Source organism: Elaeis guineensis, chromosome 5, assembly GCF_000442705.2.
Source record: "Elaeis guineensis isolate ETL-2024a chromosome 5, EG11, whole genome shotgun sequence".
In the NCBI taxonomy this organism is placed as follows: Eukaryota; Viridiplantae; Streptophyta; class Magnoliopsida; order Arecales; family Arecaceae; genus Elaeis; species Elaeis guineensis.
The window spans coordinates 102,001,307-102,145,485 of NC_025997.2; positions in this window are offsets into that span (position 1 = coordinate 102,001,307).

Here is a 144,179-nt window from a genome sequence, read left to right on the forward strand (position 1 = left end):
TGAGATACAAAAGCACAACGATTAACTACATCTCTAAGTGAAGAACGGGTTTTTACCCCATGCATAGGATTACCAATAATTAATTCCTTAGGGTGGTTGTGAACATACCTCCATTCCTTGAGTAGGTCATTTGTACCTTGAGGTTGTTCTTGAATTTCTTCACCTCTCTCATCTTGTTTGTCTTTGTCTTCTGGAGTTGCTGAATCTTTCAGAGTGATCTCCTTCATACCTTCTATTAGTGGATCTGCATCATCAACACCCTCATTCTTTCTTGAAGGAAGATCGTTAGATTCATCAAAAACTACATGTATGGACTCCTCAACTACTAAAGTTCTTTTGTTGAAAACTCTAAATGTTTTACTAGTGGAGGAGTAACCTAGAAAGATTGCTTCATCTGATTTTGCATCAAATTTACCAAGTTTTTCTTTATCATTATTTAATACAAAACATCGGCAACCAAAAACATGAAAATATGCAATATTTGGTTTTCTTCCTTTCCAAAGTTCATAGGGGGTTTTCTTTAAAAATTATCTAATTAAAGCATGATTTAAAATGTAACATGCTGTGTTAATTACTTCCGCCCAAAAGTATCTTGGAAGGTTGCTTTCACAAAGCATGGTACGGGCCATTTCTTCTAAGGTTCTATTTTTCTTTTCAACTACCCCATTCTGTTGGGGTGTTCTAGGAGCAGAGAAGTTATGGCCAATTCCATTTTCATCACAAAAATTTTCAAAATCTTGATTTTCAAATTCAGTTCCATGATCACTTCTAATATTTTGAATTGAAAACCCTTTTTCATTAGTGACTTTTCGATGAAATTTAGTGAAAATATGAAAAGTTTCATTTTTGTGTGCCAAAAAGAAAACCCAAGTAAAACAAGAGTAATCATCTATAATTACAAAGCCATATCATTTTCCTCCAGACTAGTGGTTCTAGATGGTCCAAATAAGTCCATATGTAGGAGCTCTAAAGGTCTAGAGGTTGAAACAGTATTTTTGGATTTAAATGAAACTCTAGTTTGTTTACCTAATTGGCATGCATCACAAATTCTATCCTTTTCAAAATTCAGTTTTGGCAAACCAAGAACTAATTCTTTCTTAATTAATTTTGAAAGAGAATGCATGCTAATATGTGCAAGTCTACGATGCCATAGCCAACTAGTCTCATTAATTTTAGCATTCAAGGATACTAGGCATTGCATGTCTAATTTGGCTAAATCATTCAAATCTACCATATAAATATTGCCATGCCTATGTCCTATAAATTTAATGCCATCGTTAATAGGACTAATCACAATGCAAACAGATGATTCAAAAATGATTTTATACCCTTTATCACAAAATTGACTAATGCTAAGTAAGTTATGCTTTAAACCTTTAACTAACAAAACATTTTCAATGTATTTGGAGGGAGTGATACCAATGTTACCTATCCCGATGATCTTTCCTTTGCCATTATCTCCAAAGGTGACCATCCCTCCATCCTTAGCATTAAGCATGATGAATTGTGATTCATCACCAGTCATGTGTCTCGAGCATCCATTGTCAAGATACCATTTCCTGTTTTCTCCTTGGGATGCTAGACACACCTGCAAGCAAAGATCAGGTTTCTGTCTTAGGTACCCAAGCTTTCTTGGGTCCTTTTAGGTTAGTCAAAATGGTTCCTTTTGGAACCCATATTTTCTTTATAGTTGTGTTTGCATATTTGTTAATAAGGCATGTGTATGATTTATGTCCTATTCTACCACATTTGAAACAAGTAATATTTGCAGACTTGTTACTTGAATAATTTACATAAATATTCTTCAGAAATTTTTGTTTCTTCAAGGGATTATATCCAAGTCCAGCCTTATCATATACAGCTTTTTGATTATCAAGAATCATATTTAATTTATTTGAACTTAAGGTGAACTTATCTACTATAGGTTTCAGCTTGTTAATTTCATTCTTTAAGCTTTGATTTTCTTGAATCAAGGTGGATTTTTCAATTGAAAGGTTTTCAGCTTGTTTCACTAAGGACTGATTTTCTAATTTCAGTTCTTTGTTTTTCATCCCTAGTTTCTTTAATTCATCAATTAAATCATAGAATGCTTCATGTAATTCTTCAAAAGTAAATTCACTAGGAGATTCAGAAGTTACCTCATTTTTGTGTGCCATAAGGCACAGGTTGGCTTGTTCTGTTGAGGTTTCCTCATCGGAGCTTGAGTCATCGCTCGCACTCCAAGTCACCATCATTGCTTTCTTTTTGAACTTTTTGGAACCTTTCTTTAGTTGTGGTGTTGCCCAGCTATGCAACCCAAGAGGGGGGGGGTGAATTGGATTTCTAAAAATTTAGACTTAATTAATAACTTATGATGAACAAGACAAAGATTTTAATTCAATATTAATTACCTAAAGCAGGAAAGTAAGGATATAATAAAGAAATAAAGTGAAGCGATAAAGCACACCACAAACACAAGGATTTATAGTGGTTCGGTGCCAATCTTGCACCTACATCCACTCTCCAAGCTCCTACTTGGGATTTTCACTCCACTATTCTTGTATTCAACCCGAATACAAAATGTCGGAAACTCCGACACTAGCTATCCCAAGCTAGATCACTTGTTTCCCAGGTACAAGTAAACCCAAAACACTCCGATTTCAGGTTCGGATCAACCTTTCCTTGTTTTGGAAATCTTCCAAAAACAAGAACAAAAACTCACAAAGAGTAAGAGAATTTAGAGCACAGATTAATACAATAACAGCTCCTTAAATGAGCGAATATAACAATTAAAACTTTACTCAAATGAAGAAACCCTTTTTGAATTTTCTCAAGATGGATGAACGCTTGAATGAATGCTTGAGAAGAGGTTGATCGTTGATTGAAGATCTCTTGAAAGCTTTGAACGATCTCTAGATCAAAGTTGAAACAATAGGCATGACAAATCCTCTCTTTGAAAGCTCTTGAATCTCTTTCACAATCTCTCATGTGGATTTTGGATCCTCTTTTCTTTTTCTCTCAAATATCTCGTTGATCTCAGGCTTTTTCATGCAGATTTCGGATCCTCTCTCTTCAATTTTTTTCATTTTTGATTTCACGTTTGATCTGCTATTTAATCTGCAATTTCTTTCACCATTTGAAACATTTTATTGCATTAGAAGCAAGAGAAAATAATTTAGACAGATAAAGAGCCGTTAGAGGATTTTTAGGAAGCATAAAAGGCAATTAAAATGGACAAAAAAATAGCCATTGCTGATATTTTCCATCGCAGGGGTCGACTCATGAGTCGACTCATGCTACAGGAGTCGACTCATGAGTCGACTTCTGTTGCACAGACCAGACAGTCTTGATTTCTGGATTTTTCGGCTCAAATCAGCAGAGGTCGACTCATGAGTCGACTCATGCCTTATGGGTCGACTCATGAGTCGACTCACAGGTCATGCCAAGCCAAAAATCCAGCGTGCCATGGAAATTTCTTTTGCGTGCCAATCAGCTCATAGTGCCATGAGTTGACTCATGAGTCGACTCATGCACTTCAAACCTTCATAACTTTGAAAATATAAGTCCAAAAATAATAAAATTTTCACCAATAGTTTACAAATCATTTGTTCTATCAAATGATACTATCAAATCAGGATTTTAGTGAAATTACGATTTTGCCCTTGAAGAGCATAAGGACTTTTTCATTTTAAAATTATTTGTATCCCTTCAATCTGCTTTGTAATCATCAAAATCAATCTAGGAGCAACAATCTTTCCCTTTTTGATGATGACAAAATATTTGAACAAAAATATTTATGTGAATCACTAATTTCAAAAGAATGCATTATAGGTGTATATGCTTGAAAAGAGTATGATTCTTTTGGCATGTAATATTTATGCAAAAATAGTTTGTCCATTTTCTTAAAGATTTGAAAAGGGTATTAGATCATTTTGAGTTTAAGATATATCAGAGCAAGAGAAAAGAAATAAATTTTGCAATGTATCAGAGCAAGAAAAATAATTTTTGCAATGTTATCAGAGTAAATTTGATAATATATCAGAGAAAATTTCACACTGTATCAGAGCAAGTGTTATAATATATCAGAGAAACTTTCACACTGTATCAGATTAAATTTTATCATGTATCAGAGCAAGTTAAAAGAAATTTTAGGGTGTATCAGAGTAAGTCAAATTTCTTAAGATGTATCAAGGTAAATTTCAAAAGATGTATCAGAGCAAGTTTGAATTTTGAAATATATCAGAGCATATTTAAATTTTTAAAGTAAATCAGAGCATATGTAAAGAAGTAATTTAAAAGTTATATAATTGTATTATACTTAGCATTGTACTTTTGGTATTGTTCTTTAAATTCTTCAATTAATTTCTCATAATTTGTAATTTTGCTTTTGATGGGTTGCTTTTTCTTTAATTGCTCAATAATTGAATTGCTTTTTGTTTAATTTCTGTTTGATGCCAAATTACTGTTTGATGCCAAATTTCTCATAATTTAGGGTTTTGCTTTTAGGTTTTGCTTTTGATGAGTAGCTTTTTGTTTAATTTCTCTCCCTTTTTCTCATAATTTAGGGTTTTGCTTTTAATGAGTTGCTTGCTTTTTGTTTAATTAAGATTTTGCTTTTGATGAGTTGCGAGTTGCTTTTTGTTTAATTATTTACTTTCTCCCCCTTTTTGACATCATCAGACATGGTTAACTTTTTTTTTTCTGAAATATTCTTTAATTTCTCTCCTTTTAGAGTTTATCATAGAAGTTTGCTCCCCCTTAATATAGCAATTATCAACAGCAAACAATAAAGAGAAGACAATATTTCAACAAGGAGAATATATATGACCAAAATATGATCAATATCATTACAAAAGGTAGAAATATAAGTAAAAGATGATTCCATTAATATCATAATTATTTCAATACATAGTTCATATTATAAAAATCAACCAGCTAATTTTTAATACATGGCCCCAAGGTACAGATCCTAGAACAAGATACTAACACCTAGGATCTAGTAATGATCAAGATAAGTCATGGATCGGAGTCATCAGATATGGTATGAGAAGCTGATGGATCTCTAGCAGAAGTACGTCCTCTATCCCGTCTGCCTCTGGCACGAGCAGGAGAGTGAGAAGAATTGGGAGGCTGAGAACGCTGAGATGCTAAGGACTGAACAGAAAGGGTGAGTCGGATGGAATCAAGTACGTTCAATGCTCTGGAAACAGATTGAAGTAGAGCAGTGAACTGAGTGGTAGCATGCTCACTCGATCCTTGGATCTCTTTCCTCAATAATTCATATCCACCTTCTAGTGCTCCTCTGAGCCTTCCAGCCTCTGCAGTGAGGTCTGTGACCTCAATAGTTGACTCCTATGGCTTGGGATGGGCCAAAGCAAGGACTTGCCCCTGCAAGTCTAGAACTCTGCCAGTCAATCTCCAGACTGTGTCCTCAAGCTGCTGAATCTGGATGGACTGATCTGAAATCATCTGAAATACAGTGGAGATGTAGGGAGTAATGGTCTGATCAGAAGAGGAAGCTCCAGGTACAAAAGAAGTACTACTCCACTGGCTAGACAGCAAAGAAGTCACACGCTGTGAAATATGCTCGATCTGATCGTCAGTCAGTCTGAACTCTGATGGATGTGCTCTGGTCTCTGGCTGATACACTGGTATGGGCATCCTAGTAAACTCTGAAGGGCCAACCTCTGTATCAGGAATGAACTGTGTATCTGGTGATGCTGCCCTGAAATCATGTACAGGAGAAGATGGACCTTCTTCTTCTACTCTGCCTTCAGTTCTGTCTTCAGCTCTTGTTTCAGCTCTATCCTCAGTTCTTTCTTCAGAGCCCTTAATCCAACCACCATCAGTCTTTGTAATTCCCATTCTGTGCAGGCTGTGTTGGTTGAAAGTGTCCACATGAGATAGCTTGGTAGGTGCTTCCCCCTCACAGCTAACTCCAAACCTCCTAAATACTCTAGTAAGGGCCATACCATAAGGCAAGTGTGCCTTGGATCTGTTCAAAGTTTCTCTCATGGCCTCTATCATAAGTGCAGGAAGGTTCAGGGGGGTCTGAGTGATGACATGAAACATGATACATACATCTCTGCCAGACAGTAGATCATGCCTACCACTCCTAGGAAAGAATAGCTTTGTTACAATCTGATGCAGGACCCTCATCTCAATGGACAGAATCTTTGCTTCCAATTTGTTTAAACTTTCTGAATAGGTTTCTCCTAAAATAATTCTGATCCCCTCTTCTTTAATTGGGAGTTCCATATATGAGTATCCTTCACTAGGCAACTGAAGTATTTCTCCCAATATCCTAGAATCCAAGCAGATATCAATTCCCTTGACTGTTGAAGTCACTGACCCATTTCCATAATGTAGGTTCTGGTAGAATTCTCTAACTAGGTCAACATAGGTGACTTCCTTAAGGGAGCAGTAGAGTTCCCATCCTTGGTTTTTAATTTTACTTGCAAAAGTAAAGCCTTCTTTCTCAAAGAATCGAAAATCTATATTCTTCCCGGTTTCTACTTTTCTATCAGAAAGAGGATTCACACTGGGGCTCATGGAGGATTGAGAGGGACCTTGAGCAGGTACTGAAACTAGAGTGGGAGCACTGGAAGACTGACCAGCTTGCCTTTTCTTTCTGACAATTTCTTCAAGCTCACGGATTGACTTTCTTCTTTGGGAAAGCTTCATCTTTGGAGCCATATCCACTATAGTAGCAGGCAAGGAGACTTGAATTGAGTGGAGGAGGGATCACAAGAGAGTGAAGAAGGATTTTGGTGGAGAAAAGAAGTGAATTTTGGAAGTTCGGTAAAGTGCTAGGGCACGTTCCAACCGCGCCAAGCAATGCGAGAAAGCACAGAAAATCTTTTTCAAGGTGGCGATTTTTGGTGGAGAGGAGGAGGGAGAATTGCTTCGAATTGGATCCTTGGATTTGGAACAAAAAGGATTGGAGAAGACGGCTCTTGGAAGGAGGATGATGAGAAGATGAGTCGTCTCACGAACAGGGATTCAGTATAAAAACAATGAACCCGATGGAAGTTGGTGGGATTTACAAGTTTGCCATTGAGTCGACTCATGGGGGTCGACTCATGAAGTTCAGAAATTCAGAAAAAATATGAATAAATTCCAAAAAAATTCGAACTTTTGGGAGAAGGAATTTTGCTCAATGATAAGTTTTTAGAAAGATAAATTTGAGCTTTTGAGACCAGGGTAGATGTTGAAAATTGAGCTCTAAGAATATTTGACATCAATTCTTGGAAATTGAGAGAGAATTTAGGCATATGGATCTAGAATTCCTAGATTTCTCCTAATTTCACAGAATCTATCCTCACTAAGGGCCTTTGTAAAGATATCAGCTAATTGATTTTCAGTGCAAACATTTCAAGAATTATATTTTTATTTTGAACATGTTCTCTTATAAATGATGTCTTATTTCAATATGTTTGGATCTTGAGTGTTGAATTGGATTTTTAGATAGATTTATGGCACTTGTGTTGTCACATCTTATTGGTGTTTCATTAAGTTTGATTCCAAAGTCTTCGAGTTGTTGCTTAATCCACAAGATTTGAGCACAACAACTTCCGGCTGCAATGTATTCGGCCTCAGCCGTAGACATTGCCACCGAATTTTATTTCTTGCTAAACCATGAGATTAGGTTAACTCCAAGAAATTGGCAAGTTCCACTTGTGCTTTTTCTATCTAATTTACATCCAGCAAAATCAGCATCTGAATATCCTAATAAATCAATTTGTGAGTCCTTAGAGTACCATAACCCTAGAGTTTGAGTACCATTTAAGTATCTAAGGATTCTTTTAACAGCATTCAAATGAGATTCTTTAGGATTAGATTGATATCTAGCACATAAGCAAACACTAAACATGATATCAGGCCTACTTGCAGTTAAGTATAATAATGAGCCAATCATACCTCTATAGTATTTTAAGTCTACACATTTACCTTGATCATCCTTGTCAAGCTTACATGAGGGACTCATTGGTGTGCCAATTGGTTTGCAGTTCTCCATTCCAAATCTTTTGAGTAGTTCCTTGGTGTACTTGCTTTGGGTGATGGAGATTTCCTCTTTTGATTGTTTGATTTGGAGTCCGAGGAAGAAGGTGAGTTCTCCCATCATGCTCATCTCGAACTCCCCCTGCATAAGCTTAGCAAAGTCTTGACAAAGGGATTCATTAGTAGACCCAAAAATTATGTCATCAACATAAATTTGTATAACTAGCATATCATTTTGATTTCTTTTAATAAATAGGGTTGTATCTACATTACCTCTTGAAAAATCATTATTTAGTAGAAATTTGCTTAGCCTATCATACCATGCTCTAGGTGCTTGTTTTAATCCATATAAAGCTTTATTTAATCTAAAGACATGATTAGGAAAAGCATGATTTTCAAATCCAGGGGGTTGTTCTACATATACTTCTTCAGCAATATATCCATTTAAAAATACACTTTTAACATTCATTTGAAATAACTTGAATTTCATAAAGCAAGCATATGCAAATAGAAGTCTAATAGCTTCTAATCTAGCAACAGGTGCAAAGGTTTCATCAAAATCAATTCCTTCTTCTTGATTATATCCCTTAGCAACCAGTCTTGCTTTATTTCTAATTACATTTCCATGCTCATCTAATTTGTTTCTAAAGACCCATTTTGTGCCAATTATTGAATAATCTTTAGGTCTTGATACTAGGGTCCAAACATTATTTCTTTCAAATTGATTAAGTTCCTCTTGCATAGCATTAATCCAATTATGATCATTTTCAGCTTCTTCAAAAGTTTTAGGTTCAAGATGAGATACAAAAGCACAATTATTAACTGCATCTCTTAGTGAAGAACAGGTTTTTACTCCATGCATAGGGTCACCAATAATTAACTCCTTAGGGTGGTTGTGAACATACCTCCATTCCTTGGGTAGGTCATTTGTACCTTGAGGTTGTTCTTGAGTTTCTTCATCTCTCTCATTTTGTTCGTCTTTTTGATCTTTGTCTTCTGGAGTTGTTGAATCTTTCAGAGTGATTTCCTTTATACCTTCTATTAGTGGATCTGCATCATCAACACCCTCATTCTTCCTTGAAGGAAGATCGTTAGTTTCATCAAAGACAACATGTATGGACTCCTCAACTACTAAAGTTCTTTTGTTGAAAATTCTAAAAGCTTTACTAGTAGAGGAGTAACCTAGAAAGATTGCTTCATCTGATTTTGCATCAAATTTATCAAATTTTTCTTTGCCATTATTTAATACAAAACATCGGCAACCAAAAACATGAAAATATGCAATATTTGGTTTTCTTCCTTTCCAAAGTTCATAGGGGGTTTTCTTTAAAAATTGTCTAATTAAAGCATGATTTAAAATGTAACATGCTGTGTTAATTGCTTCCGCCCAAAAATATCTTGGAAGGTTGCTTTCACAAAGCATGGTACGGGCCATTTCTTCTAAGGTTCTGTTTTTCCTTTCAACTACCCCATTTTGTTGGGGTGTCCTAGGAGCAGAGAAGTTATGGCCAATTCCATTTTCATCACAAAAATTTTCAAAATCTTGATTTTCAAATTCAGTTCCATGATCACTTCTAATATTTTGAATTGAAAACCCTTTTTCATTAGTGACTTTTCGATGAAATTTAGTGAAAATATGAAAAGTTTCATTTTTATGAGCCAAAAAGAAAACCCAAGTAAAACGAGAGTAATCATCTATTATTACAAATCCATATCATTTTCCTCCTAGACTAGTGGTTCTTGTTGGTCCAAATAAGTCCATATGTAAGAGCTCTAGAGGTCTAAAAGTTGAAACAGTATTTTTGGATTTAAATGAAACTCTAGTTTGTTTACCTAATTGGCATGCATCACAAATTTTATCCTTTTCAAAATTCAGCTTTGGCAAACCGAGAACTAAATCTTTCTTAATTAATTTTGAAAGAGAATGCATGCTAATATGTGCAAGTCTACGATGCCACAGCCAACTAGTTTCATTAACTTTAGCATTCAAGGATACTAGGCATTGCATGTCTAATTTGGCTAAATCATTCAAATCTACCATATAAATATTGCCATGCCTATGTCCTATAAATTTAATGCCATCGTTAATAGGACTAGTCACAATGCAAACAGATGATTCAAAAATTACTTTATACCCTTTATCACAGAATTGACTAATGCTAAGTAAGTTATGCTTTAAACCTTTAACTAATAAAATATTCTCAATGTATTTGGAGGGAGTGATACCAATGTTACCTATCCCGATGATCTTTCCTTTTCCATTATCTCCAAAGGTGACCATCCCTCCATCCTTAGCATCAAGCGTGATGAATTGTGATTCATCACCAGTCATGTGTCTCGAGCATCCACTGTCAAGATACCATTTCCTATTTCCTCCTTGGGTTGCTAGACACACCTGCAAGCAAAGATCGGATTTCTGTCTTAGGTACCCAAGCTTTCTTGGGTCCTTTTAGGTTAGTCAAAATGGTTCCTTTTGGAACCCATATTTTCTTTGTGTTTGCATATTTGTTAATAAGACATGTGTATGATTTATGTCCTATTCTTCCACATTTGAAACAAGTAATATTTGTAGACTTGTTACTTGAATAATTTACATAAATATCCTTCAGAAATTTTTGTTTCTTCAGGAGTTTATAGCCAAGTCCAGCCTTATCATATATAGCTTTCTGATTATCAAGGATCATATTTAGTTTGTTTGAACTTAAGGTGAACTTATCTACTATAGATTTCAGCTTGTTAATTTCATTCTTTAAGTTTTGATTTTTTTGAATCAAGGTGGATTTTTCAATTGAAAGGTTTTCAGCATGTTTTACTAAGGACTGATTTTTCAATTTCAGTTCTTTGTTTTTCTTTCCTAGTTTCTTTAATTCATCAATTGAATCATAGAAGGCTTCATGCAATTCTTCAAAAGTAAAATCACTAGTGGATTCAGAAGTTACCTCATTTTCGTGTGCCATCAGGCACAGATTGGCTTGTTCTGTAGAGGTTTCTTCATCGGAGCTTGAGTCATCACTCGCACTCCAAGTCGCCATCATTGCCTTCTTTTTGAACTTCTTTGGACCTTTCTTCAGTTGTGGACATTCGGATCTGAAATGTCCCGGCTTCTTGCACTCGTAGCATAAAAGGGGTTGATCTTTCTCTTTTTCTTTGCTTTGTTCTCCTTTTGTGAATTTCTTTCTCATCCCCTGTTTCCTTTTTCTTAGAAACTTCTTAAATTTTCGGGTGATGAGTGCCATCTCTTCATCCTGTTCTTCATCTTCAGAGTCATCTGTTTCATAATCAGGTGAAGTTGTGGATTTGAGGGCAATGGTTCTTTTCTTTTTGACTTCATCCTCTTGATGTTGCTTCATGCTAAGTTCACTGTTAGTATAAGATTTGCCAAGACTCTTCAAACCATTAATTATATTAGTAAAACGAGTATACATAGCAGTTATGGACTCATCATGCTCTATTTTGAATAATTCATATTTATGTACAAGCATGTTTATTTTAGACTCTTTTACTTGATTTGTTCCCTCATGGGTTACTTCTAACCTATCCCATATTTCTTTAGCAGATGCACAAGTAGAAATGCGATTAAATTCATTTGCATCTAGTGCACAATAAAGAATATTCATGGCTTTGGCATTTAATTGTGCCAATTTCTTGTCAACCTCATCCCATTCTTTTTCGGGTTTGGTTGACTCCTCACCATCTATAATCTTGGTGGGTGTGTGAGGACCGTTCACTATGATACTCCACATATCATAGTCGAGTGCTTGAATGAAAATCTTCATCCGAGCTTTCCAATAGGTGTAATTAGACCCATTGAAAAGTGGAGGTCGGTTTGTTGATTGCCCCTCGGCTAGAGAAGTACCAACATGGGTTGCCATAGATCTTTGGCTCTTTGATTGTTAGATCAAAGAAGGGCTAGAGCACCGGGCTCTGATACCACTTGTTGCCCAGCTATGCAACCCAAGAGGGGGGGTGAATTGGGTTTCTAAAAATTTAGACTTAATTAATAACTTATGATGAACAAGATAAAGATTTTAATTCAATATTAATTACCTAAAGCAGGAAAGCAAGGATATAATAAAGAAATAAAGTGAAGCGATAAAGCACACCACAAACACAAGGATTTATAGTGGTTCGGTGCCAACCTTTCACCTACATCCACTCCCCAAGCTCCTACTTGGGATTTTCACTCCACTATACTTGTATTCAACCCGAATACAAAATGTCAGAAACTCCGACACTAGCTATCCCAAGCTAGATCACTTATTTTCCGGGTACAAGTAAACCCAAAACACTCCGATTTCAGGTTCGGATCAACCTTTCCTTGTTTTGGAAATCCTCCAAAAACAAGAACAAAAACTCACAAAGAGTAAGAGAATTTAGAGCACAGATTAATACAATAACAGCTCCTTAAATGAGCGAATATAACAATTAAAACTTTACTCAAATGAAGAAACCCTTTTTGAATTTTCTCAAGATGGATGAACGCTTGAATGAATGCTTGAGAAGAGGTTGATCGTTGATTGAAGATCTCTTGAAAGCTTTGAACGATCTCTAGATCAAAGTTGAAACAATAGGCGTGACAAATCCTCTCTTTGAAAGCTCTTGAATCTCTTTCACAATCTCTCGTGTGGATTTTGGATCCTCTTTTCTTTTTCTCTCAAATATCTCGTTGATCTCAGGCTTTTTCGTGCAGATTTCGGATCCTCTCTCTTCTGTTTTTCTCGTTTTTGATTTCACGTTTGATCTGCTATTTAATCTGCAATTTCTTTCACCATTTGAAGCATTTTATTGTATTAGAAGCAAGAGAAAACAATTTAGGCAGATAAAGAGCCGTTAGAGGATTTTTAGGAAGCATAAAAGGTAATTAAAACGGGCAAAAAAATAGCCGTTGCTGATATTTTCCGTCGCAGGGGTCGACTCATGAGTCGACTCATGCTATAGGAGTCGACTCATGAGTCGACTTCTGTTGCACAGACCAGACAGTCTTGATTTCTGGATTTTTCGGCTCAAATCAGCAGAGGTCGACTCATGAGTCGACTCATGAGTCGACTCACAGGTCATGCCAAGCCAAAAATCCAGCGTGCCATGGGAATTTCTTTTGCGTGCCAATCAGCTTATAGTGCCATGAGTTGACTCATGAGTCGACTCATGCACTTCAAACCTTCATAACTTCGAAAATATAAGTCCAAAAATAATGAAATTTTCACCAATAGTTTACAAATCATTTGTTCTATCAAATGATACTATCAAATCAGGATTTTAGTGAAATTATGATTTTGTCTTTGAAGAGCATAAGGACTTTTTCATTTTAAAATTATTTGTATCCCTTCAATCTGCTTTGTAATCATCAAAATCAATCTAGGAGCAACATGTGGACATTCGAATTTGAAATGTCCCGGCTTCTTGCACTCGTAGCATATAAGGGGTTGATCTTTCTCTTTCTCTTTGCCTTGTTCTCCTTTTGTGAATGACTTCTTTCTCATCCCTTGTTTCCTTTTTCTTAGAAACTTCTTAAATCTCCGGGTGATGAGTGCCATCTCTTCATCCTGTTCTTCATCTTCAGAGTCATCCGTTTCATCATCAGGTGACGCTGTGGATTTGAGGGCAATGGTTCTTTTTTTTTTGACTTCATCCTATTGATGTTGCTTCATGCTAAGTTCATGAGTCATCAAGGATCCAAGAAGCTCTTCTAGAGGTAGAGTGTTCAAGTCCTTTGCTTCTTGGATGGCAGTCACCTTGGCTTCCCAAGTTCTTGGCAATGACCTGAGAATCTTCCTTACTAGCTCACTGTTAGTATAAGATTTGCCAAGACTCTTCAAACCATTAATTATATCAGTAAAATGAGTAAACATAGCAGTTATGGACTCATCATGCTCTATTTTAAACAATTCATATTTATGTACAAGCATGTTTATTTTAGACTCTTTTACTTGACTTGTTCCCTCATGGGTTACTTCTAACCTATCCCATATTTCTTTAGCAGATGCACAAGTAGAAATGCGATTAAATTCATTTGCATCTAGTGCACAGTAAAGAACATTCATAGCTTTAGCATTTAATTGTGCCAATTTCTTATCAACCTCATCCCATTCTTTCTCGGGTTTGGTTGACTCCTCACCATCTATAATCTTGGTGGGTGTGTGAGGACCATTCACTATGATACTCCACATATCATAGTCGAGTGCTTGTATGAATATCTTCATCCGAGCTTTCCAATAGGTATAATTAGACCCATTGAAAAGTGGAGGTCGGTTGGTAGATTGCCCCTCGGCTAGAGAAGTACCGACATGGGTTGCCATAGATCTTTGGCTCTTTGATTGTTAGATTAAAGAAGGGCTAGAGCACCGGGCTCTGATACCACTTGTTGCCTAGCTATGCAACCCAAGAGGGGGGGTGAATTGGGTTTCTAAATATTTTAAGCTCAACTGATTACTTATGAACAGTATTTGTTAAAACTTGATGAATGAGAAGAAGGTCTTTTAAATCAAGATTAAATTACCTAAAGCAAGAATGCAAGTATATAATAAAGAAATAAAGCGAAACAATAAAGCACACCACAAACACAAGGATTTATAGTGGTTCGGTGCCAACCTTGCACCTACATCCACTCCCCAAGCTCCTACTTGGGAATTCTAATCCACTATACTTGTATTCAACCTGAATACAAACGTCGAAAACTCCGACACTAGCTATCCCAAGCTAGTCCACTTGTTTCTCGGGTACAAGCCAATCCAAAATACTCCGATTTCAGGTTCGGATCAACCTTCTCTTGTTTTGGAAACCCTCCAAAAATAAAAACAACTACTCACAAAGAGTAAGACAGTTTAGAGTATTTATAAATACAAGAATAGCTCCTTAAATGAGCGAATATAACAATAAAAATACTTTACTCAAATGAAGAATCCCCTTTTGGATTTTCTCAAGGTAGATGAATGCTTAAGGAGAAGATGAACTTGATTGAAGACTTCTTGAAGACTTTGAAAGAGCTCTTGTTCAAGTTTGAAAAATAGGCTTAAAAAATCCTCTCTTTGAATGCTCTTGAATGCCCTTGTGAACGCTCTTCCTTTTCTCTTTCACAATCTCTCGTGTATATTGTAGATTTCTTGTCTCTCTCTTGTAGATTGTGGATTCTCTTTCTTTTCTTTCGTGTATCTCGTTCCTTCGTTTTTCTTTCACCTTTAGAAACCTTTTATAGCATTAAGAAACAAGAGAAAACATATTAGGCAGAAAAAGAGCCGTTAGAGCATTTTTAGGAAGCATAAAAGGCAATTAAAATGGACAAAAAACTAGCCGTTGCGGATATTTTCCATCGCAGGGGTCGACTCATGAGTTGACTCATGCTTCAGGGGTCGACTCATGAGTCGACCTCTGTTGCAAAGACCAGAGATTTGGTTTCTGGAATTTTTTGGCTCAAATCAGCAGAGGTCGACTCATGAGTCGACTCATGCCTTGTGGGTCGACTCATGAGTCGACTCACAGGTCATGCCAAGCCAAAAATCCAGCGTGCCAAGGAAAATTTTTGCATGCCAATCAGCTCATTGTGCCATGAGTTGACTCATGAGTCGACTCATGCACTTCAAACCTTCATAACTTCAAAAATATAAGTCCAAAAATAATGAAATTTTCATCAATAGATTACAAATCATTTGTTCTACCAAATGATACTATCAAATCAGAATTTTAGTAAAATTATGATTTTGCCCCTGAAGAGCATAAAGATTTTTTCAATTTAAAATATTTGTATCCCTTCAATCTGCTTTGTAATCATCAAAATCAATCTAGGAGCAACAATTCTAATTGTCTGAATCAGAAGAGTTCTGGTCCATCGAAAGGATTTTCGATGATGTCGATGATGAGATCATGACATATCTCATTATCATATGGAATTGAACCTAACTGGGTCATACAAACAAGGGTTAGGTCTGGATGTCATCAATTGGGCTAACCCAATTGATTTGGATTAGATCTAATTAGGTTCAAGAAAATCGTGCTAGCACTCGATTGAGCCTAACTTTCTCCTCGTGTAATTTTTTCTATCTCTACTGAGCCAAATATGATTGACTCACTCAAAGAATCTTTGGAAGATTTTTCTCAGTCTAAATGAAGCTTGTCCAGCTCAGAAAAGATTTGTCTTAATTCATGAGATGAATTTAAGACAAGCACCTGCTAATTTCTGTCACCTGTCAATTTCATTTTAGGACATCTGTCAAATGTTGACATATGGGTCTTAAACTGAAGAGAGCTCATTGGAGGATTTTTGTAGAGTATCCACATGCCAAAATTCAATTGAATTGGGTGCCATAATCAGATTATGACATGAGCCCAATTGGATTAAAGTGGGTGCCCCAAATGGATAAGAACCAAAGAGTCCTGATAAACATGGACTCTTTGGTGCCACCTTGCTTGAGCTTATCCAATGTTGGTGCCAACTTAAGAGAGAGAGTGGGGTTCTTATTTGATATGATCAAATGACATCACTCCACCAATCAGAATTTTTTCAGAATTTATTGAAATTTTCTAATTGGTTGAATGATGTGGCACTGCGCAACATACAGGATCTATATAAACCCTGCTACGCCTAAGGTTTCGAGGAAGAAGATATTTTATGCACAAAACCCAATAACTGTAGCCCTCTCCCCTCTTCTCTACATCCTCCCTACTCTCCTTCCTCCCCTCTTCACGTCCAAAGAGTTGGACATCCATCTGGCAAAGATCCAAGGCGTGGTGACGCCTGGAACAGAAGGCTATAGGAATTCTTCGACAGGCTGCTGCTCCAACTTCAGGAAGATTTTTGAAGATCTTTCTAATCAGATTTAGATCTGATTTTTGGAGCATAGAATCATGAGGAGAAGACGTTCCAGGTCCTGCCTGAGTGGATATCGATAGAGGTCAGGCGCTTGCGTGGCTACATTAGAACCTCGGGCTGTGCAGAGATCATCTACAGGGTAATCAGATTATCCTTGAGGTATTTCTTCTTTCATCATAGTTTTAGATTTAATTTTAGATTTAAAATATCAGATAATAAGATTAGATCTAGAGATTTAGATCTGAAATATATGTAGGATAAAAAAATTTTAAATTTATTCCGCCCTAGATTTGGTAAAATCTGGAAGATCCTATGAGGAAAAGCAGTTTTCCTCCTTCAGGATGCACATCTTTGAATCCTTCGTCTTTTTCTGTACAGATAGTGCCAGGATAATTAGAAAGCTTGGTCTAGAAACTTTAAAGAAGAAAGGTAGATAGAAGAGGATATGAAAATATGGAAAGGATAGTAGTACTAGGACTAAAATCTCTCCTAGATTTGATGGAAGGCATGCTAGGGTTAAGACCTCTCCTAGAGTTCTTAGGATATAGAGAATGGATCTATGGAAGAACATGATGTCATGCTAGGGTTAGTACCTCCTCTAGACTTATGAAGAAGAGAGAAAGAGAGATGGGGGCAGCAGCTTGGAGAGAAACTTAGGCATTGACTTGATAGAAAGAGAGAAAGAGAAGAGCTTTGATAGAGGAGAGGAGAAGGAAGAGAGAGAGGAGAAGATGAAGAACCCCACAAGGGGGATGATGGATTGAAAAAGGAGTGCTGGGGTGTATTTATAGAGAGAAGGCTAGGATTTTATGAAAAGAGAGGTGGGAGCATAAATAAAGACCTTTAGATCTTCATATTCTTCTCCTCTGTTGATCAGTCACATTCAAACTTGGATCTTCAGAAAGAGTGATCTTTTAATCTAAGTTCTTGAAATTTAAGTCATGTTCACACTTGATTTCATTGATCTTCTAATTTGAACATTTTATTGGAGAGGTTGCTTCTTGATCCTTAATCTTTAAGTCGCATTCACACTGTAATGGGAGTTGGTTGTCTGATTTACTCAAATCTGATCCAATTTAAATCGTATGAATCTAAACTTCTAATTACCTATAAAATAGACAAGAGAACATCCAATTCTTAATAAATAAAATATAATTAAATAGAATTATATGCCTCTAATGACTTAGTTCAAGTGTTTATCAAGATGTTGGAAGAAAAAATTTAGGAGAGATAAAAAATATTTTATTAAAAAGATTGAGTCATACAACAAGGCTCTCTTTCATGCCTTACTAAAGACGGTACTTCTCATTCTCTCCCTGTATCTCTCTATAAAGAATAACTAAGTAGAATAGAGAATATATATTCTAAGTGGGATAGAATAAAACTTGGAATAAAATCCTAGTACAAGGATAAGCAATGGACTTCCAACACAAGGTGTAGCCAAGCATCGGTAAGTTAGTTGTTGCTATGCTTAATGGCATCTTTTCTTTGGAAAAAAAAAAAGTAATGTCCCTTTTGTAGTAGATTAGTAGTTCATTCCATATCTGGTGACTTGAGCTATTCCTAAATATTGAATAAATTCAGACTAACAAGTTAGTGTAGGTTAAACAATGGCATCATAATATGATGAGATTGGCTCTAACAGATATACTCATTAATATGTGCCAAAATTTGAAAACCTCCTCAATAGATTGCCTTACTTTTATTGTGTTCTTAAAATGTATGATTAAAATTGTTAAATATTTGACTGCATTGATGGCAAATATTATTGCATATACTATATTTTTTATTCCAATTTTATCTGGGATTCGAACCAAACTCAACCACATTTCCTTTCATGTTAGAAAAAAAAATGAACCTAATTAATTACACCAGAAACGTGTGGGTGCATACAAGCATATTCCATACAAGTTTTCTATTTAAAGAGCTAACACGAAGTGCCATGTTAAACCTGGTACCCGATAGCTCGCTTTGCATACTATTAACTATATCCTTGCAACACAATAGTCATAGTGGCCTCCAGCATAACTAGATATCTAGTTGTCCATTTGACTTTAAGGCTGAATTTTGATTTGAGAATAAAATAAAAGCAATGGTTTAGAGCCAGTCTTATTCCTACTAAATATGTTTTAAAAAAATATAAACTAATAAAAAATTTTCAATTGAGTTTAAATTTAAAAGTAGCTTCCCATTTAAGTTTCAAGTAAAAAATACTCTCCATTTGAAACATAATTTAAAAGTAGCTCTCCAAATGGCATAAAATAATCGAATTATTCTGAAATTAAAAAGCAACACTACACTATTATAAAATAATACTGTATTATTATAAAATAATACTGTACTATTATAAAATAGTACTGCACTATTATAAAATAGTACTGCGCTATTACAAAATACTACTATATTGTTATACTATTATAAAACAATACTGCATTATTGTAAAGTAATACTACAGTATGATAATATAATATTATCTTATTGTAAAAAAATACTGTACTAATATAATATAATAAAGTAATACTATATTATTGTAAAAGAATACTCTACTAATATAATGTAATATCGACTTATTATAAAGGAATACTGCACTAATATATAATAAAATAATATTATATTATTGTAAAGAAATACTGTACTAATATAATGTAATACTGCTTTATTGTAAAGGAATACTGCCTTATTGTATAAGGATATAAGGATAATTTCAACCAAAAATAAAAAGTTACTTTTAATTTATGTTTGGAATGGGGAGCTACTTTTATATAAAATTCAAATGGAGAGCTGCTTTTAAGTTGAAAGTAGAACTAAGAATTTATTCTTAATTTTCTACTTAAAAATTATGAATAATAAAAAAATATTTTTTTTAGAAAAGCATGTTGACAAATAACTAATCCTACTTTCTTACTGTGCTTATGATAATTTTTATCAAGCAAGAGCACTTTCAAGTCTCATGGTAGAGTTGTTCACGATAATTTAGCTCAACTTATGATAAGAATAATTTACAAAAGGTTTTTAGCTGAGTTTCTAAAAAGAAGAATACCTATTTGAATTGTTGTTTGGATGATAAAGAGAGTTTTATATACTCTCAACAAACAAAAGCTCACCGAAGAAGACAGAAAACAAATGTCTGGGAACCTATTCAAAGTCACATTATCCAGTTGCATGTGGATGCGGGCATTTAATAGCGCTGCAATCTTCGTGTATTGCACTCTTTTGTGACTTTCACAAGCACACGATGTTGCCCTCTTCTATTTTAATTGTCTAAAATATCTTAAACTGTCTTAAATAATGAAGATTGAAAGAAATCACAAGTTAACCCTATTTTGACGTAGCCCTTTCTTTTGTTCTCATCTCCTGAGGAAAACAAAAAAACTCCCCTCTTGCCTAGACTCTCTGCAGTGCTTTAGCGAGTGTCTTTTTCGGACCATGGGCAATTTATAGGGCAGCAAGTGGGAGATAGATGCTAAGCTTAGATGCGTCCGGAGTCCATGGACTGGGCCAGCAGGACCTTTCACTTTATGTTTAAATAAAAATATTTTCATCATTCTAAATAAATATATTTATTTATTAAGACCGTGTTGGCCTCTAGATTGGAGAGAGAAGAAAAGGTCAAGTCGGCCGTACAATCCCCCTGCCAGCTGGCAGAAGCGACGGTGATATCAGTTCTCGAATTTTTTTTTTCCGTCGTCTGTTCAAAGCCAAACAGGAAATAACAGTATAGATCCCCTAGAAATGACACGTCTCCGGAAAGGTACGATATGGAGGATAGATAAGGGTTACGTGGCGGCAGGTCGTAACTCCTCTTGACACCGACCTTTCTCCGAATCCCTACCGATCATCTGAGCTTTTCTCCAGGAGACGACGCGGCTTCTGTGCGGTGACGTCATCGACGGCGACGTGATGACGTGGGACCTCCTCCAGAATCGCCGAAGAGACGGTGAGGACGTGAAGTTTTATGGAAATTGTTATCCCTTTCACTCCATTCCACATGCGACAAAAAGGGGTGCAATTATCTCGCATATAAGTCTCCATACGGATGTAAGATCTTCCGTCCCCTCCACTTGCCAAGGCGAAACGATCACACTTGACCGTTAGGCCACCATCCACGTGGAGAAATCAGAAGCATTGGTGTGCGTTGGATGCATGGCTCTGATCAGGGGAGAGATTTGGAGTCTCGTCACCGCTCAGCATCATGATTCATGACCGCTTGTTGTAGAGTTTTTTTTCTAAATAATATAAAAAAAAAATTATTTACATAAATAATTTAAATTTTAATTTATTTATTAATTTGATAAAAAATGATAAAATGTTTTATCGTCCACGTCATCCACCTCCAATTTTCACGTAGACTACGTGAAAAAAAAAATAAAAATATTATTTTAAATAATATTTTTAAAAGCACCATTTAAAATGATATTTTTAAAAACGTCATTTTAAATGACATTTTTAAAAATACCATTTAAAATGATGTTTTCTAATTTTTCTTCAAAAAAAATAAAAAAAAAGAAAAAAATAAAATTTTAAATTTTAAATTTATAAATAAAAATTTATAAATAAATAAAAATTTTAATTTTGAATGAATTTTAAAATATTAAAATTTGAATATTATCTTTCAAATAAAAAAATAATTTTAAATTATTTTCTTCTTTTCAAATTATTTTTTTTTAAAAAATATCTAAACAAAAATCTTAAAAATTTAAAAAATTAAAAATATCATAAAAAAAGAAAAAATGAGGAAAAAATATGAACAAAATAAAAATTTTAATTTTAATTTTATAAAAATTAAAATTTTAATTTTAATTAAAATAAAAAAATATCATTTCAAATTCTTCCCCATTTCAAATTAATTTTTAAAAAAAATATTCAAAAAAATAAAAAATAATAAAAAATAAAAAATGCCATAAAGAAGTCAAAAATTTTAAAAAATTAAAAGAAAATAAAAATTATAATTTAAAATTTAAAAGAAATAAAATTTTTAATTTTAATTAAAATAAAAAATATCATTTCAAATTACTTTCTCCATTTCAAATTAATTTATTTAAAAAATATTCCAAACAAATAAAAAAATACCCTAAAAAAATTTCATAAAAACAGAAAAAATGAAAAAAATAGAAAAAATTTATAATTATAATTTTAAATTTTAAAAAATAAATTTTTAATTTGAATTTAATTTTGATAAAAAAATGCCATAAAAAAGTGAAAAAAAAGGAAAAAATGTGGAAAAAAATTAAAAATTAAAAATTTTAAAAAAATAAAAATTTTAACTTTAATTTAAATAAAAAATATGATTTCAAATTACTTTCTTCATTTCAAATTATTTTTTTAAAAAAAATTTGAAGAAAAAAAAATTGGTGTAAAAAAATAAAAAACACCATAAAAAAAGAAAAAGGGGAAAATAATAGAATTGAAAAAAAAATAGGAATTGTAATTCTAATTCAAAAATCAAATTTATAATTTTGAATTTTAAGAAATAAAAATTTTAATTATAATTCAAATAAAAAACATCATTTCAAATAACTAAATTAATTTAAATTTAATTTTTTAAAAAATATTATAAATAAAGGAAAAAAATACCTAAAAAAATACCAAAAAGATAAAAATGGGAGAAAATTATAATTATAATTTAAAATTATAAAAATTTTAATTTGAATTCCAAAAAAATGCCATAAAAGAAGTGAATAAAAGGAAAAAAATGATAAAAAATAAAAATTATAATTATAAATTTAAAAACAATTAACTTTAATTAAAATAAAAAATTATCATTCAAATTACTATCCACATTTTTAATTAATTTTATTTATTAAAAAATAACATAAAAATAACTAAAGAAATTAAAAAAAAATTAAAAAAACTATTAAAAAAAGAAAAAGAGAAAAAAAAAGAAGAAAATGCCGAAGGGAATGGCATTTTCTCCCTCTTCTTCTCCCTCTTCTCCCTCTTTTCCCTTCTCCCTCTTCTCCAACAATCTTTGGCATTTTCTCCTCTCCGGCGGCACGGCAGCGAGCTTCCGACAGTGGTGAGTTGCCTCCTCTCTCTTTCCTCTTCTTCTCTCTCTCTCTTCTCTCCCTCTTCCTCTCTCTCTCTCCCTCTTTTTCGTTGGCCGTCGACGTCAGAGGGCCGGCGGCGAGCCGCGCACCCCGACGGCAGGCCCCGACCCTCCCCTTCCCTTGGCTGGCCCCCTCCTCTCCCTCTTCCTCTCTCTCTCTTCCTCTCTCTCTCCTTCTTTTTCTTTGGCCATCGACGACAGACGACCGGCGGCGGCCGATGCGCCCCGACGGCGGCCCCCCACGGCGGGCCCCGATGGTCCCCTTCCCTTGGCCGGCCCCTCCTCTCCCTCTTCCTCTCTCTCTCTCCCTCTTTTTCGTTGGCTGCTGGCGTCAGAGGGCCGACGGCGGGCCTCACGCCTCGACGGCGGGCCCCGGCCCTCCCCTTCCCTTGGCCGGCCCCCTCCTCTCTCTCTTCCTCTCTCTCTCCCTTTTTTTCTTTGGCCACTGGCGACAGACGGCCGGCGACGGCCAATGCGCCCCGACGGCGGCCCCCCGCAGCGGGCCCCGACAGTTTCCTTCCTAGACACCTTCATCTACGACGATCCGATGCTGACTTTTGGAGGACAGAGGACATCCCACATAGAGTACTGGATTATTTACGATATCTTAGATTCTATGGAGTATATCAGATCGGTCGTATACAGATGGACGTTGGTCTTATTACTGCTTTGCTTGAGATATGGCATCCAGAGACACACACATTTCATCTTCCATTTGATGAGACGACCATCACTTTACAGGATGTCAGCATCCTTACTGGACTACCAGTTGATGGCGATCCAGTTACCGAAGTTGATCCCATGCTTACCATTCCGGAGTGGCAGGCTTTGTGCTAGCGATTGCTAGGGTTTGAGTCCGATGCATATTCTTTCGATCATTCACGACTCAGGATTGAGTGTTTGGATGATCGTTATCGACATTTTCATATTGCGGATGATGCACCAGAGGAGATGGTGTAGCAATATGTTAGGGGTCAGGTGCTGCGGTTGTTAGGTGGTATCCTGTTACTCGATACTTCATCGAATAAGATGAAGTTGATGTTTTTGCCATTATTAGAGGATTTAGATTTCGCTCATAGACTCAGTTAGGGCAGTGTAGTACTAGCTTGCCTATACAGAGCTATGTGTCGGGATTCTTATGTTGATCAGAGCGAAATTGATGGTTATCTTGTATTATTACAGGTATGTGAATTATAAATTTTTATTTTTAATATTGACATTGAGTATATCATGTATGATTTTTTTAAAATTTACAGATTTGGGTATGGGAGTGTATGCTGACTATCAGTCCATTATGACGCCAGTTGCTCGAGATGCCATCAGAGCAGCATGATCCTGATGTTCCATTCAGACTAGACGGACCATTGGAATATAGATATAAAAATATTATTTTTATTATTTGAAACTTACTATTTTAAATTCGATAAAATTTATTTAACATGAGTAGATTGTGAAACAGATGGAACATTGCATTCAACGTTCATCACGTATCGACGAGAGTGGCATGGGTTTATAGGTGCCAGTTGGATACATTAGTTGATACATATAGACGGATAAATTTTAAATTTTTTACAAATATCATTTTACAGTTGTCATAATCTATTAAAATTTTAGCTTACTAATTTTTTTTATTTTAACTCTATCAGTTTTTGTGGGAGCCATATACAAATGAGATATTGGCTATATTGCCGCAGATGTGTACAGTTGGACATGACATATGGACTGCTAGGATGCCACTTATTTGTTTTGATGTAGTAGAGTGGCATCTTTCCAATCATATCCTGCGGTAGTTTGGTCAGATTCAGGACATCTCAGAGCAGTTTGATACCAGCCAGGGACTTCATTGTATTGATCAACGAGGTAGAGCTCGTATTGACTAGCGTATCACACATGCAGCGTATATCGATATTTAGGATGCACGTCGAGATCACATTGTTCATGGTGATCCCATTTTGAGAGATCGTTCATATACCAATGACTACATGGCTTGATTTTTTAGTATTACAGTGCGAGTCATTGGACAGTCTCGGTATGCAGTTCCCGGATACGAGGGCAAGAGTTCTGCTATGCATCTTTTGGTAAGACTATAAAAATTAGTTTATGTTGTTTGTGTTATATTTTTATTTTATATTTTACAGTATATTGACTGTTTTATTTTTATTTTATAGACTGATTCTATGTCGGATCTTGTGTTGGATGCTCGTCGTGCTTTATCTACGACTGATGAGGACAAACGGATTCGGATATTGCATGAGATAGAGAGAATAAGTTCTGGAATATTAGTGGCGATTGGTATTGATCCATATAGCTGTGTGCCTTGGTATGGAGCAGTCGATGCGTCAGATATGAGATATACGCCATCACCATATGTTTCACATATGCCATCACCGCATATTCCACAGATGTCATCATTAGATGCTGCACAGATGCCACCATCTTTTGATCCACAGATGGCAATGCCTTCTTCTTCCTACAGCCCCCAGATGACATCACCGGGTATCAGTTGGCCACATGAGTATGATACTTTCTTTTCAGGTCCATCCGTGTATCCAGATGAGAGGGTTGAGTGGGTCGTTCAGTCCGTAGATGATCCGACAGCATCAGTTATTCTTGAGCAGTATGACCAGCAGACCTCCTCCTCTGATATAAGGGAGGAGCCGTCACAGCAGGAGCAAGAGCAGCCGGCGAGGACCTTTCTGAGAAGGTCCAAGCGACCACGGGCACCACGATGTCCTTGTGGGACTTAGTCTTTTTTAGATTTTGTACTTAGTATTTTTGTAACATTTATCGTACTATTTTTTGTATGCTTGATATTTTTATTCTATTTAATATTATTAAATATTAATTTTATTTTATATTATTTAATTTTAAGTGATCAGATATTATGCTTTGCGGATATGGATACACATACTCGAATGTATCTCAAAATATTAGGAGGAAAAAAATTATGCTAAAAGGACTATAGAAATTATAACGTAAAATTATGCTAAAGTTATTTCAAGTGAGGCACATTTTCTCATTTTTTACTTCTTTATGTGGACTATTTTTTAAAAAAAATAATTTGAAATAAAAAAAATAATTTGAAATGATATTTTTTATTTATTTTATATATTTTTTTTAAAAAAATAATTTGAAATGGAGAAAGTAATTTGAAATGATGGTTGTTATTTGAATTAAAATTAAAAATTTTATTTCTTTATATTCAAAATTATAATTTTTATTTTTTTCTCATTTTTTATGGTATTCTTTATTTTTAAATTTTTAAGATTTTTTTAGATTTTTTTTTTAAAAATTAATTTTGAATGAAAAAAATAATTTAAAATTATTTTTTTATTTTAATTAAAATTTGAAATTTTATTTTTAAAAATATATTCAAAATTGATATTTTTATTTTTTTATTTTTTTCTAATTTTTTTCTTCTTTTATGATATTTTTTAAAAAAAATTAATTGGGAAAGGAGATTGTAATTTGAAATGATGATTTTTATTTGAATTAAAATTAAAATTTTTATTTTCTTTAAATTTTGAATCATAATTTTTATTTTTTTAAATTTTTTATGATATTTTTAATTTTTTTTACAATAATTTTTTTCATATATTTTTTTAAAAATATAATTTGAAAAGATAATTTGAAATAAAAAATTAATTTTTATTTTTATCAAAATCATAATTTTTATTTTTTAAAAAATTTAAAATTAAAATTTTTATTTTTTGAATATTTTTTTTATTTTTTTTTGAGAAAATTTAAAAGTGCCATTTAAAATGGTATTTTTAAAAATACCATTTAAATGGTACTTTTAAAAATATCATTTAAAATGATGTTTTTATTTTATTTTATTTTTTTTCACGTAGTCTACGTTAAAATTGGGGGTGGGTGACGTGGACGATAAAATGTCATTCAAAATGATGTTTTATCATTTTTATATTAAATTGATAAATAAATTTAAATTTATATTATTTATATAAATAATTTTTTTTTTAATATTATTTTAAAAAAGAGCTCGCTTGTTGTAGGAGGCCATGCTATGCCATTGTGAGTCACCGGCCGTCAGGTGAGCTAGGTGCAACGGATGTTCGCTGCACCAGAATACCATGTTGTCGGTGATGGTGGTTGCCACCGCCGACGAAAAGTCACAGTCAAAAGGCATGTGAAAATTCAATGGTGCTCTAGGTTTATAGGAATATTTAGGAAGCCACGTGTACCCGTGACTTGGAGTGTACTGGTTATTATATTTATAATATATTTTTTCTTTACCTAAAAACAACAAACAAGATATTATCGTTTTCTTAAATATTTGAGATCTAGACGCACAATTTAGATCCTCTGTGATCCAGAGATCAATATTTTAATATGGCAAATTATCTTGATCGTTAAATTACTGTTATAGGAAGGGACATTTAGCCCCACAACGATTGGAATCAAGGCTGCTCCCGTTTATACGGTATTGAGGCCTCTATATCTTTGGGAGGTTTTTTTTATGGGGCAAAGTTGTGCGGCTTGAAAGTCAAAAACAGGGTCAAAATAGATAATATTTTCTAATCATTTACTGTTCAAAATATAATTTTATAAATTATGCATCATTCAAAAAATAATTATTTACTTTCAAAATAAATTATAAAATATCTTGAAAAGTTGGTTTATTACTTACTGGGTTGTTAAGCTCATCACCAATCTCTTTTATTTTTTTTAGATTCAAATAATTAATTACGAATGTGAGCACTAATTTTGAGAGAGAGTTTTTAAAAATGAGATTTAGCACTATCAATTTTATTGAACTTAGATATAATTTTTATTATTTTTAATAAAATTTTATTTAATATAAGACATTTGAATTTGGATACCATTTGATTTGATTAGTAAATTTAAATCTTTGATTTTAGTATTTAATAAATACTACTACGTTGTTTTGATATCTGTTTGAAATGCCTTGCATATTTATGGAGAGAGTTCTTTATAAATATGGATAGTTGCCATGATCCTCGGCTCACAATCTCAGATCGGGAGCATGACAATTAATATGGTATCAGAGTCAAGGGGATAGTCCTACTTATATATATAGTGGGGTCTTTGGTACTCTCAGGAGGTGCCTTTTATAGGGTAAAGCCATGCGTTTCGATAGTCAAAAGTGGGGCCAAAATGGACAATACCTTCTCAGCAGGATAATACCTTCTGATGTAGATCTAGCATCCTACGTCAGTTCATATGTTGGGGGTAATATGTCATCCAAGCTGAAGACATAAGCAACCGAAAAGCCTCCTAACTTCGAACGCTATCGATCCAAGCTACCAGCTTCACCTTCTGGCCGAGCCTCTTCGAGTAGTGCAATCGGAAAGCCTCTTGACTTCAAACGCTAACCCTAACTTCGCTGCCAATCCCAGCTACTAGCACTAGGGAGATGTCTCTGCCAGTCACGACATCGGCCAATCCAAAGTCATCTAGTTAAACTTAGTCTGATACTGAAATTTTATGCCTCTTTTTAAATTTGAACAACCACGGCATGATAGCTGGCCCCGAAGTAGATTAGGCAGTCATAACTATCGCATTTCGAGATTTTTGACCCCAAATCTCGCCATGCTGCATTCGAACCGGTTGGAATGAATCAGAAATATCACCCTCTAATGGCCTTCACCTCTATCTTTAAATAAAGGCCTTAAAGGGATCCTCAAGTGATGCATATTCTCTCTCACACATGCTCCTTTTCTTCTATTTTAAGATTCTAACTTGAGCGTCAGAGGATTTTCACCGAAGCCAACTCCGATCAAGACTTATTTTACAAGCCCCACAACATCCGCGGTCTCCGTTCGACTCCAGCTATCCCGACTAGGGTCAAAAATTTATTGCAATAGATTGGTACTAGAAGGAGAGCATTAGATCCATTTTTTTTGGAAGGAGTAAGAGTTTGACACCATGGCACTATGCAAAGGAGTATCCTCCCATCATTCCAACACCGCTAACTCTCAACTGACTAAAAATCCTGCCAATCAACGGGCCCAAGTGCAACCTTTGGAGGTTCCACCTCCACCTTCTCAATCGAAAATGGTTGTCAATGCAGAGCAATTCAACTTGCTTGTCTAGCAGGTGTGGGATTTGACTGCTACTATTCAAGCAATATAGCAGACTAATTTCGTGCCATGGGTTGCTCCACCACCAAAGCAACCTCAGGCTCCTCTGCAAAGCTCTAAATGGGGGAGATAAATCCAACAAAGCTGGCCCTGTGGCTCAAAGCAAAAAGAGCAGCAGTCCCTAAGTCCTCACTCTGGATATGACTTTACTTCGGGCCAATCCCACTTACAGCACTCAAAGGCCTATACTTCTCGAGATGCGAAAATTGATCGTAGATTTCATGAAATGAACTAGTAGATAGAGGCACTCCGTAATTGGGCTCCTATATGGGATGACAGGTTTAACATTGATCTACCATGCAGTGCCTGAATCATGCTCCTCCATGCAGAAGCCACTTCCTAGCAACTTCAAGATGCCACAGCTGGAGAACTACAATGGACCACTGATCCTGTGGACCATTTGAAAAGCTTCAAGGCTATCATGCTCCTCCATAGGATGACCAATGTTATCCTGTGCCGAGCTTTCCCATCCACTCTAAAGAGTATGGCTCGGTAATGGTATTTGTTGGTACATTAAACCAATCTCAAGACATGTGGCATCATCATATGAGATTAAAAAGATGTCAATCTGAAAGCGCCAAATCCCAACAGACTAATTTACTGATTAACAGATTTAGCTCCATATTTTATCAATCTGAATAAAGGATACCCTTGTGCTCTATCCAGATGACATCTCAGCTAACAAAAAAATATTCAGATCGAATATTTACCGACCTAAACCTTGATGCCTCATTATCCGGGATGAATGTTATGACATCTCTATTTCACTCTGGTCATCTATCGAGGTGAACTATTATAATGATGGACTTAATAGTTCTGTGAACGTCCGTGGTGGTTTCTGTAACCAAGCCACAGCTGGGCACGATCTCATGTCTAGCTCAAATACACAGCTATTCATCAGCTCACTTATAGGTAGCTCTCTAATTGTCTAACAGACTCCTTTAATGATCTAACAAACTCTGAAATGACCTCCTCCACCTCTCTATAAATAGAGGGTCAGGGATCCTCCATTGATAAATTTTGCTCTCTAAAATTAAAAAAGGCTCTGTCAGCAGAAAATTAAGCCAGACTCTTAGTTTCTACCCAGTTCTCCTTCAGTTCTATTCAACCTCTCTTGCTCATCTACTCTTTTCCATCCTATTCTCAAGGCTCGAACTGACTTAAGCATCAAAGGGTCAAGAACCGAAAGATCTCCATCCGATTTTTTGATTGATTCTGTAGATTGAAAAAATTTTCATCGGATCACACAGATCATTCCAGCCCAACCTCACTCGATTCGAGTCATCCTACTCCAGATTTGAGTCCCCAGTAACAGATTGGCGCTAGAGGAAGGGCTTCTGATTTTTTTTATGAAAAAGATGGTCAAGGTGTTGGAGTTTCATGATTTCATGCATGCAAAATTTTTTAAAATAAGTATGTAGTAGAATTTAAAAATTTTTAGATTAAATCTAATTTAATCTAAGCATGCATAAGATCAATCTTCAAACTATAAACAGGATTATCATATGTGAGATAAGATTCAAATACAGAAATCAAATAGAAAAAAATAAATTAAGAACATACCTTGGTATAGATCAATCTTCACCATGAACTGATGATCAAAGATGTCTTCCGAAGGTCCATTATAGCCACACAAGTGTCCGATCTCTATGGATATCCACACGAGACTCCAATCTGATCAAAAGTCTTTTGATCTCATCGGGGTCCTAACTCTCTTGCAGAGATCGCATCTTGATGGTTAAAAATTTTCTTTTCTCTCAAGACACTCTTAGAGAAGAAGAAGATATAGGAGGATCTTGATTTCTATGCTAGAGATCATGAGAAGAATCCTTTCTTCTCTTTTCTTCTTAAAATTCATGCACCAAATTTTTACAATAGAGATGTAAAAATTTTGTCTAACTTTTGGACAAAGAGGAGAGAAGACATCCATATCCAAACATGGACAAAAGAGTGGAGAGGAGATATCCAAACAACCAACACTTGGTTGTGTAAGAAAAAAAGGATGAAAGGCAAAACAAACCTTACGCCTCCATCTTCATGCCGTCCCCCTTTTTTTCTCTTGATTATTTCATGCACAAAGCCCCCTCCTTTTGGCATCAAATCTGATCCTTATCTCAGCCATGTAATGCCTCACTTGATGCTTGGTTTAAATAGGAAGAGAGGATAAAGAGATAAGAGTCCAAACCTGTTAGGACTCTAACACATATGACTTCCACCTCCCTAATTTTTTGTGTGCCCCGTATCTCATGGAAGAAAGGTGAGTTTGATATGGATTCTTACACGATAAAGTGGAGAAGGCATGAGATATATTGGCGTTACAAAATCAAGTGGGCATGGGCTGAATATAGTGCACCAAAACTAGGTGGGCATGGGCTGGTATGTAGCATATGGAGAGAGAAATTTAATCCATATAGGACTCCTATTTAGGTGGTTGTTTTGAATAAAATTAAATTTCAATCAATCTTAATTATATTAGGACCAGATTAGATCCAAATAGATGAAAAACCAAATCTAATTTGGAGTCCAAACTATTTAGATTATATGTCACCTAATTGGAGGAGTCTTAGTCCTTTTGGACTCTCACTTGGTACTTGAGTCAAACTCAATTTAATCCTAATCCAATTAGAATTTGGTGCACCCATGAAAATAAAAATTTCTAATCCAAATAAAAACTCAAATATCCTAGTCTAATTAGAAATTGAATCAAAACCAAATTCTAATTCAAATAAGAATCATTCTTCTATACAATTTAGGTTATCTTATAATCCAATCAGATTTGATCAAATCAAACCCATGTCAAGTTAAACTAAATCCAATTTAATTAAACCTGATACAAGCCCCATAGCTCAATCAAATTGAGCCAACTAGCAATCAATTGCTAATTAATTCTCCTATAACTCACTAACTCTTTAGCGAGTTACATAATGCAACTTTTGCATTGGATCAATTATCAATCAAATTGATCATCAAATCTTGTTATGATTCATAATCATAATTCAACCATTTGATTAGTCAAAAGTCACTTTTGTATGTGACTCCATAGGTTCTATTTTATCTGATAGTAAGATATATTGTGATCCCTATTACAATATCATTAAAACTCTTTTCAATATGTTAGAACAGTTTCAACTCTGTCCATCAAAGATCATCGATCATGGGTCTCACAATCCATCAGTAACACCTAGCAGTATGTAGTGACAATCCAATAGAATAAAAGTGATAAACCTTTAGGTACAGTTAATATATGATACAGTCTCTCTATCGTAAGTCTCGATCAGATGGCAGGTCATGAATAAATCATCAAACCTCATTATTGGTCATATGATGGATTCAATCAGCTCGAGTCCATATATGATTTTTATGATTTTTTTTCATTAATCACACTACTATGGCTATAGACTTAAGGACTCAGCCTCTTAAATCTCATAGAACTATTCCTTTCTGCTAGGATCGATAGATCCCATCTTGATGCGCACCCTACTCTTATAGTGGACCAACTGTCTCCAACATCTATTACAAAGGCTCATTGAGACCCATGTTGATATGTCAGTCAAACTTCAGCAGCATCACTGTGAGCAGTAGTACCATCTCAGGTCAAAGGATCAGTCATACAACCGCAGCATCGAGAAAGTCACTAATGAGTGAGCAGACATCCATGTGATTTCTCATGTTGGTCATGCTCAGTGCTAGTTGTTCTCTAACAACCACCTGCACTCTCATTCCAGTGTCTCTACATTGCAGACTCGAGACCTATCTGTCTGAAGGAAGCGATCTGTGTACTGGTCTATCCGGATCAATCACTATCTCCATGATGATCCTATGATCAGAAGCAATTTAAGAATTAACCATCAATGACACATGTCTCAAATTCTTAATTCTTTAAAAATATGTATTATCATCTTGTTAATCTCTTGGATGATTTATATAAATGTGAATGATAACATAAATACCTATAAAGTACAAAATCATATCCTAGAGATATGATATGCATCAGCCAAGATTAGCTTTTAGGACATACATCCAACAATCTCCTACTTGCACTAAAGCCAATCTGCCATGTACCAAGCTCCATTTTCACAAGACATGCTTTAGTCTTTGGCTAACTAAGTGACTTACCAGTGGGTCATCCACATCACATGTGGAGTTTGCTCTCTGCACCTTTATGTATTTCTACTTGAGGTAGTCGCGTGTTCTGCTGCTCTATGTGCTTGGATATCTGGTGAGACCTAGGCTTCTTAGTAAGGGTTATGGTGTCATTATCTTTGCAGTATAGTATCATGGTATCTTATTATATGACATCTAATTCTGCAACTAACATTAGAACCAGAATGCATCCTACATATCTACAGTTTACTCAGCTTCTATTGATCGATTATTTGGAACCCTTCTAAGATATCGATACAGGAACACACCCAATGATGTAGATATTCTAACATTAGACATAAAATCTGAATTGGTGTATCCTCCCACTCTTAACTTTGATCCATCTCCAAATTAAGAACATATCTTTAGTTTTTCTCAAGAGCTTAAGAATATTTTCACAGTAATCTAATGCTCACAACCTGAATACAACTGATATCTACTCGTAACATTCATAGTATTAACTATATCAGTTCAAATACATTATATGACACATATCTATGCCCAAGAGGGTAGCAGATCTCTTTTTAAGATTTTTATGCTGAACCTTTTCAGTATCTACTCTCTGTACTTTATCTGTGAAAGCACAAGCATCCAATTGCATCTATCTCTATAGATTTATAGGAGCTCGCTTTATGTCTTTTATAAAGAAATCTATATACAACCATATATTAACCGATGTCAACATTGGACACTCCCACTGAGCCTTTTGAAAATATATAATTTTTTTTTTGATCAAATAATTTAATCATATCATCGAGATGACTATTCCAACTCCAAGATTATTATAAATTTTGTGATCTCCTATCACGAGAAGTGAAATCCATAGGCTATTCCATATAGAAAATTTCAAAAGATCTCTACTCAGAAAAGCTATTTTACATTCCTTTCTTGGAGTCGATGTCTCACATCGCCTCGTTATAAGTTTTGAGGTCATCTCTATATTCTCTATCTCCCATGAGAAAAGATTTTCTCTACATCCTCTGTTAAGCATACCCATGTATCTTTCGAGAGGATTGGAGATCCTACTATGTGTAAGAGGTGGAGGAGGAATTTATATCTACTAGCTTATCATGAATAGGTTCTTTAGGTCCTAAGGCTCGCTGCTCTCTAGAGACACTCTCTTAGAACTTAACTTTCCTTCCACTGTTTCATCTGGGTTAAACAATTTTTCAATCAGATAGCATGTCAGGTCACAATTACATTATAATCCTTTCAGAAGATAGTATCCTAAACTCTTTTAGGATGAGCTTTACAGACCTATTCTCTAACATATCCACCTACTGTCTTAGACACAGACTGGATTCAGTTCTCATCATGCCATATTTCATACGATGTGGTAGGAACAAGTTTAGAAAGAATCCAATTCCATAGAAATAAAGCATATCCCTAAAGAAACATAAATAAATTAATGAAGTTTATTATGGACTAGACCATATCTTATATAGTCCCATTACTCTTCTTATCTCATTAAGCCGAGATGTACTAAGAGCAGTCTAATATGAAACTATGCCATTTTATGAGTTAATTGAGAAATTTTATTCATTGGTATTGCATCCTCGATCCGATTGAAGTACCTTCAAAAATTTTTTGATTTGCTTCTCTACTTACATCTGAATTCTTTAAACTTTTTAACAATTTCAGATTTGTATCTCATATACTTATCCATACCATAATTGATCATCAATAAAGGTAACAAAGTAGAAATAATTCTTTGGTTAGCACATCATATGGGCTAAACACATCAAATATATACAAAGATAAGTATCTCAGTGGTCCTTTTTCTCTTGTCCTACAAGAGTAGCTTGGTCATATTTTCTTAAAGAGAGGATGCACAAACTAGATATGACTCAACAATCAATAAGTTCAAAAGTCTACAATTCTTCAGTTTGTTAATCATTTCTTCTCCAATACGACCTAGCCTAAGATTCTACTGATACTTTAAAGTTTATCTTAATTTTGGATCTCTCAGATCTAATGGCATTCACTGTTTACTCAATTAAGTTCACAGATGCATCACCATACAAATGATAGAGACTGTCTCTAAGAATTAAATCCAAACAATAATCACAAAGGATAGATATTCATGGCAACAGCAGCAACTCTTGATCTATTACCAATTTAAGGGTTACTTCTTCAGTCCTCTATCTTTCCATCGACTCTATATAAAATCAGTAGAGTCTTCAGTTCAACTGAAAGAAAGAAAATCATAAAGATTGTATTGAGCAATTTTGACATACCTACTATAAGCATGTCATTATTTCTTTAGGCTCTCCAGATATTTATCTCTGAACTCTTTCAAGGTTCCTTTGTTATCAACACTTTGACCAATTCAGATAAGGTGTCAAGATGGTCTTTCATATGGTAGTTTATCATAAACTATCCATATAAACTAATCATAGATTGCAGGATCAAATCCATAAGCAATTCCTCGTGCATGATCATGTCGAGCCTTTTAGGCTCCATAATATCTTTGATCATTATCAAATAACGATCATAGACTGACTGTCCATCACGCATCAGATGCGCTGTGTGACTCTGATCATCTCATAACACTTGTAGATGAATCAATATGTCGTTGACAATAAATATGTGCTCATGCATGCGTTGGAGTTCATCTAAGATGGACTTCAACATATAGCACCTTTCTTTATTGATATTGTCTATCCACTCATTAAGTATAGCTTATTGACTATGGGTTAGACGGGTTGTTAACATCAGAATAACTTGATAGAGAATATTGCTTAATTTTTTAAAATTAAAAATAATTCTTAGGTTTATGAGCTAGTCTATGCAATTGATTTCAATTAATCAGTTGATATCTAGGATTTGAGCTAGAGGATTGGAAGCTGGCACAATAAACAGCAGAGAGCAAAGATTCTAATTGAATGTTTGTACTTATTTTATATAATATACTCTAGAGATTTTTAGATACAAAAAGAGACTCTCACTATTTTATCAGATCTCTCACACTCTTCGGATAGAGAAACAAAAATTTTAACACGATAATTGAGTTTCTAGTAGATGCTACAGTCCCACCGATGCCGTGCACCTTACCTAACAGTTATTGGTAACATGAATAAACACTGATGCATAGATAACTCTTTGCCCAGATGCTTCTCTAAGTATGTTGCAGCCACTTGGTCTCTAAGTCATGTGGGCTTACCTAACAGTTATTGCCCACACTCCTTAGTTAAGCCAGATCTACTATTCACAAGCAGGTGCAAAGCCGTCATTGGATCCCTCACCTAATAGTTATTGGGTTCAACCCCATCTTTATCTTAGAGCAACTATTTGCTAATAGAGCGGTTGCATATTCCTGATGTAACTGAACCACTGTGATTAGTCGAGAGCAATAATACCGATAGCACGCCCGCACATCTACAATGGTGGAAGATCTTAGACTTAATATTTATAGAGAGATTTGAATTTAGATTTTATCTAATCAGTCATCATATAACTGATGTAATTGGCATGGGCTAAATCAAACCATCAATTAACCATATCTGAGACTTAATCTTCCAAATCAGCCAAGTAAGTGGAGATTGGTAGGGGTCTCCCCATTGCTTTCCTTAAACATCAATAACTTGATCAGGTAAGTGAATGGAATTAATTAAATAATCATCTTTCAATTACTTATCTTAGACACCAATTGGATAATTGATCCGAATAGATTAGCTAAGGTGAATCAGATTCGATCCATAGAGTCGAATTAGGTCTTTAGGTTAATCGATTTTACATATGGGTATCAATCGATTCGATCAACAATAATTGTATGATTTTGAGTTTCATTGACTTCATCCTAATCAATAATTGACTCAGTTTGATCAACTGCTAAATTGATTTAGACCCAACATGATCAAATCAGAAATCTTTTGATGTAATCCAATTATATGACCTAATTTGATCTACCCATGACCAATCCCTCATGCACAAATACTAATTTCAAATCTTAAATTAAAATTTTTAGTTCTAAATTCTTTGCATGAAAAGTAAATTTTAATCTCAAAATAATTTTGATCATACGTATAAATATGTATCATATGCATAAATAAGTTCATATCATAGAAATAAATTTTAGCCCTAAACATGCTTTTATATATCACATATATGAATTAAAATAGATCTCAAAACTCTTTTTAAATCTAAATAATAAAATATATATCACATATATATTAAAAAAATTAGATCTAAAATTTTTTTAATTAAAAATTTTAACATCGTTCTAGGACAACCATACATCATAACAAGTTATGCCAGGACAACCTTATGTCAGAACGGCATCAAAACTTTTCAGATCTAAAATTTTTTTCTATAAATTTTAAATATAAATTCTAATCTCATGCATATAATGTGGCTCTGATACCACTACTGAAGTTTCATGATTTCATGCAGGTAAAATTTTTCAAAACAAGTATGCAGTGAAATTTAAAAATTTTTAGATTAAATCTAATTTAATCTAAGCATGCATAAGATCAAATCTTCAAACCATAAACAGAATTATCATATATGACATAAGATTTAGATATAGAAATCAAATAGAGAAAAATAAATTAAGAACATACCTTAGCATAGATCAATCTTCACCACGAATTGATGATCATGGATGTCTTTCGAAGGTCCCTTATAGCCGCACAAGTGTCCGACCTCTACGAATATCCACACGAGATTTTGATTTGATCAGAAGTCTTTTGATCTTATCGAAGTACTAGTTTTCTTGCAGAGATCGCATCTTGACAGTTAAAAATCTTCTTTTCTCTGAAGACACTCTTAGAGAAGAAGAAGAGGTAGGAGGATCTTGATCTCTACGCTACAGATCATGAGAAGAATCCTTTCTTCTCTTTTCTTCCTAAAATTCATACATCAAATCTCTAAAATAAAGATGTAAAAATTTTATCCAATTTTTGGACAAAGAGGAAAGGAGACATCCATGTCCAAATATGGACAAGAGAGTGGAGAGGAGATGTCCAAATAACCAACACTTGGTTGTGTAAGAAAGAAAAAAATGAAAGGCAAAACAAACCTCACGCCTCCATCTTCATGCCATCCCCTTTTTTTCTCTTGATTATTTCACAGATAAAGCCCCCTCCTTTTGGCATCAAACCTGATCCTTATCTCAACCATCGAATGCCTCACTTGATGCTTGGTTTAAATAGGAAGAGAGGATAATGAGATAAGAGTCCAAACTTGTTAGGACTCTAACACATATGATGCCCACCTCCTTAATTTTTTGTGCACCCCATATCTCATGGAAGAAAGGGGAGTTTGACATGGATTCTTACACGATAAAGTGGAGAAGACGTGAGATATATTGGTGTTACAAAATCAGGTGGGCATGGGCTGAATTTGGTGCACAAAAACTAGGTGGGTGTGGGGCTGGTTGTAGCATATGGAGAGAGAAATTTAATTCATATAGGACTCCTATTTAGATGACTGTTTTAAATTAAATTAAATTTTAATCAATCCTAATCATATTAGGACCAGATTAGATTTAAATAGATAAAAAATTAAATCTGATTTGAAGTCCAAACTATTTAGATTATATATCACCTAATTGGAGGAGTCCTAGTCCTTTTGGACTCTCACTTAGTGCTTGAGTCAAATTCAATTTAATCCTAATCCAATTAAGATTTGGTGCACCCATAGAAATAAGAATTTTTAGTCCAAATAAGAACTTAAACATTCTAGTCTAATTAGAAATTGAATCAAAATCAAATCTTAATTCAAATAGGAATAATTCTTCCATATAATTTAGGTTATCTTATAACCCAATTAGGTTTGATCAAATCAAATCTATGTCAAGTCAAACTAAATTTAAATTTAATTAAACTTAATACAAACCCCATAGCTCAATCAAATTGAGTCAACTAGCAATTCAATTGCTAATTAATCCTCCTATAACTCACTAATTCTTTAGCGAGTTTCATAATGCAACTTTTGTATTGGATCAATCATCAATCAAATTGATAATCAAATCTTGTTACGATTCATTATCGTAATTCAATTATCTGATCAGTCAAAAGTTTTTTTTATGTGTGATTTCATAGGTTCTATTCTGTCTGATAGTGAGATATATTATGATCTCTATCGTAATATCATTGAAACTCTTTTCAATGAATTAGAATAGTTTCAACTCTGCCCATCAAATATCATCGATCATCAAGATGATGCTCATGAGTCTCACAATCCATCAGTGACACTTAGTAGTATGTAGTGATAGTCTGACAGAATAAAAATGATGAACCTCTAAGTGTAGTTAACGTATGATACAGTTTCTCTATCATGAGTCCCGATCAGATGGCAAATAATGGATAAATCGTCAAACCTTATCATCAATGATATGATGGATTCAATCAGCTCGAGTCCATATGTGATTTTCAAAAAAATTCTTTTCCATTAATGACACTGCTATGACCATAGACTTAAGGACTCAGCCTCTTAAATCTTATAGGACTACTTCTTTCTGCTAGGATCGATAGATTTTATCTTGATGTGCACCCTACTCCTACAGTGGACCAACTATCGCCAACATCTACTATAAAGGCTCATTGAGATCCATGTTGATGTGTCAGTCAAACTCCAGCAGTCTCACTGCGAGCAGTAGTGCCATCTCAGGTCAAAGGATCAGTTATACAACTGCAGTATCAAAAAAATCACTAACAAGTGAGCAAACATCTATGTGACTTCTCATGTTGGTCACACTCAGTGCTAGTTATTTTCTAACAACCATCTGTATTCTCACTCCAGTGTCTCTATATCACAGACTGGAGACCCATCTGTTCGAAGAAAGTGATCCGTGCACTGGTCTATCCAGATCAATCACCATCTCCATGATGATCCTATGACCAGGAGCAATTTGAGAATTAACCATCAATGACACATGTCTCAAATTTTCAACTCTTTGAGAATGTGTCATCATCTTGTTAATTTCTTAAATAATTCATGGACACATAAACGTGAATGGTAACATAAATACCTATAAAGTATAAAATCATATCCTAGAGATATGATATGCATCAGCTAAGATTGGCTTCTAGGGCATACATCCAACATAAGGCACGAGCTCAGCATCCCTCTCCCTCCACTCCAGAAGAAGGAGCACCTAAGGCACCATCACAGCAACTGATTGCTATTGATCCTCAACAATTCAATTTTCTTGCTTAACAAGTTCAAGCCTTGACAACAACTGTTCAACAGCTTCAAAAGAAGGAGGAGCAACCATCAAAAAAAGCTCCTCCTCCAAATGCTTTGTCTCCGCACAGCACTCAACAGCCCATCAAGATGAACATCATATTGATGAGGCTGACAGCGAATTTGCCCCTAGTACTCTAAAAGTTCAAAGAGGAAGAGATCTGGAGCACATAATCCTAGATTTTGAAAAGCAGCTGATGAAGCACTAGATAGGAGGTCGATCTCAGAATAAAGATAGTTCAATCTTCGTTCTCCTTTTTCTCATGAGATCTTGAGTGAATTTATTTTAAATCGATTCAAGATGCCCACCATCGAGTCTTTTGATGGCTCTGTTAATCCAAAGGATCATGCTGAGGGTTATAGGGCCCTCACAGTGTTGGAAAATATGTCTCAAAGTCCATCATTAGATGATTGTGCTCATCTTATAAACTGTATATAAATTTTTATTAATAAAAATTATTTAGTATTTTTATTATAAATTGATCATCTTTGAACTCCTGTGTTGTAATGAAGTCCTTAAGACTATATATATTAATCGACAAAGGAGAATTTATCATTAAGTCCTTAAAATTATTCGTGACCAAATGATACGCTATTACTAGGATGATAGCGATATCAAGCGTAGGTCGTTGTATGCCATATGAGTTGGTTGTCCTCTTAACCAAGAAGTATGAAGACATTGTTATGGTATGTAGATGGAATGTAGGAGTATATTCAGATCGAACGTGACCATGTGTCGAGCACTCTACTGTCAAGAGTAGCTCGTGCAGGGTATGGGTATAAGTGTCCCTCCGATCTGAGACCACCACGGTGACTTGTAAGCAACTCACTGTACTTTAGTACCGAACATCTGAGTTTTTAACTTAGTGACAGAAGGATACTAAGTGCAGTCAAGTACTTATCCAATCGGTGTGTGAGTCAAGATGGAATTGACCCCTTTAAATTGGTAGGAGATATGCATCAGCGTATTTCAATTTAGCAAAATCTTGGTCAGGATAATCCATGAGATGGATTTGAAAGGTTGAAATATAATGTGATCAATTTGATTAGGGTTGACAGTTAAATCCTAAGTCACCTTGAGCATTTGGGTCAAAGAGATGAATTATACAGTAACCATACGCCAGTAAGTTCTAGAAGGTTGCTTTGCAATACTTCGACCCCTCCGATTGTCTGGTCATCACTACTAGATGGTTACATCAATTGGTATAGAAAGTTGTTCCTATACTACCAACTTAGGTTCAAACCTATGGGATCACACGTATTAGAAGATTTGATTAGATCTGATAGCTGAAGAGTCTAATTGGATTGTGACTCTGGTGAAGAATCCTACTTAGACTAGGACTCCATGGGAGAGTCTCACTGGGACTGAAACTCTACCATTTATAGAAAATTAATTAGTAATTAGATTACTAATTGACTCAATTTGATTGAGTAAAGAACTTTAGAGTAAGTCTAATTGAATTAGATTTAGTTCGACTCAGATTGAGATTGATATGATCAAATTCGATTATAAAAAAAAATTGATCCTGATTCGATCAGGGTTTGGACTCAGTTAATTTTTAATTGGGTTAAAAATTTGATGAGATATTTAGATTTTTAATTGGATTAAGTTCATTTCTATCAGTGATTTCAATCCAAATTTGAATTGATTAGAATTGAATTAGAAATGAAGAGTCCAAGCCAGACTAGGACTCTATCCTTATCTTTTGCACCACATCTGGATCTATGCCAATTTCTCCACATCTAATTGAATTTGGGTTGTAATTTTTGGTGTCATGAGAGAGGATCCAATAAGAGTGGTCGGCTATAGCTGATGAGTTATAATATTATCTCTTGCCTAATTCGAATGCGATCCGAATTAGAGATAAGATGCAGACTAGGAAAGAAATTTTTTATATATGGTATATTGTTGGAGCCATATTATTTTTTTTCTTATTTTTCTTAAGGAATCCTTTGGCATGTGAGACTCTAGATTTCTTCATGACATCCTTTCTTGGAAAGTCCTAATTCCTAGTCTATAAAAAGGGGACCCCTCTCTTGGACATCCCATGATCAATTTTTTTATAGATTTTTTTATTTTTAGAGCCTCTTCTCCTCCTCCTCTCTTCCTCCTCTAGATCTTTTATCACTTTGGAGTATCCAAGATACTTATAAAAGAAAGAAGAGATCAGCTGTCAAAGTTATTCGCAGACTAGCATCTCCGAGCCCTTGATCTGCACCAGTCTTTGCATGCATTTTTCTATAGAGGTCAGATGATTTTGTGTAGCTGTGAGTGACCTGAAGAATACCCTCTCTAATCATTGGATCAGAGGAGATCAAGATCAAAATTTATTTGATAACGATCTCTAACTTATTTTGATTCTTATGGTAGATCTAATAGTTAAATCTAAAATTTTTGTATCGATGAGATCGATGTGATTTTTATTTTCAAATCTAAAGTATATATTTTTTATATCAAAGATTTTGATGTGGTAGTCTAAGATTAAATCTTATATATATAATTAAGATTAAATTATTTAATCTATTATTTTCACTGCACAAAAAATTTTTAATTGTATGTACTGCACTATCGCAAATTTTCTTTACATAGCTCTAAAAAGGACTTCCGATGCCCTATTATGCATTGCTTTTCCTGCAACCCTCAAGAAGACAATGAGGGCTTGATTTTTTGGACTCCCACATCTCTTCTTTGGAGCAGCTTAAAAGACTGTTCGTCACTTATTTTGGCACTAACAGATCTCATTTGAGGCATGTGGATAGTCTTTTCTCCATTCAACAGTAGGAAGGAGAATATCTGCGGAAGTACGTGACTCATTTCAATATGGCTATCCTAGAAGTAAAAAATTTTAATGAAAAAGTTTCAAGATCTAATCCTGAAATCCTAGATCTGATTCCTTCAGGGGGCACTGAAGAAGATCGGGATGCCGCCTAGGCAGGAGGAGGTTTTGCACCTTTGACTCTCTTTGGTGTAGGGATGGTAGCAGATGGCTTTGATTGGTCCTTTCTCTTTCTCTCCTCCATCCTCACTGGATTGAACCTCATTTCTACGTTAGACAGGTGTTTCAGAATAATGAAGATAGAAAAGAAAGAAAAAAAAGTAAAACACTTCAGTCTTATCCCGAGGAGAGTACAAGCTGATACTAGAATCATATAATATTCGATCATTTACCAGAGAAGATAGCTTGGGTGTTTTGGTGGTAATCAGGGTTGAATGAGCTACCTCATCCCTGGGGAGAATTTCATCATTGGAGTTATTTTTGGTGTCCGGACGTCCCCAGAAGGTCCTAAAATCCCATGGAACAGGAGTCCAGATGAAGAAAAAATGGCCTTTCTAGTTGTGAATTGAAAAGGAAAGACTAGGTCCAAACTTGTAATTTTTTTGAGGTGAAAAGTACCACCAATCTTTCTATTTCGGATGTCTTTTCAAAAGAACCAAAGATGTAAACAGAGAGATTCTAAGATCTACATGGAAAAAATTACACATGATTATGAATACTATAATCATCCTAATTGCATTCGGAGTCATCTAAGTGGGGTGGACCCTATAAAAATCAAAGACCTTGCTGAAAAAGTGGTGCAGTGGAAATTACAGGCTGGATCGAAGGGACTTGTCATAGAAAGCTATACAACTCTTGAGAGATTCAGATATCTAACCTTCTGGATCCAATACTATCATTTCATATTCGTCAGATATATCATATCTTTTCCTAAGGGTTATGAGGTTCTCCTCGATCAAAATAGATCCCTCTATTTTTAGACCAAGGTTGTCCGTAAGACCATGCACAGGAGATTCTGTGCTATGATCTAAATTCTCCTCATCTATGGAACCGATTTTAGGGTCCTCTTGGGGTGGATTTCCTACCTCAATGACCAATAAAGATTAGGTCAACCTATTGACAAGTCACCTACAGTCTCTGTCCCCTTTCTATCCCTCTTAGATATGTTTCTCGAGGGAAAATGTGAGGGAGAAATGAAAAGAATCGAAGAAGAAAGAAGAGCTATCCTACAGTTGAAAGAGAACAAATGAGAAAAGACCGATACCTAAGAAAGACAAATGAAATCCTCCCAAGAGATGAAGAATGAACTGCTTTCCTCCCATTCTGATGAAGCTTTTTGCTATCTCCACTAGTCATTCAATGCAGAGAAGCTTCTAAAAATAATTTGGCAACACCTTCGTACAGTAACAGTGAAAATGAATAGTGATTGGGGGGCAAAAGCCTTTTATAGGCAAACCGACGATCTGGATTGACTAATCTCCTTATCGATTTTTGACACCTAGCATTAATCTGATGCTCGATCAGATGATGGTTAGGCACATCTTCCCCCCAGATTTAGCCACGACAGATCGATCCATGGCCAAGCTGATAAGCCAATCAGATGTTGACAGATGGCACACTCTTATTTGATATTTTCAAACCATCCATCCAAGCAATGATGGTAGAAGATCCGACGGATCATTTTTTGAAAGTTTAAGTCTCTTCATTTTTTATCAGATAATTAATTTTTATACTCTTGAGGTGTGGCATAATTATTTCAGATGACGGCAATGCCAGTCTGGTATTTTATCGATCTGAATAAAGGATACCCTTGTGTTCTGTCTGGATGACTTCTTAGCAAACAAAAAAATATTTAGGTTGGATATTTACCGACCTGAATCCCGATGCCTCCTTATCCAAGATGAATGTTGTGATATCTCTATTTCATCTTGATCATCTATCGAGGTGAACTATTATAATGACAGACTTAATCATTCTATGAATGACCATGGTGGTTTCCACAATCAAGTCATAGCTGGCCACGATTTCATATCCTGCTCATATGCAAGCTGTCTGCCAGCTCACTTACAGCTGGTTCTCTAACTGCCTAACAGACTCTTCTAACGGTCTAATAAACTCTGGAACGGCCTCTTCAATCCCTCTAAAATAGAGGGTCAAGGATTCTCCATCGGTAAGTTTTGCTCTTTAAAATTAGGGAAGACTCTATCATTGGAAAATTAGGCTAGACTCTTGACTTCGACTCAGTTCTCCTCCAGTTCCATTTAACCTTTCTTACTCTTTCACTCTTTTTCATCTCTATTTTCAAGGCTTGAACTGACTTAAGTATCAGAGAGTCAAGAATCGGAGGATCTCCATCTAGTTTCTTGACTGATTTTGCAAATTGGAAAATTTTTCATCAGATTGCACGGATCATTCTAGCCCGACCTCACTCGATTTGAGCCTTACAGCGACAGTACTCAAGTCTCAAATCGAGAATGATTCACTTATTCAACCAGCTAAGCCAAGCATTTGTCACCTACTTTGTAAGCAGTAGAAAATAGTGTAAAGGATTGGAATCTCTGGTTAACATCAAATAGAGAGAGGGAGAATCACTCCAATCTTACATTTGCAATTTTAATTCGATGGTACTTGAAGTCCATGACCTAGATCAGTCGGTCACCATGACTACCCTGAAAGGTGGACTCTTAAAAAATGATCTCTAATTTTCACTGGAGAAGACCTATCCCTGTGACTTCATCGACCTGTTGGCCTAAGCAGAAAAGTATGCTCAGGTAGAAGAAGCTTTTGAGGAAGAAGAAACCCCAGTAGATACTACTATCCAGAAGAAGAAAGAAGAAGAAACCAGAGAACCCTCACCAAGGCGGGACCATGGAAGAAGTTAGTAATCCTCCCAGTCTCCATGCAGATGTCGAAGGTCTAGAACCCCTCCTCAAAATCATTGAACAAGAAGCCCCTTTGGGAGGAGGCGGCATACATCTCTACCAAGAAGATTCATAAATTCTCCAACCTAGGTGTTGATGGAGATTAGGGATCGACTCTCTAGGGTGAGAAGGATGTGTACTAATCCGAATCAATGCAATCTAAGTAAATATTGTCTCTACCATCGTGACCACAGCCACAACATAGAAGACTGCAACCAACTCCAGGATGAGATCAAGGAGCTTATTCGGTGTGGGCGTCTAGATCGATTCATCAGATGTTGGTGAGAACAGCAAGAAAAACATCGAAGGTCACCTTGGCCATCGGAGCAATAGCAAAGAGAGCCCCCTAGAGATCAACCTGTGGCTGAAATAATAAACACTATAACTGGGGGGCATCATGACAGTGGGATGGTGGAACCTACTGAACCAACCAAGAGATGGAGAACTAAAGAGCCAATTATTTTCACTGAAGAAGATACCTGAGGAGTTCAATTCCCATAAAATGATGCGATTGTTGTACCACTAAATATAAAAAATTATGATGTATACCGTATATTAGTTGATAATGAAAGTTTAGTTAACGTATTATTTTACAATGCATTCTCTAAAATGGATATATCCTTAGAGCAGTTAGGGCAACTCGATCCCCCTCTTGTGGAATTTACTCGAGATGCTATTCTTGCTAAAGAAGTCAGTGCCTTAACAGTAGTTGCTGATCGAGCCCCTTGACAATCCACAACTCAGGTCAATTCTTTTGTAGTTTGGATATCGTCAACTTACAATGCCATCCTCGGATAATTAGGACTGAATGTAATTCGGGCTGTAGTGTTTGCATATTGCTCGAAGATGAAATTTCCAACTGAGTATGGTGTCAGAGAGATTCAGAGAAATCAAGCCTTGGCACGACAATGCTACACCCTCGCTATTCAGAGAACAAAACCTTCTGATGCATGAACTGTTGACAGACTGGACACCCATGATGAATTAGTTGAAAAGCATGGGGAATTGGTGGGAGACCTTAAGATAATCCTATTAAATGATTGGAATAAGGAGCACATAGTTCAGATCAGATCCAGCCTAGATCAGGTAACTAAAGATCATCTCACTTTCTTTTTGTAAGAAAATGCTGACGTGTTTGCTTGGGCACTTGCTGACATGCCAGGCATTGACCCCACAGTGATGTCCCATCGATTGAATGTGAACTCTACCTATCGGTCTGTCAAGCAAAAGATATGAAGCTTTGTCTCGGAACGATAGAAGGCAATGGTCGAGGAAGCAGACAAGCTACTCAAGGCTGACTTCATATGAAAGGTAATCTATCTAGACTAGATCGCTAATGTGGTCCTCATGAAGAAGGCGAATGGTAAATGTTGGATTTGCATTGACTACACTGATCTGAATACAGCTTGTCCATAAAATAGCTACCATTATCTCAGATCGATCAGTTGGTGGATGCTACTTTAGAATGTAGAAATTTTATGGTGCCTCCATAGCCTTGGAGGTGACCATAGGTGGAGTTAGTTCAATAGACTCTAGGTACACTATGATGAGTGCGGTCATAGACTAGGACAGGAGTAGTCCTAGGGTGGAGGCAGTGCATAGTTTTCACGGGCTCAAGATTCAGTGATGAGGACTTCAAGAAGCTTGGTTGGGACTCTAGATACCTGGGACATAAGGTGGAGCAAGGAACCAAGCGAAGGGCTTCTGCTAGTAGAAGAGTCGACTCAGCTCTTGGAGGAGTTGACTCAGATTAGATCGAGCTGGCTCAAGCTCTGAGAGAGCCAGCTTGGATACTAGATAGAGAGCAGCATTTTGTAGCACACTGGTGGCATGACATCCGAGCTGACTCAGGATTTAGTCGAGCCGACTCGAGTGCAATCGAATCGACTCAAGCTCTAATCGAGCTAACTCGAATTGAGAGAATAGATGCATGGGATTTTTGTTTGGGTCTGGGATCAGATTTGATCTTAGGATCTTAAGTCTTGATTTGATGGGTCTTAATAGGATTAACTCAAGGGGTGAGTGTACGATCAAACCATGGATGTACATGGGTTTGGATGAGTGCATTTGGGTTAGTCTAGGAAATTTTTTTTGGTTTGAATTTTGACCCATTGTATGTGCTATATATATGCTATATATTTAACTCTCGAAACCCTCATCTCTCTCTTTTCTATCTGGTTGCACGCCATATAGGAGGAGCAGCAAACCCTAGCAGCCACCTTTAAGAAAGGAAAGAAGGGAGGCACTCCCTTCTCAAGCAAAACCTTGGTGCCGCCTCCTTTTAAGAGGTTTGCTGGTGTTCTCAAAATCTCCATATCTTGAAAAATTGTACAATAATTGATATCAGAGCCATGTTGAGCATGGAGAAAGTAGGAGACGTCAGGAGTTGAAGATCTTCATATCGCAAGGTTTTCCTATCAAAGGTACTTTTTTCTCAATCAGATCAATGTTGTTTGTGGTTGTGGTTTGAGACATCATGAGCAGTGGGTTGAAGATCGACTTTGAGAAGTTTGATGGGAAGGAGAACTTCTCGATGTAGGGGACAAGGGTTGAGGATCTATTGGTTCAATAGGAGCTGGATCTAGCTTTGGAGAAAAAGTCAGAGGGGATGATAGATTAGGCTTGGAGTTCTTTGGAGAAGAGGATTTGTTTGCTGATCAAATGGTGTTTGGTGGACTCGGTGCTGTATGGCGTGTTGGAAGAGAAGATACCCAAAGGATTGTAGTCAAGGTTGCACTTTCTGTACGTAGAAAGGAACATGTGCTACAAGCTTATGTTGAGAAACAACTCTATAGCCTTTGGATAGAAGAAGGTGGAGATGTATTGGGACATGTTCAGTGGTTTAATCAACTGAGTACAGATTTACTCTATTTGGACCTAGCTATGGAGGAGGAGGACAAGTTTCTGATGTTGCTATGTTCACTATCCAAGAGCTATGATCCGTTGGTGACAATTCTGTTGTACAGAAAGGAGACTCTAGTCTATAAGGAGATAGTGTCGGTCCTCTGGACGAACGAGTAGAGGGAGCGGATGGTGAGAGGTAGTATAGAGGTTCTCCAGGATGCTATGGTGGCTAGTGAAAGATCTAAGAGGGAAAAGGATAGACGTGAGGCAGTAGGGAGGCAGAGTTTCTCAAGAAGTATTAGGGAGGTTAGGTGCTACATGTGTCAGTAGCTAGGGCACATGAAAAGTAAAGATGGCAATGGATAGGATTTGGGTCAGATAATGTATTACCCATCCCCAAATCCAAACTTAATATCCTATACCCAAACCCTACACAATATCCGATCGGATAAGAAAAGAGATATCCATCCTCATATCCAATGGATTTGGAGATACCTATGGATAACCTATTTTTCCATACCCAACCCATATCCACCCCATATCCATCCCATATCTAAAAAAATAAATAACCAAAATAATTTTATGCATATTATTAATCAAAATAAAATTATCAATTCAACATAAAACATAATTTATAAGTCCAGATTTATAGAAATCAAATATAGAAATAGAATTACAATTCAACATAGAACATATAAACAACCAAAATAATTTTATGCATATTATCAACCAAAATAGAATTACTAAAATTGAATTATAAACATATATGTTCAGGTATGGGTTCAGATATTACCAATACCCATAGGTTTGGGTCGGATTCGAGTTCGGATTCAGATTCGGATAGAAAATAGCATAACCCATACCCTACCCATACCCATGCTATAATTTTTGGATTTTACCCAAACCCAATCAAACCCTATTTTTTGGATTTGATTGGGTTTGGGTAGTGTGCATACCCATCAGATCGGGTCGATTTTTCCATCCTTAATGAAGAGAAATTATCCATAGAGAAAGAAAAAAAAGGAAGAAGGTTTCAGACCGAAGTCATCCAATGCAGTGGCTGAGAGCGATGTATCAGATGATCTTCTGATGTTATAGGCTAGACATAGAGAGGAGATAGATCGATGGGTATTGGACTCTACTAGCTTTTATCATTATACACCTCATTGCACATGGTTCACTTCTTACATAAAGATGGATGAGGGGCAGCAAGTGATACTAGGAGATGGGAGCTCATGTGGTGTAGCAGGAGTGAGTTCCATCAGATTGAGGATGTATGATGGGAGGGTATAAATCTTGATAGATGTGCATCATGTTTTGGATCTCAGGAGGAACATAGTATCACTTAGATACTTGGAGGAAAAGGACTTTATTTTCAGAAGCGATTCAAGAGTGCTGAATATCTCCAAGTGTGATAGGATTGTGATGAGAGGGAGGAGGTTGAGGAGTTGTCTATACCAGATGATAGGATTTGTTGTGTCCGAGGAGGTTGCGGTGATTGTTTTAGTTATGGAGGATCAACTGGATGTTCAATCGATGCAGATTGGACAATTGATGGTATGTTTGTCGGATCTACCTGTAGTGGGGTCGTCGGAACATAAAGAGGTGGAGAACTGAGGATAGGTGCATCCACACATGGAGAAGGAGGAGCACCGAGATAGATTCCTTCATAGGTGATGATGAAGACCATGGCCATGGCATGGGCTTTAGATGAGGAAGTGCAGAGGGAGGTGGAGTCTCCCAGGCACTCGGGCAATAATGAGCAGGTATCAGGAGAGGGCCTAGAGGTGTATGCATCAGAGATAGATGCAATAACGATGACAGGATGCAAAGATAATCTGGAGACCTATGAGGAGACTTCCACAAGCATGGACCATAGGTGGGTCGGAGGTAGGGGAGTGGAGCTACAGTCATTCCAGGATTTTTTGATGCTATGGCAGAGCATATTACAGGAGTAGCAGCTATCAGAGCCATTGGGCCACTAGTGACTAGAGCCACTATAGCAGTTGTTGGTGTAGAATTCCGTCGATGCCGGAGAAGCTGGAGTCGAGGGGATTGCGGCCGCCGTCGGGACCTGCAAGGAAAGTCTAAACCGGAGTTAGAGGTGCTCCGACAAGACCCTCCGACGCTCAAGTCAGTATTCTGTTTCAACAGAAATGGAGCACTCGAATGAAATTTTAGCAGAGTTTCGAGATAGAGTTTTATGCTTAGAGGAGAATGTATCTAGGGGGTCTCTTTTATAGACAGGAGAGCATAACCGATTGACAGTGACATCCATAACTACCTGGTAGTGGGCCGTTCAGGGCCACGTGGAGTTTGTTACGGAGAGTAGTGGTGTCCGTTGTCGCGACTTGCCAGAGAGTGATGGGGCCACGTGGAGTTTGTTACTGAGAGGGGAGTGATGTCCGTTGTTGCGACTTACTAGAGAGTGATGGGGCCACATGGAGTTTGTTACCGAGAGTGGAGTGATGTCCATTGTCATGACTTGCTGGGGAGTTCAGGCCGGACTGCTGAAGCTCAGTTGGGATGCATGGTGGAGCAGAATAGCTCTCTGTCTCAGCAATCTGAGAAAAGCTCGGATGTTTCTGAGGTTGCTGACAGGTTAACTGTTGTTGGGTGCCTTAGGCATCGATACTGCAGATGGAAGTCATCTGCTGGAGGAGTCTGGAGGATACTGTGGAAGGTCGGCTTGCGCTGTTGAAGGTTGATGGCTGGAGAGGTACGGAAGACATCGAAGACAGTCGATCACTGAAGAAATCCGACTGCTGGAGCCCATCCGTTGTAGAAGTTCGTCCAGAATCCAACCACTGTAGGAGTTCAGATGGAGTCCGATTCTTGTAGGAGTTCAGAAGAAGGCTGCTTACTATAGAAGCTCGGATGGAGATCGGTTGCCGTAGAAGTCCGGATGGAGATCGCTTATCGTAGAAGCTCGGATGGAGATTGATTGCCGTAGAAGCCCGGATGGCACGATAGGAGTTCGTCCGCTAGAGGAATCTAGAGGATACTGTGGAAGGTCGACTGCTGGGAGAGTTCGAATGGTACTGTGGAAGCTCAGACGGTCGGGGGAGTTCAGAAAGACGCCGCACAAGGTCGGAAGCCGAAAGAATCCTGGGAGGGTTGGCCTCTTACAAACTTCGGCTGGGGTTATTTTATACCCAACATCAGTCCCCCTACTTTTGAGTTCGGATATCGAATGAAGGAAGTATAAAAAAATTTTCACAGCCAAAGTTGCCCCCCTCGATTTTCGTACTCAATTGTTTCCAAATATCTTCGTGTTTGGCGTGCCGGTGCTGGAGTCTTTTCAAATCTAAGTGATCCGAAAAGATTTTTTTAAAATTCTCGCTGGAGCGTTGCTCTAGGTACGATGCAATAATGATTCTGTCAGTTGTCAGCCGTCTGCCACGATGAGTGGGACACACGACAATTGTAGATCAGCTAAAAGAGATCTGCAATCATCATTGCATCAGACCCTGAGGCTTATTTAAGCCTGCCCCCCTCCTTCAGGGGTTTCACTTTGCCTAAGATTTCTCTTCGGTCCTTTCTTCTTCCTGAGAGCTCCGTCTTCCTCCAGCATCCCCCTCGGTCTTAGGCACTCTTCGGGTCGAACCCTATCACCCTCGCTGCCTTCCTGCACCTCTCAGATCAGCCTAGGTTAGTTCTGGAACCCTTCTTTTTCTTGTTCTTCTTCCATTTTTTCTCCTTCGCGTTCCGCCCGTTTGGTTTCTCCGCGAGCACCTTATTTCTTATTTTTTCTAACTTTTTCGAGATTTTTTAGGATTTTCACTTGATTCAAAATGTCCTCCAACACTTCCTCCTTTAGTAGTTCCAGAAGTTCGTCCGTTCCAGCCCCCCAAAATCCTAGTTCTGTAGATGGACCTCATCCGATCTTTGTACCGGACACCTTTCTCAGCTCTCTGACTTCAGACGAACTCTCACTGATTAAGATTCAGTACGGAGTTCCTCCAAAGTACGAGCTTGAGCTTTTCGAGCCAACTGACCGGGCTAGCGCCCCTCCTCCTGGCCACTTCTGCTTATATCAGGAAGCTTTTCGTGCTGGGCTTCGACTTCCGCTTCCACCTTTTATCGTTGCTCTTTTTCACTTTCTAAATATTTCTCTAGTTTCTGTAGCACCGAACTCCTTTAGGTTTCTGATAGGATTTCTTTTCCTCTGTCGTTTAGCCGAAGTCCGACCAACTCTTTCCTTATTTAGAAATTTCTATACTTTCAAGCATCACCCTTCGATGAAGGACTGGTGGTACTTTTCCCTCCAGTTTAGTAGAAAGGGGTTGTTGAAAGGTGCCCCCTCTTCTATCCACAATTGAAAGGAGAGGTACTTCTACGTCCGATGCCCGACCTTGGAGCTGGGGTTGCCCCCCTGGGGCTCCCCGAGGGACTCCGTCCGTTGGGCTTCTAGCCTGGGAAGGGACGACCTTGAAGCCTCGAATAAACTTGAGGCTTATCCAGCTTCTCTCCTCTCTGACCTTCTGAAGGAGCAACTTTTATTTAACGTCGGCCTGATCCCTCTCAACCCTGTTGGTATTTTTTTTTTTAGTCATTCGCTGCTTCCTCTTTCTTTTATTCTGTTTCTAAGCCATGCTGATCTTCCTTCATTGCAGATATGGATGCAGATGTGGCTCGGATGCTAGCCAAGGGTCTCAAGGCCCGCAAAAGGAAAGGCACTGCAACTTTGGGGTCGGTGAAGAGGGTTAGGGTAGAAGAGATGAGCTCGACCGCGTCTGCCTAGATGGCCATCATTGTTGATGCCCCCTCCGATGTCGAGCCCGCAGTCCCCCGAGCTTCTTCCAAAAGCCCTCCGATCGAGGTTCTCGCTCTAGAGTCTCGTCCCAAGGAGGCACCGGGGCCGAAAGGAGGAGAAGAAAGAAAATGCTGGCTTGCAAGACCTGCAGCAGCAGGGCTGCCATCGAGGGGGCCGACGACTCCGAAGAGGATCCAGAGGAGAATCCCTTCAACAATAGGAATTTAATAAAAAGATTGGTCGACAGGTGCGTCCTGCCCGAGATCGTCCACAGGATCGTCCATGTTGATCCTGAACAGCGGGTCTGGGACTCTCTGGAGTCCTTTCTTGAGGTAGACCGATTTACTTTTTCCTTCCTTTCGCTTCTTTACTTAGCTTACCCTTAGCTTTCATATTGACTTCTTGGCTGTTTTTGCAGATTGGACACCAGCTCATCACCAACATCGAGGCGATGAATAATGCAGAAAGGGAGGCAGCCCTGGCGAAGGAAGGCCACCAGGCTGAGGCCGCCCGCCTCAAGGAGAAAGTCACCGAGGTCACGAGTCTCCAAGAGGTGCTGCAGAAGGAGGAACAAACCTCGACAGATCTGAAGGCTGGCCTGGAGGAGGAAAGAAAGAAGGTAGAGGTCGAGGTCTCCAAGCTGAGGGAGTAGATCCCAACCCTAGTCTCGGAGGCACGAGCCCAAGCAATGGAGGAGTTCAAGACCTCCTCTGAGATGAGAGATCTGAATGTCCAGTTTGGCCAGGCCGCCTTCATCAAAGGCTTAGAACTTTGCCAGGAGAAGGTGGTCGGGAGGTTTTCGAACTTGACCTCGGCTTCCTGGATGAAGCGTCTGACGATGAAGCCGGACCTTTTGAAGTCACCATCGGTCTCCCTTCAGTCGGGACCTCTTCGACTGTCGTGGCTGCCGCGACCAACCTTCCAGGAGTGCCGAGCTCCTCCACTTCTTTTTCAGAGGTCTGAAACCTCTAATTTTGTACTTTTTCTTTGTTGCAACTTTTTCTCTTTCTCTTGTACTTAAGAACTATTTAATCAATAAAATCAGATTCTTCTTCACAGAGAGCTCCTTTTTCTTATTCTACATCCTTTTTCTTCTTTTTTTTATTTTCTTGCACTGATTTGTGTTGTGACGCTCTTGTTTCTCGATAATAGTGTCCTGTCGAAGCTCTTCCCCTACCATAGGGGATTCTTCTAAAGTCGATGATCCAGAATCTCAGAAAAAAAGTTCGTCACCTAACAAAGAAATCAAAGAAGATGGGCGACAAACTTCACAAGCTGAGGAAGAGCCATTCGGAAGCCACTGCGGAGGTTACTCGCCTTCGGGACCTCCACAAAAAGGGCTCATGGACTACATCTGGAAGAAGGCCGACTTCGTGAAGGAGCTTGAGGAACTCCAGAAATGCGTCAGCGATCGATCTTGGACTCAGGCTTTCAAGATCAGCTCCCTCGAGGTTGAGTTGGTGGCCGCATGGGAGAAGATCGACCAATTGAAAGGGAGCTCATCCTGACTTACAACTTAGGCCGATCATGATCGGGACTGATCGAAAATATTCTCTGACCTCCAAAAGTAGCTATAGGACGTCGAGACGAACTACAATGCCTATCGAGTCGGCTGGTGCGGGCAAGTAGACGACTACTGAAGGAGGCTCAAGACGACGACCGACGAGGTTGCCCGCCTTCAGAAGCAGTTGTTTGAGAGAGCCCAGGCCGTTTCGGTTCAAGGCTCCGACAAGCTCCGCTCCTTGAGGGGGACCATGGAAGAACTGTCTGTGGCCCTTGGGTAGGAGAAGGCCGAACTGCAGCGGCTGAAAATTCAGCTGGCCTGTGAGCAACAGGCGGTCAAGGATGCCAAGGCGGAGTCTGAAGTTCTGAGGAAGAGGCTTCGGGAATCGGAGGGTGAAAGCTGGCGGTTTCACCAAATGTATCGGGAGATGCTGTTAAGAACGAAGGAACTGAAAGAAGAAGTTGAGAACTTAAAGCAATTCCTGACAATGGTTGAAATCGAGAGTCCAAAGTCTGAAGAAGCCGAGCTTCCTTAGAACTTTTTTGCCTTTTGTTCCATGTATTCTTTTCTTTTCTGGTTGTTTTTTTTTTTTTTTGACCTTCAAAGGCTTTTGTAATGCATTCTTTACTAATGAAATAAAATAAAATTTTCTCATTACCTTGTATACTCTTGCTCTGAGTTGTCGTTTATCGAGCTTCTTTTATCTTTTGTCTTATTCGATGTCGACGTTGTTTGAAAGTTCTTGATCATCGCTGTGTTGATTCATCCTTTTTGTTCATGACCGAAGGTCTTTTCGAGGCCATTCGAGTTTGATGCTTTCTCCCGGTGTTCGAGCTTGGGGTCTGAACTTCTCATTACTTTGAGGAAGTCTATTTTCTTCTGCTAGTGTTAGGTTTCTCCTTATAGACTGAGAATTTTTGACAAGAGTTTTCTTCCTCGTTGAGATGAGGTCCCTTGTGTCTTAGATGTAGTTCATTTTTTTCTTATCTTTGGTGTAGCTTGTCGCTTTCCCTTTTTCTCTCCCCCTTTCTTTATATTTGGGTGAGGGTTTTTCCTCTGCTTCTAACGAGGTTGTAGGGGTGTAGAGGAGCCGCTGAGGGGGCTCTTCCCCTCATCCGATCTTAAACGATCAGATCTTCGTTTGTGTTAGGACGAGATTCTTCTCCTATTTCCGACATAATTAATTTCAGCTCATGTTAGGATGAGATTTTCCTATGGGATTGTAGGGGTGTAGAGGAGCTGCTGAGGGGGCTCTTCCCCTCATCCAATCTTAAATGATCAGATCTTCATTTATGTCAAGATGAGGTTCTCCTCTTATTCCCGACACAATTAATTTCAGCTCATATTAGGACGAGATTTTCCTACAGGGTTGTAGGGGTGTAGAGGAGCCGCTGAGGGGGCTCTTTTTCTCATCTGATCTTAAACGACCAGATCTTCATTTGTGTCAGGACGAAATTCTCCTCCTATTCCTGACACAATTAATTTCAGCTCATGTTAGGATGAGGTTTTTCTCCTATTCCTAACAGGGCTGTGGGGGCACATAAGGACCGTTGCAAAGGCCTCTTCTCCCATCCGGTCTCTAAATAACTGAGTCTTTGACCTTGCTCATGTTAGGATGAGGTTCTTCTCCTGCTCCTAACATAGCTGTGGGGGTGCATAAGGGCCATTGCAAGGGCCTCTCCCCCCATCCGGTCTCTAAATAACCGGGCCTTCGACCTTGCTCATGTTAGGATGAGGTTCTCCTCCTGTTCCCAACATAGCTATAGGGGTGCATAAGGGCCGTTGCAAGGGCCTCTCCCCCCATCCGATCTCTAAATAATCAGACCTTCGACCTTGCTTATGTTAGGATGAGGTTCTCCTCCTGTTCCTAACATGGCTGTGGGGGCGCATAAGGGCCGTTGCAAGGGCCTCTCCCTCCATCCGATCTTTAAATAATCGGGCCTTCATTTGCATCGGGATAAGGTTCTCATCTTGTTCCTGACATGCTTAATTTCGATGGTCTGAAGGAGCTACTCCCTGTCGTTATAAGCTCATGCTAAAAGAAAAGATATGCGAATATAAAACTTTGATTTAAGACAAAGTTATCGGTAATACATTCATAAATTTTTTGAATTCCATGGTCGCAGAAGGTCTGCTCCTCCGAGCTCTTTTAGATAGTATGTTCCAGGCCGGACTACCTCCCTGACTTCATACGGGCCTTCCCAATTAGGGGCAAGTTTTTCTTGATTTTGAGGTTGTGAAATAGTGGTTCGCCGAAGTACTGTCCCCCGCTCTGAAGACTTTGCTCTTGACCCGAGAGTTGTAGTAGCGGGCCACTTTCTGCTTGTAGGCAGCCATCCAGACTTGAGCTGTCTCCCACTTTTCTTCTAACAAGTCAAGGTTGGCCTTGAGATCCTGTGAGTTGCGCTGCTCATCGAATGCCATGACCTGCACTGACGGAAGCTTGAGTTCGATCAGGATCATGACTTCTGTTTCGAAGGCTAAGGCAAAGGGGGTCTCCCCTGTGGGCAGTCTTTGGGTAGTTCGGTATGCCCATAACACATGATAAAATTCGTCTGCCCAAGTTTCCTTTACTTTTTCAAGTCTCGCCTTGATTCCTTGCAACAAAGTCCTGTTAGTCACCTCGGCTTCGCCGTTTGCCTGCGGATGGACTACTGACGTGAAGTTATGGGAGATGTTTAAGTCCTCACAAAATTCAGCAAACCTTGCTCCAGCAAATTGTTGCCCATTATCAGTAATGAGAGTTCTAGATAAGCCAAACCTACAGACGATTGACTTCCAGATGAAGTCCTGCACTTTAGCTTCTGTGATTTTCGCTAAAGGTTCGGCTTCGACCCACTTGGTGAAGTAGTCAATTGCCACCAGGAGGAACTTTCGCTGCCCGGATGCCATGAAAAAAGATCCGAGGATATCCATCCCCCATTGTGCAAATGGCCATGGGGCACTCAAGGGTGTAAGTTCAGAGGCGGGCTGTCTTTGGATATTCGCATATCTCTGACACTGATAACACTTTCTGACATATTCGATGGAATCATGGTACATTATAGGCCAGTAATAATCTTATCGGAGCAGTTTGTGGGATAAAGATCTAGAACCCAGGTGACTTCCGCAGACTCCTTCATGTACCTCCCACAAGGCAAAGTCGGCTTCAGAAGGTCGGAGATATTTCAGGAGGGGCAAAAAGTACGACCTCTTGTACAGCTTGCCTTCATAAAGGATATATCGGGAGGTCTGGTTCCTAAGCTTTCGAGCTTCTTTTGCGTCATGAGGAAGAACCCCATCTTTGAGGTATGCAACTAGTGGGTCAATCCAGCTGGGTTCATGGCTGATCTCCATCACAAGCTATGGTTCTTCCATACTTGGATACTTCAGAACTTTGAAGAAGACTTCCTTGGGTAGTTCAATCGGAGCCAGTGTAGCCAACTTGGAGAGAAGATCGGCCCTGGTATTTTTTACTCTTGGAATCTGCTTGATGCCAAAGCTGCCAAAGGCAGGGATGATCTCTTTTATCTTTTTGAGATACTTAGCCATACTATCCTCCCGAGCTTCATAGCTTCCGCTGACTTGTCCCACAACTAATTGGGAGTCACTGTAGATTTGGAGCCGGTTTACTTCTAATTCTTTGGCGATCCTCAGTCCTACAATCAGAGCTTCATATTCTGCTCTGTTATTTATCACAGGAAATTCGAAGCGCAGTGTGTACTCCGCGATAATTCCTTTCGGATTGGTCAAGATTAGGCTCGCGCCTGCGCCTGACATGTTGGAGGAACCATCCACATAGAGGGCCCAAAAACCATCAAGGAGATCTGTTCTTTCCTCAGGAGAGTTTGGCTGGAGCCCGGGGTTGTCAGCTTCACCTCATTCAAGTTCGACTTCTTCCAGGATAGTGCATTCCACTATGAAGTCTGCTAATATCTGGGCTTTTATCACCGGTCGAGGTCGATAGTTGATGTCGAATTCAGTGAGCTCGATCGCCCATTTTGCTATCCTTCCGAAAGCATCCGCTTGACACAGAACTGTCTTAATCGACTGGTCGGTGAGCAGTGTTATGGTGTGCCCTGGAAAGTAAGGTCGGAGCCTTTGAGCTGCAATCAACAAGGCATAAGTTAGTTTCTCTAACTTAGTATACCTAATTTCAGTGTCTCTCAATACTCGACTTATGTAGTAGATCGACTGTTGAATTTTTGCTTCTTCCTTGACCAGAACTGTTGCAAGAGCCACAGGGGAGACCGCTAGATACAGGAACAACTCCTCTCCAGGTTCGGGCTTTGCCAATAGCGGAGGTGAGCCGAGGTAGTTCTTCAATTCTTTGAATGCTTGCGGGCATTCAGTGGTCCAATAGAAGTTCTTCAGCTGCTTGAGAGTCTGAAAGAAAGGTAGGCACCGCTCGGCCAACCTTGAGACGAAGCGATTCAGAGCTGCTACTCTCCCAGTAAGGCGCTGGACTTCCTTTATTGACTTCAAGGCACTCATTTCTTGGATGGCATGAATCTTTTTTGGATTTGCTTCGATCCCGTGCCCCGATACTATAAAGCCCAAGAATTTCTCTGAGGTTACTCCAAAAGTGCACTTGGCTGGGTTCAGATTCATCTTGTATTTTCGGAGGGTGCTGAAGGTCTCCTCAAGGTCGGCGACGTGGTTCATTGAGGATTTACTTTTTACAAGCATGTCATCCATGTAGACCTCCATATTGCGGCCGATCTGCTCTTTGAAGATCTTATTCACCAGCCGTTGATAGGTCGCCCCTGCATTTTTGAGGCCAAAAGGTATGACCTTGTAACAATAAAGACTACGGTTAGTGATAAAAGCAGTTTTTTCTTCATCCTCTAGTGCCATCCTGATTTGATTGTAGCCAGAAAATGCATCCATGAAAGTGAGAAGCTTGTGGCCCGAGGTTGCATCCACTAATTGGTCAATTCTGGGCAGAGGATAACTATCCTTCAGGCAGACTTTGTTCAGCTTTTTGAAGTCTATACACATCCTCCACTTACCATTCACCTTTTTGACAAGAACCACATTGGAGACCCAGTTCGGGTAGTTGATTTCTTTGATGAATCCGACTTTTAGGAGTTTATCAACTTTCTCAGCTATTGCTTTCTACCTTTTTGATGCATGACCTCAAATTTTTTCCTTCATCGATCGATGTTTAGGATCAATAGCTAGACGGTGTTCCATGACTTTCGCATCAATCTCCGGCATGTCCGTCGGAACCCAAGCGAAAACATCCGCATTCTTTTGTAGAAAATTGATGTGCCGTGTCCGTATCTCTTCTCTCAGGTTGGAGCCAATCTTCACCACATGCTTCTCATTCCCATCGTTCAAAGGAATTGAGACAAGATCTTCAATTGGCTCACCCCGTTCTTCAGCAAGGTCATCGCGGGTGTTTAATCCATCAATCAGATAGGGGTCAGACTGACCATTTCTTTGTAAGGCTATGTTATAGCAGTGTCTTGTCAGGACTTGATCTCCTCTGACCTCTCCGACCCCTTGGCTAGTAGAAAATTTCAATTTCAAATGATAGGTCGATACCACAGCTCGGAGGGCGTTGAGGCCGGGTCGGCCGAGTATTGCGTTGTAGGCAGACGGCGTCCTTACTACCAAAAAATTCACTTGCACTCTAGATTATTTCGGGTACCAACCTGCAACTACGATTAAAATTATTACTCCTTCCACTGGCACAGCATCGCCAGTGAACCCTACCAATGGAGAGCTTATCGGCCCTAATCGACCATCCGAAATGGATATTTTTGAGAATACATCATAAAACAAAATATCGATCGAGCTTCTACTATCAACAAGAATATGGCGTACATCATAGTTAGCAATATTTAAAGAAACTACAACCGCATCATTATGGGAGAATTGAATCTTTCGGGCATCTTCTTCAGTAAAGGTTATAGATTCTTCAGTCCTCTACCGCTTGGGCGATCCGACCGATCCACTGGCTGCTCCTCGTCGGGATCCTCCAAAGATGGTGTTGATGATTCTGATTGGAGGCTTATCTGTTGGAAAATGTGTCCCAAAAAGTCAATCGTCAAGCTGTTGACGGTTGAGCAACCAAGTATTGTAATTGATTTATTAATAAATAAAATATATTTGACATTTTCATCATAAGTTTTCATCTTCTAATGAACTCTGTTGTTATGATGAAGTCCTTAGGACTATTTAGATTCGATAAAGAGAGGATTTATCGATTAGTCCTTAAAACAGTTCACGATCAAATGATAGGCTGTTAATAAGGACTACAGCTTCTATCGAGCATAGGTCGCTGTAGGCCATATGGGTTGGTTGTCCTCTTAACCAAAGAGTGTGGAGACACTGGTATGGCATACAGGTGAGATATACTGGTACATCATCATTGAACATGACCAACTCCAGAGTATTCTGCTGTCGAGAATGTCTCTGATGGGATATAAGTATAAGTATCCCTTAGACTTGAAATCGCCTCAGTGACTTGCAAGCAACTCACTGTGCTTTGGTACTGGACTAACTGAATTTTTAATTCAGAGATGGAAGGCTTCTGGGCACAGTCAAGTACTTGCGAAGTCAGAGTGTGATCGAGATGGGATTGACCACTCCAAGAGTTAGAGAAGAATGAGTCACTGTATTTCAATTTAGCAAAATCTTGGCCAGGATAATCCATCAGATGGATTTGATATTTTGAAATACAATGTGGACAACCTGATCAGAGTTGACAGTTGAACTCTGGGGTGTCCTATGATCATTTTGGTCAAGAGAATGAATTATATGAAAACTATATCTGCATGGGTTCTAAGGATGTTGTTCTATATATTCGACCAATCCGATCGTCGGGTACCATTGCTAGATGGTCACTTTGATTGGTACAAGAATTTATTCCTGTACTACCAGCTTAGGTTCAGACCTATGAGATCACACACATTAGAGTTCATGATCCGATCAGATGGTTAATCAACGATTAAGAATCGTTCTAGGGTTAAATGATCAATACGATTGATATTTAACCCAGTGCAAGTGTTGCAAGAGGATCGATTAGCAATTTGATTACTAATTGACTTAATTTGATTAAGCCAATGGGCTGAGATTAAGTCTAATTAAATATAATTTAATTAAATTTAGTTTGGACTTGATTGGATCAAGTCCAATTGGTTTATTGGATAAGCCAAGTGCAAGAAAAAACTAGTCCTAGTTCAACTAGGACTTGGGTCAATCTAATTTCTAATTTGATTAAAAAATTAAATCAGATTTAAATCTAATTTAATCTGATTAAATTAGGTTTTTAATTGGATTAAGATCTATTTTAATTGAGTTGATCTAATTTTGATTTGATTTGGTTTGAGAAACCAAATTAAAACAAGTCATAAGATAGAATCCTAGTAAGACTAGGATTCCACCTTGCACCACATAAGCCTTCCCCACGCCCTCTCTCTCATTCAACGCCAATCTCCTCTTATTTTGTGTGACAAAAGCCCTCTCTCAGGTCTCTCCCACGTTCACAAAAGGTCTCCTCTCTTCTTTCTTACATGGAAGGTGGTTTGGATCAAATAAAAAAAGAATAAGTTTGGATTTCGAATTCTATGAGATAGAGTTTTAGAAATCCAAAACTCTTTCAATTTTGCACCGAATTTATCCAATTTTTTTTTTGAAATTTTTGTGAATTTTAAGGTACACATTATACATCCTTTACTAATGATCTATGTATGAAAATAAGGAGGAGGTGCTCAAGAGTTGGGTGCCCCTTATCTTGCCATGTTTGGATAAGTCTTGACTAGGTATTTGACCTAGACAAGGAATCTATCATATATCTCTATATAAAATGAGTTTCTTCATAAAACTTTTATAAAAGATAGATATTTGAGAGACCTTTGGGTCGTCAAAAAATTAGAGAGAAAGACCTTTAGGTCATGGAGATATAAAAGACACAAGTTAGGGTGTCTAGAGAGAGAAACGAGAAGAAGAAGAGGGTCTTCTTCTAGGGTTGTTTGTTTTCATATCTTTCCTCCCTCCATCTTGAGTTTCCTGAGAGCGTCTCAGATCTAAAACTCCTCTTTCTACTTTCCATCTTTGAAAGAGTCCAAATCAAGAAGGAGGCACCTGATCAACCATCAAAGAAGGATCAGCGCAGTACTAGCATACTGTGCTGATTTTTTGAAGCAGGACTTCTGATCGAGATTCGTGGGCTCGTGTGGATGACTCCTAGAGGACGGATGCATGTGTAGCTTGCAACATCATCCTCAAGTCCGGATCAGTAAGGTTAGAACATTTAACTTGCAAGGTAATAGATCTGATCTATTGTTTAATACATACATTAGATGTAGTATAGAAACATGTTGATATGATCAACATGTAGTTCATGCTATATTTATATATTTTAATTTTTGATTTAATGCTATGTAATAATCATGTAATAAGATCTTAGATCTAAAAATTCTCTAATTTTAGAAAATAATTTTGATTTATTTTAGTCTTCCGCTGTATGTCTTGAAAAAGTTTCAAGATCTAACCCTGAAACCCTAGATCTGGTTCCTACAATTGGTATCAGAGCCTAGGTTCTTTATTACATGATTATTTATACAGGCTTAAATTATTCTTAGATTAGATCTAATTTATAATCTGATTATTAAATCTAAAATTAAAATTTTAGATCAATCACGAACTGCAAGGTTGTCCTGCTGTAAGGTTTACCCCTTACAGTGCAAAGGTTGTCCTAGTTTATGTAGATCTATCTTTAATCATAAATTTGTTAGATATGATCTAGATTAAATTTATGATTTATTGGATTTAAAACATATTTAAATCTAAAATAAAATCTCTTTGTTAATAATTTTTGTGCAAAAAAATTGTTTAAAGTTGAAACTGTTTCAATTACATGAACCTGTTTAGATTAGATCTAAAGTAGTTTCATGTTTATTTCACTTGTATCTTGATTATGAATCAAACATGCAATATGGTTGGTAGAATCATATTGTAAAATTATTTTACAAATATAAAAATTATTTTTTTGAAAAGTCGAACCCAACCCTCAGCCCAAAACTTAATTAAGAATTAAGAAGTTGTTTGATTAGGTTCTAGGATTATGAATTGAAGAACCTAAGACACAAACCATAATACATTGGATTAATGGGTTAGTGGAAATTAGGTCCATTAATTGGGTTAGACCTATGCTTAGATTGAAGATGGACTTAATTAGAGAATTGACTAAATCTAATCAATTGTTGTCTTAGATTAGGTCAAGGATTCTCTAGATCAATTACAATAGTTGTAGTTGGTCAAGTCCATGTCTTTAACGAGAACCAAATAGACTTGATTCTTGGCTAAGTGGTCTAGCACGAACTGTTAGGTTGATCTAATCAAAACTAATTAAACCAGTTGGTGTCTAAGGTAAACAAGACCGGTGGTTTTTAATTGGGAGCCCACTTACCTGACCATTTCTGATGGTGTCTAAGGCAAGCTTTGGCAGACCCTCCCACTGATTGAACTTACCTGGCCTCTTGGTGAAATTATGTTTTGATCGGATCACTTGACTATTCGAGCTGACCCATGTCAGCTAGGTAAATCAGTGTGACTGATTTAGGTGCTCCTAGACCAGCCCTTTTAATGGTCTCCCTTAAGCTGACTTGGTGAAGCCAGTGGGAGGATCATGATAAGCTGGTTCATCTGACCTCATCCTCTAAATCATTTAAATTTTCTAAAATTATTAGGTCCTTAAAATGATAAAGTTATGGAGATAACTGAGTCATAGCCTCCCATTAAGGTGTTTGATAATGAGTCCATTAACTCAATAATCATTGCAGACCCAAAGGCCTGGTGCTTGTTGACTAATGGAATTATCACTCATCATATGACGACTTGAAAGTGTCTCTCTAATGGTGGTTAGGTGAGCCAACCAAAGTTGGACTTAATCATTCGTTGGTTAGATACACCAAGTATGATCATGTTAATGGTTGGACCTAATCGGATCCTTATAGTGGAGGCCAAAGCCTACTGATTAGGTTTCTGGGGCAAAATTAAAATTACTAGAAATTATTTAGAGAAATAATTGGTTATGAACCTACCCTTAGATGTACATGGATTAGCCAACCAAAGTTGGGCTTGTGTGTAGTCTAAGTGGATTCTAGTACCCACTAAGGAATTAGGGTAATTCCTCGAATTGGAGGTAGAGGCTACCAATTCGAATAAAATAGTGGGAGAAATCTTTTGATTAAAGTCCAAATCTTTAGGTTTAATGAATTAATTACTAATTAGGTTATGGTTCTCTTTTGTGCAAATATGGCCACTTCCCTATCGCTCCGATCATTGTTGGACAATGATAAGTTGGTGGGACCCAACTTCAGTAACTGGTACCGAAAGTTGAAGATAATCCTGAAGCATGAATGGATCCTATATGTGATAATGGATCCTGCACCTGAGGAGTCAGCTGCCAATGCATGTGGAACAGTCAGAGACACTTACCAGAAGTGGCTCAGTGATCGGACCATGGTGCGCTGTATCATGCTGGCTGCCATGAGCGACGAGTTCAGTCGCAGATTTGAGATGGCTCAGCCAAAGGACATGCTTCAAGTGTTGGAGGATGCCTTTGGCACACCCGATGATGTGGAGAGGCACAAGACTAGTTTTGCCATCTTCAATGCCAAAATGCAGGATGGTGCCTCTGTCACTGATCATGTATTGTACATGATCGAGCTGATGGAATGATTGAGCAAGCTCGACTTTTCCTTGCATGAGCAGCTTGGGAAAGATGCAATACTGAACTCGCTACCCAAGTCTTATCTCCCATTCCTCACTCATTATAGAATGACAAAGCCTGAAGAGAACTACCACGGGTTACTGGGGTTGCTTCAGAACTTTGAGAAGGATCACCAACTTCACAAGGAGTCGGTGAACTTAGTGGGAGGTTCGTCTTCTGGTTCTCGACCTTTTAAGAAAGAGAAGAAGAACAAGAAGAAGAAAGTGAAGAAGGTGCAAGTTCAGGCTGGAACATTAGTGCACAGTCAGACCAAAAAGATCAAGCCTTATAAGAGTCTATTCTACTGGCAAGCACCCTAGATTAGATAGTGTGTCAGATATCTACTTATGGCACTGTAGGCTAGGTCATATAAACAAGAATAGAATAAACAGGTTGACTCAAGAGGAAATTCTCGAAGTCAGTGATTGTGAATCACTTCCAACCTGTGAGTCCTGTCTTCTTAGTAAAATGACCAAGTCACCTTTTACTGAAAAAGGTGAGAGAGCTACTGAGCTCTTGGGCCTAGTACATACTGATGTTTGCAGGCCCATGAGCACAAGTGCTAGAGGTGGATATTTCTACTTCATAACTTTTACGGATGACCTATCCAGATATGGATATGTCTATCTGATGAAACATAAGTCAGATTCATTTAAAATGTTCAAACAATTCCGAAGTGAAGTAGAAAAATAAACTGGAAAGAGTATTAAAACTCTTCGATCTGATCGAGGAGGAGAATACCTTTCTAGTGAGTTTCTCACATATCTAGAAGAGAATGGGATTCTCTCCCAATGGACTCCTCCAGGAACACCATAGCATAATGGTGTGTTGGAAAGGAGGAATCGGACTCTGTTAGACATGGTCCGATCCATGATGGGTTTTGCTAGCTTGCCGATATCCTTCTGGGGATATGTACTCGAATCGACCTGTTATCTGTTAAATAGGATTTCAAGTAAGTCTGTAATTAGGACTCTATATGAGATATGGACAGGACGTAAGCCAGTACTTTCACATCTTAGGATCTGGGGGTGCCCGGCCTATGTCAAATGATTAGTCATAGACAAACTCGGACCTAGGTCTGACAAATGCACATTCATAGGGTACCCCAAAGAGATGAAAGGATATTTTTTCTACCATGCTGATGAACAAAAGTTGTTCGTCAGCGTTAAGATAATCTTTTTAGAAAAGAAGTTCCTTGGTGAAGGAACCGTTGCCTCTAAGGTTGAACTTGATGAAGTTCAACAGGTAGAAGGACAGACACCAATAGCTGAACCTGAGTCGGATTTGATTAGATCAGATCCAAAGTCCAATATACCTGCACCATTAAGGCGATCCGGTAGAGTACCACATCAGTCGGACAGATACTATGGTTTCTTGGTCCGGGATGGTGATCCCATCGAACTTGATGAGAATAATGAGGATCCGATCACCTATATGGATGCAATGCAGAGACCTGATTCCGAGAAATGGCTTGAAGCCATGAAATCCGAAATGGAGTCCATGAAGGTCAACGATGTATGGACATTAGTTGACCCACCTGAAGGGGTTAAACCCATTGGGTGTAAATGGGTCTTCAAAAGGAAGAGGGGCGCAGACGGAAAGGTGGAGACTTATAAAGCCCATCTGATCGCCAAGGGGTATCGTCAACGTTATGGTATTGACTATGACGAGACATTTTCTCCTGTGGCAATGCTCAAATCCATTCGGATAATGCTTGCAATAGCTGTCCATCTGGATTATGAGATCTGACAGATGGATGTAAAGACAACTTTCCTGAATGGAGAGCTGACTGAAGAGGTGTATATGATACAACCTGAGGGGTTTACATCCACAGATGAGTCCAAGGTGTGCAAGCTTCAGAGATCCATTTATAGATTGAAGTAAGCTTCTCGGAGTTGGAACATACGTTTTGATAAGGTGATCAAAACGTATGGCTTCATTAAGAATGGAGAAGAGCCCTGCATCAATAAATGGGCAAATAGTCCAGTTGTGGTATTCCTTGTCTTGTACGTGGATGACATTCTCTTAATCGAGAATGACATCCCCGCACTACAGGGAATAAAAGTTTGGTTGTCATCACAGTTCTCCATGAAGGACTTGGGTGAAGCATCCTACATCCTAGGGATGAAGATCTATAGGGATAGATCTAAAAGGATGCTTGGGTTATCCCAGTCCATGTACATAGACACTGTGCTGAAGAGGTTCAGCATGGAGAATTTCAAGAAGGGCTATCTACCGATAGGCCAAGAAATTTCTCTCTCTAAGAAGGATGGTCCGACAACACCTGAAGAGAGAGAGCGTATGAGTAGAGTCCCATATGCTTCAGCCATGGGATCTATCATGTACGCCATGACATGTACAAGACCAGATATGGCATACTCACTAGGAGTAGTGAGTAGATACCAATCTGATCCTGGAGAAAATCACTGGAAAGTGGTTAAAGCCATCCTTAAGTATTTGAGAAATGCTAAGGACCAATGGTTGGTTTATGGTGAGTCATATCTGAAACTTGTGGGGTTCACAGACTCCAGCTTTCAATCTGACCATGATGACAGCAGGAGCGTGTCGGGTCATATCTTTACTCTAAATGGTGAAGCCATCTGCTAGAAGAGTTTCAAGCAACATACTGTGGCGGACTCTGTTTGTGAAGTGGAGTACATCGCAGCATCGAATGCCGCGAAGGAAGCTGTGTGGCTGAGGAAATGCATCAACGAGCTCGGAGTAGCACCCTCCCTCGATGGTCCGGTCCTGCTCTACTGCGACAGCACTGGTGCCATAGCTCAGGCGAAGGTGAAAAAATCCAAAGCATATCAGCAGACGAAGCACATCTTGCACCGCTTCCACCTGGTCCGAGAGATCGTGGATCGAGGTGACGTCGACCTTCAGAAGATCGACGAAAAGGAGAACCTGGCCGATCCCTTCACTAAAGCCCTAGCGATAAAGGAGTTCGACAACCACAAGTCGAAGATGGGTATTAGATACTGTGTCAAGTGGCTTTAGGACAAGTGGGAGTTGTTGAAAAATGTATCTCAAAAAGCCAATCATCAAGCTCTTGACGGTTGAGCAACCAAGTATTGTAATTGATTTATTAATAAATAAAATATATTTAGCATTTTCATCATAAGCTTTCATCTTCTAATGAACTCCGTTGTTATGATGAAGTCCTTAGGACTATTTAGATTCGATAAAGAGAGAATTTATCGATTAGTCCTTAAAACAGTTCACGACCAAATGATAGGCTGTTAATAAGGACGACAGCTTCTATCGAGTATAGGTCGCTGTAGGCCATATGGGTTGGTTGTCCTCTTAACCAAAGAGTGTGGAGACACTGGTATGGCATACAAGTGAGATGTACTGGTACATTATCATTGAATGTGACCAACTCCAGAGTATTCTGCTGTCGAGAATGTCTCTGATGGGATATAGGTATAAGTGTCCCTTAGACTTGAGATCACCTAAGTGACTTGCAAGCAACTCACTGTGCTTTGGTACTGGACTAACTGAATTTCTAATTCAGAGATGGAAGGCTTCTGGGCACAGTCAAGTACTTGCGAAGTTAGAGTGTGATCGAGATGGGATTGACCACTCCAAGAGTTGGAGAAGAATGAGTCACTGTATTTCAATTTAGCAAAACCTTGGCCAGGGTAATCCATCAGATGGATTTGATATTTTGAAATACAATGTGGACAACCTGATCAGAGTTGACAGTTGAACTCTGAGGTATCCTATGATCATTTTGGTCAAGGGGATGAATTATATGAAAACTATATCCGTATGGGTTCTAAAGATATTGTTCTATACATTCGACCTATCCGATCGTCGGGTACCATTGCTAGATGGTCACTTCGATTGGTACAAAAATTTATTTTTGTGCTACCGGCTTAGGTTCAGATCTATGAGGTCACACATATTAGAGTTCATGATCTGATCGGATGGTTGATCAATGATTAAGAATCGTTCTAGGGTTAAATTATCAATACGATTGACATTTAACCCAGTGCAAGTATTGCAGGAGGATCGATTAGCAATTAGATTGCTAATTAGCTTAATTTAATTAAGCCAATGAGTTGAGATTAAGTCTAATTAAATATAATTTAATTAGATTTAGTTTGGACTTTATTGGATCAAGTTCAATTGATTTATTGGATAAGCCAAGTGCAAGAAAAAATTAGTCCTAGTTCAACTAGGACTTGGATCAATCTAATTTCTAATTTGATTAGAAAATTAAATTAAATTTAAATCTAATTTAATCTGATTAAATTAGGTTCTTAATTGGGTTAAGACCTATTTTAATTGGGTTGATCTAATTTTGGTTTGATTTGGTTTGAGAAATCAAATTAAAATAAGTCATAAGATAGAATCCTAGTAAGACTAGGATTCCACCTTGCACCACATAAGCCTTCCCCATGCCCTCTCTCTCATTCAACGCCAATCTTCTCTTATTTTGTGTGACAAAAGCCCTCTCCTAGGTCTGTCCCATATTCACAAAAGGTCTCCTCTCTTTTTTCTTACATGGAAGGTGGTTTGGATCAAATCAAAAAGGAATAAGTTTGGATTTCGAATTCTATGAGATAGAGTTTTAGAAATCCAAAACTCTTTCAATTTTACATCAAATTTATCCAAATTTTTTTTTAAAATTTTCATGACTTTTAGGGTACATATTGTGTATCCTTTTATAGTGATCCATATATGAAAATAAGGAGGAGGTGCTCAAGAGTTGGGCGCCCCTTATCTTGCCATGTTTAGATAAGTCTTGACTAGGTATTTGACCTAGACAAGGACTCTATCATATCTCTCTATATAAAATGAGTTTCTTCATGAAATTTTTGGAAAAGATAGATATTTGAGAGGCCTTTGGGTCATCAAAAAATCAAAGAGAAAGACCTTTGGGTCGTGGAGATATAAAAGACACAAGTTAGGGTGTCTAGAGAGAGAAACGAGAAGAAGAAGAGGGTCTTCTTCTAGGGTTGTTTGTTTTCATATCTTTCCTCCCTCCATCTTGAGATTTTTGAGAATATCTCAGATCTGAAACTCCTTCTTCTACTTTTCATCTTTAAAAGAGTTCAAATCAAGAAGAAGGAGGAACCTGATCAACCATCAAAGAAGGATCAGCACAGTACTAGCATACTGTGCTGATTTCCTGAAGCAGGACTTCTGATCGAGATTCGTGGGCTCGTGTGGACGACTCCTAGAGGCCGGATGCGTGTGTGGCTTGCAACATCATCCTCAAGCCTGGATCAGCGAGGTTAGAACATCTAACTTGCAAGGTAATAGATCTAATCTATTGTTTAATACATACATTAGATGTAGTATAGAAATATGTTGATATGATCAACATGTAGTTCATGCTATATTTATATATTTTAATTTTTTATTTAATGCTATGTAATAATCATGTAATAGGATCTTAGATTTAGAGATTCTCTAATTTTAAAAAATAATTTTGATTTATTTTAGTCTTCCGCTGTATGATCTTGAAAAAGTTTCAAGATCTAACCCTGAAACTCTAGATCTGGTTCCTACACGATCTTCAGACTGTTCTTCCCTCCTTGGTGACTCTGGTTATGGTAGGACCCTCGATCGATCTTCCCTACCTTCAGTTTGGCATTGGATGAATCTGTCAAGCCGACCTCATTTGATGAGCTCCTCGATCTCATCTCAAAGTTGAATACACTCCTCCTATCATGGCCGTGGTCACGATGATAGAGGTAGAACTTGTTAGGGTTGCGCTTCTCGAGATGTGTGCGCATCCTTATCGATTTTGATAGCTGCTCCCTGACCTCCATCAGTACTTGGGTTTTTGGAGCATTGAGAGGGGCGTAGCTGTGGAATCTTTCTGAGGGAGAGCTCTGTCGAACTCTGCAGTCTGGGCTCCTCTACCTATGAGCTCAGGGAGGAGTTCGGACATGCTTGTGTCTGGAGAGAGTTCGAGAACATGGCCGAGCTTCACTCAGCCCTTTTTCAACTGTGAGCTTGTTGGAGTCACCCACCTGTCACTCCTTCATGGCCTCCTCATCCTTCAGCTTGAAGGCTTCCTTTACTCGGGTATATCCTTCGGCCCGAGTGAGTAAATCAGCGAAGTTTCTGGGATATTTCTTTTTCAGAGAAAATAGAAGATCATTCTTTTGAAGACTGCTCTTCAGGACGGCCATTGCAACTGATTGATCCAAGTTTCAGACCTCCAATGCGGCGGCATTAAAATGGTTGACGTAAGTTCGGATGGATTCTTCCTCCTTTTGTTTGATATTGATGAGGGACTCCAAACCTCTCCGGGGATGCCGGCTGCTGATGAAATGAGCCACAAACTGATGGCTCATTTGATCAAAGGAGAAGATAGTATCCGACTTCAATATCGAGTATCAATTTCTTGCTGCTCCCTTCAAGGTAGATGGGAAAGCTCGGCACAGGATGACGTCTGGCGCATCATGGAGCAACATCATTGTTCGGAAGGCCTCCAGGTGGTCAACCAAATCTGAGGTCCCTTCGTAGCTCTCAAATTGGGGGAGCTTGAAGTTCGGCAGGATCGATTTCTGCATAATCATTTGAGAAAAAGGAGGGTCAGTACAGATATTCTCACCATAAGCAGGGGGAGCATGGTGGAGCTCTTCGATCTGTCGGTTCATCTCTTGAAACCTTTGATCCAGGAGATCCTCTCGACTGCGAGTCTCGAGGGTCTTCTGGCAGAATGAAGGTAGGGACCCTACGGGGGTGGAATCATGATCAGACAGAGGGCTCTCCACCCTCTGCTTCCCCTTTCCGGGGAGCACAGGGCAACTGGCCCAAGTGGGCCGCCCGATCACCAAATTTTGAAACTCCGACGATGCTCTTTCCAACCACACAGATGCCTGCGGCTGCTGCTGCTGCTGCTGCATGGCCTGCACCACTTCGATGAGGCCCCTGACCTACTGGACCAGCAGGTCAAACTATTCCATGCCGACTATCGTTGCTGGAGGAGGAGGAGCTTGAGAAACTGGAGACGAGGCCGGAGCTTGCGAATCTCGCTGAGATCTGGCCATAGAGGTCATAGATCGCCTGGTGGATGCCTTTCAGAGAGGCATCAGGTGGAGATCTGGATGGAGAAGAAGAAGATGTCGAAGAAGATGACCAGAGATAGTCCCATTGAGTACTCCTTTAAGAACAAGGATCCTGCGAAGATACAGGACCCTTCCTCTAGCATCAATTCTGTTGGTGCAGAATTTCACCGATGCCGGAGAAGCTGGAGTCGAGGGAACTGCGACTGCCGTTGGGACCTGCAAGGAAAGTCTAAACCAGAGTTGGGGGTGCTCCGGTAAGACCCTCCGATGCTCAAGTCAGTATTATGTTTCAACAGAAATGGAGCACTCGAATAAAATTTTAGCAGAGTTTCGAGATAGAGTTTTTTGCTTAGAGGAGAACGTATCTGGAGGGTCTCTTTTATAGACGGGAGAGCATAATCGATTGACAGCGACATCCGTAACTACTTGGTAGTGGGCTGTTCAGGACCACGGGGAGTTTGTTATGGAGAGTAGTCGTGTCCATTGTCACGACTTGCCAGAGAGTGATGGGGCCACGTGGAGTTTGTTACGAAGAGTGGAGTGGTGTCCGTTGTTGTGACTTGCCAGAGAGTGGTGGGGCCACATGGAGTTTGTTACAGAGAGTGGAGTGGTGTCCGTTATCGTGACTTGCCGGAGAGTTCAGGCTGGATGGCTGAAGCTCAGTTGAGATGCATGGTGGAGCGGAATAGCTCTCAGTCTCAGCAATCTAAGAGAAGCTCGGATATTTTCAAGGTTGCTGATGGATTAACTATTGTTGGGTGCCTTAGACGTCGATACTACAGACGAAAGTCATCTGCTGGAGGAGTCTGGAGGACACTGTGGAAGGTTGGCTGGTGCTGTTGAAGGTTGATGGATGGAGAGGTACGGAAGACATCGGAGACAGTTGGTCACTGTAGAAATCTGGCTACTGAAGCCCGTCCGTTGTAGAAGTTTATCCGAAATCCAACCACTGTAGGAGTTCGGATGGAGTCTGATTCTTGTAGGAGTTTGGAAGAAGGCCGCTTACTGTAGAAGCTCGGATGGAGATCGATTGCCGTAGAAGTCCAGATGGAGGCCACTTATCGTAGAAGCTCGGATGGAGACCGATTACCGTAGAAGCCTGGATAGCACGATAGGAGTTCGTCCATTGGAGAAATCTGGAGGACACTGTGGAAGGTTGGCTGCTGGGGGAGTCCGGATGATACTGTGGAAGCTCGGACGATCGGAGGAGTTCAGAAAGATGCTGCACAAGATCGAAAGCTAGAAGAGTCCTGGGAGGGTCGACCTCTTACGAACTTCGGCTGGGGTTATTTTATACCCAACAGCAGTGATAAATAGAGTCGCTAGAGCTATGACTGTTGGGAGTTGTAGGTGGAATAGCTGGTGGTGTGATAGATGGAGTCACAGAGGCAGCAACACCGAATAGCTGGTGGTGCGATAGGTGGAGTCATGGAGGCAGCAGTAGGTGCAGCTGCTGGATTAATGGTGGGCACAGCCATTGATGATAGGACCTACAGGAGAGGTGTCTGGACGTAGGACGAGATCTTCAATCATAAGGGAGGCGGTGGCAGTCTCGTGGATAGCTCCAAGATTGAGATATACTACAGTGGCGAGAAAGTCTGCATAGTTGGCTTCACTCTTCATCAATCAGGTCATGCAGAGGATCAGAACTCGATGAAGAGTGGTTATTTGGGACACAAGGTAGCGTAAAGAACCAAGCAAAGGGCTTCTGCTAGTGGAGAAGTTGATTTGACTCTATGAGGAGTCGACTCAGATTAGATCGAGCCAGCTCAAGCTTTGAGAGAGCGGGCTCCGATACCAGACAGAGAGCAGCATTTCATGGCACATTAGTGGTACGACATCTAAGCCGATTTGGGGTTTGGTCGAGTCAGCTTGAGTGCAGTCGAGTCAACTCGAGCTCTGATCGAGTCGACTCGAACTGCGGGAATAGATGCACAAAATTTTTGTTTGGGTCTAGGATCAGATTTTGATCCTAGAATCTTAAAGTCTGGTTTGATGGATCTTAAGGGACTAACTCCATGGGTGAGTATATGATCAGACCATGGACATACATAGGTACATAGGTTTGGGTGAGTGCATTTGGGTTAGTCTAGGGAGTTTTTTTTTGTTTGGATTTTGACCCATTGTACAGACTATATATATGTAACCTGTTACAAGAGGAATGAATGGAATCCTTTTCTCCCGAAACCCTCATCTCTCTCTTTTCTCTCTGGTTGCATGCCACATAGGAGGGGTAGAAAATCCTAGCCGCTATTTCTAAGGAAGGAAAGAAGGGAGGCACTCCATTCTCAAGCAAAACCCTGATGTCGCCTCCTTTGTGAGAGGTTTGCTGGTGTTCTCAAAGTCTCCACATCTTAAGAAATTGGACAACACAGGACACCAACTCCTTACTTTCGTGGATGCTTTCTCTGGCTACAACTAGATCTAGATGGCACCTGAAGATAAGGAGAAAATCTCCTTTGTTACTGACTGAGGTTTCTTTTGTTACAGGATTATATCCTTTGGCTTGAAGAATATACATGCAACTTATTAGCACCTCATAAACAAAATTTTCAAGAATCAGATGGGACCAAATATGGAGGTCTATGTGAATGATATGCTCATCAAAAGCAAGTCCTCATAGGCCCATATTGATGATCTAAAGGAAGCCTTCACCACTCTTTAGAAGTATTAGATGAAGTCGAATCCAATGAAGTGAGCCTTTGGAGCTGCCTTCGAAAAATTCTTGGGGTTTATGGTTTTGGGCTGAGGAATAGAAGTAAATCTTGAGAAGATCCGGACCATACAAGAAATGAATCCACCAAAAACTATGAAGGAGGTTCAGCGCCTCACTAGGAAAGTGACAACGCTAAGTCAGTTCGTCTCTAGATTGGCTAAGCATTGTCTTCCTTTCTTTCGGGTCCTTAAGTAACCAAAGAACTTCCAATAGATCGAAGATTGCCAACAAGCATTTGAAGAATTAAAGAACTACCTTGCCTCCACGCCACTTCTTGGTAAGCTAGAGCCTATCAAGGAGCTCTATTTGTATTTGGTAGTCTCCCCTCTTGCAATAAGTGCATTATTGGTCTACGAATGGGACAAAATTCAAAAGTCGATCTATTGCATTAGCAAGACTCTTCAAGATGCCAAAACCAAGTACATTAGATTAGAAAAGCTTATGTACACTCTCATTATTTCAGCCCAAAAGCTTTGACCCTATTTTCAAGTCCATAGCATCATGGTCCTTGTTAGATTTGTAACCTAGAAGCCAATTCTTGGCTGACATATTATATATTTTCAGGGCTTAAATTTGTACTTATAATTTTTTTATTATTAATAAAAGATTTTTTCATTTCAATCATGTATATGTGTCCATGATTTATCCTATAAATTAATAAAAATAATTTTTGTATATTCTTAAAGAGTTAAGAATTTGAGACATACATTAATTAGTGGTTAATTTCTAAATGCTCTCGATCAATGAATCATCACGGAGGATAGTGATCAATCCATTTGAGATAGGTATACAATTTATCTCCCTTGTGGCCAGATGAGTCTTGGATCTGCGGTGTAGAGACATTGGGATGAAGGTGTGGGTGGTTGTTAGAAAATAACTTACACTGAGCGTGACCAACACGAGAACCACATGGATATTTATTCATTTGTCAGTGGTCTTCTTGATGCTATAATGGTGTGAGTGGTTTTTTGGCCTGCGGTGTCATTGGCTATTCATAGCAAGGCTACTGGATTTGACTGTACATTTTCTTAATCTTTAACCATTCGGATCCTTGCTGTGTATGTTGGTTTCAATAGGTTCAAGTTTGCTGTTTGGAGTAGAATGCACCTAGATAGAATCTATCAATCTTGGTAGAAAAAAAGAAGTCCTATATGATTTGCGAGACTGAATTTAGAAAGTCTTTGGCCAAAGCAAGTGTGAATACTGAAAAATAGTTTCCATGAGATTTACAAATGAACTCGAGTCGAGCCAATCTAGCATATGACTAATGATGGAGTCTGATGAGTTTTTTATGGCCCCCATCAAGTCAAAACTCATGATAGAAAGACTGAATCATATGATAACTACATCTAGAGATTCATACTTTTATTTTACTAAATTACCACTACATATTGCTAGGTGTCACTGATGGATTGTGAGACTCATCGGATGTCATCTTGATGATCGATGGCCCTCGAAGGGTAGAATTAGAAATATTCCAATCCATCAAAAAGAGTTTCGACGATATTATGATGAAGATCATAATATATCTCACTACCAGATAGAATGAAACCTATGGGGTCACATATTAAGAGATTTAATCTCAAATTTAATAATTAGACTTATGAAGTTCAAATTGGATTAGGTTTTATTGAAATTCTATTAGATTTATGAAAACTATGCTAGCATACGATTAAACCTAATTCTTCTCGGAACTTCCATTTGATCAAGTCTATAGCCTTAAACCTAACCTAAATCTATTTGGGTTTAATTGAGCTCTTAATTATGAGCCTAAGAAGATTTGATTAAGTCAATGAGTTGGATAATTATCCTAACATTATCTCTTCTTTATCTCCTAATTATCTCTAAGTGTGCATGTGAAATAGATGGAAGATTGGGTGGCGCCTCCCTTCTCTTTTGGCAAATATTGGGTGCCAAATCCTAGAGGGGTCCACCCCCTCTTATGTGTCATGGCATAGAGGAGAGAGAGTGGGGGCCATGCCCCATCTCTTTTGGAGAGAGATCTCTTTGTGGGGCGCTAAGAGTTGGCGCCCCAATTACCTGACAAGTATTCCATGGATGTCTCTTGTACATACTTTAAGGTACTGATTATATACCATTTATATCTGATTTTAATTGGCATAAATCAGATTTAAAAGATAGAGGATTCTTATGAGATAAGGATCTACCTTTTCAAAATAATTGGGTTCCTAATATGTATCAGGATAGTATCTATATAAAGGGAGGTCTCTAGGGTTTCTTGTGAATAGAATTTTTAATCAACAAAATTCCTCTTCCATGCCCAAAAGTTGGGTGCCCCTCTTCCACATGCCAAGAAGAAGTGTTGGTGACTTAGAGATTGAAGATTGAGGAGTAGAAGAAGAAGAATGCTACTAATCAAGGAGTTGATCTTGCAGTCCTGATCAAGCAGTTGATCTAAGTGTTCAAGGTTGAGGTTCTTCTTGGAAGGAAGAGTCTTTTACGAGGAGAAAGAAGTTTGAGATCGATCCCGATGGATACCCGTAGAGGCCAGACACATGTGTGGCTCAAACTTCTATGAATCCGAGATCATCAAAAGTGGTGAATATCTATCCGCACCAAGGTAATAAGATCTGATCTCATGTGTATTTCTAAATTTTAGATTATTGATATGTATTTTCTCCTAGGCTTGGGTAGGTTTAGATTTGATATCTTGCATGTGGGCTTAAAGAGTTTAACCCATTTTATTTTTCGCTATCTATTTTCAAAATTTTGAAATCTACACATGCTACCTATCTATTTTTCTAATAGTGTTATCAAAGCCACAAATTTTTTGAAAGCACATATGATCTAATTTTTAGATTATATTTGGAAGTTTTAATAATTTAAAATCAATTTTATGTTGATATAAGGTTGTCTTGGTATAGGGTTTGTCCCCTATATTGTAAAGGTTGTCCTAGCATAAGATGGATCGATTTTGAAAATTATTTTTAAAATAATTAAATTAAAATTTTTAAATTTAAAAAATTAATATATATGATATGTTTAAATTTTGAGTTTATATTTAAAATTAGAATAATTAAAAATTCACATCAAACTGATATAAGGTTGTCATGATATAGGGTTTATCCCTATATTTTAAAGGTTGTCCTAATTTGATGTGAATTGATTTTGAAAAGATATTTTTGAAATATTTTAATCATTATTTTAGATTTAATTTTATAAATATTTGATATATATAAATTTAGTTTTAAAATTAAAAATTGATGTATATGTGATGCATATTTAATTTAGATCTGAAACTACACATATTTGATATATGAAACTAGATTTAGATCTGAAATAATTTTAAAATCATAAGCCACTAATTGCATGCAATGAAATATAATCTAAAAATTATTTTTAGATCTAAAATTATATTATTACATATGGGTATAGGATGAACAAATTAGGTCTAGTAATCAAACTCCAATTAGGGTCTAATTGATTAGATTAGGCTAGAACCCATTTTTGATTTTGAGCAGCTGATTGAACCTAATTGATGAATGATTAGAATTAGATCAAAGGGGCTCAAAATTGAGTTTAGTTGTAGTTGGTCATATTGGTTCATATTTTGATGTGAGTTGATTGACTCAAGATTGAATTTGGCTCAGTGGTTCGGACCCACTTCAATAGGTTAATCTAATCGATTCTAATCGATCAATTTGGTATTTAAGGCAAGTATTTAGATGGTAGTTATTTAATTGATTCTATTGTCAGACCTGACTAATTTTGATTGGTATCTAAGAAAAGTAATGGGGGGACCCCCATGCATCTTAACTTACTTGGGCATCTTGAATGATTCAGTTTCATGTTAGATTACTTGTTGACTCGAGTTCACCCATGCCACTAGAATGGTTAGACATATTGATGTGCTGACCTAATTTAATCAGTCAGATGTCAGATTTGCTAATTTAGAAGAGACCTAAATTCAAATTTTCTCATTAAATATTAAGTCTAGAGGTCTTCCATCATTGTAGAGATACGGGTGCCTCCTGGTGTTGATCGTTCTCGACTGGTTATAGTAGTTCGGTTGCATTAGGAAGGCATAACCACTCTATTGATATTTGATATCTCGGGGTAGAGATAGGTTTGGGCTCAATAACTATTAGGTGAGGATCTCAATGACGATTTTGCACCAGCTGATGAATGATGGATCTAACTTAACTAAAAAATATGCTAATAACTGTTAGGTGAGGCCACAGGACTTAAAGACCAAGCCTATTGCATCTTGCTTAGAGAAACAATGTATAAAGTATTATCCACTCATTGGTCTACACTCACCAATAATTATTAGGTGAGGTTTGTATAGATTAATGGGACCGCAATACCCACTTGAAATCGATCACATATAGGTTACCATTTCTCCACCCGAGGAGTATGGGAGATTCGAGGAAATAGTAGAAGTCTTTGTTTGTTTTTAAAGTTTCTAGAATAAATAATTTTATAAGTATAAAATCTAATTAGAAACTGATCTCTCTGCAGATAACTATGTCGAGTTCAAACCCTTTAGCTCGTATCCTCGATACAAATAGGTTGACCAGAATAAATTACAAAGACTGATTTCAGAATCTGAGAATTATTTTCAATTTTAAAAAGCTTATCCATGTCCTTGATCAGGAAGCACCTGTGTTATCTGCTTGTCCATCCGCTGATCAATGAGCTGCACTTGAGAAGTGGATGGACAAAGATAACAAGGCGAAGTGCTACATCTTAGCATCCATGTCCAATGACCTTCAGCAACAGCATGAAGATATGAGGACTGCCAGAGAGATGCTTGTTAGGTACCGACCACGCAGCGAAAAGTAATTTTTAAAATTTTAAAACCAAACAAGTCAATAGATTTAACATATAAAACTATCGAGCCAAAACCCAAACCCTAGAATTACCTTGTCCAAGTCGATAAAAATAAAACAAGCATGCAAAAAAGATAGAATTTTATACTTTTACCAAAATAAAAAAGTGACACATTGGTGATCTCCATGAGACTCCAAAGTAGAAGTCCTCCAATGGTGATCCACACAGAAATTGGCCAAGGTCCTTCCTAAGCGGTGCGCCGCCGCAACCTTGTCTTCTCAAGAACACTGCCGGCTTCGCGCCAAAGCCCAGTTGCTTCCAAACTTACCACCAGGATCATGCTAAGAAGATACTCTTCAGATTTTTCATAACCTAGAATTTGATTTTTGGCTCCAACACATAGAAAAACCAAATCCTAAGGCACACTAGCAACACTTGTTAATTCTCTCACCACCCTTCTTACAAGTTTTGCCACTCAATTTCTCCTTTCCTTTTTCTCAAATTTTTTCTAAAATTTTTCATCTAATTTATACATTACTTATCTCTAGTTTCAACCCAAAATCCTAGCACCTAGGCCATATGGGACATCTCATATATATAAGGGACCAAAAGACGTGTCATGGGACCAAGGGGCGCCAACCTTTGACGCTCCACTTTCTTATGTAGTGAATAAATTTATCATGTGGAATTATAGCACAAGAGAGCCTTCACATAGAAGGACTCTCCCTCTTCTACATGCCATAAAAATCCCATCTTTAATTGGCATTAAATCATAAGAGATCAGATTGAGAAATTAAGGCAACACGTTAAGATAAGAGTCTTAATGAAAAAGGACTCTTCATCTTCATATGCTAAAATGAGTGGGGTGGTGATTTATTTTTTATGTAGCTTCTAGTGGGTGTAGAGGAGTCCTTTTCTACTTGAAACTGTTTCAAGTTGGGTAGGAAACCAATTAAGATAGAGCCAATTCCATTAGGTCAAAGACAACTGGTCTAGGTTAGCTCAAACACTTTGATCTAAACCAATTTAAGAACTTGGGTTAATACAATGTACTAGCATATCTAATTAATCCATAAATTTATATTAAATTTTAATTAAATTAGATCAAGATTAAATCTCAAAATGTATGATCCATTGGATTCCAAATCTAGAGAACAGTGGACTAAGACTTTCGACATAATCTTAATCTGATTAGATTAGGTCACTCGAAGAGTCCCAATCAACTAGGACTCTTCTTAATTGATTTCAGAATTAAATTCTTTTAATTTTGATGAGTCCATAAGTTTAGATTGATGTCTAGCAATGTGTCATGACTATCTAAAAGATTTAAAATTTTGATAAAAAATTATCAAAATACCCATCAATGGTAAGTTACCGTGTAATTCAATTCTTTAGTCAAACAACATCTCAGATGAGTTATGGGTATGAAAATATGTCAAACCTAATCACTTATCTTTATATATCTCGATCTGAAGGTGATGATTCAGTTAATAATATGTTAGAAATTTTTTTTTAATTATCATCCTGTTGTGGCCAAAGACATCCAGAATCATCGAACTATGGGATCTCATAGGATATTTGCTCTCCTTATTAGGAGTGATCAATCCCTTATTGATCACTCACAACCTCCATGCATACTTCACCACATCTAGAACATCCCATACAAAGATCAATGAACCAAGTTAGGAAGTGAACCAAAATATGGATCTATGTACACAAGGTACCATAGTGATCTTAGGTAAAAAGATCACTTACATAACTCTCACTAAAAAATTATCAGTTGACACATAAATAAAACTCCATCTAATGTTCTCTCATAGGTCTATTCAGTGAACTCATTCTCTAATGAGCATTCATATCCTTGTATTAGTGTCACCATATAAGTGGTTGTCAGATCAACTACCCTTATTTTTGAGCATATATACTGTTGGAAAATATGTCCCAAAAGTCAATCATCAAGCTGTTGATGGTTGAGCAACCTTGTATTGTAATTGATTTGTTAATAAATAAAATATATTTTTGATATTTTCATCATAAGTTTTCATCTTCTAATGAACTCTGTTGTTGTGATAAAGTTCTTAGGACTATTTAGGTTCGATAAAGAGAGGATTTATCGATTAGTCCTTAAAATTATTCACGATCAAATGATAGGCTGTTAATAAGGATGACAGCTTCTATCGAGCATAGATCGCTGTAGGCCATATGGGTTAGTTGTCCTCCTAACCAAGGAGTGTAGAGACACTGGTATGGCATACAGGTGAGATGTAAGGGTACATCATCATTGAACGTGACCAACTCCAGAGCATTCTGCTGTCAAGAATATCTCTGATGGGATATAGGTATAAGTGTCCCTTAGACCTGAGATCGCTTCAGTGACTTGCAACCAACTCACTATGCTTTGGTACTGGACTAACTGAATTTTTAATTCAATGATGGAAGGCTTCTAGGCATAGTTAAGTACTTACGAAGTCAGAGTGTGATCAAGATGGGATTGATCACTCCAAGAGTTGGAGAAGAATGAGTCGTTGTATTTCAATTTAGCAAAATCTTGACTAGGATAATCCATCAGATGGATTTGATATTTTAAAATATAATGTGGACAACCTGATCAGAGTTGACAGTTGAGCTCTAAGGTATCCTATGAGTATTTTGGTCAAGGGGATGAGTTATATGGAAACTATATCCATATGGGTTCTAAGGATGTTGTTCTACACATTTGACTTATCCGATCGTCGGGTACCATTGCTAGATGGTCACTTCGATTGGTATAAAAATTTATTTTGGTGCTACCAATTTAGGTTCAGATCTATGAGGTCACACACATTAGAGTTTACAATCCGATCGGATGGTTGATCAATGATTAAGAATCGTTCTAGGGTTAAACGATCAATACGATTGATATTTAACCTAGTGCAAGTGTTGTAGGAGGATCAATTAGTAATTTGATTACTAATTGGCTTAATTTGACTAAGCTAATGGGATGAGATTAAGTCTAATTGAATATGATTTAATTAGATTTAGTTTGGACTTGATTGGATCAAGTCCAATTGATTTATTGGATAAGCCAAGTGCAAAGAAAAACTAGTCCTAGTTCAATTAGGACTTGGGACAACCTAATTTCTAATTCAATTTAAAAATTAAATCAAATTTAAATCTAATTTAATCTGATTAAATTAAATTTTTAATTAGTTTAAAACCTATTTTAATTGGGTTGATTTGGTTTTAGTTTGATTTGGTTTGAGAAACCAAATTTGAACAAGTCATAGATTGAATTCTAGTAAGACTAGGATTCCACCTTGCGCTACCTTAGCCCCCCACGCCCACTCTCTCTTATTTTGTATGGAAAAACCTTCTCTCCCAAGCCTTCACACATGTCCAAAGCTTTCCACTCTTTCTCTCTTACATGGAATGTGGTTGTGGACCAAGTCAAAGTAGGAATTAGTTTGGATTTCAAATTCTATGAGATAAAATTTTAGGAAACCAAAATTCTTTCCTTATGGCACTGATTTAACCCAAATTTTTTTTGAAATTTTTGTGGCTTTTATGGCACATATTGTGTGCCCTTTTCTGGTGGTTCATGGTAGAAAAAGAAGGAGGAGGCACCCAAGAGTTGGGCACTCCTTGTCTTGCCATGTTTGGATAATCCTTGACTAGGTATTTGACCTAGACAAAGACTCTTCATATCTCATTATTTAAAATAAATTTCTTCTTAAAATTTTCATGGATTATAGAACATTGAGAGACCTTTTGGGAATATGAAAATCATGAAGAAAGAGTTTTGGGGCATGGAGATATAATAGACACAAAACTAAGTGTCTAGGTGAGAGCAAAGAGAAGAAGAAGAGGGTCTTCTTCTAGGGTTGCTGAGTTCACCTTTTTTCTTCCTCCATCTATGAGTTTTCTGAGAGTATCTCATATATAAAACTCATTCTCCTATTTTTCATCTTTGAAAGAGTCTAAATTAAGAAGAAGGAGGCATCTGATCGACCATCGAAGAAGGATCAGCACAGTACTAGCATACTGTGCTGATTTCCTAGACCAGGACTTCTGATCGTGATTCGTGGACTCGTGTGGATGACTCCTAGAGGTCAGATGTATGTGTGGCTTGCAACATCATCCTCAAACCTGGATCAACAAAGTTAGAACATCTAACTTGCAAGGTAGTAGATTTGATCTATTATATTTTACATATGTTAGATGTAGTATAGAAACATGTTGATATGATCAACATGTAGTTCTTACTCTTTATATTTTAATTTTTGATTTAATATCATGTAATAATTATGTAATAAAATCTTAGATCTAAAAATTTTTTAGTTTTATAAGATAAATTTTGATTTATTTTGGTCTTCCATTGTCTGATCTTGAAAAAGTTTCAAGATCTAATCCTGAAACCCTAGATCTGATTCCTTCGATTGGTATCAGATCCTAGGTTGTTTATTATATGATTATTTATATATGCTTAGATTATTTCTTATATTAAATCTAATTTATAATCTGATTATTAAATCTAAAATTAAAATTTTTAGATCAATCACGAATTGTAGGTTGTCCTACTGTAAGGTTTACCCCTTACAGTGCAAAGGTTGTCCTAATTTGTGTAGATCTATCTTTAATTATAAATTTATTAGATATGATCCAGATTAAATTTATGATTTATTAGATTTAAAAAATATTTAAATCTAAAATAAAATCTCTTTGTTAATAATTTTCATGCAAAGAACCATCATATATTTCTCTGAGAAATTTGCGCAGTTTAAAGTTAAAATTGTTTTAATTACATGAATCTATTTAGATTAGATCTAAAGTAGTTTCATGCTTATTTTACTTACATTTTGATTATGAATCAAACATGCAACTTGATTGATAGAATCATATTGTAAAAATATTTTATAAATATAAAAATTATTTTCAAAAAGTCGAACCCCAATCCTCAGCCCAAAACTTAATTGAGAATTAAGAAGTTGTTTGATTAGGTTCTAAGATTGTGAATTGAAGAACCTAAGACACAAATCATAACACATTGGGTTAATGGATAAGTGAGAATCAGGTCCATTAATTGGGTTAGACCTAAGGTTAGATTAAATATGGACTTAATTAGAGAATTAACTAAATCTAATCAGTTGTTGTCTTAGATTAGCTCAAGGATTCTCTAGATCAATTACAATAGTTGTAGTTGGTCAAGTCCATGTCTTTAACGAGAATCAAATGGACTTGATTTTTGGCTAAGCGATCTAGCATGAACTATTAGGTTGATCTAATCGAAACTAATTAAACCAGTTGGTGTCTAAGATAAACCAAACCGATGGTTTTTAATTGGGAGCCCGCTTACTTGGCCATTTCTGATGGTGTCTAAGGCAAGCTTTGGCAGACCCTCCCATCGATCAAACTTACCTGACCTCTTGATGAAATTATATTTTGATCAGATTACTTGACTATTCGAGCTGCCCCATGTTAGCTAGGTAAATCAGTGTGACTGATTTAGGTGCTCCTAGACCAACCCTTTTAATGGTCTCCCTTAATCTGACTTGGTGAAGCCAGTGGGAGGATCATGATAAGCTGGTTCATCTGACCTCCTCCTCTAAATCAATTAAATCTTCTAAAATGAAATAGTTATGATGATAACTAGATCATAGTCTCCCATTAAGTAGATGATAATGGGTCTATCAGTTGGATAATCATTGGAGGCCCAAAAGCTTGGTGCTTATTGGCTGATGGAATTGTCATTCATAATATGATTTCTTGACTGCATCTTTCTAAATGGTGGTTAGGTTAGCCAACCAAAGTTGGACTTAATCATTCATTGGCTAGATGGGCCAAGTATGGTCATGTTAATGGTTGGACCTAACCAGACCTTTTTAGTGGAGGCCAAAGCCTACTGATTAGGGACTGGGGCAAAATTAAATTACTAAAAATTATTTAGAAAAATAATTGGTTATGAACCTACCCTTAGATGTACATGGGTTGGCCAACCAAAGTTGGGCTTGAGTGCAGTCTAAGTGGATTCTAGTACCCACTAAGAAATTAGGATAATTCCTCGAATTGGAGGTAGAGGCTACCAATTTGAATAAAATAATGGAAGAAACCTTTTGATTAAAGTCTAAATCTTTAGGTTTAATGAATCAATTACTAATTAGTTTATGATTTTTCTTTATACAGATATGGCCACTTCCCTATCGCTCCGATCATTGTTGGACAATGATAAGTTGGTGGGACCCAACTTCGATAGCTGGTACCGAAAGTTGAAGATAGTCCTGAAGCATGAACGAATCCTATATGTGATAATGGATCCTGCACCTGAGGAGCCAGCTACCAATGCACGTGGAACAGTTAGAGACACTTACCAGAAGTAGCTCAATGATTGGACCACAGTGCACTGCATCATGCTGGCCGCCATGAGCAACGAGTTCAGTCGTAGATTTGAGACGACTCAGCCAAAGGACATGCTTTAAGTATTGGAGGATGCCTTTGGCACACCCGATGATATGGAGAGGCACAAGACTAGTTGTGCCATCTTCAATGTCAAAGTGTGGGATGGTGCCTCTATCATTGATCATGTATTGTACATGATCGAGCTGATGGAGCATTTAAGCAACCTCGACTTTCCCTTGCATGAGCAGTTTGAGAAAGATGCAATACTGAACTCGCTGCCCAAGTCTTATCTCCCATTCCTTATTCATTATAGAATGCCAAAGCCTGAAGTAAACTACCACGGGTTATTGAGGTTGCTTTAAAATTTTGAGAAGGATCACCAACTTCACAAGGAGTCGGTGAACTTAGTAGAAGGTTTGTCTTCTGGTTCTCGACCCTTTAAGAAAGAAAAGAAGAACAAGAAGAAGAAAGTGAAGAAGGTGCAAGTTCAGGCTGGGATATCAGTGCAGGGCCGGACCAAAAAGATCAAGCCCGATAAGAGTTAAGATGAATGCTTCTTTTGCAAGAAGCGGAGCACTGAAAGAGAAACTATCCTCAGTACATTGCCTCCCTAGATCCGAACAGGAAGAGAAAAAAGTAAGCTATTGCTGGGCAAGGTATTTATATGATAACTCCTTGCAATTTCTCTATTTATGATATAACTGACTAGGTATTGGATATCGGTAACCCTTACCATATTTGCAATTCGTTGCAGGGGTTGCAGGTCAGTAGGAGATTCGAGCAAGATGAGAGGTTTCTGAACGTTGGAGATGGAAGATCAGTTCCAGTTCTAGCATTAAGAATCTTGAAACTTATATTTGAGTCCCATTCTGTTGTTCTTAATGATTGTCATTTCTGTCTCAGTTTCTTTTTAAATATTATTTCTGTAGGTCTTCTAGCCAAAAATGATTATGAAATTTCAATAAAGAAACAAGTTAGTAATATCATTATGAATGGTGTTGCTATTTTTTGTGGATATTTGAATAATGGTGTGTATATATTATCACAACCTGTTAACGTAGTCTATTCTACAGGCAAGCACCCTCGATTAGATAGTGTATCAGATATCTACTTATGGCATTGTAGGCTAGGTCATATAAACAGGAACAAGATAAATAGGTTGACTCAAGAGAAAATCCTCGAAGTCAGTGAATGTGAATTACTTCCAACCTGTGAGTCCTATCTTCTTGGTAAAATGACCAAGTCGCCTTTTACTGGAAAAGGTGAGAGAGCTACTGAGCTCTTGGGTCTAGTACAAACTGATGTATGCGGGCCCATGAGCACAAGTGCTAGAGATGGATATTTCTACTTCATCACTTTGATGGATGATCTATCTAGATATGGATATGTCTATCTGATGAAACATAAGTCAGATTCATTTGAAATATTCAAATGATTTCGAAGTGAAGTAGAAAAATAAACTAGGAAGAGTATTAAAACTCTTCGATCTGACCGAGGAGGAAAATATCTTTCTGATGAGTTTCTCACATATCTAAGAGAGAATGGGATTCTCTCTCAATGGACTCCTCCAGGAAGACCACAGCATAATGGTGTGTCTGAAAGGAGAAATCGAACTCTGTTAGACATGGTCCAATCCATGATGGATTTTGCCAGCTTGTCGATATCCTTCTGGGGATATGCACTTGAATCGACCTGTTATCTGTTAAATAGGGTTCCAAGAAAGTCTGTAATTAAGACTCCATATGAGATATGGACAGGGCATAAGCCAGCACTTTCACACCTTAGGGTCTGAGGGTGCCCGACCTATATCAAATGGTTAGTTACAGATAAACTTGGACCTAGGTCTGACAAATGCGCATTCATAGGGTACCCCAAAGAGACCAAAAGATATTTTTTCTACCATGCTGATAAACAAAAGATATTCGTCAGTCTTAAGGCAATCTTTTAGAAAAGGAGTTCCTTGGTGAAGGAACCGTTGCCTCTAAGGTTGAACTTGATGAAGTTCAACAGGTAGAAGGACCGACACCAATAGCTGAATTTGAGTCAGATTTGATTAGATCAGATCCAGAGCCTAATGTACCTGCACCATTAAGACGATCTGATAAAGTACCACATTAGCCAGACAGATACTATGATTTCTTGGTCCGAAATAGCGATCCCATCGAACTTGATGAGAACGATGAGGATCCAATCATCTATATGGATGCAATGCAGAGATTTGATTTTAAGAAATGGCTTGAAGCCATAAAATTTGAAATGAAGTCCATGAAGGTCAATGATGTATAGACATTGGTTGACCCACCTGAAGGGGTTAAACTCATTGGGTGTAAATGGGTCTTCAAAAGGGAAAGAGATGCAGACGGAAAGGTGGAGACCTACAAAGCCCGTCTGGTTGCCAAGGGGTATTGTCAATGTTATGGTATTGACTATGACGAGATGTTCTCCCCTGTGGCAATGCTCAAATCCATTCGGATAATGCTTGCAATAGCTACCCATCTAGATTATGAGATCTGGCAAATAGATGTAAAGACAACTTTTCTGAATGGAGAGTTGACCGAAGAGGTGTATATAATACAACCTGAGGGGTTTACATCCACAGATGAGTCCAAAGTGTGTAAGCTTCAGAGATCCATTTATGGATTGAAGCAAGCTTCTCGGAGTTGGAACACGTATTTTGATAAGGTGATCAAAACGTATAGCTTCGTTAAGAATGGAGAAGAGCCTTGCATCTATAAATGGGCAAATGGTCCAGTTGTGGTATTCCTTATCCTGTACGTGGATGTCATTCTCTTAATCGAAAATGACATCCCTACACTACAGAGAATAAAAGTTTGGTTGTCATCGTAATTCTCCATGAAGAACTTGGGTGAAGCATCCTATATCCTAGGGATGAAGATCTATAGGGATAGATCTAAAAGGATGCTTGGATTATCCCAATCTACGTACATAGACACTGTGCTGAAGAGGTTCAGCATGGAGAATTCCAAGAAGAGCTATCTACTGATAGGCCATAAAATTTCTCTCTCTAAGAAGGATTGTCTGACAACTCCTGAAGAGAGAGTGTATGAGTAGAGTCCCATATGCTTCAATCGTGGGATCTATCATGTACGTCATGACATGTACAAGATCAAATATGGCATACTCATTAAGAGTAGTGAGTAGATACCAATCTAATCCGGGTGAAAACCATTGAAAAGTGGTTAAAACCATCCTTAAGTATTTGAGAAATACTAAGGACTAATGGTTGGTTTATGGCGAGTCAGATCTGAAACTTGTGGACTTCACAGACTCCAGCTTTTAATCTGATCATGATGATAGCAGAAGCGTGTCGGATTATATCTTTACTCTAAATGGTGGAGACATCTGCTGGAAGAGTTCCAAGTAGCATACTGTGACAGACTTTGTTTGTGAGGCGGAGTACATCACAGCATCAGATGCCGCGAAAGAAGCTGTGTGGCTGAGAAAATTCATCACCGAGCTCGAAGTAGCACCCTCCCTCGATCGTCCAGTCCTGCTCTACTGCGACAGCACTGGTGCCATAGCTCAGACGAAGGAACCCAAAGCATACCAGCAGATGAAGTATATTTTGCACCACTTCCACCTGGTCTAAGAGATCGTGGATCGAGATGATGTCGACCTTCAGAAGATTGATGAAAAGGAGAATCTGACTGACCCCTTCACTAAAGTCCTAGCGATAATGGAGTTCGACAACCACAAGTCAAAGATGGGTATTAGATACTATACTGAGTGACTTTAGGACAAGTGGGAGTTGTTGAAAAATATATCTCAAAAGTCAATCGTCAACCTATTGACGGTTGAGCAACCTTGTATTGTAATTGATTTGTTAATAAATAAAATATATTTTTGACATTTTCATCATAAGTTTTCATCTTCTAGTGAACTCCATTGTTGTGATGAAGTCATTAGGACTATTTAGGTTCGATAAAGAGAGGATTTATCGATTAGTCCTTAAAACTGTTCACGACCAAATGATAGGCTATTAATAAGGACGACAGCTTCTATCGAGCATAGGTCACTGTAGGTCATATGGGTTGGTTGTCCTCTTAACCAAGGAGTGTGGAGACACTGGTATGGCATACAAATAAGATATAAGGGTACATCATCATGAAACATGACCAACTCCAGAGCATTCTGCTGTCGAGAATGTCTCTGATGGGATATAGGTATAAGTGTCTCTTAGACCTGAGATCGCCTCAGTGACTTGCAACCAACTCACTGTGCTTTGGTACTGGACTAACTGAATTTTTAATTCAATAACAGAAGGCTTCTGGGCATAGTCAAGTACTTGCAAAGTCAGAGTGTGATTAAGATGGGATTGACCACTCCAAGTGTTGGAGAAGAATGAGTCACTGTATTCCGGTTTAGCAAAATCTTGGCCAAGGTAATCCATCAGATGGATTTGATATTTTGAAATACAATGTGGACAACTTGATCAGAGTTGACAGTTGAACTCTAAGATATCCTATGAGCATTTTGGTTAAGGAGATGAATTATATGGAAACTATATCTGCATGGGTTCTAAGGATGTTGTTCTACACATTCGACCTATCCGACCGTCGGGTACCATTGCTAGATGGTCACTTTGATTGGTATAGAAACTTATTCCTATGCTACCAGCTTAGGTTCGGACCTATGAGGTCACACACATTAGAGTTCACAATCCGATCGGATGGTTGATCAATGATTAAGAATCGTTCTACAGTTAAACGATCAATACGATTGATATTTAACCTAGTGCAAGTGTTACTGGAGGATCGATTAGCAATTTGATTGCTAATTAACTTAATTTGATTAAGCCAATGGGCTGAGATTAAGTCTAATTAAATATGATTTAATTAGATTTGGTTTGGGCTTAATTGGATCAAGTTTACTTGGTTTATTGGATAAGCCAAGTGCATGGAAAAACTAGTCCTAGTTCAATTAGGACTTGGATCAACCTAATTTCTAATTTGATTAAAAAATTAAATCAAATTTAAATCTAATTTAATCTGATTAAATTAGATTTTTAATTGGATTAAGGTTTATTTTAATTTGGTTGATTTGGTTTTGGTTTGATTTGGTTTGAGAAATCAAATTTGAACAAGTCATAGATTGAATCTTAGTAAGACTAGGATTCCACCTTGCGCCACCTTAGCCCCCCATGCCCACTCTCTCTTAGTTTGTGTGACAAAATTCTCTCTCAGGCCTTCATGCATGCCCAAAGCTTTTCACACTTTCTCTCTTACATGGAATGTGGTTGTGGACCAAGTCAAAGTAGGAATTAGTTTGGATTTCAAATTCTATGAGATAGAATTTTAGGAAATCAAAACTCTTTCCTTATGGCACTGATCTAATCTAAATTTTTTCTAAGATTTTTATGACTTTTATGGCACATATTGTGTGCCCTTTGCTAGTGGTCCATGGAAGAAAAAGAAGGAGGCACCCAAGAGTTGGGCGCCCCTTGTCTTGCCATGTTTGGATAATCCTTAACTAGGTATTTGACCTAGACACAAATCTAGGTGTCTAGGTGAGAGCAACGAGAAGAAGAAGAGGGTCTTCTTCTAGGGTTGCTTAGTTCACCTCTTTTCTTCTTCCATCTGTGAGTTTTCTTAGAGTATCTCACATCTAAAATTCTTTCTCCTACTTCTGATCTTTGGAAGAGTCCAAATCAAGAAGAAGGAGGCATCTGATCGACCATCGAAGAAGGATCAGCATAGTACTAGCATACTATGCTGATTTTTTGGATCAAGACTTCTGATCGTGATTTGTGGGCTCGTGTGGACGACTCCTAAAGGCCGGATATGTATGCGGCTTGCAACATCATCCTCAAGCTCGGATCAACGAAGTTAGAACGTCTAACTTTCAAGGTAATGGATCTGATTTGTTATATTTTACATACATTAGATGTAGTATAGAAACATGTTGATATGAACAACATGTAGTTCTTGCTGTTTATATTTTAATTTTTGATTTAATACTATGTAATAATTATGTAATAAAATCTTAAATCTAGAGATTCTCTAGTTTTATAAAATAAATTTTGATTTATTTTAGTCTTCCATTGCCTAATCTTGAAAATATTTTAAGATCTAATCCTGAAACTCTAGATCTGGTTCCTTCATATAGGACAGGCCATTCTTACCGATATTGTTGGGTATAAAATACCCACAGCCGGAACCCACGGCGGAACCGCCATCAGCAAGTGCAGCTCCGCCCGGACTCCTACGGGAGCCGGGCTCCACCGCCATCAGCAAGTGCAGCTCCGCCCGGACTCCTACGGGAGCCGGGCTCCACCGCCATCAGCAAGTGCAGCTCCACCCGGACTCCTACGGGAGCCGGGCTCCACCGCCATCAGCAAGTGCAGCTCCACCCGGACTTTTACGGGAGCCGGGCTCCACCGCCATCAGCAAGTGCAGCTCCGCCCGGACTCCTACGGGAGCCGGGCTCCACCGACGACATCAGCGCAGCTCCCTCCGGACTCCTACGGGAGCCGGACTTCGCCGCCAACATCAGAACAGCTCCGCCCGGACTCCCACGGGAGCCGGGCTCCACTCTCGGTATCAACTGCTGGTAAGCTCAATCCGGACTCCTATCAGAGCCGGACTTCACCCTTAACTTTGTTTGCAGTGCAGCTCTGCCCGGACTCCTACGGGAGCTGGGCTCCGCCGACGACATCAGCGCAGCTCCCTCCGGACTCCTACGGGAGCCGGACTTTGCCGCCAACATCAGTACAGCTCCGCCCGGACTCCCACGGGAGCCAGGCTCCGCTCTCAGTATCAACTGCTGGTAAGCTTAATCCGGACTCCTATCGGAGCCGGGTTTCGCCCTTAACTTTGTTTGCAGCACAGCTCCGCCCGGACTCTTACGAGAGCCGGGCTCCACCGCCGACAGCAGCTGCAGCTCCGCCCGGACTCCTACGGGAGCCAGACTCCACCATCGACATCAGAGCAGCTCCGCCCGGACTCCTACGGGAGCCAGGCTCGGCCCACGACCCCTACCGCCAGGAGGACCTCACCCGCACCTCAACAGAAACTGGGCTCCGACCGTTACCGAGCTTCAATCGACAGATCCACGACTCCTGACAGGCCCTCAAAGCGGCCACGACCCTGCTCCACCTCCTGTGGCGGACTCCACGCAGTATCATCATTCCCTGACAAGCCGCAGCAGCCATAGCCGCCCTGCTCCACTTCCTGTGGCGGACTCCGCACAGCTCCACTATCCCCTGGCAAGCCACAGTGACGGCCACAAACCTGCTCCACCTCCTGCGACGGATACCATGCGATTCTCCTGACGACGGACGCTGCTCCACCCCTCATAACAGATTCCACGTGGCAAGTCGAGGTGATGCCCACGTGTCTGCTCCATTATCTTTCGCAATCATTTCCCCTGACCGTGGGCGGCCCACTACCAGGCGGTTACGAACGTCGCCATCAGTCCGTTGCCTCCCCCGCCTATAAAAGGGGGGACTCAGATACGTTATTCTTTAAGCCCTTTTGCCTTATCTCAAAACTCTGCTAAACTCTCCGCTCGAGCACTCCATTCTTGTTGAGGCAGAGAACTGACTTGAGCATCGGAGGGTCTTGCCGGAGCAACCCCACCTCCGGTTTAGACTTCCCTTGCAGGTCCCGACGGCGACCGCGGCTTCCTCAACTCTAGCTTCTCCGGCACAGGCGGATTTCTGCACCAACAGGATTGGCGCTAGAGGAAGGGGCCTTGTGTCTTCGCAGCACCCTTGTTCTTGAAGGAGTGCTCGACGGAGCCGTCTCCGGCCATCTCTCCGTCATCTACTCCTAATCCTCCCCCGCGAGATCGACACCCGATGCCTCCGCGCAGGGCATCCACCCGGCGGTCCACGGCCTCCGCGGCCAGGTCTCAGGCTCCGGCCTCCCCTCCCGTCTCTCAGCCAGCTCCTCCTCCCCCTCCGACGACGGCGGTCGGCGCGGAGCAGTTTGACTTGCTGGCGCAGCAGGTCAAGGGCCTCGTCGAGGCCGTACAGGCAATGCAGCAGCAGCCACCGCAGGCGTCAGCGCATCCGGAAGGGGCATCTCCGGAATGCCAGAACCCGACGGTGGGGCGGGCCACCTGGGCCAGCCGCCCCGTCCTTCCCAGGAAGGCGAATCCAAGGGTGGAGAGCCCTCAATCGGACCACGACTCCACCCCTGGGAGATCCCTGCCCCCGTTCTGCCAAAGGACCCTCGAGACTCGGAGTCGAGAGGACTTCCTGGATCGGAGGCTCCAGGAGATGAACCGGCGGATCGAAGAACTCCGCCATGCGCCTCCCGCTTACGATGAGGATATCTGCACTGACCCTCCCTTCTCCCAAATGATTATGCAGGAACCGATCCCGCCGAATTTCAAGCTCCCCCAGTTTGAAAGCTACGACGGGACGTCGGACCTGGTGGACCATCTGGAGGCCTTCCGAACGATGATGCTGCTTCATGGTGCTCCCGACGCCATCTTGTGCCGGGCTTTTCCGTCTACTTTGAAGGGAGCGGCAAGGAACTGGTACTCGACCCTGAAGCCGGGCACCATATTCTCCTTCGACCAAATGAGCCACCAATTCGTGGCCCATTTTGTCAGCAGCCGACGTCCCCGAAAAGGTTCGGAGTCCCTCATCAACATCAAGCAGAGGGAAGGGGAGTCCATACGGGCCTACATCAACCGCTTCAACATCGCGGCGTTGGAGGTCCGGAACTTGGACCAGTCGGTTGCCATGGCCGCCCTGAAAGGTGGCCTTCAGAAGAATGATCTCTTGTACTCCCTGGAGAAAAAGTACCCCAGGGATTTTGCTGATCTACTGGCTCGGGCTGAAGGATACGCCCGAGCGGAAGAGGCCTTCAAGATGAAGGATGAAGAGACGGCGAGGGAGCGTCAGGCGGGAGATTCTGGTAAGCCCGCAGTTGAGAAGAGGCTAAAGGAAGCCCGGCCTCGCTCTCGGTCCCCTCCTGGACATAAGCGCGCCCATACTCCCCCCCGGGCACGCAGGCAGAGGAGCCCGGACAACAGGTTTCGACGGGGTTCTCCGCCAGGAAAGTTCCGCAGCTACGCCCCCCTCAACGCCTCGAAGGCCCAGGTACTGATGGAGGTCAGGGAGCTGCTCCCTAGGCCGGAGAGGATGCGCACGCACCCCGGGAAGCGCAACCCCAACAAGTTCTGCCTCTACCACCGCGATCACGGCCACGACATCGAAGAGTGCATCCAGCTCCAGGACGAGATCGAGGAGCTCATCCGGCGAGGTCGGCTCGACAGATTCATCCGCCGTCGGCCTGAGTGTAGAGGAGACCGGCCAAGAGCCCTCCCACCGCCCGAACCGCAGAAAAGGGAGGAGCAGCCCGGGGACCGACCTCCTATCGGGACCATCGACTCCGTCGCCGGAGGGCCTCAAGAAGGAGCGGGAATACTGTAAATGTATCGCTTACTATTTCGCTTTGAATCTACCTTTCTTTTTAGCTAACATGCTCCTCCCACCTAGCATGGATGTTTTATGATCGGATATGATTCCTCCAAAAGCACGGCCATGTCAGGAACAGGAGGAGAACCTCGTCTTGACATGAGCAAGGTCAAAGGCCCGGTTCTTTTAGACCGGATGGGGGGAGAGGCCTTACAACGCCCTAATGTGCCCCCACAGCCCTGTTAGGGACAGGAGGAAAACCTCGCCCTAACTTGAGCAAAGTCAAAGGCCCGGTTCTTTTAGACCGGATGGGGGGAGAGGCCTTACAACGCCCTAATGTGCCCCCACAGCCCTGTTAGGGACAGGAGGAAAACCTCGCCCTAACTTGAGCAAAGTCAAAGGCCCGGTTCTTTTAGACCGGATGGGGGGAGAGGCCTTGCAACGCCCTAATGTGCCCCCACGGCCATGTCAGAAATAGGAGGAGGACCTCATCCTGACATGAGCAAAGTTGAAGGTCCGGTTCTTTTAGATCGGAGGGGGGAGAGGCCTTACAGCGCCCTAACGTGCCCCCACAAGCCAGGCTGATAACGAGAACCTCGCGCCGGCTCAAGCAAAATGGAAGACCCGGACTCCTACGGGAGCCGGGTTCCGCCGCCAAGGTAAACTTCACCCGGACTCCTACGGGAGCCGGGTTTCACCGCCCAGGTAAACTTCACCCGAACTCCCACGGGAGCCGGGTTCCGTCGCCCAGGTAAACTTCACCCAGACTCCTACGGGAGCTAGGTTTCACCGCCCAGGGAAGCTTCGCCCGGACTCCTATGGGAGCCGGGTTCCGCCGCCAAGGGAAGCTTCGCCCAGACTCCTACGGGAGCCGGGTTCCGCCGCCAAGGGAAGCTTCACCCGAACTCCTACGGGAGCCGGATTCCGCCGCCAAGGGAAGCTTCACCCGAACTCCTACGGGAGCCAGACTTCACTGCCAACATCAGAACAGCTCCGCCCGGACTCCCACGGGAGCCGGGCCCCGCTCTCAGTATCAACTGCTGGTAAGCTTAATCCGGACTCCTATCGGAGCCGGGTTTCGCCCTTAACTTTGTTTGCAGCACAGCTCTGTCCGGACTCTTACGAGAGCCGGGCTCCACCACCGACAGCAGCTGCAGCTCCGCCCGGACTCCTACGGGAGCCGGACTCCGCCATCGACATCAGAGCAGCTCCGCCCAGACTCCTACGGGAGCCGGGCTCGGCCCACGACCCCTACGACCCTGCTCCACCTCCTGTGGCGGACTCCACGCAGTATCATCATTCCCTGACAAGCCGCAGCAGCCATAGCCGCCCTGCTCCACTTCCTGTGGCGGACTCCGCACAGCTCCACTATCCCCTGGCAAGCCACAGTGACGGCCACAAACCTGCTCCACCTCCTGCGACGGATACCATGCGATTCTCCTGACGACGGACGCTGCTCCACCCCTCATAACAGATTCCACGTGGCAAGTCGAGGTGATGCCCACGTGTCTGCTCCATTATCTTTCGCAATCATTTCTCCTGACCGTGGGTGGCCCACTACCAGGCGGTTACGAACGTCGCCATCAGTCCGTTGCCTCCCCCGCCTATAAAAGGGGGGACTCAGATACGTTATTCCTTAAGCCCTTTTGCCTTATCTCAAAACTCTGCTAAACTCTCCGCTCGAGCACTCCATTCTTGTTGAGGCAGAGAACTGACTTGAGCGTCGGAGGGTCTTGTCGGAGCAACCCCACCTCCGGTTTAGACTTCCCTTGCAGGTCCCGGCGGTGACCGCGGCTTCCTCAACTCCAGCTTCTCCAGCGCAGGCGGATTTCTGCACCAACAGATATCATTGATCCCTGACTCAATGAACCAATGACTAGAAATATTTTAGATCATGGTTATCAAAGATTTGGGTCTCACTGGCATGATCTCATCGTGATCCTAAAACCATTGCCTGGACCTATGAGGTTCATTATAATCTTAAAATAATAAGATGCAGCATACAATGAATCAAAAATATCTATTTTATTAATAAATTAGTGTCAATTACATGAGTTTGGAAGATAAATTACAAAAAATATTCTATCGTATTCCGTATGCGATTGGCTTGTAGGATATTATTCTTTCAATCTTCCACTTGCACTAAAACTAATCGCCCCTATACTTGATATCCATGCTATAAAGGTGACGGTTAAACTGCTGCATTGATAAGACCTTAGTGAACGGGTCTGCTATATTATTTTTGATATCAACTTGCTCCACGATTATATCGTGTCTTTTGACTATCTCCCGAATGAGGTGAAACTGTCTTAGGATATGCTTGAATTTATGATAAGATCTTGGTTCTTCGGCTTGACCAGCTGCCCCAGTATTATTACAATAAAAGAGCATAGGTTATTCAATCTTTGGAACCACATCTAACTCTATGATGAATTTCTTCATTTAGACGGCTTTCTTAGCAGCCTCACTTATAGCAATATACTCAGCTTCAGTGATCGAGTTAGTAACAGTTTGCTGTTTAAAATTTTTTCAACTTACTGTACCACCATACAGAGTGAACACATATCTAGATATAGATTTGCTATCATCCGGATCAGATTAAAAACTAGAATCAGTATAACCTTTCAGTTTTAAATCAGATCCATCATATATTAGAAAAATATCTCTAGTCCTTCTCAAGTATTTGAGTATGTTTTTCACAGCTTTCCAACGATCCTTCCCGAGATTAGTCTGAAATCTGCTTACAATGCCTAAGGCATAAGCCACATCAGGCCTGGTACATAACATAGCATACATAATTGATCCTACAGCCAAAGCATAAGGAATAGAACTCATTCTATTATGCTCTTCAGGTATCTTAGGAGACATCTTTCTAGAGAGTTGTATGCCATGACCCATGGGCAAGTAACTTCTTTTACTTCCCTCCATGTTGAACCTCTTTAACACAAGGTCAATGTACCAAGACTAGGACCAACCTAGCATCCTTTTTGATCTATCCCTATAGATCTTTATACCTAGTATATAGGATGTCTCACCCAAGTCTTTCACAAAAAATTTTTGTGATAGCCATGTCTTGACCGATTACAACATCGGGATATCATTCTCAATAAGCAGTATATCATCCACATACAAGATCAAGAAGACAATAGCACTCCCATTAGTCTTCTTGTACACACAAGGTTCATCCATATTTTTGATGAAGCCACATGATTTGACTATCTCATCAAAATGGATGTTCCAGCTCCTCAATGCTTGTTTTAATCCATAAATGGATATATTCAGCTTGCATACCTGATTTGCTCTCTCACTAGAGATAATTCTCTCTGGCTAAGTCATATAGACTTCTTTCTCAAGATTTTTATTGAGGAAGACAGTCTTGACATCCATCTGTCAAATCTCATAGTCATGGTACGCTGCAATAGCAAGCATTATCCAAATAGACTTGAGCATGTCTATCGGTGAAAAGATCTCTTCATAATCAATACCTTATTTTTGTCTGAAATCTTTTACCACCAATCTGGCCTTATAGGTCTCTACCTAGCCATCTACTCCAATCTTCTTTTTGAAGACCCATTTGCAGCCTATTGGGGTACACCCTCTGGCGCATCAACCAAAGTTCAAACTTGGTTGCTATACATAGAGTCCATTTCAGATTTCATGGTATTGAGCCATTTGTCAGAGTCACTACTCATAACAGCTTCTAAATAGATTGTGGGATCATTATTCTCAATGATGTGGGATGTATTGTCATTCTCAATGACAAATCCATACCTGAGTGATACACTACGCACTCTACTTGACCTTCGAAGAGGAGGTGTGTGTAGTGGCTGTGCCTTAACAATGCGCACATCTGGTTGAGAACTATTTTGTGAATCCTGGATAGATTGTAGGTTTTAAACTTTCACAAGTTCAACAAACCTCCCACTGCCTCCTTCTTGGATAAACTTTTTCTCCAAGAAAACGACATGCCTACCAACAAATACCTTTTATTGAGTAAGATTGTAGAAGTAGTATCCTATACTCTCCTTGGGATAACTTACAAACTTGTATTTTTCTGATCTAGCATCCAGCTTATATCTTTCAATATTTTTCACATAAGCTGGGCAACCCCAAATCTTAAGATGCTTAAGATTGGATCTTTTTTCTTTCTGTATTTCATATGGAGTGTTAGAAATAGATTTAGAAGGTACTTTATTTAAGATATATGCTGCAGCCTCGAGAGCATATCCCCAGAAGGATATCGAAAGATCCATGAAACACATTATAGACCGCACCATATCTAATAAAGTGCAATTCTTCCTTTCCGTAATTTCATTTAATTATGGAGTATAAGGAGGTATCCATTGAGAGAGTATTTTATTTTATTTGAAATAATCAAGAAACTCACTAGACAAGTATTCTCCTCCTCGATCTGATTGAAGAGCTTTAATACTTTTATCAGTTTATTTTTCAACCATTCTTTGATACTCTTTAAATTTGTCAAAGGCTTTGGATTGATATTTCATTAAATACACATATCCAAACCTAGACCTATCGATTTATATTTTAAATAATAATATTTAGAATATAATAACAGGTCTTCAGTTTCAAAATTTTGCCGGAAGGCAACTTCAAAATCCTGATTCCTATGGCTTCAGTCTGAATGGACTCTTCACTAGCGCCGAATAGCTCGAAGTCACCTTTATTCAGACTCTTTATTTTCTGTAGACCCTACAATAATTTGCAAAGGTGTGAACCACTGGCGGTATCTAATACCCAAGAATCTAAAATTGAAGTACTTAATGATAAGTTAGTTTGTATCATATACAAACCTTTAGCAACATTTATTGGTTTCACAGTTGCAAGGTATTCTTTGCAATTTCTCTTCTAGTGGCTTTCTTTGCCACAGTGATAGCAAGTACCTTTGGCGGAGATCTTTTTTGCCTTCTTCTTGGAGATGCCAGCTTTAGGGTTCATCTTTTTCCTAGAACCCTTCTTCACCTTCTTCTTGTTGATCTTATCGATAAGAAGTACCAGAGCCTTTTCACCCTTGAATGGCTCTCTGCTATTTTCAACATGTTCAGCAGCTCTGGCATGCTAATATTCAGTTTGTTTATATGATAATTTATAACAAACTGAGAAAAAAAATCAGGAAGAGACTGCAAGATCAAATCCTGGCTCAGTTCACTATCCATGGCAAAGCCTAGCTATGCCAGATAAGTAATTAAATCAATTATCTTCAGGACATTCATTTGCATAGAGGTGCTTTCAGTCATGCAGATATGGAATAACTACTTTAATATCTCATATCGAACAGTTCGATTTTGTTCTTCATATAACTCCTTAAGATTAAGAAGTATAGAGGAAACATCCATGTCCTTATGCTACCTCTGAAGCTCGTTGCTCACGGAGGCAAGCATGATGCATTTGACAATCACACTGTCATCTTTTCACATCTTATACGTGGCCCTTTCCTCCTCAAAAATATCTTTCCCAAGTGAATCTGATGCAGGTGTATCCAGAATATAGGAGACTTTCTCTTGAGTGAGAATAATTCTCAAGTTTCTTAACCAGTCCATGTAGTTAGGTCCGGTCAATTTGTTTGCATCTAGTATACCTCTAAGTGACAGTGAGAATGCCATATGTGTAGTTAATCTGTAAAAATAAGAACACAATATAAGCAGATAACTCATGATGATATGGACAACTAGATTAGAATTTTTATCTATTTGTGTCTCTCACTATTTTATCAAACTTCATAGCCCTCAAGTATGAAAATCGAGAAACATACTAACATTTCTTAACAGAGTTGAGATCTTTATTCCACACAAACACCTTGTGAATAGCACAATAAGTATTCATGAGTTCCAGAGTAGGTAACTTTTTACCAATTGTACCTCTACAATTCTCAATATTTTTTTTTTGGCCTCTAGATCACATATATCTTTGTGGATAGCATAACAAACTATAGTATTCTAGTTAAGTTGACCCTTCCATCCCATATAGTCGTACTTAAATAATGCTGCCTTTGTGGATAGTACAACAAAGCAATACTATTCAAAATATGCCATAAGCATCAAAATACACTTGGCCGACATCATATCAATTTCTATAGTAAGTTTTGTGGATAGCACAACAAGCTCACTAAGATCTTGATATACTCTATTGATTAAGTTTGAAGGAAGGCCCTTGTAATGTCTACATCACTAAACAATCTAAGTTCGAAATTCAATAAGATCAAATTGGCTAGGTCATTAGGTGGGAGGCTCCTCGTAGCTTTTCTTAGACACCAACAAAGTTGGTTAGGCCAGCATATGGATTTAATTAGAAAATCACCTTTCATATTTTTCTCAATATCAATTAGTCAAAAGAATTCGACTTTTGATATGAAAGTGAATCCCGACAGTATAACTTAATATAATTTTTAAGAGGATCTTGGAACTGATCTCAGCACATCCTAACTACGACTACATAAAATATACTATACATATTATGCAATATGGCATGTAATCACCAATCATACTAGCAAACATATAATCATGTCAAAAATCAAATAAGGGTGCAATTGAAGTCATAACATATGACAAGCATATCCAAGAAATACAACAATCCCTAATCATAATAGGTATGCATAACACCCTTAACCATACATCGATTTAAGCATCAAGCTACCATGATAATATAAATTCCAAATTATCATAAATTTATAATTTTAATAATTAAAATTTAAAACTATGGTACTTATAGAGTCAAAAATATTTTTTGATTTTTTAAAGATTGATGCTAAAAATCAAAGCAATATTCTTGGCAATATATGAACAAGAATAATTCTATGCTACTACTTTGCACTTGTTTGATCGAATCAGGCAAAGGTGGCTTTGATACCACTATTGAATTTTGGTCATACAGTGAAAAATAATTTTTAAAATTTTAAAATCAAATAAGATAATAGCTTTAACATATGAAACTATCGAGTCGAAATTTAAACCCTAGAATCACCTTGCCGAAGTCGATCAAAATAAAACAAGCAAGCAAAAGAGATAGAATTTTATACTTTTACCAAAATAAAAAAGTGACATATTGGTGATCTCTATGAGACTCCAAAATAGAAGTTCTCCAATGGTGATCCATACAAAAGTTGGCCAAGGTCTTTTCTAAGCGGTGTGCTGTTGTAGCTTTATCTTCTCAAGAATACTACCGACTTCAAACTCAAAGAATGATCGGACCAAAACCTAGTTGCTTCCAGACTTGCCACCAAGATCATGCCAAGAAGATACTCTTCAGATATCTCACAATCTAGGATTTGATTTTTGACTCCAACATATAGAAAAATCAAACCATAGGGCACACTAGCAACACTTGCTAATTCTCTAACCACCCTTCTTACAACTTTTGCCACTTAATTTCTCCTTGCCTTTTTCTTAGATTTTTTTTAGAATTTTTTTTCTGATCTACATGCCACTTATCTTTGGTTTCAACCCAAAATCCCAGCACCTAGGCCATATGGGATGTCCCATATATATAAGGCACCAAGAGTCGTGTCATGGGACCAAGGGGTGCCAACTTTTGATGCTCCACTTTCTCACCCGATGAATAAATTCATCATGTAGAATTATGGTGCAAGAGAGCCTTCACATAGAAGGACTCTCCCTTTTCTACATGCCATAAAAATTTCATCTTTAATTGGCATTAAATCATAAGAGATCAAGTTGAGAAATTAAGGCAATGCATTAAGATAAGAGTCTTCATGAAAAAAGACTCTTCATCTTCACATGCTAAAATGAGTAAGGTGGCAATTTATTTTTGATGTGACTTCTAGTAGGCATAGAGGAGTCCTTCTCCACTTGAAATTATTTCAAGTTGGGTAGGAAACCAATTAAGATAGACCCAATCCCATTAGGTCAAAAATAACTAGTCTAGATTAGCTCAAACACTTTGATCTAAACCAATTTAAGAACTTGGATTAATACAATGTGCTAGCATATCTAATTAACCTATAAAATTTTTATTAAACTCTAATTAAATTAGATCAAGATTAAATCTCAAAGTGTGTGACCCATTAGGTTTCAAATCTAGCCAGCAGTGGATCAAGACTTTTGACGTAATCCTAGTCTGATTAGATTAGGTCACCTGAAGAGTCCCAATCAACTAGGATTCTTCCTAATTGATTCTAGAATTAAACTCTTTTAATTTTGATAATTCTATAAGTCAAGATTAATGTCTAGAAATATGTCATAACTATCTAAAAGATTTAAAATTTTGATAGAAAATTACCAAAATATTCTTCAATGGTAAGTTATCATGTAATTCAATTTTTCAGTCAAACAAAATCCCAGATGAGCTGTGGGTATAGAAACATATCAAATCTAATTACTTATCTTTATATATCTCAATCTAAAGGTGATGATTTAGTTGATAATATATTAAATTTTTTTTTCTAATTATCATCCTGCTTTGGCTAAAGACTTCTAGAATCACCGACCTATGAGATCACATAAGATGTTTGTTCCCCTTAATAGGAGTGATTGATCCCTTTTTGATCACTCACAACCTTTATGTATACTTCATCACATCCAGAACATCCCATATAAGGATCAAAGAATCAAATTAGGAAGTGAACCAAAATATGGATCCATGTACACAAGGTACCATGGTGATCTTAGATCAAAGGATCACTTACATAACTTCCATAAGAGAATCATCAGTTGACATATAAATAAGATTCTATCTGATATTTTCTCGTAAGTCTATTCAGTGAACTGATTATGAGCACCCATATCCTTGTATTAGTATCACCATATAAGTAGTTGCGAGATCAACCACCATCATTTCTGAGCATACACGGGACATGCCAGTCTTACCGATATCATTGATTTCTGACTCAATGAACCAATAACTAGAAATATTTTAGGTCATGGCTATCAAAAATTTAGATCTCACTGGTGTGATCTCATCATGACCCTAAAATCATTATCCGAACCTATGGGGTTCATTATAATCTTAAAATAATAAGATGCAGCATACAATGAATCAAAAATATCTATTTTATTAATAAATTAGTGTCAATTATATGAGTCTGAAAGATAAATTACAGAAAATATCCTATTGCATCCCATATGTGATTGGCTTGTAGGGCATTATTCTTTTAATACTGATTCACTTGCAAGAGTTGTATAGTGAACAGAGTCGCACAACTCGCTTTGAGGTCTTTCGAAGACTATTCAGAGCGAAGTGCGTGATGGGCAATCTGTCAATGATCATTGTTTGACAATGATCAAAGATATGGAGGAGCTTCAGAAGCTCAAAATGAATATAGACAAAGAATTGCAGGTGGATCTGATCCTCTAGTCTCTTTCTGATTCATATGGCAGTTCATCATGAACTACCATATGAATAAGATTAATGCTACTTTGCCGGAGTTATTGAATGCTATTTTGCCAGAGTTATTGAATATGCTACTTTACCGGAGTTATTGAATATGCTGGTGACTATAGAGGGCATCTTGAAGAGTTCAAGGGGCACAGTTCTAGCTATGGAGCGATTTTTCTCTAAAAAAAAGTCTTCTTTCAAGAAGAAGAAAAAGCCCATGAAGAAGCAGAAGAATGAAGCCAAGTCCAAGAAGTAGGTTCCTAAGAAGGCCGACGATAAGAAAAAATATTTTCATTGCAACGTAGAAGGCCATTGGAGAAGAAACTGTCCGGCCTACCTAACGACTGTCAAGAGTAGAAAAAAAGATGAGCCTTCTAAAGGTACATTTGAGTTGCTCGTTATTGAAACTAATCTAACGATTTTCTTCTCTTCTAGTTGGATTCTTGATTCTGGTTCAAGTGCTCATTTGTGTACTTTCATATAGGGTCTTGAAGAAGTTAGGGGGCTGAGGGAAGGTGAGATCACTCTCTGGGTCGGCAATGGAGCAAGGATTGTTGCTGTGGCCATCGAAACCTATCCTCTACAACTACCGTTAGGATTTAGTTTGCTTTTAAAAGACTGTTACTATGTATCTATAGTCAGTAAAAATTTGATTTCTATCTCTGTGCTGGCACAAGATAATTATAATTTTTATTTCAATAAAGATATGTATTCTATTTATTTTAAAAATAAACTTATAGTATGTACTTTCTTGATTGACGGTCTTTACCATTTGCATATAGATGTGAGTGTAAATATTAACGAGCAAATAGTGAATGCCATAGTCTAAGAGATCTAGAGATAGGATCAGCCAAAAATATCTGTGGCACCTTAGGCTAGGCCATATTGGAGAGAACAAACTCAACAAACTGGAGAAAGATAGTCTTCTTAGACCATTGATTTTCGAGTCTTATCCAGTCTGTGAATTGTGTCATCAAGAAAAAATGGCCAAGCTATCCTTTATGGGATAAGGAGAAAGGACCACTGAGATATTAGCCCTGGTACACACTGATGTGTGTGATCCATTTGATGTACAAGCCAGGGGTGGCTATATCTACTTCATAATCTTTACCGATGATTATTCACAATATGGGTTTGCATATCTGATGCACCAAAAGTCTGAAGTCTTTGAAAAGTTCATAGAGTTCAGACATGAAGTAGAAAAATAGACCGAAAAATCCATAAAGGTTCTTTTATCAGATCGAGAAGGTGAATACCTTAGTGAGAAATTTTGGGCCTATCTTAAAGATAATGGTATAGTCTCACAGTGGATACCTCTAGAAATACCTCAACTCAACAGAGTATCCGAAAGAAAGAATCAGACTCTATTAGATATGGTTCGATCCATGATGAGCTTCATAGACCTTTTTGATTTTCTTTGGAGACATGCTTTGCTTTCTGTAATTTATCTTTTGAATCGGGTTCTCTCTAAATCTGTTCCTACTATACTATATGAATTATGGCATGATAAGAAGCCAACTCTTGGGTACCTCAAGATTTGGGGATATCCGGCCCATGTCAAGCGATAGCAGACGGACAAGTTAGAGGCTAGGTGCTTTAGGGCTCGCTTTATAGGGTATCCCAAAGAAACCATGGGATACTACTTCTATCTTTCTGAGGATCACAATGTGATTGTGAGCCATCATGCTATCTTCTTGAAAAATGAGTTTATCTAAGATGGATGTAGTGGGAGAAAGATTGAGCTCGAAGAGAGAGTTTCTGAAGAGCATCGAATCCAAGACCTGAACCCAGTAATGAGCCAATAGATGGGATACCTCCTCCACCTCGTAAATCAAGTAGGGTCTCTCATCCTCCTGAAAGGTACTTAAGTATTCTTAAAGAGAATTTAAAAGAAGCATTCCTTATGAGAGATAGAGACATTAGGAATGATCCCAAAACCTACGATAAGGCAATGTTAGATGTAGACTCTGAGAAATGGATGGAAGCGATGAAGTCAGAAATTGACTCCATGCATTCCAACCAGATTTGGTCCTTAGTAGATCCATTTCAAAGTATTGTACCTATTGGGTGTAAATAAATTTACAAAAGAAAGATTGGGTCGGATGGTAAGGTAGAGACCTATAAGGCTAGGCTAGTCACGAAAGGTTATAATCAATACAAAGGCATCGACTATCATGAAATCATTTCGCCCGTAGCCATACTGAAATCCATCCGTACTCTACTTGCCATAGTAGTATTTCATGATTATGATATCTGACAGATGGATGTAAAAATTATCTTCCTAAAAGGATATCTTGAGGAAGATATCTATATGGAGCAGCCTTTGGATTTCACGTCCAGTGATAGTGATCACAAGGTCTGCAAGCTGCAAAGATTCATATATGGACTCAAGCAAGCATCTCGAAGTTGGAACACTCACTTCAATGATGTGATCAAAATGTTTGATTTCATCAAAAATGAGGAAGAGCAGTGTGTGTATAAAAAGATCAGTGGGAGTGCTGTCATATTCCTCATATTGTACATAGATGACATCCTCCTAATTGGGAATGATATTCCCATGCTGACGTTGGTTAAAGTATGGTTATCGAAAGAGTTCGCCATGAAAGACCTAAGAGAGGCTTCCTATATTCTTGGTATAAAGGTCTGTAGAGATAGATCTAAGAGAATGATAGGACTCTCATAGCATATGTACATAGAGAAGGTGCTGAAGAGGTTCAGCATGAAAAACTCCAAGAGAAATCTTTTGCCCCTTAAACATGGTATTCATCTCTCCAAAAAGATGTATCCTGACACACCTAAGGAGATCCAACATATGAGCAAGATCCCTTATGCTTCGGTAATAGGGAGTCTCATGTATGCCATGTTATATACACGCCCTGATATAGCACTTGCCGTGAGTGTCACGAATAGATATCAGATGAATCCAGGTGAAGAATACTGGATTGCTGTTAAAAATATCCTTAAGTACTTAAGAAGGATTAAAAATTTGATGTTGGTCTTTGGTAGAGGATCGAAGCTAAAAGTCGAGGGATACATTGATTCAGACTTTATGGCTGATGTCGATGATAGAAAGTCTACATCGGGGTGTATCTTCTTGTGTAATGGTAGTGCGGTTAGCTGAAAAAATTTCAAGCAGCTAATCATTGTAGATTTGACCATAGAAATCAAGTACATCATCACCTCTGAAGCTGCTAAGAAAGCCTTTTGGTTCAAAAAGTTTGTTACAGAGTTGGATGTGATGCCATCAGATATCATTGCACTTTACTGTGACAACAACAGTGCCATAGCCCTTGCTAAGGAGTCCAGGTCTCACCAGAAGTCCAAGCACATAGAACGACAGTTTCACATCATATGCGAATATCTTGAGAAGAAATTTATCGAGGTGCAGAGAGTCGACTATGTGCTGAACGTAGTGGACCCACTGACCAAGCCTCTCAACCAGCAGAAGACCGAAGCTCACTTTGAGAAGATGGGTCTTAGGTATATGGCCAATTAACTTTAGGTCAAGTGGGAGTTTGTTAGATTTGTGCCCTAGAAACCAATTATTGACTGATATATTACATATTTTCAGGGTTTAAACTTATACTTGTGATCTTTCTATTATCAATAAAGGGCTTTTTCATTCCAATAATGTATATGTGTCCATGATTTGTCCTAGAAATTAATAAAGATGATTTTTGTATATTCTTAAAGAGTTAAAAATTTGAGACATACATTAATTAGCGATTAATTTCTAAATACTCCCGATCAATGGATCATCACGAAAGATAGTGATCAATCTATTTGAGATTGGTGCATGGTTCACCTCCCTTGTAGGCAAAAAGTCTTGGGTCTGTGGTGTAGAGACACTGAAGTGAAGGTGCGAGTGGTTGTTAGAGAATAACTTACACTGAGTGTGACCAACACAAGAACCACATGGATGTCTCCTCACTCATCAGTGATCTTCTCGATGCTGTAGTGGTGTGAGTGATCCTTTGATCTACGGTGTCATTGACTATTCACAGCGAGGCTACTGGGTTTGACTGTACGTTTTCTTAGTCCCTAGCCATTCGGGTCCTTGCTGTGTATATTGACTTCAGTAGGTTCAAGTTTGCTGTTTGGAGTAGGATGCATCTAGATAGAATCTATCAATCTTGGTAGAAAAAAAAAGTCCTATGTGATTTGCAAGACTAAATTCAGAAAGTCTTTGGCCAAAGTAAATATGAATATTAAAAAAGAGTTTTCACAGGATTTACAGATGAACTCGAGTTAAGCCAATCTAGCATATGACTAATGATGGGATCTGACGAGTTCTCCATGATCTCTGTCAAGTTGGAACTCATGATAAAAGAATTAAATTATACGATAACTGTACCTAGAGGTTCATACTTTCATTCTACTGGATTGCCACTACATACTGCTAGGTGTCACTGATGGATTGTGAAACTCATCGGGCATCATCTTGATGATCGATGGCCCTCAAAGGGTCGAATTAAAAATGTTCCAATCTATTGAAAAGAGTTTCAATGATATTGTGATGGAGATCACAATATATCTCAGTACCAAATAGAATAAAACCTATGGGGTCACACATTAAGAGATTTAATCTCAAATTTATCAATTAGGCTTTTGAAGTTTTAATTGGGTTAGGATTTATTAAAATCCTATTAAGTTTATGAAAATCATGCTAGCACACGATTAAACCTAATTCTTCTCAAAACTTAGATTTGATCAAGTCCATAATCTTGAATCTAATCTAAATCTATTTAGATTTAATTGGACTCTTAATCATGAGCCCAAGAGGATTTGATTAAGTCAATTAGTTGGCATAATTATCCTAATATTATCTCTTTTTTATCTCCTAATTATCTCTAAGTGTGTATGTGGAATAGATGAAAGATTGGATGGCACCTCCCTTCTCTTTTGGCAAATATTAGGTGCCAAATCCTAGAGAGATCCACCCCGTCTAATGTGTCATGGCATGGAGGAGAGAGAGTGGGGGCCATGCCCCATCTCTTTTGGCTAGAGATCCCTTTGTGTGGCACCAACTCTTGGCGCCCCAACTACCTGACAAGTATTCCATGGATGCCTCTTGTACATACTTTAAGGAGTTGATTATATATCATTTATATCTGATTTTAATTGGCATAAATAAGATTAAAAAGGTAGAAGATTCTTATGAGATAAAGATCTACCTTTTTAGGATAATTGGATTCCTAATATATGTCAGGATAGTATCTATATAAAGGGAGGTCTTTTAGGTTTCTTGTGAATAGAATTTTTAATCAACAAAATTCTCCTCTCCCTCTTCATGCCTCCTCTCCTGCCTCTGTTCCTTTCCACACCCAAAAGTTGGGTGCCTCTCTTCCACATGCCAAATAGAAGTGTTGGTGACTTAAAGATTGAAGATTGAGGAGAAAAAGAAGAAGAAGGCTACTAATCAAGGAGTTGGTCCTGCTATCCTGATCAAGAAGTTGATCAAAATATTCAAGATTGAGGTTCTTCTTAGGAAGAAGAGTCTTCTATGAGGAAAAAGAAGTTTGAGATCGATCCCGATGGATACCCATAGAGGTCGGACATGTGTGCGGCTCAAACTTCTGTGAATCCGAGATCATCAGAAGTGGTGAATATCTACCCGTGTCAAGGTAATGAGATCTGATGTCATGTGTATTTCTAAATTTTAGATTATTGATATATATTTTCTCCTAAGCTTGGGTAGGTTTAGATTTGATATCTTGCATGTGGGGTTAAAGAGTTTAACTCGTTTTATTTTCTGCTACCTATTTTCAAAGTTTTGAAATCTACACATGCTGCCTATCCATTTTTCTAACAGTCCTAACCGACCAACCTCTCAAGATGGTCTTGCATTGGCCTGATATGTCAGGTCAACTGTCAAAATGGGTGATTGAGCTCACAGAGTTCGACATGAAGTTTCGGCCCCGACCCTCTATCAAGGTGCAGGCTCTAGTAGACTTCATTTAGAATGTTCGATCCTAAAGGATAGTTGCGAAGAGCTTGAACCCACCAAAAGTCTGCCAGATCATGCATGCGGATGGATCATCAAACTCTACAAGATCAAGAGCAGGCCTATTACCAATTGGTCTAGAAGAATTCATCACCGAATATACCTTGCGGTTTGACTTTCCAAACATAAACAATGAAGCCAAATATGAAGCCCTCATCACCAGGCTAATGCAAAAAAACTCGGAGTACAAAAGCTGAGGATTTGCAGTGACTCCTAATTGGTGGTGGGACAAGTGAAGGAATATTTCGAGGTGCAAAAGAAAAATATGCAAAAATACTTGCAAAAAGTGAAAGACCTTATTCTAGTGTTTATTAACTTCGACATTCAGCAGGTATCCAGATCGGAGAACTCGAGGGCTCACCTACTATCTAAGCCAGTGACTTCGGCATCAGGAGACCTACCCAGGGAGTCTTTCTTTAAAGTCGTGAAGGAACCAAGTATGGAGGAACTAGTTCTAATCTTGTAAATTGATATCGAACCAAGCTAGATGGATCCGTACATCCAATTGGTGAAAGATGGAGTGCTACCACTGAACTGAAATGAGGCTCAGAAAATCAAACACCAAGTACCTCACTATATTCTCTGTGAAGGAAAGCTGAATAGAAGACCCTTCTCCCTCCCACTCCTTAGATGTTTGCACCCATCCAAAGCTGATTACACCTTGTGGGAAGTATATGAAGGGATATACGGGAATCACCCAGGTGGCAAGTCATTGTCTTATAAGATACTTTGGCAAGGACACTACTGCCCCATGATACAACAGGATGCAGCTGACTTCACCAAACACTGTGACCAACGCCAATGGAATGCCCACATCTAGCACCAACCAGCCATTCTAATGATTTTGATTAGTGCCCCTTGGCTATTTGCACAATGGAGGATGGGCACCTTGGGTCCTTTACCTCAGACGTTAGGCCAAAGAAAGTTTTTACTTATTACCATTGACTACTTCATAAAGTGGGTAGAAGCTGAACCTCTCGCCAGCATTACCAAAGCTAGAATAAAGAACTTCATGTGAAAGTTTGATCACTGTCATAAGTGGTCAAAAATAAATCACTACTATATAGATAGTGTGGTCAGTATTGTATCCACAGAGATCGTATTAGTTACAATTGAGTCGGTTAGTTTTAGGTTAGATAGTAGTATGAATGCTGATTAAAAGACTACTTAGATTAATAAAAAAATAAGTAAATAAAGAGAATTAATTAAAGGTTGGATGTAAGTATGAAAATAGATTCTCAGGATCTCAACTATTTTCTTATTAGACCGTTGGTATTCTTCTTAATATACTTTGGATTGGTATTTAGTCAATAAAAATATAATCTATCTTAGAGAGCATGGTCTATACTCTTGGATCATGACCCATCCTTTAAAGTTATAGAGTAATCAAAATTATTTAAATATATAAACTAATAAATCTATGATCGATTTTCGAGCATAACCTATCTCGCTGAGCACGGATCATATCGTTAGATCACGATCCGTCTTTACGTAGTCATAGGCTATTCAAAGTCTCGTATCATATATAAAATAAATAAAAGATATAAAATAAAAAAAAATCAAGTATTTTATTGCATAATAAGAAGAAAATATAAAAGATGAAAAAATAAAAATACTATTATTATAAGTAGTCTAGCGATTATTTGAGATGTGATGTCTAGCCGACCATCGAAAGATTTTTTATCATGATCTACATCCTAGACTTTGGAGATTCCTTTCTTGGGACTTGAAAAAGACCTTCTGTAGTATGAGAAAGAGATTTGGTGGACAATAGGCTGAGGGAAGTAGGTTTGGAAGAGGTTGGAAGGTGGAAGAGGGTTGCTAAAATTTTTAGGCTGCAGTCAGCAAGGCTGCAAAGAGAGAAAGATTTGGAGGACTTTTTGGAGGCTTTTGAATGTGATATTTTTATGACTTATAGAGAACTGATAGAGGCTTGGGATGGCAAAGTTTGAGAGAAGAAGGTTGTACTTATAGTTAGCTAAAAATCTGGGAAGACAGGGTTGGCGTGAAGAAGGGCTGTGGTATAGAACCTAATGTTGGAAAAGGTGCAATGTTTCATGTATGAATTTTAAAATAATTTTGAAATATAACATAGTAAAATATGTAAATTAAATAATTTAATATATAAATATATATAATCAGATTACTAAACCCTATAATTAAGACCTATAACATATCATATTGTATTTATAAATCAAAAAATAAAAGCTTTGATATTGATCAAATCAATACCCTAGATCTAAAATAGTTTTAGATCTAAAACCTAGATTACATCTAGAAAAGAGAAGAGATCAGATCTCTTACTTTCATGTGGGTTGAAAACTCCATGATTGATTTTCTTTATTACCTTTGGAGCCGCACACACATCCGACCTCTACAGGTGATCCACACGAGGCTGCAACAAAATTGGAGGTTCGTCGAACGAAGATCCACTCGAAGTGCTAGCTTCTTGCAGATCCCTCCAGATGGTTAATCTAAAAAATATTCTTTGGATCTCTTGGATATTTCATGAGATGAAGAATATGAGGAGGAATGGAGAGAAGTCAAACCTTTTGACCTCCCTAAAATCAGAAATAAAATATAATAGAAAAGATCCTAAGAGAAGATGGTTCTTCTCTTTCAGGTCATCAATGATTGATGTCCTGAGAACATCTCTATGCTAGGATATGAGGAGACCTTTTTCTCTAGATATTTTCCAAACTTTTAGATCTTATGATATCTGATTTTTCTCATAGAAAAATCTCATGGTTGATGGAGAAGAAAGGTTCTAAAATAGAGAGAAGACCTTCTTTTCTTCTTCTTCTCTCATCAGAACATGATCAGATCATGTCCAAAAATTAGATCACCATGTCCCAACTAATTGGAGTATAAATTCACCATGCCATCCCTCTTTCTCTCTCAGATTTTTGTCACATAAAAACACAAAAATGAAGAGAGAATAATCTGAAAAGAAAATAATAAAAGAAAATAATCTTCTCTCTTACCTTTTGTTTCTACAAGATATCAACTTTTGATCTCTTGATAGAAGACTCTTCTTCAAGGATATTGGCACCTCAAACCACCCATGCCATCATTTTTCTCCTCTACTATTTCTATCAAAAATCCACCTATTTTTTTGACTTTTTTTTTTCATATGGGCGGCACCTTTTTTTATATGGTAGACTAGGTCAAGAGACCTAGTCCAACAAGCAGTCCATGGGGCGTCCAACTCTTGGATGCCCCTTGCCTTATCCTTTTTGTGGAGAGCATGATCAAATGCACAAAAGGGGTGACAAAAAGATAGGATATGGATGGAGAAAGTTGGTGCATGAGAGGAGAGAGGAGTTCTTGTGAAGAGGGACTTTCAAAAAGGAAATGAACCTAAACCACTTTCCATAATAAATCAAAACACTTTCCATATTGAATCAAATCAAATCTGATTCAAATCTCTAGAATAAGTGGTATGAGATTACATTTCTTAGATGTGAATATCATAAAAAAATTATCTAAAAATTAATATGTGGCGTGGGCTTGGAGTTTCTTAGGTGGCACAATGGAGAAGATGGAATCCTAGTCTAACTAGGATTCTTATGTAGACTAGGACAAGCTCTTTAAACCTAGTCCAAATTAATTACAATCTAATTAATGATGATCTTAGTTTAACTAAAAGTCTAATTAAATTAGATTAAATTATATTTAATTCTGATTTAAATCTTAACTTAATTAGAAATTAGGTGCATACAAGTCCTAGTCGAACAGGGACTTGTTCTCCCTTGCAACTGGTTTATCCAATAAATCAATTAGACTTAATTTAATTAAATCCAAACTAATTCTAATTAAATTAAATTCAATTAGACTTGATCTCAGTCCAATTGCTCAATTAGATTGAGCTAATTAGGAATTCAATTGCTAATCGATCCTCCTGCAACACTTGTATTAGGTCAAACATCAATCACATTGATCGTTTAACCTTAGAACGATTCTCAATCATCGATTAACCATCTGATTAGATTACAACCTCTTATGTGTGTGACCTTATAGGTTTGAACCTAAACTGGTAGCATAGGAATCAATTTTTGTACCAGTCGAAGTAACCATCTCGCAATGGTTCCTGACATCCAGATAGGTCGAATGTATACAAAACAACATTCTAAGAATCCTGACCCATGGTTACCGTATAATTCATCCTTTTGACCCATAATGCTCAAGATGACTTCGAGTATGCTGTCAACACTCATATAAGTCATCTCTATTGTGTCTCAAAATTTTGCAAATCTCATGACTCCTCACGAGGATTACCCAGGCCTAGATTTTGCTAAATTGAAACACAGTGAGACATTCTCTTCCTGAAGTTAATCAGGAGTGATCAATCCCATCTTAACTCACACACCAACTTCATAAGTACTTGATTGTACCCAGAAATCTTTCGAACCTATATTAAAAATATAGGCAGTCCGGCACCAAAGCACAGTGAGTTGCTTGCAAGTCACCGTGGTGATCTCAGGTCAGAGGAAACTTATACCCATTGGCCTTAACTAACAACTCTTGACAGTAGAGTATTATATTGATCATGTTCAATGCAGATGTACTCTTATATCTCACCTGATTGTTATACCAGTATCTCCACATCACTTGGTTACAAGGACAACCAACGCATATAGCATATAGCGATCTACACTTGATAAGTTATCATCCTTGTTAATAACTTATCATTTAGTCGTGAACAATTTAAGAACCATCTGATAAATCCTCCTTTATTGATTGATTATGGTTCTAAGGACTTCATCATAATTTAGGAGTTCATTTAAGGAAGATAGAACTTTTATGATGAACCTGCCAAATAACTATTATTATTAGATAATTCATATACTAATTCCAATCATCTATCACTTAGATGATAGGCTTTAGGACATATTTTCCAACACCTAAGGCTATAAGAAGGAGAGAGAGATGATCCTCACAAGGGGGCTGATGTCCCTTTGGAAAAGAAGGGGGTGTGTATTTATAGAGTGAGGGCTAGGGTTTCAAGATAATTTTATGTTGAAAATTATGTCCTAAAATTAATCGTATGATGATTGAGTTTTCTTTGTATATAAATTATTGATCATTGAATAAAAATTATTTTTATATTTTTCATCACAAAGTAACATCTTCCTTGAACTCTTATGTTGTGATGAAGTCTGATAAGTGATATATTTTTATATTTATTAAAGATATTTTTGATAATTTATGGTGCTAATATCTTCTTAGAAATCTAATTTTATGAATAAATTAATTTTTTTATAAAAATAAATAATTTTAAAAAAAATAAAATTAGAGTATATTTATGAAAAATAGATGTTAATTTAATTGAGCAATTTAAGCACCAAAATAATAAAAAAATTTTGAAAAATTTAATACATATTTTTTCTTATTTTTCTGATAAAAATCAGAGCAAAAATCGAGCCAAAATATCCTAAAAAATAAAAAATATTACCTCCGATGCATGGTGGACCGATCGGTCGGTCCACGAAATCAGAATACGGTCCATAGAAAACTTCACGCGGTCCACAGGCACAGCTCACAGCGAGAGAAGGATTCTGGGTGCGATCCAATCGCTGACATTCATCCAAACCCAGATTGACAGTCAGCATCCATTGCTGATCTATAAAGAAGGGTTTTTGCACGATCTAACAGTCGAAAATACATCCATCATTAGATCTGATGGTTCAGACTCATTGTCGACTTTGAATAGGACTCTTTTGCATGATTCGATGGCCCAAAACCAATTTCAACCTAGATCGGATGGCTGTGATTTGATCTAACTTTGATTTGGATTAAAACGAGGATTTTCTGGGTAGATCTAGGTGGCTCAAGCTCCATCCGATGGTCAAAAATATTTCTAAGGGGATTAATATAATTTTGAAGGATTTTAGGACTCCTTTTCCTATCAAAAAGTTATGAAAAATTTATCTATAAATAGGGGGTTCGGGAATAAGCATTAAGAAAAAAAATTGAGTGGAAAGACTAGAAAAAATTAAAGAAAAAAATTAGATAGGTTTAGGGACCCTAGGAGAAGAAGGAGAAAAGTCAGTTCGCTCTACGGAGTACGATGGAAGATGGAGAGGTCATCAACTATCTTTCCGACGAGACTGAGCGGATCAACTTCAGATTCTTATTATAGTTTTATTTTTATTTTATTTTATTATTTTTTTTTAAATTTTTTATACTTGAATTTTAATTTCAATTAATGCAAAATTTATTTTCTTGCACTTTAAATTTCTGTCTTTTATTTTTCACAAGTAGATACTAGGATCTAGTTAGTAGATCTTAGTATCAATTTATTTTATGCACTTTAAATTTCTATTATTTATTTTGTAAGTAGATGCTAGGATCTAAATAATAGATCTTAGTACCTGATTTATTTTTTACACTTTTAATTTTTATTTTTCAACTTAAATTGCTTTCTCTAAAAATCTTTTTTTAATCCAAATCAAAATCGGATCAAACTACAGCCATCCAATCTAGGTTCAGATTGGTTCTGGGCCGTCGGATCACGCAAAAGAGTCCTATTCAAAGTCGACAATGAGTCTGAACCATCGGATCTGATAATGGATGTATTTTTGGCCATTAGATCACGCAAAAATCCCTCTTTATAAACCGACAATAGATGCTGATCGTCGGATCTGGGTTTGGATGAATGTTAGTCATTGGATCATACCTAGAATCCTTCTCTCACTGTGAGCAGCACCTGTGGATCGTGTGAAGTTTTCTATGGATCGTGCCCTAATTTTGTGGACCGATCGATCGATCCACCATGCATCGGAGGTAATAATTTTTATTTTTTAGGATATTTTGGCTCAATTTTTGCTCCAATTTTTATCTAAAAAATAGAAAAAAATATGCATTAAATTTTTTAAAATTTTTTCATTATTTTGGTGTTTAAATTGCTCAATTAAAATAACATCTATTTGTCATAAATATGCTTTAAATTTAATTTTTTTTAAAAATTATTTATTTTTGTAAGAAAATTTAATTTATTCATAAAATTAGATTTTTAAGAAGATGTTAGCACCATAGATTATCAAAAATATCTTCAATAAATATAAAAATATATCACTTATCAAAGTCCTTAGGACTATGCTAGTGTACGATAAAAAGAAGATTTATCGTATAGTTCTTAAATATGTTCGCGACCAAATGATATGTCATTACAGGATGATGATATTTATCGAGTGGAGGTCATGTGTGCCTTTGGGTTGGTTGTCCACTTAACCAAGAAGTGTGGTGACACTAGTATGGCATACAGATAAGATATAGGAGTACATCATTACTGAATAAATGACTTACCTACTGAGTGTTCTACTGTCAAGAGTTGCTCGTGAAGTACATGGGTATAAGTGTCCTTCAGACTTAAGATCACTATAGTGACATGCAAGCAACTCACTGTGCTTTGGTATCGGACTATCTAAATTTTTAATACAGTGACGGAAGGCTATTGGATACAGTCAAGTACTTGCAAAGTCAGTATGTGGATCATGATGGGATTGACCCCTCTGAATTATTAAAATTGATGTATCGCTGTATTTCAATTTAGCAAAGTCTTGACTAGGATAATCCATGAGATAGATTTGAAAGGTTGAAATATAATATGGATGAAGCAATCTCGGTTGACAGTTAACCTGAGACCATCCTAGAGCATTCAGGGTCAAAAAGATGAATTATGTAGTAACCATATATATAGGTTCTGAAATATTCTTTTGTGATAATTTGACCTATCTGGATATCAAAAATCATTACTAGATGGTATCTCGATTAGTGCAAGAATTGATTCCTGTGCTACAGGCTTAGTATTTGAACCTATGGAGTCATGCACATAAGTCAAACAAAGTAGGAAGGAATTGACCTATGTTTATATATCTAATTTGAAAGTACTTGATTTGATTGAACATATAAGCTAACTTGATTGAGAATTAAGTTATGGGTTAAATGAGATTGAAGAGATGACTATGTCCAGCTAGCACTACATATGAGGTTCAGGTTCGATTCTGGAGATGAACAGTTTCTGATCTATGATCCATGGAGCATATGAAAGATTAAATTTAAGTGCTGATTAATTTTATATTAGATCTAAATTAATTAGACTTAATTGAATTCAAAAATTTAAGTTAGACTTAGTATAAAAGTCCTAAAGTATTTGGGATTGACAGCCTTTCAAAATTATTTCGAACTAGCTTCAAATTGGATTCGAATCGAATCCATTTTGGATGAGATATAAGAAATCTTACTTGCACTGAAACTCTCTTCTCATATGGGCTGACCAATACCTAGAATGGTACTAGTTTGGAGCATCCCATGTGAGTGAGGGAGTGGATGCAAAGTGGTTGTCATAAGTGATGGTAATTCTATCTCATGTAGAAATTCTTCTTTCATGAGTGTTGGATTGATTCAAATCAGATTTGAGTTAGAACTCTTATACTTATTGGATTATAGGATTCATCTATAAATAGAGAGGGTCTCTACCTATAGGTGCATAGAAAATAGTAAATAAATCAAATTGAGAGAAGAGAGAAAGAGAGAGAGAGAGAGGTGTGTGAAGAGAGAAGCCCTTCTTCTTCTCCTTAGCCTCTCCCCTTTGGTGCCACCCCTCCTCCCTTGGGCATGGGTCCTCCTTAGGCATCCCATCTACTGGTGTGAGGTGTCACACCAGCATATCTCCTCCTTCATTTGATTGGGTTGCGGATCGAAGTTCATTCTGCTTTCTTGCAGCATCTGGCATGCATGGAAGGAGAAGGTCTGCACATCTAGGCCTTCATGAAGGTTTATATCAGATTATTTGAGATTTGATCTCTAGTTCTACTACTAATCAAGTAAAAAATTAATTCTTATTCATATAGATTAATAAAAAAAATTTTAGATGCAATCTGGGTCATTTGAAGAGAAATAATTTTTCTTCCCTTCAATGGGTATCAGAGCAGGTTTAAAATATATATATGCATAACTAAATTTTTTGAGATTAATTACATAAGATGTAATTAAGATTTTTTATGAGATATTAAATTTGATTTAAATCTATTTATATAAAATTTTTGATCTGATTTTGATTAGATTAGACAAGCCTAATCAATTGTTGATTAACATTATTATAAGTTTGTTACAACAGAATTCTACTGTTACTGAATTTTTGATGGAATAATAATATGAATTAAAATTTATTTTAAATTTATTTTGATAAAATTTTAATAATATTATTTTTATTATAAAGTAAAATTTATTTTAGATCTAAATTAGATCTATTTTGATGGATATTTAGATCTAAATACTATCGAAATTTAGCACTGCACGAAAATAGATTTTATCAAAAATTTATTCCTTATGTATTCATATTTGTATCTAATTAATTTTTTATATGATATCAAATTTGAAATTAATATTTTATAATTAGTATAAGATATATTTTAGATCTCATATAATGTATATGATATGTCAAATCTAATTAGATTAGATGAAGAACGTAATTGATAAGATCAAGGATATATTTATGACATAAAATTATTTTATCAATAATTATATGTTGATGTAATTATATATGAAATTAGATTTCAGATCTTAGTAGCCTAGTACTCAAATTGATGAGATCATTAGACCATCTGATCATAGAAGATTGAAGAGATTAATCTCTCTTTTGCCTATTCGATGGGTTCTCTTATGACGTGTAGGGGTGTCATTGTAATCCGATTTCATGAAGAAAAAAAATGAATAGATTTTTATGTATTATTTTGATCATAAATATATTTAGATTAGATCTAAAATAATTTATAATTTATTATAATAAGATAAAATTTAGATATAAAATTATTTTAGATCTGAATTGCATGTTACATAAGATGTAATTGGTATTGATCTAAAAGTTATCATTATACATGAGATATATGTATGAAGTTTAGATCATACCTATGCATGTTTAATTATTAAATATATTATAAAAAATTATTTTCATAGATTGAATTATTTGGTATGCTTCACCTAAAATCTTTGTAGAATAGTTCTACAGACTGAAACACACATTTCACACACTTAATTTTGAATTAAGCTTTGAATGATCTATATTTGAGAATTAAAGATTATTAAGATACCACATAAATCAATGGACAAAGGGTTAACTTGAATCAAGTCCTTTAATGGTTTAGACCTAGGGTTAGAAACACATATGGACCAAGTAAAAAAATTGATTAAATCTAATCAAGTGTTGAATTAGATTAGGTCAGTATTTCTCTAAATCAATCTTAATAGTTAAAGTTTGATCAAGTCCATGTATTTGATCCTAATAAATGGACTATGATCATGGCTCCGTGGTTGAGCCTGAATCTTCTAGTGAACCAAATCAAAACTAATTAACTAGTTGGTGTCTAAGGTAAGTTTGGTAGATTCGATCAAGTAGTTTTTAATTGAGAGCTATTCACCAAGATGCATCTATGGTAAGTTAAGGGCATATTCCTCCTATGATCTCACTTATCTGGCCAACATAGTAGATTATGTTTTAATTAGGTTACTAGTCGATTCATGCAGACCTATGCCATTAAGGTGAATCGGTGTGACTAATTTAGGTGTCTTTAGACCAGCTTGTGTTTAATCCTTTACATGACTTGGTGAAGTCAGTGGAAGAATTTGCAACTTGCAGGTTGACTTTTTCAATTATTCTTAAATCGATGAAATCAAATCTTCTAAATTATGAGGTCCATAAAGTAATAATGTTATGAAATAACTTGATTGTTGCCTCTCATTAAGGTGTGTTATAATGAGTCTAATATTCCAAATAGGTTTTGGAGGCTCCACATGCCTGATGTCTATTACGTATTGAAATTGTTATTCATCATATAACCATCATAATGTACCTTCAGATCAATGCTCAGGTTGGTCGAGCTACACTAAGACTTGGATATCTATTTGTTAGATGCACTTGGAGTGTCATGTTAATGGTTGGATCTAACTGAAATTATCAGTGGAGATGTCACACTCCTACTGAAGGGTTGCTTGGGGCAAAATCTAATTGCTAGAAGTTGTTTGGAGAAATAATTAGTTATGAACCTACCCATGGATGCACTAGAGTTGGCCGAGCCATACTCAGGCCTGAATGCAGTCCGTGTGGATTCTAGTACCCGCTAAGAAATTAGTGTAATTCTTCGAGTTGGAGGTAGAGGCTATCAATTTGTAAAAATAGTGGGAGGATCTTTAGACTAAAGTTCATATCTTCAAGATTAAAAATAATTCATATACTAATAGGCTAATATTTTTTCTTTCAGTTATGGCCAACACTCTATCCCTCCGTGTTCTGTTAGAAAGCGACAAGCTCACTGGACCCAACTTCGATGGCTGGTATCGAAAGTTGAAGATCGTCTTGGAGCATGAGAAGATTTTATATGTCCTTACAGATGAGGCACCTGAAGAACCTGCAGCCAATGCTCTTTGTGTTGTGAGAGATACTTACATGAAATGGCTGAATGACCGCATGACTGTGCATTGCATGATGAGGGTAGCTATGAACAACGAGCTTAGCCATAAGTTCGAGGATGCACAGCCAGAGGAGATCATTCAAATGTGGAATGAGTCCTTCGACACCTCTGAGGATGCGGAGAGACACAAAACCTCCTGCATAGTGTTCAATGCCCGTATGTGAGAGGGAGCTTCAGTCATCGATCATGTATTGTACATGATTGAGCAGATTAAATGCCTTAGCAAATTTGGTTTTTCATTGCATGAATAGTTAGGCAAGGATGCTATCCTCAATTTGCTACCAAAATCCTACCTATCCTTTCTCAGTCATTATAGAATGACGAAGCCTATGGTGAACTACCATGGTTTGCTAGGGTTACTGCAGACTTTTGAGAAGGATCACCAGCTTCAGAGGAGCCAGTGAATTTAGTGGGAGGTTTATCTGCAGGGCGTCGATCCTCTAGGAAAGGAAAGAAGAAAAAGATGCAAAAATTTCATGCCGTCGATCTTAAGCAGAGCAAACCATCAAAAGTTGACAAGAGCTAGACAGAGTGTTTCTTCTGCAAGAAGCTGGGTCATTGAAAAAGAAATTGTCCTACTTATATAGCTACCCTTGACCCAAACAGGCCTAAGAACAAGAGAAAAAAGCAATCCGTTGCTTCACAAGGTACTTATATGATAACTCCTTATAATTTTTCTGTTTGTGATACTACTATCTGGGTATTGGATGCTAAAAGTTTATTAATATATGCAATTCATTGTAGGGACTGTAGGTAAGTAGAAAATTTTGAGAGGACGAGCGGTTCCTTAATGTTAGAAATGAAAGTCTTGTTCCAGTTCTAGCCTTAGAAACTTTACAGCTTGTCTTCGAGTCTAGTAGTGTCATGTTAGATGATTATTATTATTGTTCCTTCTTTTTGATGAATGTCATCTTTGTAGGCCTTTTGGCCAAACTTAGTTACAAGTTTATAATAAAGGATGATTTTTGTGATATCATTATGAATGATACTGCAATTATGCATGGACAATTAAAATATGACATATACATAATATCACGGCTTGTTAGTGTAATGTACATAGCCAGTAAACGCCCTAAGTTAGATAATATCAGTGAATCCTACCTTTGGCATTGTAGTCTTGGTCATGTGAACAAGAGTAGGATTGACAGGTTGATCAAGGAACGTGTCTTGAGATAGATGATTGTGAATCATTACTTACCTGCAAATCCTGCCGACTTGGTAAGATGACAAAGTCACCTTTCAAGGGAAAAGGTGAAAGAGCCAGCGATGTTCTAGGTCTAATACATATTGATGTATGCGGACCTATGAATATAAATGTCAAAAGAAGATACTTCTACTTCATTATGTTTACAGACGATTTATCGAGGTATGGGTATGTCTATCTTATGAAGCATAAATCAGAATCATTTGAAATGTTCAAACAATTCCGTGCTGAAGTAAAAAAATAAACTAGAAAGAGTATTAAGATCCTTCGATCAGACTGAAGAGGTGAATATCTCACCAGTGAGTTCATGACATATCTGAAAGAAAATAGAATTCTCTCACAATGGATCTCTTTTGGAACACCATAACATAACGGAATATCAGAGAGAAAAAATTGAACTTTGTTAGATATGGTCCGATCTATGATGGGCTTTGCAAGTCTGCCAATCTCTTTTTGGAGATATGCTCTAAAAACTGTCTGCTATATTTTGAATAAGGTGTCCAGTAAGTCTGTCACTAAAATTCCATACGAGATATAAACTAGGCGTAAGCCGGTGCTCTCACATCTTAAGATCTGGGGGTATCCAGCTTATGTTAAGCATTTAAAGATAGATAAGCTTAGACCAAAGTTTGATAGATGCTTATTCGTAGGGTACCCAAAGAAAACTAAAGAGTACTACTTCTACCTACTGTAGAGCAAAAGGTATTCGTCAGCAGTCGGACAGTCTTTTCAGAAAAGGAGTTCCTTGGTGAAGGAGTTAATGCCTATAAAATTGAACTTGATGAAGTTCATGAGGTGGAAGAACTGACACATACATAATTAGATTTGATTGATGAATCAAAATCGGAGCCAGTAGAAAAGCTATTAAGGAGATCCGATAGAGTACCACATCAGTTGGATAGCTACTATGGTTTTCTGGTCAGGGATGGTGACCCCATCGAACTTGATGAGAACGATGAGGATCCGATCACCTATATGGAGGTCATGTAAAGATTTGACTCTCAGAAATAGCTTGAGGCCATGAAATCTGAGATGGAGTCCATAAAAATCAATGGTGTATGGACACTAGTTAATCCGTCTGAAGAGATAAAATCCATAGGGTGTAAATGGATTTTCAAGAGAAAAAGAGAAGCGGATGGGAAGATAAAAATCTATAAAGCCCGTCTAGTTGCCAAAGATTACCGTCAGCATTATGGTATTAACTATGATGAGACATTCTCTTTTATGGCAATGCTCAAGTCCATCTGGATTATGCTTGCTATCGCTACACACTTAGATTATGAGATCTGACAGATGGATGTCAAAACTGCTTTCCTCAATGGAGAGCTAGAAGAAAAGGTGTATATGATATAATCTGAAGGGTTCACATCCACAGATGAGTTAAAAGTGTATAAGCTAAAAAGGTCTATTTATGGACTTAAGTAGGTGTCTAGGAGTTGGAACATGCATTTTGATAAGGTGATCAAAATGTATGGTTTCATTAGGAATGGAGAAGAGCCTTGCATTTACAAGTGGGCTTTCGATTCTGTAGTTATCTTCCTTGTGTTGTATGTGGATGACATATTATTACTAGAAAATGATATCATAGCTTTGCAGAGTGTGAAGCTATGGTTATCATCACAGTTCTCCATGAAGGACTTAGGAGAAGTAACCTATATCCTTGGGATGAAGATTTATAGGGATAGATCTAAAAGGTTGTTTGGATTATCTCAATCCACGTACATGGATACCTTGTTGAAGTGGTTCAATATGGATAATTTCAAGAAAGGCTATCTTTCGATAGGTCATGAAATTACTCTTTTCAAGAAGGATTATCTGACAACTCCTGAGGAGAGAGAGCGCATGAGTAGAATACCATATGCTACGGCAGTAGGATCTATCATGTATGCTATGATATGTACGAAGCTGGATGTGGCCTATTCACTAGGGGTGGTGAGTAGGTACCAGTCTGATCTGGGTGAGAAGTATTGAAAGATTGTGAAAGCAATTCTTAAGTATTTGAAAAATACTAAAGATCAATAGCTTATCTATGGAGACATTGACCTGAAACTTATGGGATATACTAATTTTAGTTTTCAGTCAGATTATGATGACAGCAGAAGCATGTTGGGCTATACATTTACCTTGAATGGAAGAGCTATTTCTGGAAGAGTTTCAAGCAACATACTGTGGCCGATTCTGTATGCGAAGTAGAATATAATGCTGCATCGGATGCTGCAACATATTCTGCACTGCTATCACCTAGTGCGAGAGATTGTGAATCGAAGTGACGTTGATCTTCAAAAGATCAATGGAAAGGAGAACTTAGCTGACCTCTTCACTAAAGCTCTTAAGATCAAAGAGTTCGATGACTTTAAATAGAAGATGGGTATAAGATACTGTCCCAATTGACTTTAGTCCAAATGAGAGTTGTTAGAAATTATGTTCTAAAACTAATCATATGACGATTGAGTTTCTCTTTGTATATGATTTATTAATCATTGAATAAAACTTATTCTAATATTTTTTTATCACAAAATAATTTCTTCTTTAAACTTTTATGCTGTGATGATGTTCTTAGAACTATACTAGTATATGATAAAGAGAGAATTTATCATATAGTTCTTAAACATGTTCATGACCAAATGATACGTTATTACAAGACGATGACGTTTATCGAGTAGAGATTATTATGTGTCATATGGGTTGGTTGTCCTCTTTACCAAAAAATGTGGTGACACTGGTATGGCATACAGGTGAGATGTAGGAGTACATCATCACTGAACAAGTGAGTCATCTGCTGAGTGTTCTGCTGTCAAGAGCTACTCACAAAGTACATGGGTATAAGTTTTCTTCAAACCTGAGATTATCATAGTGACTTGCAAGCAACTCACTATGCTTTGGTACTGAACTATTTGAATTTCTAATGGAGTGACGGAAGGCTACTGGGTACAGTCAAATACTAACAAAATTTGTGTGTGGATCAAGATAGGATTGACTCTTCCGAATTATTGGAGTTAATGTATCACTGTATTTTAATTTAGCAAAATCTTGGCCAAGATAATCTATGAGATGGATTTGAAAGGTTGAAATACAATGTAGATGAAGAAATCTCGGTTGACAGTTAACCTAAGACCATCTTAGAGCATTCAGGGTCAAAAAGATGCATTATGCGGTAACTATGTGTATAGATTCTGAAATATTCTTTTATGATAATTCAACCTATCTGGACGTCAGAAACTATTACTAGATGGTATCTAGATTAGTGCAGAAATTGATTCATGTGCTATCGGCTTAGTGTTTGAACCTATGGAGTCATGCACACAAGTTAGACAAAGTAAGAAGGAATTGGCCTATGTTTATATGTCCAATTTGAAATACTTGACTTGATTGAATATATAAGCTAACTTGATCGGAAATCAAGTTATTAATCAAATGAGATTGAAGAGTTGACTATGTCTAACTAGCACTACACACGAGGTTCAGGTTCAATTCTGAGGATGAACAGTTTCTGATCTATGATCCATGCAGCATATGAAAGATTAGATTTAAGTATTGATTAATTTTAAATTAGATCTGAATTAATTAAACTTAATTGGATCCAAAAATTCAAATTAGATTTGGTACAAAAATTTTAAAGTGTTTGGGATTGACAGTCTTTCAAAATTATTTCGAACTAACTTCGAATTGGATTCGAATCAGATCCATTTTGGATGAGATATGAGAAATCCTACTTGCATTTGGATTTTTCACTCATGTAGGCTAACCAACACCTAGAATGGTACTGGTTTGGGGTATCCCATGTGGGTGAGGGAGTGGGTGCAAAGTGATTGTCATAAGTGATGGAAATTCTATCTCATGTAGGATTCTTTCTTTCATGAGTATTAGACTGATTCAAATCAGATTTGAGTTAGATCTCCTATACTTATTAGGTCATAAAATTTATCTATAAATAGAAAATAGCAAATAAATCTGATTGGGAGAAGAGAGAAAAAGAGAAAGAGGTGTGTGAAGAGAGAAGCCCTTCATCTTCTCCTTAGCCTCTCCCCTTTGGTGCCGCCCCTCCTCTCTTGGGCGTGGGCCCTCCTTGAGTGTCCCACCTACTGGTGTGAGATGTCACACCAGCACATCTCCTCTTTTATTTGATTGGATTGCGAAGATCAGAGTTCATCCTGCTTTCTTGCGGCATCTGACATGCATGCGAAGTAGAGGGTCTACACATCCAGACCTCTATGAAGGTTAATATCAAATTATTTAAGATTTGAACTCTGATTTCGCTGCTAATTAGGTAAAGATTTGATCCTTATTCATGTAGATTAATAAAAATATTTTTAGATGCTATCTGGGTCATCCAAAGAAAAATAGTTTTTCTTCCCTTTATTTTAGGCATTGGAGACTCTAGGATTTGATGAGAAGAGATGTGAGAGCATGAATAAGGACCCTTAGATCTTCATATTGCTTTTCTATTGATCAATAAGTTGCATTTACACTAGATCTTTATGAAGAGTGATCTTTTAATCTGAGCCCTTGAGATTTAAATCGTGTTCACATTTGATTCCATTTATCTTCTAATCTAGACCCTTGATTGGAGAGGTTGCTTCTTGACCCTTGATCTTTAAGTCGCATTCACACTGGAATGAGAGCTGGTTGCCTGGTTCACTCAAATCTGATCCAATTTGAGTCTAATTTGAATCATATGAATCCAAACTCTCAATTACCTATAAAATAGACTAGAGAATATCAAATTCTTATAAAATAACATCAATTATTATAATATTTAGTACCTCTAGTGATCTAATTCAAGTGTTCATTACATCCTCTACTTAAACTTTACTCATCCTCAAGCAAAGTAGATATATTAGCATTGTGCACCAAATTATCCTTAAATCGAAAGTTATCTTAGACACTCCTAAAGACAGCTGATACCTGGCTAGACCATTAAAGAGGTACTTCATTGGATTATCAATTCGACTTAATTAATGGTTGAGTATTGAGTATTAGCCATAGAAATTTTTAGTGATCTTCTTTCACCAACTCTCCACTCTATTCTTTAAGTCCTTTAACTTAATGTGAGTTTGGTGTAGTGTCTTTCTGCAGTTTATTCTCTTTATTCTCTCTCTTTTTTTTTCTTTCTTCTCTCTTTATTTTTTTGTTGCAATACTATTTACTTGTACAGTTGGTGTAATATCTTAACCTTTTTAGCTTTTTAATTGACTCTTGTAGTGAGCTTTAGGCCAATGACTTTCAAACCAATTGGCTTTAGGATATTAGATGTAAAAGTCCCCTTAGACTTACTAATCTGAGTCAAAAAGGCAATGAGTTAAGACTGTTCTATAAGAGGTTTCTTCACATTCTCACCTTTTAATGTGAACCACAATGCTTACTCAGGTGAAGGAGCCCAAATACTCAGTAAGACAATGCTTTTTTTTCTCTCTTTTTTTTTTTAAATTTAGATTCTAAGGAGGACTTTTTGCACACTTCAACATTTTCATCCATACCCGCATGAAGCAAATTCTTTATTGAGATAGGTAGGAAGAGGGTTCTAGAATTACTCCAAAATTTGGTCTAGTCTAAACCCTACCATTTATTAGGTGTCTTTAATAATTTCTTCTTCAATATCTCTAAAATTATCTAGACTATTAATCACTCATTGATTAAGATGCCTAGTTAACTTCAAATCGAGATAAAATTTTGATACACAAAGCTAATTATTTCTGATCATACTTGAGGACATAATTAGATTAATTATTCTCCTACCAATTTAATTTTCATTATCTCTAATGGAAGAAGAGAATTACAAAATAGAATAAAATAGAAATTGCAAGAAAGGATACCATATGAATTCAATGTGTTCGTTCATTATCTGGTGAGAGGTTCTTTCTTTATGGGTGTGATTTATTCTTGACTCCAACTAATGTGAACATAGTTCTCCCCCCAACTTAGCTAGTTGTCTCACTCATCCACTCCACTATAAAGATTCAACTTGGTTAATTATATTTCTAGAGATTCCTATAAAATGCAAACAAACTAAAAATATTGCATAAACTAGGTTGCCTCCCAACAAGCGCTAAGTTTAACATCTTCAGTCAGACACTATGAGGGAGTCCTATTTATATCCAACTTGGGTATATCCCTCAAAATTTCAATAGGATAAGGCCAATCAGGAGACCTTATCATCAGGACAGAAAAATATTCATGAAATGCTCTACAATAATTAGCCCAGAACAATAGAATGTACTGGACAAGCACACAATACTAGGGTCTAGAAATAAGATCATAGTCTTCATGATGATCAGGAAGAGATTGTATTTGTTGAGTCGAGATTAGGATTGATAGTTTAAGAGTTTCTTCAATTATAATCTGATCTTCTCTAATCCTTATCTCGGATAGGACATATTTTGGCATTATCTCTTCCCAATCTATAGCATGGCACTTTTTTCAAATTAATATTAAATCTATCTCCATACATCATTTTAACACAATAGAAAGATTTTGGAGATAGCCCTCGAAAATAATACCAAAAATAGAGAAATCAACCATAAAAATCTCAATATCATTATCCCTCATTTTAGAAATATCCCATCCAACAGCTTCTTTTTGCGCTTTTAGAACACCTACAAATTGGTCTTCCTAGTTAGGGCTCACTGATGGGGTGCCAATGGGTGTGTCAGAAAGTGACTTCAGTTCTAGAGCAGATGGTAATTCTATCAAGAAAACTATTGGAGGGTTGGGTGATGGCTCATATTTTTCAATCCATAATGGGATGATTTTAAAATAGGATGTATCTAGTAAATCATTTCTTTCTGTGATATATCCATCTACATCAAAATTATCCACCCTGAAATGAGCCAGATAGGGAGCTAACTATTGAAATTTCATGTCGGGACATGCATGTATGTTTCAAAAAAATTTTTATAAACAACATAGCAGAATAGAAGATTAAAATATTTTTTTAATCTACATCATGCATGCATAAAATATAGAACACTAGGATCTACTTCATATGTTGAAATTGAACACATACTGAATTTTATGTTGAAATTAAATATGTGATCAGATCACATATCTGTTTCACAAATTTTTTTTTCAAATTTAGATCTAGAAGAGAGTAGATTCTCCCTTAGCCACACAAGTACCCAGTCTCTATGGGTATTCACTCAGGATCAGCTTGGAATAGCCCTCTTTGGTATTGATTTTTCTTCTCTAAGAAAAATCAGCCTGCGAATCTGAACGAAGTCTGGATCGCAATCAACTCTTTGATCCTTTCCTTGATCTTCTTCTTATCTTCTTCTTTTGCTTTTCTTTTTTTGATTATGAAGCAATCAAGATCTGAAAATCAGTAAGCAAAGAGGTGCCTAAACACCTTTTGGGCATGGAGAAGTGGGACACCCAAACTCCTTGGGTGTTGGATCTTCAAAAGAGGAGAGTGAGAAGAAAGAGGGGGCATGGAGACCTTCTAAGGGAGGCGTGGGGTGCTAAAATTTAGTGCTTAGGAATGTTAGGAAAGGTCTTTTTAAATAGGCATAAGGTTTGAATCCTATTCAAAACTAAATAATCACTTAATGCAAGTCCTACTTGCATTAGGAATCCTTATTTCTTTAATTATTTGAATTCCTTTAGGAGATCCTTTTGGCACCAACTATTGGAGCCTTTGAACCCACAAATACACATGCCACATGGGGCCTAGGGGACTTCTCATGCTGGTCCCACACACCCTTTAATGGGTAGGTATGCCCAACTTGATCAAATCAAGTGGCAACCAATCAAGACTATCAAGAAAATTGATTAAGGGTTTGAACCTTTAATTCATTTGATCCAAAACCTTTGGCACCCAACAATTGGAGCTCAATGAATCTAATTCATTAAAGTTATTTACAGATAATTAAACTTGAATTAATCTTATCAAATAAAAAATTCAAATATAAAAAAAAATTGGATTCAACCATATGCTAGCAAAATTATCCTGAATCCAATAAGGTTTCTCTAAACTTAATTGAGACTTCTTAAGCCTAATTGCTTATTTCAGATCTAATCTCTTTGTTATATAACCTCATAATATCAATTCTATCTGATTGTGAGATATACAATGATCTTTATCATAGTATCATTGAAACTCTTTTCAATGAGTTGGAACAGTTTCACTCTAACTCATCAAGGATTGTCTATCCTGAGCAACCCTAATGAGCTCTCACCATCCACCAGTGATACCTAGCAGTATATAGGGCAATCCAATAGAATCGAAAAAAATCTCAAGGTGTAGTTAACATATGATTCAATCCCTCTATCGTAAGTCCCAACTAGATGGCAGGTCGTGAATAAATCATCAAACCTCATCATCAGTCATATGATAGATTCGATCAGCTCAAGTTCAATTGTGATCTTTATGAGAACTCTTTTCTATCAATCATACTGCTATGGTCACAGAGTCTCAACTTAGCCTCTCAAATCTTATAGGACTATTCCTCTCTATTAAGATCGATAGATTTCATTTAGATACATTTTCTACTCCTATAGTAGATCAACTGTCGTCAACATCCACTACAAGGACTTATTGAGATCATGTTTATGTGTCAGTCAAACTCCAGCAGTCTTACTGTAAGCAGTCATACCATCACAGGTTAAAAGATCATTCACACAACTGTAGCATCGAGATGATCACTAATGATCGATTAAAAATTTAAGTGATCTCTCGTATAGTCATGCTTGTTGGAAAATGTGTCCCAAAGCCAATCGTTAGATGATTGTGCTCATCTTGTAAACTATATATGAATTTTTATTAATAAAAGTTATTTAATATTTTTATTATAAATTATCATCTTTGAACTTCTGTATTGTAATGAAATCCTTAGGACTATATATATTAATCGACAAAGGAGGATTTGTCGTTAAGTCCTTAAAATTGTTTACGATCAAATGATACGCTATTACTAAGATGATAACGATATCAAGTGTAGGTCATTGTGTGCCATATGAGTTGGTTGTTCTCTTAACTAAGGAGTGTGGAGATATTATTATGGCATACAGATGGAATGTAGGAGTACATTCGCATCGAATGTGACCATGTGTCGAGCACTCTGCCGTCAAGAGTAGCTTGTGAAGGATATGGATATAAATGTCCCTCTGATCTGAGACACCATGGTGACTTGTAAGCAACTCACTATACTTTAGTATCGGATTATTTGAGTTTCTAACTTAGTGACAAAAGGATACTAGATACAGTCAAGTACTTATTAAGTCGATGTGTGAGTTAAGATAGAATTGACCCTTCTAAATTGGTAGAAGATATGCATCAGTGTATTTCAATTTAGCAAAATCTTGATCAGGATAATCTATGAGATGAATTTGAAAGGTTGAAATACAATGTGGTTGACTTAATTAGAGTTGACAGTTAAATCTTAAGTCACCTTGAGCATTTGGGTCAAAGAGATGAATTATACGGTAATCATACGTCAATAGATTTTAGAAGGTTGCTTTGCAACACTTTGACCCATCCGATCGTCAGGTCATCATTACTAGATGGTTACATCGATTGGTATAGAAAGTTGTTCTTATGCTATCGGCTTAGATTTAAACCTATGGGGTCATACGCGTTAGAAGATTTGGTCAGATATGATGGCTGAAAAATCCAATTGGATTGTCACTCTGGTGAAGAGTCCTACTTGGACTAAAACTCTGTGGGAGAGTCTCACTAGGACTGGGACTCTACTATTTATAGAGAATTAATTAGTAATTAGATTATTAATTAACTTAATTTGATTGAATAAAGAGCTTTGGAACAAGTCTAATTGAATTAGATTCAGTTCGACTCATATTGGGATTGATATGATCAAACCCAATTACAAGAAAAATTTGATCCTAATTCGATCAGGGTTTAAACTTGACTAATTCTTAATTGGATTAGAAATTTGATAAGATATTTAAATTTTTAATTATATTAGGTTCATTTCTATCAATGGTTTCAAATCAAATTTGATTTGGATTAGAATTGAATTAGAAATGAAGAGTCCAAGTTAGACTAGGACTCTATCCTTATCTTTTGCGCTACATCTGGATCCATGCCAATTTCTCTATGTCTAATTGGATTTGAATTATAATTTTTGGCATCATGAGAGAAGATCCAATAAAGGTGGTCGGCTATAGCTGATGAGTCATAATATTATTTCTTGCCTAATTCGATGCAATCTGAATTAGAGATAAGATGCAGACTAGGAAAGAGATTTTTCATATATGATATATTTTGGAGTTATATTATTTATTTTCTTACTTTTCTTGAAGAATTCTTTGGCTTGTGAGACTTTAAATTTCTTTTTCATATCTTAATATTTTTTTTGAAATTTTTGAGGATGCCAAAAAGGGGTTTTGGCATTGATTCATGGCATCCTTTCTTGGAAAGTCCTAATTCCTAGTCTATAAAAAAGGGACCCCTCTCTTGGATGTCCCATGATCAATTCTCTTATACATTTTTTATTTATAGAGCCTCTTCTCCTCCTCTCTTGCTCTTCCAGATCTACTATCACTTTGGAGGATCCAAGGTGCTTGTAGAAGAAGGAAGAAGTCAGCAATCGAAGTTGTTCGCAGACTAGCATCTCCAAGCCCTTGATCTGCGCCAGTCTTCATGTGGATTTTTCTATAGAGGCCAAATAACTTCATGTGGCTATGAGTAACCTGAGAAACACCCTCTTTAATCATTAGAGTAGAAGAGATCAAGATCAAAATTTGTTTGGTAACGATCCCTAACTTATTTTGATTCCTATGGTAGATTTAATAGTTCAATTTAGAATTTCAACATCGATGAGATCGATGTAATTTTTATTTTCAAATCTAAAGCATATATTTTTCATATCAAAAATTTTGATATAGTAGTCTAAGATTAGATCTTATATATATGATTAGAATTAAATTATTTAATCTATTATTTTTACTACATAAAATTTTTAATTGCATGTACTGCACTATCGTAAAATTTTCTTCAACTAGTATCAGAGCTAGGTTGTTTTGATATGAATTAACATGACTTTAGATCTGATTTTTTATTATTAGATCTGATTATTTATGATTTAAATTAAATCTAAATTAGTTTATTTTCAGATCTGATTATTATTTATTTAGATTAGATATTTTGAATAGTAAAGTACTCGGATTGGGTAATCACCGGGCCGCTGGTCATAGGAGCAACTAGGGTTTCATGACCCTCTCCTCCTATTCAATGGGGTGCTCTTCATGGTGTGTAGGGGTGCCACTGTGAGGTCTCATGAGGAAGAAAGTGAAAAGAAAAAACTTACTTTCTTGGAAAACCCTAGAACTTGAAATCCTAAGTGTTGTTGTATGTGATACAAGTTGCAAAGATAGTTAGTTACATCTAATCTTGTTTAGTCAAAAATATTTTGATCTAAAATCATAAAAATTTAGATTTGATCTAAAAGATTTTATGACTTTATGTAAAAAGTTTATATAAAAAATTATTTTCAAAATCTTAACCATGTTGATGTAAAACTTAATTGAGAATTAAATATCAAGCTGATTGGATATAGAATTGTGATTTAGATCTAATGACATTGCATAAAACATGGGGCATGGGTTAGCTCAAATCAAGTCCTTCTCTTTAATTGGATTAAATCTAAGGTTAGAATTAAAGAATTGATTGATCATATAGAGAAATTGATTAAGTCTAACCAAATATTGAATTAGATTAATCAAGATTTTTTTAGTACAATAGTTGTAGATGGTCAAGTCCATGTCTTTGATTAGATCAAATGGACCTTGATTGTGTCTCAGTGGTTGAACCCAAACCATTAGGTTGGTCAAACCAAAATTAGTTAACCAATTGGTGTCTAAGATAAGTTTGACATTTTGACTGATGATTTTTAATTGAGAGCGGCTTACCTGACCATTTTGATGGTGTCTAAGACAAGCTCAACAGATCCTCCCACTGATCTCACTTATTTGGCCAATTTGGTGAATTAGATTTTGATTAGATCACTAAGTGATTCGAGTTAGCCCATGCCATTAAGGTTGATCAGTATGACTGATCTAGGTATCAGTTCAATCAGCATGACCTAACCCGATTCAGTGACTTGGTGAAGTTAGTGGGAGGATTATAGTCTACTAATTGATCTTTTCTTCTCTTTTCTCTTCTTTAAATCGATTAAATCTTCTAAATTATTAAGTCCTTAAAATGAGCTAGTTATGGTGATAACTAGATCATAGCCTCCCATTAAGATGAGTGATAATGGGTCCATTATTTCTGATTGACATTGCAGGCGCCATCCATCTGATATTCTCTCTGAATGATGAAATTATCATTCATCATATGATAACTCTGATGAACTATCTGATGATGGTTGGGTTGACTGAGCCATCCTCAGACCTGATCACTCATTGGTAAAATCACTGAGTAGGTTCATGTTAATGGTTTGACCTAACCAAAACTTTCAGTGGAGACCTATCGCCTACTGAAATGAAATCTAGGGCTAAATTAAATACTAAAAATTGTTTGGAGAAATAATTGGTTAAGAACCTACCCATAGGTGCATATGGATTGATCAAGCCATCCTAGGGCCTATGTGTAGTTTGTGTGGATTCTAGTATCCGCTTAGAAATTAAGGTAATTCCTCAAATTGGAGGTAGAGGCAACCAATTCGTATACAATAGTAGGAGGACCTTTGGACTAAAGTCCAAATCTTTAGAATTAATAAATTCATATATTTATTAGGTTTTGTTCTTTCTTTATGTGTGTAGATATGGCCTCAAACTTGTCACTCCAATCATTGTTGGACAGTGAGAAGCTTACCGAACTGAATTTTGATAATTGATATCGAAAATTAAAGATTATCCTGAAGCACGAGTGGATCCTTTATGTGATAATGGATCTGGCATCTGAGGAGCCTGCTCCTAATGCACGAAGAGTGGTCCGAGATACTTATTTCAAGTGGCTCAATGATCGCACCATGATTCATTGCATCATGCGGGCCTCCATGAACGATGAGTTCAGTCGGAAGTTTGAAGAAGTTCAGCTAGAAAAAATACTTCAAGTATTGAGGGATTCCTTTGGTACTCCTGATGATGTTGAGCGGCACAAGACTAGTTGCACTATTTTCAATGTCCGAATGAGGGAGGGTGCATCTGTTATCGATCATGTATTGTACATGATTGAGCAGATTAAAAAATTGAGCAAACTCGACTTTCCTTTTCATGAACAGCTGGAGAAAGATGCGATCCTGAACTCTCTTTCCAAATCCTACCTGTTGTTCCTCAGTCATTTCAGAATGATGAAGCCTATAGTCAACAACCACGGTCTGTTGGGGTTGCTACAGACTTTTGAAAAAGATCACTAGCTCCATAAGGAGACAGTGAATCTAGTGTGAGGATCTTCTTTGGATAGTTGTCATCCCTTTAAGAAAGAGAAAAAGAAAAAGAATAAGAAGGTTCTTGGTGCTGGGAGTCAGTCCCAAAAACTCAAGTTCAAGGCTGATCAAAGTCAGGCAGAGTATTTTTTTTGCAAGAAGCAGGATCACTGAAAGAGAAATTATCCTTAGTATATCGCTTCCCTTGACCTGAACAAGCCAAAGAAGAAGAAGCAATCAGTTGCTGGACAAGATACTTATGTGATAACACCTTGCAACTTCTCTCTTATAGATACAATGATCTGGGTATTGGATATTGGAAGCCCTATTCATATTTGCAATTCATTGCAGGGTCTTCAAGTCACTAGGAGATTTGGAGAAGGTGAGAGATCCTTGAATGTTGGAGATGGAAGATCAGTTCTAGTTCTAGCTTTAGGAATCATCAAGCTTGTATTCGAGTCTCAGTATATTATTCTTAATGAGTGTCATTACTGTTCTAGTTTTTTTTAAAATATTATTTCTGTAGGCCTTTTGATCAATTAAAATTATGAAATATCAATAAAAATTTTTTTTGTGATATCATTTTGAATGGTGTTACAATTTTACGTGGATAGTTGAACAATGGTATCTATATTATATCTAGGCCTAATATAATATACATTTTAAATAAACATCCTAGAATAGATGATATCACAGATGCCTACCTTTGTCATTGTAGACTAGATCATATCAACAAAAATAAGATAAACAGGTTGGCTCAAGAAGAAATTCTTGATAAACATGATTATGAATCGTTACCTACCTATGAGTCTTATTTGCTTGAAAAGATGACCAAGTCATCTTTTACCGAAAAAGATGAATGAGCCAGTGATGTGCTAGGTCTGATACATACCGATGTATGTGGACCCATGAGCACATGTGTTAGAGGAGGGTATAGCTACTTCATCACGTTCACAGACGACCTATCTAAGTATGGGTACATCTACTTGATGAAATACAAGTCCGAATCATTTGAAATGTTCAAATGGTTCCATAATGAAGTAGAGAAACAAACTGAAAAAAATATTAAAATTCTTCAGTCTGACTGAGGAGGTGAATACCTTTCCAGTGAATTTCTGATATATCTAGGAGAAAATGGGATTATCTTCCAATGAACCCCTCCAGGGACACCACAGCATAATGGCATCTCAAAAAGGAAGAATCAAATCTTGTTGGACATGGTTAGATCCATGACGGAGTTTGCAACTTTGTTGATCTCCTTTTGGAGATATGCACTTGAAACAACCTGTCTTGTGCTCAATAATATTCTGAGCAAGTCAGTTAGTAAGACACCATATGAGATATGGTCAGAACGTAGGCCAAACCTCTCTTACTTTAGGGTCTGGGGGTGTGTAGCTTATATTAAACGATTACAAACTGACAAGCTCAGTCCTAAGTCCGATAAGTGTAATTTCGTAAGGTACCCCAAGGAAATGAGGGGATATTACTTTTATCTGTCTGCTAAACAAAAGGTGTTTGTCAGCAGTAAGGCACATTTTTTGAAAAAAAAAAATTTAGTGAAGGAATAAGTACCTCTAAAATTGAGCTTGACGAAGTTCGATAGGAAGAAGTGTTAGATGTGTGCCCTAGATGCCAAATTGGCTGACACATTCCTGTACAAATCTAAGGGCAAATTTATAATTTTGACTATAAATCAATAAATAGGTTATTCTTCTATCACATTGTGTACATTGTGTCTGTGACACATCCTTTGAGTTGGTAGGAATGTCAATTCATATTTTCAAGAGTTGAAAATTTAAGGCATGAATTTACATAACTAACTCATAAAGAGCTCCTGACCATAGGATCATCACGAGGATGGTGATCGATCCAGAAGGTTGGTGTATGATCGCTTCCTTAGGGTAGATGTGTCTTGAGTCTATGGTGTGGAGACATCAGAGTGAGAGTACAGATATTCGTTGAGAATGAGAGTACTGAGTGTGACCACCTCGAGCAGTCATAGGGAAGTCTACCTTCTCGTCGATGACTAGCTCGATGCTGTAGTTGTGTGTCTAGTTCTTTGACCTGAGGTGCATCGATAGTTCACCTTGAGTGTGTTATAGTTTGACTACACCATAACTTGGTCTCCTAGCCATTCGGAATCTTGAGGTGTATGTTGGCTGTAGCATATTCATTGTAGGAACTAGGTCGCACCAAGATGAGATCTATCAACCTCGGTAGATGAGAGGAGTAGTCCTATGATGATCAAAAGATCGAGTCCTTAAGCCCATGGCCATGGCAGAGTAAAATAATAGAAAAATATTTTTCATTGGGGTTTCACATCAGACTCGGATCGATCGATTAATTCATATGACTGATGTTGGGTTTTACGAGTTCACCTTAACCCTAATTCAATCGGGACTCATGATAGAGGAACTCAATCACACAGATAGCTGCACCGAGAGATTCATCTTTAGTTCTAATGGATTGCCACCACATACTGCTAGGTGTCACTGATGGATTTTGGGAGCAATTAGAATGATGTTGATGATCGATCATTCTAATTGTCTGAATCAGAAGAGTTTTGGTCCATCGAAAAGAGTTTCGATGATGTCGATGATGAGATTATGACATGTCTCATTACCATACAGAATTGAACCTAACTGGATCACACAAACAAGGGTTAGGATCTAGATGTCATCAATTGGGCTAACCCAATTAATTTGGATAAGATTCAATTAGGTTCAAGGAAATCGTACTAGCACACGATTGATCCTAACTTTCTCCTTATGTAATTTTTTCTATCTCTACTGAGCTAAATATGATTTGACTCATCCAGAGAATCTTGAAAAGGTTTTTCTCAATCTAAATAAAGCTTGTCTAGCTCAAAAAAAGCTTGTCTTAATTCATGAGATGAATTTAAGACAAGCACCTGCTAATTCCTATCACCTGCCAATTTTATTTTAGGACATTTGTCAAAAGTTGACATATGGTCTTAAATTGAAGGCCACTTGGCAAGAGCTTATTGGAGGATTTTTGTGGAGCCAAACCACATCAAATTGGGTATCATAATCAGATTATGGCACGAGCCCAATTGGATTAAGTGGGTGCCCCAAGTGGATAAGGTTGGAGAGTCTTGATAAGATTGGACTCTTTGGCGCCAACCTCTCTTTGTCCTTATCCAGTGTTGGTGCCAACTTTGAGATGGAGGCTTGGATTTTTATCTGATGTGATTAGATGACATCAAGCAATTAATTAATTTTTTTTTAAAATTTATTAGAATTTTTTGATTGGTTGAATGATGTGGCACTGCGCAGCATACAAGGTCTATATAAACCCTTCTGCGCCTAGGGTTTTAGGCTAAAGTTGTTTTATGCACCAAACCCAATAGCTGCCACCCCCTCCCTTTTTCTCTATATCCTCCCTACTCTCCTATCTCTTCTCTTCATGTCCAAGGAGTTGGACGTTCATCTGGTGCAAGAAAAAGGCGTGGTGATGCCTGGAACAAGAAGGCTGCAGGACATATTCGACAGGTTGGTGCTCCAACTTCAGAAGGAGTTCTGAAGCACTTTCAAATCAGATAGAGATCTGATTTTTGGAGTGTAGATTCATGAAGAAAAGATGTTTCAGGTCCTATCTAAGTGGATATTGGTAGAGGCCAGGTGCTTGCGTGGCTACATCAGAATCTTGGGCTATGCTAAGATCATCTATAGGATAATCAGATTATCCTTGAGGTATGTCTATACTTCTCATACTTTTATATTTAATTTTAAATTTTAAATATTAGATAATAAAATTAGATCTAATAGATATTAGATCTAAAATAGTATAGGATAAAATTTTTAAATTATTCCATCCCAGATTTGATGAAATCTGAAAGATCCTACAAAGGAAAAAGGCGGTTTTTCCTTCAACTGGTATCAGAGCCAGGTTTTTGACTCTATTTCAGATCTAATTTAGATCTAATTTTTTTTATTTATTTGATATTTAAAATATTTTAGATATCACATCAGATATGATAAGATCTAAAATTAAAATATTTAAAATTAAATCTAAGAAGATCTAACATGCATGAGATGCATGACTAGACTAGGATTAGTTGAATCCATGAATAGTCTTAAATTTTATTTTTTAATGAGATTAAAAAATAAATTAAATATAATTTATTCTTTATTTTTTTAATATTATAAGTATTATAATCAGATCAAAAAATAAAAAATAAAATTTTAATTTTTTCATAAAATTGATCTGTTGCATGCCTAGACTAGTTGTAGAATTATTCCAGTAACTTATCTAGAATAATTTAATTTTGAATAGTTCAATTTAAATCTCATTTTATATATTATATGTGATGTATCAGATCTGAAAGTATGTTAATTAGATCAATTTTTGATACATAAGATGTATGCAAAGCATGTATTAGTTAGATCTTATATTGTATATGAGATATGTAAATTTAGATCTAACTAGTTTTGTAGTTAAATTTATATTTTTTATTAAGATATTCCTCATGGCCGTCCGATCATAAGAACGAAATAGGATTTTAAGATCCTCTTTTCCCATTCAAAGGGATGTTCTTATGATGTGTAGGGGTGTCGCGCGTTCATCCTTAATCAGAAATCAAAACTTACTTTTATGCAAAACCCTAGATCCTGAAATCCTAAAATTTATTTTACATATTTTGTTTATGAATCCAAACTTAATTAATGAATTAAGTTTATGAAATCAATTTGGTCTAAAATTGAGAATTTCATATCTAAGACATTTTCATAAAATTGGGTTCGGGCTTGGGTAGCTCAATTAGGTCTAGCGATTGATCAAACCAAATCAAGAGTTGGTTAGGTGGGATCATGAAAGCTAATAATTGACCAGCCTAATAGGATTAAGTCTAGATCAAGATCGAATTACATTTAGATGTGACTCGATCAAGTTAAGACCTAATTTGGCTCAGTGGTTAGAGTCTGAATTGTAGGCTAACCTAATTGGTTCTGGTTCGACAAATTGGTGTCTAAGGTAAGTTGGGTAGATGCAACCGACTGATTTTTAATTAGGAGCTACTCGACTCGAATGCGTTCTTGTCGAGTTAATGGCATATCCCTTCCATCGATCTCACTTATCTGACCATATGTGTTGACCCACTTCTGATTTGAGGTGGCTAACAATTCGAGCTGACCCATGCCACTAGGTTAGTCATAATTGTTATGACTATGTCAAGTCAAGTTTAATGAGACCTAAATCAAATCTTTCTAAAAAAATATTAAGTCTAAGTCTTCCACCATGTGGATGTACGGGCCCTTCCCGAGGTTGATTGTTCTCGGTTGGTTATAGTGGCTCAGTTGCACCGGAAAGATGCAATCATGTCCATTAGGCATTGGATGCTATGAATTAGAGGATGGGTTGGGCTCAATATTTTGGATACGGTGAGGGACCCAATCAAGAATCTAGTTCGTGCAAATGGTGGGTCTGACTTAACTAAGGATTGGAGCAATATACCGGACACGGTGAGCTTCATGAATTAGAGATCAAGTTTTGAGTGCACTATGATTAGAGAATCATTGGACAAGAGTTGTCTACTCATCGGTTGATCCATCATCAATTACTGTTAGGTGAGGTGATGAGCCAGTTGATGAGACCGTAGCACCCACTAGAAATCACTGATCATAGAGATTTTCACATCTCTACCAAGGGAGTGTAGGGATCTGAGAAAATAGTGGGAGCCTAATTTGTTTAAAAATAAAATCTCTAAATAAATTGGTTAAGTCTGATTACAAGATCTAACTAGAAACTTTCGACTCTCTACAGGAAACATGTCTACCTCCAACCCCCTGACCAAAATACTAGATATCCACAGATTGACTGGATCCAATTTCAAAGATTGGTTAAGAAACTACAGAATTATTCTAGATTCTGAAAAATTGACTCATGTCTTAGACCAGGACCCACCTGCCATGCCAGCATGTTTGACTGTTGAACAGAGAGCGTCTTTGAAAAAATGGACGGATGATGATAACAAAGCAAGGTACTACATGTTGGGTGCAATGTCTGATGACTTGCAGCACCAGCATGACAATATTTTGACTATCCGCCAAATGTTGGCTCACCTGCAAAAATTATTTGGTGAATAGAGTCGCACGGCCAAGTGTCAAGTCTGTCAAAGACTTTTTAAGGCCAAGATGTGTGATGGGCAGTCAGTCCAAGATCATTGTTTGACAATGATCAAGGATCTTGAGGAGCTTGAAAAACTCGGTATCATCTTAGACAAAGATTTTCATATTGATGTGATCCTTTAGTCCTTGTCCGATGCATATGGTCAGTTCATCATGAACTTCCATATGCATAAGATGTAGTATACCTTGGTCGAGTTAATGAACATGCTGGTTACAGCTGAGCGTTCTATGAAGGGTTCAAAAGGCTCAGTTCTTACTGTGGAGTGGACTTCTTCCACGAAAAAATCTTTTGGAAAGAAAAAGAAGTCTGCGAAGAAGCAGAAGGTGGATGGCAAGAAGAAGACAGAACCGAAGAAGAAGGCTGCTGATAAGGGAAAATATTTTCACTGTCAATCAGACGGCCATTGGAAGCGAAACTGTCCTCAGTACCTGGCCACCCTAAAGAATAAGAAGGATGGTCCTTCTAGAGGTATGCTCATTTTAGAATCTAACCTTACAGTTTCTTCTACATCCAGTTGGGTGCTTGATTCTGGTTCTAGTGCTCATTTGTGCACTTCTATGAAGGGTCTTGAGGAGAGCAGGAGGCTG